We start from the raw sequence: 108,700 nt of genomic DNA, 5'->3' as shown, positions 1-108,700 counted from the left end.
CTGTCTGTGAACACTCCTGCAGCACCTCCCACAGGTCGGCTCCCAAACACTTCCAGAAGTGCTTGTAGAAGTCTGCCGGCAGCCCGTCCAGCAGGAGCTCTCCCAGCAGCCATCTGACCCACAGCAGCGGTCAGCTCCTCCAGGAGATGCTGGCATCGAGGGCAGCTCTCCTCGGGGCCCAGCTGAGGAAGGTCCTGAAGCAGCTCGTCAACGCCTCTTTGTGGCTGTCCTCCTTCTTGAAGAGGGCGCTGTAGAAACTTACTGCTGTCTCATCTCAACCGGGTCAGTCGTCATCTCACCATCAGGGAGGCGGAGAGAAACCATTTGTTTGGTCCGAGAGACGGACTTCTCCAGATTGAAGAAGTAGGAAGTAGGAGCATCCATGTCCCTCACACCGGTGAACCTCGACCTGACCGAGGCTCCCTTAGCTCGTTCACGTAAAATGAACCTAGTTGTTCTTTCTTCTGCTGAAGCCGGTGTGTGTCTGTCCTGGTGTGAGTGAGGAGACTGTGCTCCAAATCCCTGATCTCATTTCCTAGATCCTCAATGAGCCTTTTGACTTTCCCTGTAGAGTGACGAGTGTATTGTTGAACGAAGACGCGATATCGCCTTCCCTACATCCCACCACTGACTCAGGGACTCAAAGTCACCCTTCCTTCCTCTCCAGATCTCCCAGAAAACCTCAAACTTTTGACAGAAAACGCTGTCCTGAAGCACCTGAATGTTAAAATGCCAGTAAGAGCTACCCTTGGTGGTTGGTGCGGTGTGCACATCTACAGTGACCAAGTGATGGTCGGTGAAGCCTACTGGGTAAATGTGACTGTGCAGTAACCGGTTGCTAAAACTAGTCGAGATGTAAACCCTGTCCAGCCTGGCTGCCCTGATGGTTCCATCCAACACCTTCACCCACGTGTACTGCCTGGCCTTGGGGTGTTTGACCCTCCAGACGTCCACTACACCTGACTCTGCAATCACCTGTGACAAGGTGTTAGATGACTGGAGGTTCCTCTCCTGTCCACTAGAGGATCTATGGTACAGTTCCAGTCCCCCCCATCACTACACACTGGTTCTGGTCACACTGCTGCAGGACATCTCTCAGCTGGTGGAAGACGTCCGTCCTGTGCGAGCCCTGGTTTGGAGCATAGATGTTAATAAATACAAAGGAACGCTCTGTATGGTGGCTCTGACCACCAGAGCTTTTCCTTTCACCATCTCTGTGGAGGAGATGATGTTGACATCCAGCCCAGGTGTGAACAGAACGGCTCCACCTGCAGACAGGTTGGTCCCATGAGACATACTGGCCCCTGCACCACAAACCCCAGTATGTCTCATTATGTTGGTCACTATGTGTTTCCTGCAGGAAAACAATGTCAAGTCTTTTCTGCTTTATCATTTCTTCAGTGACCGCTCTTTTCTCTCGGCCCCTTCCACCATTAATGTTCAAAGAACCAACCCTCACCTTGTGCATTGAAAAATGAAAAGGAAACGTGATGTAGACAGTCAACAATAACAGAAAACTCAAGTGCAGCACATTCATGACCGCTTCACTTAGTTCTCCTCTTTTTGGAGCCTTTCTTCGGCTTCAACTGCTTCCTGATAGCAGTCATGTATTTTTTAAGACGGTAGCGCTTCTTCTCATCTAAAGTCTCCACACCAACCTCCTTCTGTATTGATAAGACACTTTTCATAAATTTGTGTGCATCTGGAAAATGCTCTAGAACATCTACCGATTGCCCAAAGTTCTCATCCAGAAAGCTATTTATGTCCTCCAGCTTGTAGAGATCTCCATCGTAAGCCTGGGACCCGGTGGTAGAGACAGAGTCAGAGTCAGAGTCAGAGTCTGTCTCATCCTCCATCTCCTCCTCCACCACACAGGCCTCTCCACTCTCCTCCATCTCCTCCTCCACCACACAGGCCTCTCCTCTCTCCTCCATCTCCTCCTCCGCATCACAGGCCTCTCCTCTCTCCTCCACCACACAGGCCTCTCCTCTCTCCTCTCTCAGATAACTGGCTTCAAGGTGGGAGGGAGACAGCCAGGGGGCTCCCTGGAGAGGGCCAACGAGCTGAACTGTTTTTTCAATAGGTTCAGTTCACAGCCCTCTCCTGTCTCCTCCACACATCACACCTCCCAAACACCTCCCCCTCTGTCCCCCTGCTGAGCTGCACATCCACCGAGCCCTCAATAACAATGGGCTCCTCCACCCCCCCTCTCTCTGTGACGACTGACCAGGTGAGAAGACAGCTGGAGAAACTACACCAGCGCAGAGCTGAAGGTCCTGATGGCATCAGCCCCAGGGTCCTAAAGACCTGCGCCACCCAGCTGTCTGGTGTCCTGCAGCACCTCTTCAACCTCAGCCTGAGGCTGGGGGAAGTCCCGGTGGAAGACGTCGTGCCTGGTCCCTGTCCCAAAGAAGTCAACACCATCTGGCCTCAACGACTACCGACCGGTCGCCCTCACCTCCCATGTGATGAAGGTGCTGGAGAGGCTGGTCTTGGCCCACCTCCGGCCGCAGGTGAAATCGTCGTTGGACCCTCTGCAATTTGCTTACCAGCCTCATGTGGGAGTGGACGACGCCATCATCTACCTGCTGCAGCGAGCTCAGTCGCACCTGGATGGAACCGGTGTCTCTGTGAGAGTCACTTTCTTTGACTTCTCCAGTGCATTTAACACCATCCAGCCACTGCTGCTGAGTGAGAAGCTGCGGGTGGCCGGTGTGGACGCGTCCACCATCTCCTGGATCACTGACTACCTCACAGGCCACAGTTTGTCAGAATGGGCCGTGTGCTGTCTGGAACGGGGGTCAGTGATGCTGGAGCCCACAGGGAACTGTTCTGTCTCCCTTCCTCTTCACCCTGTACACCAGTGACTTCCAGTACAACACGGAGTCATGCCATCTGCAGAAGTACTCTGATGACTCTGCAGTGGTCGGGTGTATTAGGGATGGACGGGAGGAGGAGTACAGGGCAGTGGTGAGTGACTTTGTAAAGTGGGCCGATGAGAACCACCTGCGGCTGAACGTGGCCAAGACCAGAGAGATGGTGGTGGACTTCAGGAGGAAGGCGACAGCTCCTCCCCCTCTGAGTGTCCTGGGAGTGGACGTGGACATGGTGGAGGAGTACAAGTACCTGGGCGTCTCCATCGACAGCCGACTGAACTGGAAGGCCAACATCAACGCTGTGTACAAGAAGGGATGAGTCGACTCTTTCCTGAGAAAGCTTCGATCCTTCAACGTGTGCAGCAAGATGCTGGAGTTATTCTACCAGTCGGTTGTGGCCAGTGTGCTGCACTTTGCCATTGTCTGCTGGGGGAGCAGCATCGGAGCCGGTGACACCAGCCGTCTTAACAAACTGGTTAGGAAGGCTGGCTCCATCATCGGCTGCCAGCTGGAGCACCTGGAACAGGTGGTGGAGAGGAGGACGTTGAAGAAACTGGTGTCCATATTGGACAACCCGGACCACCCTCTCCACCACCTCCTACAGGGACAGAGGAGGTCTTTCTCCAGACGTCTCCTCACGCTCCGCTGCCACAAGGACAGATACAGGAGAACATTCCTGCCGACGGCTATGAGGCTCTACAACAGTTCACCTCTTGCCAGATCACCCTAACCCTTCTTATATTTTGTGTTTTGTTTTTTTATTCTTGTGTGTTGCTGCTACTGACTCGACAAATTTCCCCTTGGGGATTAATAAAGTATATATCTATCTATCTATCTATCTCCTCCTCCACCACACAGGCCTCTCCTCTCTCTCCTCCATCTCCTCCTCCACCACACAGGCCTCTCCTCTCTCCTCCACCTCCTCCTCCTCCACATCACAGGCCTCTCCGCTCTCCTCCATCTCCTCCTCCACCACACAGGCCTCTCCTCTCTCCTCCGGGCCAGCAGCCTGGCTCTGGTGGGGTTCAGCTGTCGGCCCGTTGCTGCTGCCTGCTACACTTTGCTTCCTCTCTTCCTCTTCTCCTCTCAGTGCTACCTTCACCCTTTTTCCTTTCGTTTGTCCCCTTCCTTTCCTCCCTTCCTTTGTTCCTGTCAGTACTTCCTCCACCTTTTTTCCTTCCGTTTCTGCACTTTCCTTCCTCACTTCCTCTGCTCCTGTCAGTAAATCCTCCACCTGTTTTCCCTCTCCTGTTGTATTCTGAACAGCTGAAATCTCCTCGTTAATATTTCCTTCAGCTGAATCAGCACTCTGCTCCCCGGCCTGACTGTTGCTCCGCCCCTCCTCCGCGGCCCCGCCCACCGGGGACTCGCCGCCGCTCCGCGGAGCCCAGGCGGCCCGCTTCTCCGCCGGTGCGTCCCCCGGCTTGGGGTTCCCTCCGGCCGGCTCTCGAGGACAGCTGTCGCGCTTGTGCCCCAGTCCCCCACACCTAAAGCACTTCATGCTACCCGTGCTAGCATACAGCATGTAGTGCTGAGCCTTGTGCTTCACTCTGAAGGAGATCTCCAGCGTCTGAGACGGACAGTTCAGAAACATTCACACCTGCCTCCGGAAGGACTTTACGTGTTTCAGTTTGGGGTGTCTGCACCCCAGACCGATCGTTGTGAAGCCGCTCGCGAGCTTCGAAGCTCTGCAGCTCGCGCTCCAACACGGAGTGGAGTATGAACGGCGGGACCCGGACACGGTGACCCGGGTGGTGGGCACCGTCAGCGGGACACCTGCAGGTACACGCCGCTCAGCGTGACGCCGCTGCATATCAGCGCGACACACCGCTCCTCCGTAAAAAACACCAGCAGCCCTCGGTTCAACCTGGAGGCGTCGGGGGTGTTCTCGTGTCCGACAACATCTCCCACCGCCCGGAGAACCTCCTCTACCGGGGGACTTGCGTCGGGCTCGATCCGGACGCCAAGACCCGGAGACGGCGTCTCAGAGGACGCCATCTCACACCAGAAACACGGTTATCTCCACAAAACACCAATAAACCCCAAAATAAACCAACAATCAGACACTAGAAACACAACAACTCAATCACACAGTGAAAAATGAAGAACAAAATGTGAAAAGTTTGAGAAAGATTACCAAACATTTGCCCTCACCACGCTCTCGATCGTGAGCAGCTCCCTCCAGAGAGAGAGAGAAGACAGAGAGAGAGAGAAGAGAGAGAGAGAAGAGAGAGAGAGAGACAGAAGACAGAGAGAGAGAAGACAGAGAGAAAGAAAGAGAGAGAAGACAGAGAGAGAGAGAAGACAGAGAGAAGACAGAGAGAGAAGACAGAGAGAAAGAAAGAGAGAGAGAAGACAGAGAGAGAGAAGACAGAGAGAGAGAGAAGACACAGTACGTGTGAACCATGAAGATATGGAACGAGACACACACACACACACACACACACACACACAGACTTGATGGCAGAGAGTAACTTTTATTCTTCAATACTGATGAATGAAAAAAGTGGCTCCAGCAAAAATGGCACTTTACTCATCCAGGGCAAAAGGGGAGGAGCTTGAGCACCACTAGGGCTCTACCTGTGCACTACCTGTGGGAGGTGAGGACCACGGCTCTTCCTTCCTTGATGACGCTCAGGATGCAGTTCCACAGGAAGCGTTTGGCTTTGGGGTCCATGCCGGTGGTCGGCTCGTCCTGAAGAGACGAACACGAGGAGCCAGAGATGAAGATGAAACAGTTTCTGAAGCATGAGAGGCCGGCGTTACGGAGGAGAGACGCGTTAACATGCGATTCATTCATATTTAATGTAGATTCGTTCCTTCAGGCTTCATTCACACGAAGGACCTCCAGGACTTTAAAATGGAACACAATGAGACAATAGAGCGTATTCACGTGACGTCAGAATCTCAATCGCGCCATCTTGGGGTCCCACTTATTAAATGTCAGAAGAAGTTGACCTCCTATCGTGTCCGCTGTTTGATTCTGCGAGAGCCCAGCAACCTCAGGTCCTTCTGCATTACCAAAGAAAGATTTCAGCGGTTGGAATTGAATATTTGCAACGCTTTTTTACCTGATTTTACTCGCTCAACACTTTGTGGTTAATTCGCTAGTTACCCCTAGTTACCAGCAGAGCCCGGTCACATTCCTGTCAAACAGTTTTCATTTCCGCTATGGACCATGGGACATTAACCACTATTTCTGCGTTATACTTGTTGTGGAAATACCACCAATGTGGGAACATCGAGCCCCGTGTCTGGGTTCATATATGATCCGAAGTCGCACAGCTCTGCCTCCAGGACGAGTGTCTGATGAAGCTTCCAGCTCCTTCCAAGTCAAGTCAAGTCAAGTCTTTTATTGTCAGATACACAGAATGACACAGGGTCAGACTGGGCACTGAAATTCTTAGGACAAGGCACCACACAACAACTACCATAGCCTAACATAATATAACATAACATAAAATGACATACACACTGTACAAGAACTCTGAACATAATACTAACATATATACATATAATACACATAATAACTAGACTACAGACAAATGGGAGTAGCAGGAAGTGAAAGCAGGTTGTGCAATAGAAAGTGTAGTGTAAGTACAAGGCTGAAAGTGACAGTGTATGTAAAGTGTCGAGTGCAAAAGTGTCGATCGTGTGTCAGTGTCCATTGAGCAGCCTGATGGCTCTCGGGAAGAAACTGTTCTCCAGTCTCTGTGTGCGAGACCGGATCCTACGGGACGCCTTCCAGAAGGCAGCGGGGTGAACAGGCTGAAGGCTGATGATGGCAGTCCTTTAGGATCCTGTTCTCCTGAGGCATCGTGTGGTCTGTGTCCTGCAGGGAGCTCCCTACCGATGATGAACTCCAGTCCTGACCACACGGCGTCGGGCCTTGCGGTCCTTGGCTGTGCAGCTCCCACACTGTGATGCACCCAGTCAGGATGCTTTCTATTGGGCATCTGGAGACATTGGTGAGGATGACTGAATCCATGCCAAACTGCTTCAGTCTCCTCAGGAAGAAGAGGCGCTTCCGGGCCGCTTTGACCACCTTGTCTGTGTGAGCAGACCAGGTGAGGTCGTTGCTGATGTTGACCCCGAGGAACCTGAAGCAGCTGACCATTTCCACTGCAGAACCGTTGATATGCAGGGGTGCTCCTCCACCTGCCGTCTCCTGAAGTCCACAATCATCTCCTTTGTCTTGCTGATGTTGAGAGAGGCTATTATCCTGACACCATGTAGTCAGGGTAGCAACCTCCTCTCTGGAGGCTGACTCATCATTGCCAGTGATGAGGCCCACAATGGTTGTGTCATCAGCAAACTTGACAATGAGGTTGGAGCTCCACAGTCATGTGTGAACAAGGAGAACAGGAGGGGGCTGAGCACACAGCCCTGGGGGGTGCCTGTGTTGGTGATGACTGTAGATGAGGTCACCGATTCTCACCACCTGTGGCCTCCCCGTCAGGAAGTCAAAGACCCATTTGCATAGGGAGGTGCTTAGTCCCAGGTCCACGAGCTTGGAGACGAGTCTGGAGGGGATGATGGTATTGAATGCTGAACTGTAGTCAATGAACAGCATCCTCACATATGTATTCCCTTTGTCCAGGTGGGTGAGGGCGGTGTGCGTGGTCAGGGCTATGGCATCGTCTGTAGACCGGTTGGACCGGTATGCAGACTGCATCGGGTCCAGGGTGGGAGGCAGCAAGGAGCAGATGAATGATTTGACCAGCCGCTCAAAGCACTTCATGATCACAGAGGTCAGTGCTACCGGGCGGTAGTCATTCAAGCAGGTGACCTTGGTGACCTTGGGCACAGGGACGATGGTGGTCCGTTTGAAGCATGTGGGGACCTTCAGGACCAGCAGTGACTGTTTGGTGGCCGTGCTGATGCTGTTCCCATGGAGACAGTGTTTTATTTGACATGAATCACAGAGTAAAGGCAGACATCGCCCGACGGAGTTGCCATGTTCATGGCTTCCTCCCAAGTTTCCATCCACAGTTCCTTTTGCGCAAGTGAAACATTGATTTTCGCTCGGCGAAAAAAGCAAAAAGAGATTATTGACGAGTGTCAATGGAAACGTGCCCACAACCCGATGCATCAACAGAATCACATGAGAACAGTCCTCACGCTCAGACGCCGAGTGAAGCCGAAGTAGATGACAAGTTGAAGTAATAGCCTCTTGTTGAGCTGATAAACCCATATTCTGAATCATTAGTCCCACATCCAACAATGAGGCACAGCACCATAATCACAAGGCACACCGCTTTGAACTGAAATCGTGTCTCCTTCAGGATATAATGGTCATTTCTAAGGGAAGAGCGGCATACAAACAAGCAAAACAATGCCGTGGTGGGACCCCAACATGGCCGCCAGAGTTTGATGTGGTCACGGGAGTGAATACGCTCTATAGTTTGATTCAAAGAATAAATATGTATTTAAATGTTTATTCTTTTAATCCTCCTCCTCCTCTCACCAGGAATATGACGGGCGGCGCCCCGATGAGCGAGATGGCCGTGGACAGTTTCCTCTTGTTGCCGCCGCTGTAGCCGCCCGCCTCGCGCTCAGCGTACTGGCTGAGGCCCAGCTTCTGCACGCCCCACTGCGCCACCTACAGGACGGCAGAGGAGGCACACCACACATGTCCCGGCGTCTCCCTCGTCGTCTCCCTCTCTAGAGGGGACCTCTGCGTTACCTTGGTAACGGACTCCTCCAGCACCCCCCTCAGCCGGGCGTACAGCTCCAGGTGCTCCCGCCCCGTCAGCAGGTCGCTGAGCGCCTCGAACTGAGGACAGTAACCCATCAGCTGGTGGACGCGCTCCATCTCCCCCAGCACGCTGAGGACCAGGCCCAGTCACTGACAGACTAGAACCAACAGACTAGAACCAACACAGACTAGAACCAACAGACTAGAACCAACACAGACTAGAACCAACAGACTAGAACCAACACAGACTAGAACCAACACAGACTAGAACCAACAGACTAGTACCAACACAGACTAGAACCAACACAGACTAGTACCAACACAGACTAGAACCAACAGACTAGTACCAACACAGACTAGAACCAACACAGACTAGTACCAACACAGACTAGAACCAACAGACTAGTACCAACACAGACTAGAACCAACACAGACTAGAACCAACACAGACTAGTACCAACACAGACTAGAACCAACACAGACTAGAACCAACACAGACTAGAACCAACACAGACTAGTACCAACACAGACTAGAACCAACACAGACTAGTACCAACACAGACTAGTACCAACACAGACTAGAACCAACACAGACTAGAACCAACACAGACTAGAACCAACACAGACTAGTACCAACACAGACTAGAACCAACACAGACTAGAACCAACACAGACTAGAACCAACACAGAATAGTACCAACACAGACTAGTACTAACACAGACTAGTACCAACACAGACTAGTACCAACACAGACTAGTACCAACACAGACTAGAACCAACACAGACTAGAACCAACACAGACTAGTACCAACACAGACTAGTACCAACACAGACTAGAACCAACACAGACTAGAACCAACACAGACTAGAACCAACACAGACTAGTACCAACACAGACTAGAACCAACACAGACTAGTACCAACACAGACTAGAACCAACACAGACTAGAACCAACACAGACTAGTACCAACACAGACTAGTACCAACACAGACTAGTACCAACACAGACTAGTACCAACACAGACTAGAACCAACACAGACTAGTACCAACACAGACTAGAACCAACACAGACTAGAACCAACACAGACTAGTACCAACACAGACTAGAACCAACACAGACTAGTACCAACACAGACTAGAACCAACACAGACTAGTACCAACACAGACTAGAACCAACACAGACTAGAACCAACAGACTAGTACCAACACAGACTAGTACCAACACAGACTAGAACCAACACAGACTAGAACCAACAGACTAGAACCAACAGACTAGAACCAACACAGACTAGTACCAACACAGACTAGTACCAACACAGACTAGAACCAACACAGACTAGAACCAACACAGACTAGTACCAACACAGACTAGTACCAACAGACTAGAACCAACACAGACTAGAACCAACACAGACTAGTACCAACACAGACTAGTACTAACACAGACTAGTACCAACACAGACTAGTACCAACACAGACTAGAACCAACACAGACTAGAACCAACACAGACTAGTACCAACACAGACTAGAACCAACACAGACTAGAACCAACACAGACTAGAACCAACACAGACTAGTACCAACACAGACTAGAACCAACACAGACTAGAACCAACAGACTAGAACCAACAGACTAGAACCAACAGACTAGAACCAACACAGACTAGAACCAACACAGACTAGAACCAACACAGACTAGAACCAACACAGACTAGTACCAACACAGACTAGTACCAACACAGACTAGAACCAACACAGACTAGTACCAACACAGACTAGAACCAACACAGACTAGTACCAACACAGACTAGAACCAACACAGACTAGAACCAACACAGACTAGTACCAACACAGACTAGAACCAACACAGACTAGAACCAACACAGACTAGAACCAACACAGACTAGTACCAACACAGACTAGTACCAACACAGACTAGAACCAACACAGACTAGAACCAACACAGACTAGTACCAACACAGACTAGAACCAACACAGACTAGAACCAACAGACTAGTACCAACACAGACTAGAACCAACACAGACTAGTACCAACACAGACTAGAACCAACAGACTAGTACCAACACAGACTAGTACCAACACAGACTAGAACCAACACAGACTAGAACCAACACAGACTAGTACCAACATAGACTAGTACCAACACAGACTAGAACCAACACAGACTAGTACCAACACAGACTAGTACCAACACAGACTAGAACCAACACAGACTAGTACCAACACAGACTAGTACCAACACAGACTAGTACCAACACAGACTAGTACTAACAGACTAGTACTAACACAGACTAGTACCAACACAGACTAGTACTAACAGACTAGTACCAACACAGACTAGAACCAACACAGACTAGTACCAACACAGACTAGTACCAACACAGACTAGAACCAACACAGACTAGTACCAACACAGACTAGTACCAACACAGACTAGTACCAACACAGACTAGTACCAACACAGACTAGTACCAACACAGACTAGAACCAACACAGACTAGTACCAACACAGACTAGTACCAACACAGACTAGTACCAACACAGACTAGAACCAACACAGACTAGTACCAACACAGACTAGTACCAACACAGACTAGTACCAACACAGACTAGTACTAACAGACTAGTACTAACACAGACTAGTACTAACACAGACTAGTACCAACACAGACTAGTACCAACAGACTAGTACCAACACAGACTAGTACCAACACAGACTAGTACCAACACAGACTAGTACCAACACAGACTAGTACCAACACAGACTAGTACCAACACAGACTAGTACCAACACAGACTAGTACCAACACAGACTAGTACCAACACAGACTAGTACCAACACAGACTAGTACTAACAGACTAGTACCAACACAGACTAGTACCAACAGACTAGTACTAACAGACTAGTACTAACACAGACTAGTACTAACACAGACTAGTACCAACACAGACTAGTACTAACAGACTAGTACCAACACAGACTAGTACTAACAGACTAGTACCAACACAGACTAGTACTAACAGACTAGTACTAACACAGACTAGTACTAACACAGACTAGTACCAACACAGACTAGTACCAACACAGACTAGTACTAACAGACTAGTACCAACACAGACTAGTACTAACAGACTAGTACCAACACAGACTAGTACTAACAGACTAGTACCAACACAGACTAGTACTAACACAGACTAGTACTAACACAGACTAGTACCAACACAGACTAGTACCAACACAGACTAGTACTAACAGACTAGTACCAACACAGACTAGTACTAACAGACTAGTACCAACACAGACTAGTACTAACAGACTAGTACTAACACAGACTAGTACTAACACAGACTAGTACCAACACAGACTAGTACCAACACAGACTAGTACTAACAGACTAGTACCAATACAGACAGAACTGTGTCTGTTACTAAGGACTACTGCTGCTACATGTGCTCATGAATGACATTCACCGTGTTTCCATAACGTTGAATACTTTAATACGGTGAGTTCCTCTTCCTCCTGAACCGGCACACAGAGTACGCACCTGTGCTGGTGGAGGAACGCCTCCCCACAGGTGATGGAGGTGTCTCCGGTCAGCATGCGGAAGGTGGAGGTCTTTCCTGCTCCGTTGACCCCCAGCAGGCCAAAACACTGGAGACAGCATCAAGTTATAAATATCTAAAAATATATACATAGATATACATATGCAGATATATATATATATATATATATAGCTGATGAGACCAGGTGTGTTTCCTGCCCGGTGATGTCATCGAGCTGCAGGTGTCACTCACCTCTCCTCGAGGAATCCCCAGACAGAGACGATCCACCGCCGGCTTCCGGCCCGATTTATAAACCTTAAACAAAACGCTCTTTGTTTTGTTTCTCCATCAAACAGAAATGAGCCGCAATCTAGTCCCAGCATAAGATCACGAGATGAAAACATGTTGCATTGTGGGAGAATATACAAATGCAGCTCTTCTAATAATATTAATAACAACAACAGGTGAAGCTAACCTTGCTCAGGTCGATCATGGAGAGGATGTTTGCGTGGGCTTTCCCGCTCTTGACCCTCTCTCTCTCCCGGTTGACGTCTTCGTCCTCCGGGCCGAGCGGAGGCATCTCAGGCTCCGCCCACCACGACCTGACCGGGAACAACATCACAAAGTTTCATCTTGGTGCTCCTGCTGCAGATCACATTACAGACACATTGAAGGGGGATGTAAACGTACCCAAGGCGAATGAAGAACTTGTACTGCAGCAGGATGGTGAAGATGAAGAAGATGAGGCCTTCAGCTGCCATTGCAAACAGGTTCTTCCCGATGGAGTCCCACTGGAGAGGGTTCAGGGTCTGCTTCGTGCCTGGAGGAGCAGAGCCACAGAAAGCTTTACAGGCATCTTTATAGACTCTCCATCCTGTGAGTCCAACAAGCATGCAGACAACAGGATGAGACACGAGGGTCCAGCAAAACAACAAGATACAAACTACTGTATACTAATCTATATTATTAATAAACTACATTATTAATAAACTACATTGCACAATCACCACAACAACGAGCAACAAGCGTCAACAGCAGAGAAGTCTGAAGTGTCTTAGTTTCAGATAGTTGTCAGCCTATATATATATTTTTTTTCTTTAAATATATATTGATAGATATATATTTAAAGAAAAAAGAAAAAAATATAAAATATATAGGGCAGCACGGTGGCTCAGTGGTTAGCACTGTCGCCTCACAGCAAGAAGGCCCTGGGTTCGAATCCCGGTCGTCCTGTGTGGAGTTTGCATGTTCTCCTCGTGTTCTCCTCATGTTGCCTCGTGTTCTCCTCGTGTTCTCCTCGTCCTCCGGTTTCCCCCACCATCATAAAGACATGCTCCGCAGCCTCACCCCGGTTCGTATGGATGTGAATGAATGTTGGTGGTGGTCGGAGGGGCCGTAGGCGCTGATTGGCTGCCACGCTTCTGTCAGTCTGCCCCAGGGCAGCTGTGGCTACTGATGTAGCTCCACCACCACCGGTATGACTGTGTGTGTGACTACTGGACTCTGGACTGTAAAGCGACTTCGAGTGTCTAGAGAAGCGCTATATAAAATTGAAGGTTACTATTATTATTATTATATATATTTAGAAATATATACATTTATATATGTATTTATATATATTTATATAAATATATATATATATAAACATTTATACATAAATATATATATAAATAAATATATATTTAAATAAATAAATATAGACACATATATATAAATACATATTTAAATATGTATATATATAGAAATGGGTATGTATATTAGTACCCAGTCTCTGGAAGGCGTCGGCCATGGCCTGGTTCTTGGCCATGTCGATGAGTCCTCGTCCCAGGCAGAAATGAGGGAAGATGAGAAACACCTTCTTCAGGATCCTGTTCACCTCGTTCAGATGCTGAACAGAAATCACAGAGAACATGAAAAGAGCATAACATCTTTGTTGTTGTTGTCCCGTGCAGACCAGTGGTCTGTGTACCTCGTCAACAAACAGCTCCAACACGAAGGTGGCGATGCTGCCGTTGATCCCGATGAAGAGGTTGATGGAGGTCAACACCACGTAGGCCGTGCTCGGGACGGAGAACATGAAGGATGCTGGGTACATCAGAGGGGTGATGGACCATCTGAGAGGAAGACGAGGTCATTCAATACAGTCATCACAAGGACAATAGATCATCCTTCAGGTGGTACACCAGAGGGGCGATGGACCACCTGAGGAAGGTGAGGTCATTCCACAAGGACAATGGTGTCGTCATTAGAGTGTGAGGCTGAACGGACCCGTAGAGCAGCAGCAGCAGCACCAGGGCCGGCAGGTTGGTCTCTGAGACGTACGACTGCTGCTGGAAGCAGATGAAGATCAGGACCACCATGGAGGCCGGGACCGTGTAGTTCAACTGAGAGGAGGAAGGCTTTGTGAAGATATGTTTGTGATCTGTTGAACAACTGCCCCCTGAATATATGTGCAGGTCTCCCCTGGTGCAGTATTACATCTCTAAAGAAATAGAACTGACCCTGACCCAGGTGAGGAGGCACTGACCCTGACCCAGGTGAGGAGCCACTGACCCAGGTGAGGAGGCACTGACCCTGACCCAGGTGAGGAGGCACTGACCCAGGTGAGGAGCCACTGACCCAGGTGAGAAGCCACTAACCCAGGTGAGAAGCCACTGACCCAGGTGAGGAGGCACTGACCCTGACCCAGGTGAGGAGGCACTGACCCAGGTGAGGAGCCACTGACCCAGGTGAGGAGCCACTGACCCAGGTGAGAAGCCACTAACCCAGGTGAGAAGCCACTGACCCAGGTGAGGAGGCACTGACCCTGACCCAGGTGAGGAGGCACTGACCCAGGTGAGGAGCCACTGACCCAGGTGAGGAGCCACTGACCCAGGTGAGAAGCCACTAACCCAGGTGAGAAGCCACTGACCCTGACCCAGGTGAGGAGCCACTGACCCAGGTGAGAAGCCACTAACCCAGGTGAGAAGCCACTGACCCTGACCCAGGTGAGGAGCCACTGACCCAGGTGAGGAGCCACTGACCCAGGTGAGAAGCCACTGACCCTGACCCAGGTGAGGAGCCACTGACCCAGGTGAGAAGCCACTGACCCTGACCCAGGTGAGGAGCCACTGACCCAGGTGAGGAGCCACTGACCCAGGTGAGAAGCCACTGACGCTGACCCAGGTGAGGAGCCACTGACCCAGGTGAGGAGCCACTGACCATGTCCCAGGTGAAGTTGGCCAGCCAGTAGAGGACGGGCTTCACCCCGCTCACGAACTGGAGGTGTTTGGCTTTGCTGACTCGCTCCTCGATGAGGAAGAGGACGAAGCTGGCCGGCACGAAGGACATGGCGAAGATCACGCAGATGGAAACCAGAACGTCGACTGAGGTGGCCATCCTGAGGGAGGAGCCAGGGACAGGTGAACATCAACACACACATTCCTGTTCAAAGCACCACATCCCGAGGGAGGAGCCAGGGACAGGTGAACATCAACACACACATTCCTGTTCAAAGCACCACATCCCAAGGGAGGAGCCAGGGACAGGTGAACATCAACACACACATTCCTGTTCAAAGCACCACATCCCGAGGGAGGAGCCAGGGACAGGTGAACATCAACACACACATTCCTGTTCAAAGCACCACATCCTGAGGGAGGAGCCAGGGACAGGTGAACATCAACACACACATTCCTGTTCAAAGCACCACATCCCAAGGGAGGAGCCAGGGACAGGTGAACATCAACACACACATTCCTGTTCAAAGCACCACATCCCAAGGGAGGAGCCAGGGACAGGTGAACATCAACACACACATTCCTGTTCAAAGCACCACATCCTGAGGGAGGAGCCAGGGACTCACATGGCCACCTCCGTCAGCTGCTCCTTGGTGAGGTTCAGCGGGTGGTTGTAGGCCGTGATGCCGTGTCTCCTCCTCTGTGGACCTGGGGGCAGGCAGGCTCTCAGCAGGCCGTTGTTCATCACGTTCACGAAGGACACCATGGCGTGCCAGCCTTTGTTATTGTACCACACCTGCAGCGACCAGAGGAACCGGGTCAGTACCACAGGGAGAAGGTCCACAGGAGAGGAGAAGAACATTCACCTTGACGTTGTTTTCACTGTTCAGTCCGCCAAGAACATCCGGCAGTCTGTTGAGAAGATGATCCAGAGAACTGTTCAGTGATGGAGCAAAGACCATCAGAACCATGAAGAACATTAGAACCATGAAGAACATCAGAGAACATGAAGAAGAATCATGAAGAACATCAGAACCATGAAGAACCTTGAAGAACATCAGAACCATTAAGAACATCAGAGAACATGAAGAACATCAGAACCATTAAGAACATCAGAGAACATGAAGAACATGAAGAACATCAGAACCATGAAGAACATGAAGAACATCAGAGAACATGAAGAACATCAGAACCATGAAGAACATCAGAACCATTAAGAACATCAGAACCATGAAGAACATGAAGAACATCAGAACCATGAAGAACATCAGAGAACATGAAGAACATCAGAACCATTAAGAACATCAGAACCATGAAGAACATGAAGAACATCAGAACCATGAAGAACATCAGAGAACATGAAGAACATCAGAACCATGAAGAACATCAGAGAACATGAAGAACATCAGAGAACATGAAGAACATCAGAACTATGAAGACCATCAGAACCATTTAGAACATCAGAGAACATGAAGAACATCAGAACCATTAAGAACATCAGAACCATGAAGAACATGAAGAACATCAGAACCATGAAGAACATCAGAGAACATGAAGAACATCAGAACCATGAAGAACATCAGAGAACATGAAGAACATCAGAACTATGAAGACCATCAGAACCATTTAGAACATCAGAGAACATGAAGAACCTTGAAGGAGCCGTCTCATGACGCATGACCTTTGACCTACCTCCTGAACCTGGTACCGGGTCCTGATCTCCTGGATGTTGTGGTGGACTGGAGGTGACGTCTGCGTGGCGCTGCCCCCGAGAGAGAAGCCTCCGTACCTGAGGGAGCCGTCATGTCAGAGCAGGTCTACGAGACCCAGAAGAACTGCACACCTGGAGCTCACCCAGGTGAACTCACCTGAACTCATTCACCCACTTCTTGGTCTTCAGGCTGTGGAGAGAGAGAGTGAGAGAAGAAAGAAGAGAGAGAGAGAGAAGAGAGAGAGAGAGGACACAGTGATGTCAGTGCTCTCACCTTCACTCTGATGATGGACGAGGGAACGGGAAGTGGCCAGGGAACGGGAAGTGACCAGGGAACGGGAAGTGACGAGGGAATGGGAAGTGGCCAGGGAACGGGAAGTGACCAGGGAACGGGAAGTGACCAGGGAACGGGAAGTGACCAGGGAACGGGAAGTGACCAGGGAACGGGAAGTGACCAGGGAATGGGAAGTGACCAGGGAACGGGAAGTGACGAGGGAATGGGAAGTGGCCAGGGAACGGGAAGTGACCAGGGAACGGGAAGTGACATGGGAACGGGAAGTGACTCAGTAATCTGTCACTGAGGATGAAGAAGAACCTTTTCTTGAGAATCTGGGAGTAGGTCTTCAACAGGTAGTCTGAGACGTTGTAGGTGGTCAGGTTCTGGAGGATGTCTCCAGTCAGCCTCTTCATCTGAGAGACAAAAACACATCAGACATAACGTTTATTTCACCACACGAGACAACGCTCCCACATCGAGTGAAGGAAGAGGGACATTTACACAGCCAGATGGACAAAATGGACAACATCGATGTCAAAATAAGGAAGTTGGCGAGTGCCACGCCCCCCTCACCTCACAGAGACTCACTCTTAAAAAGAAAAGCACTATGTTTACCCATAAGTGTACAACTAAGTTAAAGAGACGCTGTGAATAGAACTCTTTAAATATATTGTTTACTTGAGATGTTTGTTGGTGAAGTGTTGCATGTGTTTGGATTTTTTGTTTCCTTATTTATAATTATATAATTATGTTCCTGCTTTAACATTTTTATTTGTGTGTTTCCTTCTTGGCCAGACGCATGGCTCATTATTACTTTATTTTTTATTATCATTATTATGCACTCTTACTTTTGAAGGTTGTATTTCTGTAAAAATACCTAAATAAAATATCAAGTAAAAAAAATGGTTAACAGAAATAGTTCCTGTGAAAATCAAAGTGGATTGGGAAAAAGAACTTGCCATGAACATACCAGACTCACTTTGGAACCAGGCCCTAATTAGAGTCAACAACAGCTCTTCATGTGCACGATTAAATGTACTGCAATTCAAGGTACTGCATCGCCTACACTACTCTAACTTTCAAAAATGTACAATAATGTTAAAGATAGCTGCAATAGATGTCACAACTCACCAGCAGATCTTACTCACATGTTCTGGTCCTGCCCCCAACTGGCAAATTACTGGGAGACAATATTTAAAGTCCTGTCAAAGTCACTTAATCTAAATATTTTACCCAGCACCTGGATGTGCATCTTTGGTGTTCAGGGGAGTGGAGAGCAGACTCTGATGAAGAAACACACAAATATAATTGCTTTCTCAACCCTCTTGGCACGACGGAGAATCCTACTGGACTGGAAGTCACCTCGCCCTCCCAGTTCCTCCTTGTGGTTAAAGGATCTGGTATTCTTCTTAAAATTGGAGAAAATCAAGTTCTCGTTGCGGCGACAGCCGGAGAAATTTCAATCTACTTGGGGTCCGATTATCCAATACTTTAATAAATTGAAGACTCTCTCATTAGACTCATAAACAATTTCTGTTATCTTTGATGTTTCTTTTTTCTTTCTTTTTAAAAATGTATTTACCAAAAGGGGGGAGGGGAAGCTATTTAAGTTGTCTTGAAGCTGTTGTAGGAACTTATAATTAGCAATAATTTACAATGTCTCAAACTCATTTCTGGTTTCTGTATTGCCTCCTACACTATTTTCACTTTTGTGTAATACTTGAACAATTCAAGCAGTGCGATTTGTTCGATTTGTTCTGTGTTGGGATGGGGGGGGAAATGAAAAATGACAAGTTCAATGTATAACTGTGTACTCTGCTTTTGAGAATAAACACAATTTACAAAAAAAAAGAAATAGTTCCTGTGTTTTGGCGTTAGATGTCCAGTGAACTTAAATCCCAATGTGTCCTTGTAGATCTGTCTTTAATTGTTACATGAAGAGAGATCCCAGAGTAATGGTATTGAGCTTCCCGCTTGCATTGTCAAGGACTCTAATGACATCTCTGACAAAGCCATCATGCTGGACTGTTTTAATGAGCACTTCATTGCCTCTGGTTCCCTGTTTGACACTCTAAACCATCCACATGAGAAATCCTCTGCTTGTTTGGGTCGCCAGGAAACTGTTGGTGAGTCTTTCAGTTTTAAGCCGGTTACTGAAGTGCACAAAGCCCTTAAACTTTTAGACACAAGAAAACCGGCAGGTCCGGATAACCTAGAACCATATTTTTTTAAGTTAGCTGCTGATTTTATTGCACCCCCTTTAACATATATTTTTAATCTTTCCTTACTTTCAAACGAAATTCCCCTTATATGGAAGTCTGCCTTTGTTCTCCCCCTGTTAAAAGGAGGAGACCCCACACTTTTAAATAATTACAGGCCTATCTCCAAACTGTCTGTTTTTACATTACATTACATGTCATTTAGCAGACGCTTTTATCCAAAGCGACTTACAATAAGTGCATTTCAACCTAGAGTACAAACTAAGAACAACAAGAATACAGGAAGTAACATTTCCTCAACATAGTCGAACTACAAAAGTACCATAAGTAAGTGCTATCTAAGTGCCACTGAAGTGCTAATCTGTGTTTTAATCCAGATATAGTCGGAAAAGGTGTGTTTTCAGTCTCCGACGGAAGATGTAGAGACTTTCTGCTGTCCTGATGTCAGTGGGGAGCTCGTTCCACCACTGAGGAGCCAGGACAGCAAACAGTCTGGTTCAGTGATTAGCTCGGTGCAGGAGGCACAAGACGATTGGCTGTTGCGGCGAGGGAGAGCGTGTGGGGTGTGCGGTGTGACCATATCCCGGATGTAGCGGGGCCCGATCCGAACGCGATACGCCAGGACCAGTGTTTTGAAGCGGATGCGAGCAGCCACGGTAACCAGTGGAAGGCGGAGGCGGAGTGGTGTGGGTGAGGCTGAAGACCAGTCGAGCTGCTGCATTCTGGATGAGCTGCAGGGGTCGGATGGCCTTAGCAGGTAGACCAGCCAGGAGGAGTTGCAGTAGTCGGGCGTGAAATGACCAGTGCCTGGATCAGAGCCTGCGCCGCCTTCTGAGTAAGAAGAGGACGTATTCTCCTGATGTTGTGCAGCATGTACCTACAGGAGCGATGTTGGCCGTCAGGAGAGTAGACTGTCGAGTGTCACACCGAGGTTCCTGGCAGTCCGGGTAGGGGCCAACACAGAGCTGTTGAAGGTGATAGTCAGGTCGTGGGTGGGGGAGCCTTTCCCTGGAAGGAATAGTAGCTCAGTCTTGTCAGGGTTGATCTTCAGGTGGTGAGCAGACATCCACTGAGAGATGTCAGTCAGACAGGCAGAGATTCGTGCCGCCACCCGTGTTTCGGATGGTGGAAACGAGAAGATCAGTTGGGTGTCATCAGCATAGCTATGGTAGGAGAAGCCATGCGAACGAATGACAGAGCCGAGAGAATTTTGTTTGTTTGAGCTAAGACACTAGAATCCCTTGTGAGTGAGCAACTTAAGGAGTTTTTAATCATAAACAATATTTTATCTGTCTATCAATCAGGTTTTAGAAAAAAACATAGTACAACCACAGCAGCGTTAAAGGTAGTAAATGATTTTATTGAATCTTTGGACAATAAACAACACTGTGCAGCCCTTTTTATTGATTTGTCCAAGGCTTTCGACACTGTCGATCATGCAGTAATGAAGCAGAGACTTCTTACTATTGGACTGTCAAAACATACTGTCTGTTGGTTTGAAAATTATTTATCAGACCGATCACAGTGTGTACAGGCTGAAGGCATCACCTCGAGTTCTCTTGATATAATAAAAGGTGTGCCACAGGGTTCAGTCCTTGGACCACTTTTATTCACAATTTATATTAACAGTATCGGTCAAAATGTGCCAAATGCCAATTTTCACTTTTATGCAGACGATACTGTCATTTACTGCTCTGCTCCTACACAGCATCAGGCTCTCTTACACTTACAAACAGCCTTCGATACTGTGCAACACTCTTTTAATGAGTTGAAATTATTGTTGAATCCTGATAAAACGAAGTTGATGATGTTTACAAACTCAAAAACAAAGCCATTGAACCTTCCAGCTATGATTTCATTTCAGGGCAAAGTGATTGAGTCTGTATCATCATATAAATACCTGGGATTCTTGATTGATGACTCTCTCTTTTAAACCTCATATTCAGCAACTTGTTAAGAAGTTGAAAGTGAGGCTGGGTTTCTATTTCCGAAATAAGTCTTGCTTTTCTTTTAATGCTAAAAAGAGACTTGTTGCTGCTACTTTTATGCCTGTGATTGATGATGGTGATGTCTTATATATGCATGCATCTTCTCAATGTCTCCACTCCTTAGATACTGTCTACCATGGAGCATTGAGGTTCATCACTAATCGTAAGGCTCTGACTCACCATTGCTCCCTGTATGCGAGGGTTGGTTGGACTCCTCTGTCCATCCGGAGACAAAATCATTGGCATGTCCTTATTTATAAGGCTATTCTCCACGTACTTCCATCGTATCTTTGGACGCTAATTCAGCTGAAAAACCCTGGAAGCTACCATCTTCGCTCTGTGACCTCTGCTCAAGGCCTCCTCTTGCTCTCCGTCCCTCACGTCCGTTTGGAAATGGGGAAAAGAGGTTTTAAGTTTGCTGCTCCTGCGGCTTGGAATTTGCTGCAGACAGACCTGGGTCTCCGGGAGCCGGTCTCCTTAGGTGTTTTTAAAAATAGATTGAAAAGATTGGAGGGAAATTCATCTAGCTGTAGATGTTTCATATGACGGAGGTATGTGCTCCTGTGTGAGCTGGGTTGTGTTGGCTTGAGACTTAGTTTTGGTTTTATTCATGCTGTGATTTAGTTTTTCGTTTTATATATTGTCTGTCACTGTTTTATGTTGTATTGTATGGAACTTTGTGTGACGTGCTGCTGCTGCTGTCTTGGCCAGGACACTCTTGGAAAGGAGATTTTAAATCTCAATGAGGCATTTCCTGGTTAAATAAATGTAAAATAAAAAAATAAAAATGGATCCTCATGACTCTGGGGGGTCTGACCCCCGCTGACCTGTGGTGGGGGCAGCCCTCCGGCGCCCGGCGGGCAGTCGGGCAGCATCCGGCGGACGTCCTCCGAGCTGCAGCGACACCCAGGAGACGGAGCGTCTCGGCTCCAGTTGCCTCTGCTGAACATCTGCCAGGTGGAGTAAGAGACCTGAGGCCTCATGAAGGGGCCCCCCCGCTGGGCCCCACACCGAGGACTCCTGAGAGAACAGGGGACATGGAGGGGAGGTTAGAGATGTTGCCTGCAGGTCTGGTATTAAAGATAAATTAAATAAAGTGCATCACATGACCACAAACAACTCAAAAGGTAAACGGATCGTTTCCAGAGATGACGCTGACACCTGAAGAGCGTTTAGAGGTCACAGATTACGTCATCCTCCAATCACAGGAGCAAACCTCCAGGTGCGTCACTTCGACTGCAACAAGAAGTCTGAACGTGAGCAATTAAAGTGTTTTCATGTGTAGAAAACGGATTTATTCTCTCAGATGTTTCCTCCTCTGTGTTTAGGATCTCAGGACCTTCAGGATGCTCCATTGAGCTTCTTCGGAGTCACATGACTGATTCCACAGGTGGTCTTACGTGCTGTTGTCTTCCTCCTCCTCCTCCTCTTCCTCCTCCATGCACTTGGTACCAAAGCCCGGCTGGTCCAGCAGAGCTTCCAGCAGGTTCTCCATGGCCGGGTTCCCAGGAGCGTCGTTGCTATAAATAATAAACCAGCAGAAGGGGCTCTCGTCAAAACAACAACAACAACAACAAGCATGACCAGTTCCTCCACCGGAGTAGACAGGTGGAGGCCCACCTGAAGAAGGTGTACTGCTCCCCGTACATCCAGGGCTGCAGCTGCATGGCCGGGTACTTCCCAAACGGAGGCACGACGAGGCTGAAGAGCAGAGCGACCAGCACGAACACAGCGGGCAGCACCACCTGGAGCGAAGCAGCTTCGGCTGAAACACTCTCCATGAAGACCTAAAGACCTGGAGCACGAAGCAGCTTCGGCTGAAACACTCTCCATGAAGACCTAAAGACCTGGAGCGCGAAGCAGCTTCGGCTGAAACACTCTCCATGAAGACCTAAAGACCTGGAGCACGAAGCAGCTTCGGCTGAAACACTCTCCATGAAGACCTAAAGACCTGGAGCACGAAGCAGCTTCGGCTGAAACACTCTCCATGAAGACCTAAAGCCTAAACACCAACACAAAGTCTAGACTAATCGGTCCACTAACTACTGGAGGTTGGATGTCCGTCCTCACCTGAGCGAAGAAGCCGCGGCGGCTCCGCCGGGCGTACAGCCAGCGTTTGATGAAGAGCGCCCGCAGCTGCTGCCACGTCAGCCACCAGCCGCTCAGGGGAACTCCACCGCGGCCATCTCCACTCAGAAGGTCCGTCTCCTGAGCCTCTGCAAGGAAGGAACGTGTGTTCATACAGACAGGAGTCACTATGTGCTGCATTAACACAATATGACCACTAGGGGGCCAATAACAAGGAGCTGTGAACTGGAGACATGTCTGTCAGTGAGTCCTGCAGCACGATGGAGCCTCAGAGCAGAAACATGACAACACGTTAAGGGACATGTAAAGTGATTCATCTCAGCGCTCATGAACCCAACACCTGTTCCCTCTCTTACAGCTACAGAGCGGAGCGTTCAACCTGCTGCGCGGTTCTCTACATCTCGACACGGCAGGGCGTCCGTACCTTGCTTCTGGAGCCGTTTCCTTCCTGGCAGCATGACGGTGAACAATCACAGTTGGAGGTGAAACAGCAGCCATGGAACACTGTGTGTGTGTGTGTGCCTACCCGTCTCTGGCTCCTCCCCATGCGGCCCAGCTGGCTGCCTGAGGGGCGACCCGGCCTCCGGTTCAGCGTCTACGCCCGTTTCCTCCGCCACTCTCAGGAAGATCTGAGCACAACGATGAGGTCGTGAACCCGGGCGCTCTTCAGTGGGAGGAACGCGTGATGAATATAAAAGGTCTCACATGTCCTCTCAGAGACTCCCGATGCAGCCGGATCACGTTTAACCTCCTTAAACTGCTACGAGCAGGTGGAGGTAAAGGTCAGACAAAGGTCAGACACTATCAAAGCTAATCTGATGCTAAACCCATTAAGACCACGGCTGCTCCACAAGTAACCTTCAGATAGAGCAGGTCGCTTACACACACACAACCAGCATGTCAATACACTAGGACTACAGTTGATAACTAACACAACATGTTAAGTACCTGTTAGTTTACTGTTGCACTAATTGCTGTATATATATATATATATGTTTTTATATATATATACGTATATATATCATAATTACTCAGTTTACTTTCACTGAGGTATAATTAAATTAAAGCCCCATTAAGTAGTTTTTCCCTTTTAGCGCCCCCTTCAGTTTTTGAGGTATTTAACGTTTACTTCAGTGTCGTAAATACCCAGTTACGACCGATGCAGCCCGGTAGAAGCAATCCGGCGACTGTTTCTATTTTGGATTTATACCAACGGGCGGGATCACTAATAGAAGACTGCGCAGGAACACTGAAGTGGGCCAGCACCTACCGGACTAGGGTGAAGCAGCGCTGGGATTGAACGCGGCGCCTCGCCACGTTTCCACCTGGTCGGTCAGCTGTTTGCCGGCTTTTGGGGGGAGGGGGGGTGTGTGTGCAGTCGTTTACTTTTGTTTTGGGGGACTGCAAAGACTTTGGGACTGTCGGGATCCGGGGATTATACTTCGTTTTGAGTGGGTTTGATTGTTTGTAGTGTGTGTTCATTTTGGGGGCTTCAGATGCATTGAATTTGATTTAATATAATAACATTTGGGTTTCCGCATATCGACTGTGTTTTTCTTTTACGACCATTTGAGCAGAGAGAGTTAACACCAGAACTCGCAGATCCGCCCATTCCCTTTTTTTTTTTAGCGTATTGTACCTTTTCCCCTTGATTGAGTTGCTAAGGGCGAATGAGACAACATAACCAAAAGAATGACAATTAGTTTCGATGAAATACCGATCGCGTTTTCAGCCTATATACATTGTTTTCTAAATGTTTGAATGTGGAGTACGTGTGATTAAATACAATATTGTTGACGACACCAAAAAGCTACATAAAAAAGCTCCCCTTATACTGGAGCTGCGAGCGTGGAGTGGCACTTTATGACATTGCGTCTCATGTATAGTTATCCCCCTGCCTCCCTTAATGATAACGATACATGCAACAAGTGTAGTTTATTTGCTAGGTTGGAGGCAGGTCTAAGTGGGTTAGATGCACGGCTCCGCGCTATCGAAGCTCAGACAGCTATGCTAGTTAGCCCGCCCTCTCCCGTAGTCGGCGCGGAGCTACAGTCAGCTGATAGCTGTTCCCCGGCGGTAACCGTGCAGCCGGGTGGTTGGGTAACTGTTCCAGGAGTAGTAAGTCTACACAGAAGCCCGCTGTGCACCAACCACTTCACGTTTCGAACCAGTTTTCCCTGCTCAGCGACACGCTGAGGAGCACACCCTGGTTATCGGGAGCTCTATAGTCAGGAACGTGACGTTAGCGAAGCCGCGGACCAGAGTCGTGTGCCTCCCGGGGGCCAGAGCGGGCGACGTGGAGTCTTGTTTGAAGCTGCTGGCTAAGGACAAGCGGAGATACAGTCAGATTGTAATACACGCCGGTGGTAATGACGCCCGAGCCCGTCGGTCGGAAGTCACTCAAATTAATGTGGAATCGGTGTGTGCTTATGCCAAGACGTTGTCGGACACCGTCGTTTTCTCTGGCCCTCTCCCAAATTTGCAGACAGACGAATTGTATAGCGAATGTCGTCTTTCAACCGCTGGCTGTCGGTGGTGCCCAGCGAATAATGTGGGCTACGAGACAACTGGAAGACTTTCTGGGAAAACCTGATCTGATGAGGAGAGACGGCATCCATCCCACGTTGGACGGAGCGTCTCATTTCTGCGAATATGACCAAGTTGATCACCGGACTTAATCCATGACAACCCAGGGTTCAGATCAGGAACCGGGAGCAGAGTTGTAGTTTAACAGCCTTCTCTGCTCTTCCATTCGAGCAGTTACCCACCCTTGACTTTAGAGTAGAGACTGTGTCTGTCCCACGGCCACTTCAATTAAATAAATCAAAAGTAAGCAGAAGAGGACTCGTACACAATAACCTTATACAAGTTAACACCATTATTTCAGCAGTGCAACAAAATAGGTCTATTAAATGTGGTCTCCTAAATATTCGATCTGTCATCTAAAGCTGTGTTACTAAATGATTTAATATCAGATAATCACATTGATTTATGTTGCCTAACTGAAACCTGGCTGAGCCATGAAGAATATGTCTGCCTGAATGAATCGACTCCTCCAAGTCATATTAATACTCACATTCCTCGAGGCACCGGTCGAGGAGGTGGAGTAGCAGCCATCTTTGAATCGAGCCTATTAATTAATCCTCAGCCAAAATTACACTGCACCTCATTTGAAAGCCTTGTTCTTAGTCTTTCACATCCAACCTGGAAAACACTACAGCCAATTCAATTTGTGATTCTGTACCGGCCACCAGGTCCATATTCAGAGTTTATATCTGAATTCTCAGAATTTATATCAAGTTTGGTTCTTAAAACCGATAAAGTTATTATTGTTGGAGATTTTAATATCCATGTGGATGTTGATAATGATTGCCTTAGTGCTGCATTCATCTCCTTGTTGGACTCGATTGGCTTCTGTCAGAGAGTACAGAAACCCACTCACAGCTTTGGCCACACGCTTGATCTTGTTCTTACTTATGGCGTTGACATTGAGCATTTGAACGTCTTACCACAGAATCCTCTACTGTCAGACCACAACCTCATAACTTTTGAATTTATACTACCGGCGTGTACTCCGTTAGTCAAAAGTTTCTACACCTGATGTCTAACTGACAGTGCTGTAGCTAAATTTAAAGCGATTCCTTCTGTATTTGATTCGATACCACGTCTCAATATAACAGAGGACTCCTGGTCTAACTTTAGTCCGTCCCAGATTGATCATCTTGTTGACAGTGCCACAGGCTCTCTGAGAATGACACTGGACTCAATAGCCCCTCTGAAGAAGAAGACAGTGAGGAAGAGGAGGTTTGCTCCCTGGTATAACCCTCAGACCCGCAAACTGAAGCAAACGTCACGAAAGCTTGAACGCATATGGCGTTCAACTAATCTCGAAGAATCCCGCTTAGTTTGGCGAGATAGTCTTAAAACTTATACGAAGGCCCTCCGTAATGCCAGAGCAGCCTATTACTCATCAGTAACAGAAAAAAATAAAAACAACCCCAGGTTTCTCTTCAGCACTGTAGCCAGGCTGACAGAGTCACAGCTCTGTGGAGCCGAGCATTCCTATAAACCTCAGTGGTAATGACTTTATGAACTTCTTTAATGAAAAGATTTTAACTATTAGGGACAAGATTAATATTCTCTTGCCCATAACCAGTGCCAATCTGTCCTCAAGTGGAATGGCCTTGGAAACCGCTGTATGCCCTGGTGTATATTTGGATACGTGACCAATTATCTTCAACGGTTTCTACTTCGAACACGTCTACCTGTCTCTTGGACCCCATCCCGACGAGGCTGCTTAAAGTCGTTTTGCCTTTAATTGGCGGCTCTCTATTAGATATTATCAATGTGTCTCTGCTAACAGGCCACGTACCACACTCCTTCAAGGTGGCTGTTATTAAACCTCTCCTGAAGAAGCCCGCTCTGGATCCAGAGGTGTTGGCTAACTACAGACCGATCTCTAACCTCCCCTTCCTCTCCAAGATCCTTGAGAAAGTGGTCGCAAATCAGTTGTGCGACTTTCTACATCATAATAGTTTATTTGAGAAATTTCAATCAGGATTTAGAAAACACCACAGCACCGAGACGGCACTGGTGAAAATTACAAATGACCTCTTAATGGCAGCAGATAAAGGACTCCTCTCTGTCCTGGTCTTGTTAGACCTTAGTGCTGCATTCGACACCATTGACCATGACATCCTGTTACAGAGACTGGAGCAGTCGATTGGCATTTCAGGCACGGCACTAATTTGGTTTAAATCCTATTTATCAGATCGATCTCAGTTTGTATTTGTAAACGATGGCCTCGATAACCACCAACGTTAATCACGGAGTTCCACAAGGTTCTGTGCTTGGACCAATTTTATTTACCTTATACATGCTTCCTTTGGGCAATATTATCAGGAAACACTCCATAAACTTTCATTGTTATGCAGATGACACTCAACTATATTTATCGATAAAACCAGAGGAGAGCAACCAACTCTGTAAAATTCAAGCATGTCTTAAAGACATAAAAACATGGATGACCTGCAACTTCTTGATGTTAAACTCAAACAAAACCGAAGTAATTTTAATCGGCCCTGAGCACCTCAGAGATCAATTATCTGGTGATGTGGATTCTGTAGACGGCATTGCCCTGGCATCCAACACCACTGTAAAGAATCTTGGCGAGGTGGTGGTCGAGGTGGTGGTCTCCAGCAGGCTTACTTGGAGCTGGTGTACTTGGTCACGGCCTTGGTTCCCTCAGACACCGCGTGCCAGCCAGCTCGCGGAGCAGCAGGATCTGGATCTCCCTGGTGATGGTGGTGCGCTTGGTGAGCCAGTTGTAGTGAGCCAGACGTCAAGCGGTTCAATGCGCAAATCAAATGGCGATGGCCTTGGAGGAGATGCCCATGGGGGTGGACCTGCTCATTCATCACGTAGATGATGGCTCACCTCCTTCCTGAGATGCCTCTCTTCTTGCTTGCGCCTCTTCTTGCCGGTCTTGGTCGCGGTCTTATTGACGGCTTTCTTGGAGCCCTTCTTGGGCGCTTTGACGGTGGCTTCAGGCATGATTGACTGATTCTTCGGAGTGAGAATCTGTGGGGCGGCTTTAGCTCAGTGGGGTAAGAGGGCCGTCCTGCAACCGCAGGGTTGTGGGTTCGATCCTCGCTCTCCCCATTAGTTGCAAGTCGAAGTGTCCTTGAGCAAGGCACTGAACCCCCAGTTGCTTCCCGGGCGCTTCACCGCAGCCCACTGCTCCTTAATAACTAAGGATGGGTTAAATGCAGAGAACTAATTTCCCCTTGGGGATTAATAAAAGTGTATATTCTTCTTCTGTTATCTTTGATCGGGACTTGTCCTTTAACTCCCACGTAAAGCAAATCTCAAGGACTGCATTCTTTCATCAACGTAATATTTCAAAAATCAGGCACATCTTGTCTCAAAAAGATGCAGAAAAATTGGTTCACGCGTTCGTTACTTCGAGACTGGATTACTGCAACTCCTTATTATCAGGCTGCTCTAATAAATCTCTTAGGTCCCTCCAGTTGATCCAGAATGCTGCAGCTCGTGTTCTCACTAAAACTAAGAAAAGATATCACATCACTCCTGCACTAGCTGCTCTGCACTGGCTCCCAGTAAAATCAAGAATCACTTTTAAAATTCTTCTTAACGTACAAAGCCTTGATTGGTGATGCACCATCATATCTTAAGGAGCTTGTAGTACCATATTGCCCACTAGAGAGCTACGCTCACTAAATGCGGACTACTTGTAGTTCCTAGAGTCTTAAAAAGTAGAATGGGAGCCAGAGCCTTTAGTTATCAAGCTCCTCTTTTATGGAACCAGCTTCCAATTTCAGTCCTGGAGGCAGACACAGTCACCTCGTTTAAGAGTAGACTTAAGACCTTCCTCTGTGACAGAGCTTATAGTTAGGGCTGAATCAGGTTCACCTGGTCCAGCCCCTTGATACGCTGCTATAGGCTTATAGCTGCCGGGGGACGTTTAGGATGCACTGAGCTCCTCTCTCCTCTTTTCTCTCCTTAAGGATGAATGTTCATCTCTCAATCACACGTTACTAACTCTGCTTTCTCCCCGGAGTCCTTGTGACTTCACGTCTCATGGGGTCATCGGACCCTATGAGACGACATAGATCCTATCTGCCTGATGGATCATCGAGGTCTGGGTCGTGGAATTCCTGCTCCTGACTACGCCACTGTCCTGTTGAGACTCCGCCCACTCCTCCTCCCCACCGCCATCTGCCTGATGGATCGTGGAGGTCTCCATCGTGGAATATGCCTACTATGAACTATTCATACACTCTGTCATATTCATTGAATGTATTTTAACTCTAAATCTGTCCTTCTGTACACATGACATCTATTGCATCTGTCCATCCTGGAGAGGGATCCTCCTCTGTTCTCTCCTGCAGGTTTCTTCCCTTTTTTTCCCCCTGAAGGGTTATTTGGGAGTTTTTCCTGGTCCGATGTGAGGTTTTGGGGCAGGGATGTCTCTGTGTACAGATTGTAAAGCACTCCGAGACAAATTTGTAATTTGTGAAATTGGGCTATACAAATAAACTGAATTGAAATTTAATTGCGTAATCACTGCCAGAAAGCAGGTCGAGTCCATCCGCCCCGGAGCGGGCGGCTCCAGAATCCTACATGGCGGAGTTATTTCCCCACAGACCCCCGATGGCGGAGCCGCAAATCGCCATATTAAAAGTCATTGGAGCGGCACAATTTTTTTCAAGCTGTTATTTTAAGGTACAATTGTTACAAAATGTTACTTTAACATTTAGTCTATATTTGTGAATCCAGTATTAGTTTCTCTACCCTACAGATGTCTATAGTTTCTTATGTTTCTCTGATTTATAAATCACTATTATTGAATTAGTTGTTATCCAGCGAGTCGTGTCACGTGAGGCGTTCAGGGTCTTGTCTAGCTGTGGGTTGTGAGTGTGTGGAGCTGCGTGTCTGGACCCAGTGCAGAAGAAGCCGTGAGCCTTTTCCTTCAGTCTCTGGACCCACACAGCGGCCCGTGGCTCGGCTTAGCCCCGCCCTCCAGTCGTCTGGTTCAAAGGACGCAGGCCACAGGAACTAATAACAGAAACTCTGACACCAAGGGGTCACTCACTGAAGAAGAGACGGAGGCTTGATGAAGGTTTCCTGAAGGCTCCCGGCCAGTGGATCAAGAAGCTTATTTCTAATGATGTACACGTTAGCGATCACTCTGGAGGCTCACCTCCTCCGGCGTGCTGTCCGACAGCCCGTAGCTGCCGATGCCCAGGTCGCCCAGCCTCTGGTCCAGGTCGGACAGGAAGCGGCTCAGGCTGCCGTCCTTGGCTGCGGCCTGCGGCAGGTTGAGCACGGCCTCGCGGCCCGACTCCTCCACCAGCCGCGCCCCCGGGACGTGGAGCTACGCCAGGGAGAGCAGCGCCGCCAGGTCTGCAGAGCGAGAAGAGTGAGAGGCCGTAGCTCCGAGCTAACCACGAGCTAGCCCCGAGCTAACCACGAGCTAACCCCGAGCTAACCTCGAGCTAACCCCGAGCTAACCCCGAGCTAACCCTGAGCTAACCTCGAGCTAACCACGAGCTAACCACGAGCTAACCCCGAGCTAGCAGCTGAGCTCCGTGTGGAGGCCGACAGCAGAGACACTCACAGGAGCTGCTGCCCTCGCTGCCCAGGCCGGTGTCTTCACTCATGGACGACTCGCTGTCCTGGAACACAGACACCAGATCCTCTGTTACCACACCTCACTGGAGAGAAAGGTTCACACAGGCAGCTACAGGACCAGCATGCACCTGGGTTATATGTAGGAGGAGAGGAACAGGACCAGCATGCACCTGGGTTATATGTAGGAGGAGAGGAACAGGACCAGCATGCACCTGGGTTATATGTAGGAGGAGAGGAACAGGACCAGCATGCACCTGGGTTATATGTAGGAGGAGTCAGCTACAGGACCAGCATGCACCTGGGTTATATGTAGGAGGAGAGGAACAGGACCAGCATGCACCTGGGTTATATGTAGGAGGAGAGGAACAGGACCAGCATGCACCTGGGTTATATGTAGGAGGAGAGGAACAGGACCAGCATGCACCTGGGTTATATGTAGGAGAGGTACAGGACCAGCATGCACCTGGGTTATATGTAGGAGGAGTCAGCTACAGGACCAGCATGCACCTGGGTTATATGTAGGAGGAGTCAGCTACAGGACCAGCATGCACCTGGGTCATATGTAGGAGGAGTCAGCTACAGGACCAGCATGCTAACATCAGACCTTGAGGGGCAGCGTGCTGCTGCTGGTGCTGCTGGTGCTGCTGGTGCTGCTGCTGGTGCTGGTGCTGCTGGTGCTGCTGGTGCTGCTGCTGGTGCTGCTGGTGCTGCTGGTGCTGCTGCTGGTGCTGCTGCTGGTGCTGCTGGTGCTGCTGCTGGTGTCCAGCCCCTCCCTCTTCACCACCGTCAGGTAGTAGCCAGATCCAAGGCGGGACTTCAGGAAGAGCGGCGAGCCGCAGCAGCACAGCTTCCCCTGGGAGATGATGGCGATGCGGTCGCCCAGCAGCTCGGCCTCGTCCATGTAGTGCGTGGACAGGACGATGGTGCGGTCTGACGGAGGAACACGCGCTTCACTTCACTCATGTGGCTCGTGGTTTTGCTTGTAATTGTTGTGGTTTTATTTCCTGACAGTTTCTAGATCTCAAAGAAAAGTACAGCCAGGTGTTTCAGAAAGGTTACAAAAGAATACTCCATGTACTCAGCACTTTATTGAGCCCACTCTTGGGTGATTGTATAAAGTAAAGATGTATAAACCTGTCAGGTTGTTGGTTGCTTTCTGGTCCTTTAAAATGTGGTTTTGCTCATAAAAACGAAGAGTTTCACCGATGCCATCGACCCTTCACCTTTGCGATATTTGAGCAGCAGATCCCAGATCCCTCTGCGTGAGTAAGGATCCACCCCGGCTGTGGGTTCATCCAGGACCACCACCTTAGAGCCCCCCACAAACGCGATGGCCACGGACAGCTTCCTCTGCATGCCACCTGGGACCCACAGGGAGGGTGTTACTTGTTGACTTCCCCCTCTGCAGAACACACACGCTCCTATTGTGGAGTCACACGTTTACCAGAGAGCTTTTTGGTCTGTTCGTGTCATTTGTGCAGAAGACCGACGTCGTCCAGCAGCGTGTCCATCTCAGCCGTCACCTGGTGTAGGGCCAATGAGACCCACAGGCTCCTCACGGTGAGTCTGAGGGCCACAGCATGAACCTGGTGTAGGGCCAATGAGACCCACAGGCTCCTCACGGTGAGTCTGAGGGCCACAGCATGAACCTGGTGTAGGGCCAATGAGACCCACAGGCTCCTCACGGTGAGTCTGAGGGCCACAGCATGAACCTGGTGTAGGGCCAATGAGACCCACAGGCTCCTCACGGTGAGTCTGAGGGCCACAGCATGAACCTGGTGTAGGGCCAATGAGACCCACAGGCTCCTCACGGTGAGTCTGAGGGCCACAGCATGAACCTGGTGTAGGGCCAATGAGACCCACAGGCTCCTCACGGTGAGTCTGAGGGCCACAGCATGAACCTGGTGTAGGGCCAATGAGACCCACAGGCTCCTCACGGTGAGTCTGAGGGCCACAGCATGAACCTGGTGTAGGGCCAATGAGACCCACAGGCTCCTCACGGTGAGTCTGAGGGCCACAGCATGAACCTGGTGTAGGGCCAATGAGACCCACAGGCTCCTCACGGTGAGTCTGAGGGCCACAGCATGAACCTGGTGTAGGGCCAATGAGACCCACAGGCTCCTCACGGTGAGTCTGAGGGCCACAGCATGAACCTGGTGTGGGGCCAATGAGACCCACAGGCTCCTCACGGTGAGTCTGAGGCCACAGCATGAACCTGGTGTAGGGCCAATGAGACCCACAGGCTCCTCACGGTGAGTCTGAGGGCCACAGCATGAACCTGGTGTAGGGCCAATGAGACCCACAGGCTCCTCACGGTGAGTCTGAGGCCACAGCATGAACCTGGTGTAGGGGCCAATGAGACCCACAGGCTCCTCACGGTGAGTCTGAGGGCCACAGCATGAACCTGGTGTGGGCCAATGAGACCCACAGGCTCCTCACGGTGAGTCTGAGGGCCACAGCATGAACCTGGTGTCGGGCCAATGAGACCCACAGGCTCCTCACGGTGAGTCTGAGGGCCACAGCATGAACCTGGTGTAGGGCCAATGAGACCCACAGGCTCCTCACGGTGAGTCTGAGGGCCACAGCATGAACCTGGTGTAGGGCCAATGAGACCCACAGGCTCCTCACGGTGAGTCTGAGGGCCACAGCATGAACCTGGTGTGGGGCCAATGAGACCCACAGGCTCCTCACGGTGAGTCTGAGGGCCACAGCATGAACCTGGTGTAGGGCCAATGAGACCCACAGGCTCCTCACGGTGAGTCTGAGGGCCACAGCATGAACCTGGTGTAGGGCCAATGAGACCCACAGGCTCCTCACGGTGAGTCTGAGGGCCACAGCATGAACCTGGTGTAGGGCCAATGAGACCCACAGGCTCCTCACGGTGAGTCTGAGGGCCACAGCATGAACCTGGTGTTGGGCCAATGAGACCCACAGGCTCCTCACGGTGAGTCTGAGGGCCACAGCATGAACCTGGTGTAGGGCCAATGAGACCCACAGGCTCCTCACGGTGAGTCTGAGGGCCACAGCATGAACCTGGTGTAGGGCCAATGAGACCCACAGGCTCCTCACGGTGAGTCTGAGGCCACAGCATGATCCTGGTGTAGGACCAATGAGACCCACAGGCTCCTCACGGTGAGTCTGAGGGCCACAGCATGAACCTGGTGTAGGGCCAATGAGACCCACAGGCTCCTCACGGTGAGTCTGAGGGCCACAGCATGAACCTGGTGTAGGGCCAATGAGACCCACAGGCTCCTCACGGTGAGTCTGAGGGCCACAGCATGAACCTGGTGTAGGGCCAATGAGACCCACAGGCTCCTCACGGTGAGTCTGAGGGCCACAGCATGAACCTGGTGTAGGGCCAATGAGACCCACAGGCTCCTCACGGTGAGTCTGAGGGCCACAGCATGAACCTGGTGTAGGGCCAATGAGACCCACAGGCTCCTCACGGTGAGTCTGAGGGCCACAGCATGAACCTGGTGTAGGGCCAATGAGACCCACAGGCTCCTCACGGTGAGTCTGAGAGCATGAACCTGGTGTAGGGCCAATGAGACCCACAGGCTCCTCACGGTGAGTCTGAGGCCACAGCATGAACCTGGTGTAGGGCCAATGAGACCCACAGGCTCCTCACGGTGAGTCTGAGGCCACAGCATGAACCTGGTGTGGGCCAATGAGACCCACAGGCTCCTCACGGTGAGTCTGAGGCCACAGCATGAACCTGGTGTGGGGCCAATGAGACCCACAGGCTCCTCACGGTGAGTCTGAGGCCACAGCATGAACCTGGTGTAGGGCCAATGAGACCCACAGGCTCCTCACGGTGAGTCTGAGGCCACAGCATGAACCTGGTGTAGGGCCAATGAGACCCACAGGCTCCTCACGGTGAGTCTGAGGGCCACAGCATGAACCTGGTGTGGGGCCAATGAGACCCACAGGCTCCTCACGGTGAGTCTGAGGCCACAGCATGAACCTGGTGTAGGGCCAATGAGACCCACAGGCTCCTCACGGTGAGTCTGAGGGCCACAGCATGAACCTGGTGTAGGGCCAATGAGACCCACAGGCTCCTCACGGTGAGTCTGAGGGCCACAGCATGAACCTGGTGTGGGGCCAATGAGACCCACAGGCTCCTCACGGTGAGTCTGAGGCCACAGCATGAACCTGGTGTAGGGCCAATGAGACCCACAGGCTCCTCACGGTGAGTCTGAGGGCCACAGCATGAACCTGGTGTAGGGCCAATGAGACCCACAGGCTCCTCACGGTGAGTCTGAGGGCCACAGCATGAACCTGGTGTAGGGCCAATGAGACCCACAGGCTCCTCACGGTGAGTCTGAGGGCCACAGCATGAACCTGGTGTAGGGCCAATGAGACCCACAGGCTCCTCACGGTGAGTCTGAGGGCCACAGCATGAACCTGGTGTAGGGCCAATGAGACCCACAGGCTCCTCACGGTGAGTCTGAGGGCCACAGCATGAACCTGGTGTGGGCCAATGAGACCCACAGGCTCCTCACGGTGAGTCTGAGGCCACAACATGAACCTGGTGTAGGGCCAATGAGACCCACAGGCTCCTCACGGTGAGTCTGAGGCCACAGCATGAACCTGGTGTGGGCCAATGAGACCCACAGGCTCCTCACGGTGAGTCTGAGGGCCACAGCATGAACCTGGTGTGGGCCAATGAGACCCACAGGCTCCTCACGGTGAGTCTGAGGGCCACAGCATGAACCTGGTGTGGGCCAATGAGACCCACAGGCTCCTCACGGTGAGTCTGAGGCCACAGCATGAACCTGGTGTGGGGCCAATGAGACCCACAGGCTCCTCACGGTGAGTCTGAGGCCCACAGCATGAACCTGGTGTAGGGCCAATGAGACCCACAGGCTCCTCCACGGTGAGTCTGAGGCCACAACATGAACCTGGTGTAGGGCCAATGAGACCCACAGGCTCCTCACGATGAGTCTGAGGCCACAGCATGAACCTGGTGTAGGGCCAATGAGACCCACAGGCTCCTCACGGTGAGTCTGAGGGCCACAGCATGAACCTGGTGTGGGCCAATGAGACCCACAGGCTCCTCACGGTGAGTCTGAGGGCCACAGCATGAACCTGGTGTGGGCCAATGAGACCCACAGGCTCCTCACGGTGAGTCTGAGGGCCACAGCATGAACCTGGTGTTGGGCCAATGAGACCCACAGGCTCCTCACGGTGAGTCTGAGGGCCACAGCATGAACCTGGTGTAGGGCCAATGAGACCCACAGGCTCCTCACGGTGAGTCTGAGGCCACAGCATGAACCTGGTGTAGGGCCAATGAGACCCACAGGCTCCTCACGGTGAGTCTGAGGGCCACAGCATGAACCTGGTGTAGGGCCAATGAGACCCACAGGCTCCTCACGGTGAGTCTGACGCTCACAGCATGAACCTGGTGTAGGGCCAATGAGACCCACAGGCTCCTCACGGTGAGTCTGAGGGCCACAACATGAACCTGGTGTAGGGCCAATGAGACCCACAGGCTCCTCACGGTGAGTCTGAGGGCCACAGCATGAACCTGGTGTAGGGCCAATGAGACCCACAGGCTCCTCACGGTGAGTCTGTGGCTCACAGCATGAACCTGGTGTAGGGCCAATGAGACCCACAGGCTCCTCACGGTGAGTCTGAGGGCCACAGCATGAACCTGGTGTAGGGGCCAATGAGACCCACAGGCTCCTCACGGTGAGTCTGAGGGCCACAGCATGAACCTGGTGTAGGGCCAATGAGACCCACAGGCTCCTCACGGTGAGTCTGAGGGCCACAGCATGAACCTGGTGTAGGGCCAATGAGACCCACAGGCTCCTCACGGTGAGACTGTAGGCCACAACATGAACCTGGTGTAGGGCCAATGAGACCCACAGGCTCCTCACGGTGAGTCTGAGGGCCACAGCATGAACCTGGTGTTGGGCCAATGAGACCCACAGGCTCCTCACGGTGAGTCTGAGGCCACAGCATGAACCTGGTGTAGGGCCAATGAGACCCACAGGCTCCTCACGGTGAGTCTGAGGGCCACAGCATGAACCTGGTGTAGGGCCAATGAGACCCACAGGCTCCTCACGGTGAGTCTGAGGGCCACAGCATGAACCTGGTGTAGGGCCAATGAGACCCACAGGCTCCTCACGGTGAGTCTGAGGGCCACAGCATGAACCTGGTGTAGGGCCAATGAGACCCACAGGCTCCTCACGGTGAGTCTGAGGGCCACAGCATGAACCTGGTGTAGGGCCAATGAGACCCACAGGCTCCTCACGGTGAGTCTGAGGCCACAGCATGAACCTGGTGTGGGGCCAATGAGACCCACAGGCTCCTCACGGTGAGTCTGAGGGCCACAGCATGAACCTGGTGTAGGGCCAATGAGACCCACAGGCTCCTCACGGTGAGTCTGAGGGCCACAGCATGAACCTGGTGTAGGGCCAATGAGACCCACAGGCTCCTCACGGTGAGTCTGAGGGCCACAGCATGAACCTGGTGTAGGGCCAATGAGACCCACAGGCTCCTCACGGTGAGTCTGAGGCCACAGCATGAACCTGGTGTAGGGCCAATGAGACCCACAGGCTCCTCACGGTGAGTCTGAGGGCCACAGCATGAACCTGGTGTAGGGCCAATGAGACCCACAGGCTCCTCACGGTGAGTCTGAGGGCCACAGCATGAACCTGGTGTAGGGCCAATGAGACCCACAGGCTCCTCACGGTGAGTCTGAGGGCCACAGCATGAACCTGGTGTGGGCCAATGAGACCCACAGGCTCCTCACGGAGAGTCTGAGGGCCACAGCATGAACCTGGTGTGGGGCCAATGAGACCCACAGGCTCCTCACGGTGAGTCTGAGGGCCACAGCATGAACCTGGTGTAGGGCCAATGAGACCCACAGGCTCCTCACGGTGAGTCTGAGGGCCACAACATGAACCTGGTGTAGGGCCAATGAGACCCACAGGCTCCTCACGGTGAGTCTGAGGGCCACAGCATGAACCTGGTGTAGGGCCAATGAGACCCACAGGCTCCTCACGGTGAGTCTGAGGGCCACAGCATGAACCTGGTGTAGGACCAATGAGACCCACAGGCTCCTCACGGTGAGTCTGAGGGCCACAGCATGAACCTGGTGTGGGCCAATGAGACCCACAGGCTCCTCACGGTGAGTCTGAGGGCCACAGCATGAACCTGGTGTAGGGCCAATGAGACCCACAGGCTCCTCACGGTGAGTCTGAGGCCACAGCATGAACCTGGTGTAGGGCCAATGAGACCCACAGGCTCCTCACGGTGAGTCTGAGGGCCACAGCATGAACCTGGTGTAGGGCCAATGAGACCCACAGGCTCCTCACGGTGAGTCTGAGGGCCACAGCATGAACCTGGTGTAGGGCCAATGAGACCCACAGGCTCCTCACGGTGAGTCTGAGGGCCACAGCATGAACCTGGTGTAGGGCCAATGAGACCCACAGGCTCCTCACGGTGAGTCTGAGGGCCACAGCATGAACCTGGTGTGGGGCCAATGAGACCCACAGGCTCCTCACGGTGAGTCTGAGGGCCACAGCATGAACCTGGTGTCGGGCCAATGAGACCCACAGGCTCCTCACGGTGAGTCTGAGGGCCACAGCATGAACCTGGTGTAGGGCCAATGAGACCCACAGGCTCCTCACGGTGAGTCTGAGGGCCACAGCATGAACCTGGTGTGGGCCAATGAGACCCACAGGCTCCTCACGGTGAGTCTGAGGCCACAGCATGAACCTGGTGTAGGGCCAATGAGACCCACAGGCTCCTCACGGTGAGTCTGAGGCCACAGCATGAACCTGGTGTAGGGCCAATGAGACCCACAGGCTCCTCACGGTGAGTCTGAGGCCACAGCATGAACCTGGTGTGGGCCAATGAGACCCACAGGCTCCTCACGGTGAGTCTGAGGGCCACAGCATGAACCTGGTGTGGGGCCAATGAGACCCACAGGCTCCTCACGGTGAGTCTGAGGCCACAGCATGAACCTGGTGTGGGGCCAATGAGACCCACAGGCTCCTCACGGTGAGTCTGAGGGCCACAGCATGAACCTGGTGTGGGGCCAATGAGACCCACAGGCTCCTCACGGTGAGTCTGAGGGCCACAGCATGAACCTGGTGTGGGCCAATGAGACCCACAGGCTCCTCACGGTGAGTCTGAGGCCACAGCATGAACCTGGTGTAGGGCCAATGAGACCCACAGGCTCCTCACGGTGAGTCTGAGGCCACAGCATGAACCTGGTGTAGGGCCAATGAGACCCACAGGCTCCTCACGGTGAGTCTGAGGGCCACAGCATGAACCTGGTGTGGGGCCAATGAGACCCACAGGCTCCTCACGGTGAGTCTGAGGCCACAGCATGAACCTGGTGTGGGGCCAATGAGACCCACAGGCTCCTCACGGTGAGTCTGAGGGCCACAGCATGAACCTGGTGTAGGGCCAATGAGACCCACAGGCTCCTCACGGTGAGTCTGAGGGCCACAGCATGAACCTGGTGTAGGGCCAATGAGACCCACAGGCTCCTCACGGTGAGTCTGAGGCCACAGCATGAACCTGGTGTGGGCCAATGAGACCCACAGGCTCCTCACGGTGAGTCTGAGGCCACAGCATGAACCTGGTGTAGGGCCAATGAGACCCACAGGCTCCTCACGGTGAGTCTGAGGGCCACAGCATGAACCTGGTGTAGGGCCAATGAGACCCACAGGCTCCTCACGGTGAGTCTGAGGGCCACAGCATGAACCTGGTGTGGGCCAATGAGACCCACAGGCTCCTCACGGTGAGTCTGAGGCCACAGCATGAACCTGGTGTAGGGCCAATGAGACCCACAGGCTCCTCACGGTGAGTCTGAGGGCCACAGCATGAACCTGGTGTAGGGCCAATGAGACCCACAGGCTCCTCACGGTGAGTCTGAGGGCCACAGCATGAACCTGGTGTAGGGCCAATGAGACCCACAGGCTCCTCACGGTGAGTCTGAGGGCCACAGCATGAACCTGGTGTGGGGCCAATGAGACCCACAGGCTCCTCACGGTGAGTCTGAGGGCCACAGCATGAACCTGGTGTAGGGCCAATGAGACCCACAGGCTCCTCACGGTGAGTCTGAGGGCCACAGCATGAACCTGGTGAGGGCCAATGAGACCCACAGGCTCCTCACGGTGAGTCTGAGGGCCACAGCATGAACCTGGTGTAGGGCCAATGAGACCCACAGGCTCCTCACGGTGAGTCTGAGGGCCACAGCATGAACCTGGTGTAGGGCCAATGAGACCCACAGGCTCCTCACGGTGAGTCTGAGGCCACAGCATGAACCTGGTGTAGGGCCAATGAGACCCACAGGCTCCTCACGGTGAGTCTGAGGGCCACAGCATGAACCTGGTGTAGGGCCAATGAGACCCACAGGCTCCTCACGGTGAGTCTGAGGGCCACAGCATGAACCTGGTGTAGGGCCAATGAGACCCACAGGCTCCTCACGGTGAGTCTGAGGGCCACAGCATGAACCTGGTGTAGGGCCAATGAGACCCACAGGCTCCTCACGGTGAGTCTGAGCGCCACAGCATGAACCTGGTGTAGGGCCAATGAGACCCACAGGCTCCTCACGGTGAGTCTGAGGGCCACAGCATGAACCTGGTGTAGGGCCAATGAGACCCACAGGCTCCTCACGGTGAGTCTGAGGGCCACAGCATGAACCTGGTGTAGGGCCAATGAGACCCACAGGCTCCTCACGGTGAGTCTGAGGCCACAGCATGAACCTGGTGTAGGGCCAATGAGACCCACAGGCTCCTCACGGTGAGTCTGAGGCCACAGCATGAACCTGGTGTAGGGCCAATGAGACCCACAGGCTCCTCACGGTGAGTCTGAGGGCCACACCATGAACCTGGTGGGGCCAATGAGACCCACAGGCTCCTCACGGTGAGTCTGAGGCCACAGCATGAACCTGGTGTAGGGCCAATGAGACCCACAGGCTCCTCACGGTGAGTCTGAGGGCCACAGCATGAACCTGGTGTAGGGCCAATGAGACCCACAGGCTCCTCACGGTGAGTCTGAGGGCCACAGCATGAACCTGGTGTGGGCCAATGAGACCCACAGGCTCCTCACGGTGAGTCTGAGGCCACAGCATGTACCTGGTGTAGGGCCAATGAGACCCACAGGCTCCTCACGGTGAGTCTGAGGGCCACAGCATGAACCTGGTGTAGGGGCCAATGAGACCCACAGGCTCCTCACGGTGAGTCTGAGGGCCACAGCATGAACCTGGTGTAGGGCCAATGAGACCCACAGGCTCCTCACGGTGAGTCTGAGGGCCACAGCATGAACCTGGTGTAGGGCCAATGAGACCCACAGGCTCCTCACGGTGAGTCTGAGGGCCACAGCATGAACCTGGTGTAGGGCCAATGAGACCCACAGGCTCCTCACGGTGAGTCTGAGGCCACAGCATGAACCTGGTGTAGGGCCAATGAGACCCACAGGCTCCTCACGGTGAGTCTGAGGGCCACAGCATGAACCTGGTGTAGGGCCAATGAGACCCACAGGCTCCTCACGGTGAGTCTGAGGGCCACAGCATGAACCTGGTGTAGGGCCAATGAGACCCACAGGCTCCTCACGGTGAGTCTGAGGGCCACAGCATGAACCTGGTGTAGGGCCAATGAGACCCACAGGCTCCTCACGGTGAGTCTGAGGGCCACAGCATGAACCTGGTGTAGGGCCAATGAGACCCACAGGCTCCTCACGGTGAGTCTGAGGCGCAGAGGATGAACCTGGTGGAGGGCCAATGAGACCCACAGGCTCCTCACGGTGAGTCTGAGGGCCACAGCATGAACCTGGTGTAGGGCCAATGAGACCCACAGGCTCCTCCACGGTGAGTCTGAGGCCACAGCATGAACCTGGTGTGGGGCCAATGAGACCCACAGGCTCCTCACGGTGAGTCTGAGGGCCACAGCATGAACCTGGTGTAGGGCCAATGAGACCCACAGGCTCCTCACGGTGAGTCTGAGGGCCACAGCATGAACCTGGTGTAGGGCCAATGAGACCCACAGGCTCCTCACGGTGAGTCTGAGGGCCACAGCATGAACCTGGTGTAGGGCCAATGAGACCCACAGGCTCCTCACGGTGAGTCTGAGGGCCACAGCATGAACCTGGTGTAGGGCCAATGAGACCCACAGGCTCCTCACGGTGAGTCTGATAATCATCTTTTTCATAGTAATGTGACTGATTTACTAAAATTGGTTCTCAGTAATTCTAACGGATCCCTGTATAGCTCCTCCTAACTAACTAATAGCTCGTTTATTTTCTTCCTTTGGGTCACAATACATTAATTAAACTGGTAAACTATCACCACCGTGAAGAGCTTTAGCCTCGTACGTTCCATTTGACTATAAACGTTACGCGATTCCTTTTACCTTTTCAAAATAAAGGTCTGATGTAGCTATTAGAGAGGAAGTGGATTAAAACCTCTATAAATCCTTGAGACAATACAACATCAAAAGGCATCCATCAAAACCAATAAGGCAATCCACCCCAACAATCACCCTTCCGTGGGGTTGTTTACACTAATACATTGAACAGAAGCTGCTCGTGTGAGATCCATCAACCCGAACCCGGGGGGTCAGAACATAGACGACGGCGGAGCCTCACATGTCAAACAGGACGTTGTGTTGAGGACAGACGCCCAGCGTCCGGCGGATCATGTCCATGTCGTGCCGGATGTCCAGACCGTTGATGTACACGGTGCCCGAGGTCGGAGGGAACAGGCCGGTCAGGACGGAGCTGACACACACACACACACATCACAACAGTACTGTGTTACAAACACACCTCTGTGGCCGTGTAGGAGGGTTGAACAGGACAATAACAGAGTGAAGATGTAGGAGGAGTGAACAGGACAATAACAGAGAGAAGATGAAGATGTAGGAGGAGTGAACAGGACAATAACAGAGAGAAGATGAAGATGTAGGAGGAGTGAACAGGACAATAACAGAGAGAAGATGAAGATGTAGGAGGGTTGAACAGGACAATAACAGAGAGAAGATGAAGATGTAGGAGGAGTGAACAGGACAATAACAGAGAGAAGATGAAGATGTAGGAGGAGTGAACAGGACAATAACAGAAGATGAAGATGTAGGAGGAGTGAACAGGACAATAACAGAGAGAAGATGAAGATGTAGGAGGAGTGAACAGGACAATAACAGAGAGAAGATGAAGATGTAGGAGGAGTGAACAGGACAATAACAGAAGATGTAGATGTAGGAGGAGTGAACAGGACAATAACAGAGAGAAGATGAAGATGTAGGAGGAGTGAACAGGACAATAACAGAGAGAAGATGAAGATGTAGGAGGAGTGAACAGGACAATAACAGAGAGAAGATGAAGATGTAGGAGGAGTGAACAGGACAATAACAGAAGATGTAGATGTAGGAGGAGTGAACAGGACAATAACAGAGAGAAGATGAAGATGTAGGAGGAGTGAACAGGACAATAACAGAGAGAAGATGTAGGAGGAGTGAACAGGACAATAACAGAGAGAAGATGAAGATGTAGGAGGAGTGAACAGGACAATAACAGAGAGAAGATGAAGATGTAGGAGGAGTGAACAGGACAATAACAGAGAGAAGATGTAGGAGGAGTGAACAGGACAATAACAGAGAGAAGATGAAGATGTAGGAGGAGTGAACAGGACAATAACAGAGAGAAGATGTAGGAGGAGTGAACAGGACAATAACAGAGAGAAGATGAAGATGTAGGAGGAGTGAACAGGACAATAACAGAAGATGAAGATGTAGGAGGAGTGAACAGGACAATAACAGAGAGAAGATGAAGATGTAGGAGGAGTGAACAGGACAATAACAGAAGATGAAGATGTAGGAGGAGTGAACAGGACAATAACAGAGAGAAGATGAAGATGTAGGAGGAGTGAACAGGACAATAACAGAGAGAAGATGTAGGAGGAGTGAACAGGACAATAACGTTATCCTTTAAGGCCCAGAACATGACAAGAACTGAGGCGACATCCCCTGTGAGACGTTTCTCAGGATGCTCTCCTCGTGAGACTCGTCTCCCTCTCGGCGCTCACATGGTGGTGGTTTTGCCGGCTCCGTTGTGGCCGAGGAACGAGGTGATCTGGCCCTCGTAGAACTTCAGGTTCAGGTGGTTCACGGCCAGCTTGGCTCCCTTCTTGTAAATCTTCACCAGGTTTGTGACACTCACACCCGGGGTCAGGTCCGTGGGTTCTGCTTCTATGTGCTCTGAGGACAGAACACGATGGAGGTGATGTGTGTATATATATATATATTAGGGCTGTGAAACGATTAACATTTTTAATCAGGTTAATCACAGGTTTCTGTGGATTAATCATGATTAATCACATATATACATTCAGGGTTTTTCCTGGGTCAAAATGGGTCTTCGGTGCTCCCAAAAAAATGTTTTGCTCGCTACGCGCGCACCGTCTGTCCGTTGAGTGAGTGATCAGCAGCTGGCCGCTCGGTCCATTCGCGCACCTCACAGTTACGTATTGATCAGACAAGAAGACACGCTTATCAACTCCAGTGTTTCCCCTCCTACTATAACAGGGGGAAATCTCCACCCGTCACCCTGTAATTTTCGTCTACCCCCCCCCCCCCCGTCAACAATTCTCAGCTCGCGCGACAGAGCGATGCGCTCGCCGGCATCAAAGGCATCGAAGCTCTGCGGCGACCGCGATCGACATATTGAACACCCCTGCATTAAAACATTAAAGAGCCGAGAGTTTTTTTCAGCGTGAGAAATACGATGTGTGGCGGGAGTGCGTGAGTTAAGACCGAAATGCGTGAGTCTCACGCTCAATGCGTGACACTTGAGAGCCCTGCATTGCTCACCAGTGCACATGCCGGCATCCGAGCTCTGCAGCGCGCGAGACGGAGATCGGAGTCGTGTTAACGCGACACTAGAGACAGAATGACACGCTGCTGGAGAGACGACCAACAACAGACGGACTGGAAACTCATTCTGCGCATGCGTTAAATGCGTTAAAAGAAAATAACTAGTTAAACCTGTAATTTAATTAACGCGTTATTTTTCACAGCACTAATATATATATACACATATGTCATGTATGATGTGAGCAGAACTCATCAGCCAAAGGGTCACAATATGTTTTACATGTATAACTACAGAATATAACTCATAACTCCCCCACAGGACATGAAGGATAACTCAGGCGGTGCCGGGACGCAGACACCAGGTGAAGTCAGGTTCACTCTGATCTGAACTCTTAATGTGCTTATCGTCTCAGCAGGACCTTTTACTCTCTTGGCTTAAGCACAAAACAACCAGCACAGACTTTAAACTGCTGTGAAGACGACAATAAACAGCTACTGGTTAGTAATACGAGCGGTAGCTTGAGAACTGTCCCACTGTGGGACAAAGAAACTGCAGTAGATGAAAGGTCACGATTTGACCTCTACGTGAACCCGACAGCAGCTTCCAGAGCGCCGTACCTTCGTCCTGTTCTGCAGGTGCGGGGGGGATCGGCATGCCGGCCTCCAGGGGAACTCCCCCCCAGTAGTTGACCTGGAAGATGAAGTACCAGGGCCGGGAGATCCCGTATTCACCTGGAGGGAAACACAGAGTCACAATGTTAGAGCTGCACTTTGATGAACCAGTTGAACCAGTTGAACCAGTGTCACTTGCTGAGTGAGTACATGGTAACCTGTATTACACGGTATTATAACCTATATAACCCCCAATAATACATCCAGACTCATTATTTTAAGAATGAATCAAATAAGCCATTGCAGCACACGAGAAGATAAAGACATGTATATTTTTAAGAAAAGAAAACACTAATTTGATTTTAGACTATTGACCACAGTCCATCAGCTTGAAGTTGCAGCTTTCACATATTACATCATAATGTTTTCATATTGGGATCTCCAGTCCCGTCTAAACTAAACACTTTAAGACCATTTTAAAGTTTGCAGTGTCTCTTGTCAGGATGTGCTCGGCCTACATTTCCCACATCAATGAGCCTCACTGACCCCTTTGAGCAACACAAAGGACACACGATCCTCCCAAACAGGGTGAGTGCAGCTATGACCCTCATACCAGGAAACACGGCCTCGATGTAGCAGGCGGCCGCGCCGTAGAGGAAGGCGTCCACGTACAGCATGACGATGGCGGTGGTGAAGCTGTACGAGTCGCCCTCCACGGGGCTGGAGTGCAGGTTGGACCACTGGATGCCGACGCCTTGCTCCTCGTACTGAGAGAAGTACTCGCAGCCGAAGCCGAAGGCCACAGGAGACAGGAAGCTCTGAGGACAGAGGAGACGACCTTCAACCAGGAGGACACTTGGAACGCTGCCAGGAAGCTCAGGTCAATGGAATTAGAAACTTTATCCAATGAATGAATTAGATAACTTTTAAGGAATTAGATACATTATATAATGAATGAATAAGTTACATTTGAATGAATGAATTAGATAACTTTGAAGGAATTAGACACATTTAAATGAATTAGATACATTTGATTGAATTAGATACATTTGATTGAATTAGACACATTGAATGTCATGGTTAATTTCCCTATTCCATCTGCTCATTGAGTTAATGTTATCACGAGAACTACCTGCTCTAGAACTACCTGCTCTCGAACTACTTGTTCTCGAACTACCTGCTCTAGAACTACCTGTTCTAGAACTACCTGCTCTAGAACTACCTGCTCTAGAACTACCTGCTCTCGAACTACTTGTTCTAGAACTACCTGCTCTAGAACTACCTGCTCTCGAACTACTTGTTCTAGAACTACCTGCACTAGAACTACCTGCTCTAGAACTACTTGTTCTCGAACTACTTGTTCTAGAACTACCTGCTCTAGAACTACTTGCGCTAGAACTACCTGTTCTAGAACTACTTGTTCTCGAACTACTTGTTCTCGAACTACCTGCTCTAGAACTACTTGCTCTAGAACTACCTGCTCTAGAACTACCTGCTCTAGAACTACCTGCTCTAGAACTACCTGCCCTAGAACTACTTGCTCTAGAACGACCTGCTCTAGAACTACCTGCTCTAGAACTACCTGCTCTAGAACTACCTGTTCTATAACTACCTGCTCTAGAACTACTTGTTCTAGAACTACCTGTTCTAGAACTACCTGCTCTAGAACGACTTGCTCTAGAACTACCTGTTCTAGAACTACCTGCTCTAGAACTACCTGTTCTAGAACTACCTGTTCTAGATCTACCTGTTCTAGAACGACTTGCTCTAGAAGTACCTGCTCTAGAACTACTTGTTCTATAACTACCTGCTCTAGAACTACTTGTTCTAGAACTACCTGCTCTAGAACTACCTGCTCTAGAACTACCTGCTCTAGAACTACCTGCTCTAGAACTACCTGCTCTAGAACTACCTGCTCTAGAACTACCTGTTCTATAACTACCTGCTCTAGAACTACTTGTTCTAGAACTACCTGCTCTAGAACTACCTGTTATAGAACTACCTGTTCTAGAACTACCTGCTCTAGAACTACCTGTTCTAGAACGACTTGCTCTAGAACTACCTGTTCTAGAACTACCTGCTCTAGAACTACTTGTTCTAGAACTACCTGTTCTAGAACTACCTGCTCTAGAACTACCTGTTCTAGAACTACTTGTTCTAGAACTACCTGCTCTAGAACTACCTGCTCTAGAACTACTTGCGCTAGAACTACCTGTTCTAGAACTACTTGTTCTCGAACTACTTGTTCTCGAACTACCTGCTCTAGAACTACCTGCTCTAGAACTACTTGCTCTAGAACTACCTGCTCTAGAACTACCTGCTCTAGAACTACCTGCCCTAGAACTACTTGCTCTAGAACGACCTGCTCTAGAACTACCTGCTCTAGAACTACCTGCTCTAGAACTACCTGTTCTATAACTACCTGCTCTAGAACTACTTGTTCTAGAACTACCTGTTCTAGAACTACCTGCTCTAGAACTACCTGTTATAGAACTACCTGTTCTAGAACTACCTACTCTAGAACTACCTGTTCTAGAACGACTTGCTCTAGAACTACCTGTTCTAGAACTACCTGCTCTAGAACTACTTGTTCTAGAACTACCTGTTCTAGAACTACCTGCTCTAGAACTACCTGTTCTAGATCTACCTGTTCTAGAACGACTTGCTCTAGAAGTACCTGCTCTAGAACTACTTGTTCTATAACTACCTGCTCTAGAACTACTTGTTCTAGAACTACCTGCTCGATAACTACCTGCTCTAGAACTACCTGTTCTAGAACTACCTGCTCTAGAACTACTTGCTCTAGAAGTACCTGCTCTAGAAGTACCTGCTCTAGAACTACTTGTTCTAGAACTACCTGCTCTAGAAGTACCTGCTCTAGAACTACCTGCTCTAGAACTACCTGTTCTAGAACTACTTGTTCTAGAACTACCTGCTCTAGAACGACCTGCTCTAGAACTACCTGTTCTAGAACTACCTGCCCTAGAACTACTTGTTCTAGAACTACCTGCTCTAGAACGACCTGCTCTAGAACTACTTGTTCTAGAACTACTTGTTCTAGAACTACCTGCTCTAGAATGACCTGCTCTAGAACTACTTGTTCTAGAACTACTTGTTCTAGAACTACCTGCTCTAGAACGACCTGCTCTAGAACTACTTGTTCTAGAACTACCTGCTCTAGAACTACCTGCTCTAGAACTACCTGCTCTAGAACTGTGGACCTGAGCCTGTTACTCACAGCGAGGACCCGGTAGGTGGTGTTGAGGCGGTCTCTCCACGCCACACACAGGACGTACGGCAGGTAGAGCCCAAAGTAGATGAGCCCTCCACAGGCAGCAGCCAGGTTGGCTTTGGAGAAGAACGTGCTGATGAGGAAGCACTGCATGATGGTGGCGGTGGCGAACGCCGTCAGGAAGAAGAACACCAAGGACGGGTCGCTGTAGGGCAGGATGTCCCCCCACTGGAGATGAGACAAAGTAGAATCACCACCACCACCATCATATTCATATAATATATATAAAATACAATATATATAATATTTATACATAAATATATATATTTAGAAATATAATCTATATATCAATGTGTATATCAAATATATATTATACACTGAAATATAATATATATATAAATTAATTTAATATATAAATATAATATATATACATATTATATTTATATATGTATAATATATCTATAAATTATATATAAATATTTTTAGAACATGAATATATATAAGTATAATATATATGTATATTATATTCAGAAATATATATATATATACAATGTATAAAATATATCTATATATTTAACATGTATATATATATATTAGGGCTGTCAGCGTTAACGCGTTAATCTATGCGATTAATTTGGCCGCGTTAACGCACTAAAATATTTTTTTTTTAAACCGCGGCAGTACGGTTTGACACTGTTTCCGTTTTTAAAACAATTATTCCTCCGCGAAAATAAGGATCATAAATGAGTTTAACTCGTGGATGAATCAGTCGGGTTTCCTCCTGCTCTCCTTCCTCCCGTCTCCCCCTCTGATACACAGAGGAACGGAGGGCGACGTGTCGGGGGACGCGGCGCGGAAAGAACTCGTCACACGAAACCTTCACCGTGATTGGTCAATCCGTTTGTCTGTCAACATTTCGGGAAAAAACAACCAATGAACACTCAGTAAATCACAAAGGACCTCCCACCTCACAGGTAAGGCTCATTAGCAGCCTGTCAGTCAGAGAGCAGAGAACACGGCGCGAGGACAATGAGCCTCATTGAATAGAGCTGAGATTGTTCTGGAATGTTTGATGTATAACCATGGACGGATTAAGAAACCACGGGCCCCTGGGCCTGGACGTGTCAATGGCCCCCCCCCCCCCACCCGCTTTTTTTATATATATATATTTTTTTTACATCACTAACAAAACAGTCCGTATGGAACAACGATACCGGAGCTGAGCAGACATCACGCGAATTATATGACCATGACATGAATGACTTAAGCCTAGCATATACCGGCTATGGCGCATCGTGTCATATCATCATATCAATACAAAGTTAATAACAGCTACTTCATGCAGAGGCTCTGGATTAGGGGCCCCCTAAACTCATGGGCCCCTGGTGCCGGTAGGCTCGTTCGGTAATCCATCCCTCAGTAGGACTATTGGGGCCCTGTTACTGACATGAATGACTTAAGCCCAGCATATACCGGCTACGGCGCATCGTGTCATATCATCATATTCATATCAATACAATGTTAATAACAGCAACGTCACGCGAGGAGGCTCAGGCCCAGGGGCCCCCTGAGCTCATGGGCCCCTGGGCCCGGTAGGCCCGTTGGTTAATCCATCCCTGTGTATAACACGTGGGGGTGTGTCATATGCAAAAGACTTTAAACGGTGAATTTAATTTATTTTGTAAAATGTATAAAATGCCCCCAGCCTCCAGAGGGTGAACAGGACATATGTGAATGTCAGTCAGTTACCAAGGCCACTGGTTCTGCTGTTCAGTGGTAAAGATGACAGGACCAATGGGGTCTCAATATACTTCTTTTTTTTACTAATCTGATGTTTCACTGAAGAAACAATTTATCATCCACAATATTAAATACCTCGCTGGCACTGTATATGTAGGAGCCTCTTTGAAAACACAGCTCTGTGTGAAGTTTTGTCTTTAAAAAGAAGGAACAAACTTTCAATCGCGATTAATCGCGATTAATTAATCGCAATTTCAAAATGTGCGATTAATTAGTTTTTTTTTTTTAATCGATTGACAGCCCTATATATAATATATACATATATATATAAATACACATGAATATATACATACACAAATATATGTATATATAAATATCCATATAAATATCCAGATATATATCCACATATATACACATAAATATCCACATATATATATTAGTGCTGTGAAAAATAACACGTTATGATTAAATTACAGGATTAATTAGTTAATTTTTTTTAACACATTTAACACATGCGCAGAATGAGCTTCCAATCCGTCTGTGGTCGTCTCTACAGCAGCATGTCATTTTGTCTCTAAAAAAAGTCACTTGCACCCCCCCCCCCCCCCCCTCTGTTTAAGGACTTAATCTCCAGAGCTCCTGATCCTCACAGTTTACCTGTTCGCTCACTTTCACATTTACTTTTTCTCTGTGAACGGCGTCAGACGACTGCCTCTTCCTCCTGTGCTGTAGTATCTAAATAATCTGAAGCTCAGGGTCATTTAGTTTCATATATATTATATAAATACATATAATATATATATACACACAATATTTACATATACTATATCATATATAGTATTATTATTTAATACAATATAAATATATAATATATATAGGATTATTATTTAATATAAATATATAATATTATTATTTAATATAAATATATAAATAAATATCACACAACAAATATAGCTGATGTCAATATTACTTTACATCTTAAAACTCTCATGACACGTGTTAAATGAACTTAACTAACCATCAACAGTCCTTCTCCAAACCAACATGAGGCATTGCAATAGAGAAGCTCGTCACAGGGAAACACGCAGCGCTCCTGTAACGATGACTAGCAGGTAACCTCATCCGAGGGAAACACCGAGCTAACCTTACGGATACAGCCTCGAGCAGGTCATAAAGATGCCGGAGACCGTCCACAAAACAACACACACGTCACGTCCTCTGAAGACTCGTCTAAGTGTCGCTTTTTATTACCTTTCTGTGAAATAGGTGCTTAATTCTCCTCTCGGCGTCGCGGAAGCGCCAGCGGCCGGCGGCTCGTCTGACTCTTCGTGTCCCGGGTGAGCAGCGAGAAGTCAGGAGTCCCGCCCACACGCGACGCCGATTGGCCACAGTATGTTTCAAGGGCGGGGTCGCGGAAGCCGGTCAAGATTCTGATTGGCCCGTGTCTATGTTTTGGTATTTGAAGACAGCTGATTGGCCAGGCGTTGACAGCGCTGTGTAATGTATATATACGCTCACAGATAATGTTTCTTATATTACTCTCATGAATAAAATACATTACTTTATTAGCACAAGCAGCATACGATTACATTGTATACTTGTAAAAGAGCAGGAGATATATTAAGTTGCAATTGTTTCGAAGAACTGTGCTATTATCAATTTTGATATATTTTTCAATTACATATATTGCAAAGACAACATATTAAATTGTACAGTAGCTCCAACTCGGATGTATAAAGGTATTAACATAGAAAAAGCAACTTTGTAACTGAATCTCAATAAATAACATCAAGATATCTTACATATCATTTTAATAAACATCCAAACCAGCAAATTTCTAAAAGTATGCAAAGTTAAGGCAGTTTACCTGTTATTGTGCATATCGGCCTCATATCAGGCACATTCAGGGAAGCATTGTAAAAACGAACCAGAGCGCTCTAATGTATTGATACACATGTGTAGAAGTATATCATGATGAAAAACACTTGTTCTTATTCTAGAACAATTCCCAAAGCACACTGAGCTCAGGCACACTGGCAGCACAGCAGTCTGCAGACAACTGGAGAGCACAGCACTCAACAGGTACAAAGTTAGTGACGTCAAAATATATTCTGCTTATGAATTATTGCATTTCATCTGCATCGTTAAATATGAGCAGAAAGCTACCGTCCATCTCTTGAAAATATGCTTTACAATATAACAATGCACTTTACATCTTACAAATACCAGACCAGTCTGTTGTGTCGAGTGGCGTGACAACAGCAGCTCATGTGCCGTTTGAGGATTTGCATAATATCTTCTGAGTTTGGCAAAAGTTTGTGTTGCTTGACCAGGAAGAGCTCAGAGGAACACGGGCTGCTCCTGCCCCGTGAGGAGTCGATACGTTGAGGCTGGCATGGTCTTCAAGTGGATCTGGGAGGGGGGGGGCACAGTATGACTATATGTCCTCATAAAAAGTGCACTTTGGAAATCACTTTTCTGAAGACAGAATCTAAACTCTATTTCCCTCTCACCTCCCCGACGGCGTTGGTGAGGATCTGGATGATCTTGTCGTGCGGCGTGGCGACGACGCTCTGCGTGTTGATTTCGATGATGCGGTGGCCGACGCGGATGCCTCCTCGCTCGGCGATGCCGCCGCGCATCAGGCTGCAGATCTGCAACCGGGAAGAGAACAAACACAAAAAACAAACGCAAAGAAAAGAACGCTTTTTATTTTGTCAAAGAACAAATTCAAACGAGAGAAGAAGCAGCTGCGAGGACGAGCACCGCGGGACACGTGAAGCTGGACTCACGATGCCGTCCTCCACGCTGAAGCCCAGCTGGAACTTGGGATCCGGCCTCCTGATGATCGCCATGGTAACCGGCGGGCAGTGCACGATGCTGAGCTTCACGTACTTTTGGCTTCTCAGGTCCTGAGATGGAAACGAAATGCGAATTGGAAAACTAACATGTCGTCACATTTCAGTGGCTTTGACCCTTTATCATCTTTAATGTTCTCAGATAAATAAATAAAAACTTCTTTATTCAGGTTATTGACCAATTGTATTAGTTAGATAGGTCTTTTTTTTAGCCAATAGACCTTTCCTTCACTTTGTTAAACAATGAGTTTGATGGGTTCTTTTATGAATACATGGTGTAAACAGTTGTTTGGTTACATTTCAGACTTCATGGTCACGAGTCTCTGCATGTGAAATCTTAAATATACCCTAAAACAATACGACATGAATAACTATGGACTCAAAGTCTCAAAACATTATTAGCTTTATAATAATGAATTCTGTGCAGGGTTGCTGTGCTGATGGCATTCTGCAGGAGGTATTATGGTCTGCACAGGTTAATGTTTCAAAAGGTGGTGATCTACGCTAACACACCTTTAAAATGTTTAAATATTAAACATTAATGCCAAACATAGTGACGCAACTGCATGCATACTGATATTGGCCCTTTAATCCCAAATTAACATCTGAATCCACTTTAAAACACTGGTGCACTCACTGCATGAAAACACTGCCATCTAGTGGACAAAGAAAGCAACATCACGCAAATGTACAGCGTTTCTATATTTAATTCTGCTCTTCCAGCATAACAACGTTAACTATGACCGTTGATGCATCGCTCTGCTTACCCGGATGATGTTCTGGCACGTGGTGATGGGCAGACCCACCAGGCTGGTGCCGTTCACAGACATGATGCGGTCCCCGATGCTGAGCTCTGCGCAGCGCTCCGCTGGGCCTCCGTGGAGCAGGTTGGCCACCACCACGGTGGGCAGGATGGAGCCCCACCCCGACTCCACCACGGCCAGGCCCAAGATCTCCCCCGACGCCTTGGTGATGGCGACCTGAGACACGCAGCAATGAACAGGTTATTTACCTACATCTGAAAGAGCTCATTACCTTCGCATTGAAAATGCCGGAAGGTTATGTTTTGATCGCCGTGTATTTATTTATTTATTTGTATGCGTGTTATTCGCAAATCTCAGAAAGTATTGAACCAAATCGCATGAAATTTGGTGGGATGATTGTTTATTATCCGGGGACCAGTTGATTAGATTTTGGGATCGATCGGGTCAAAGTCAAAGGTCATGAACAGGTCAAAATGTTCTTGAATCGCATGAAATTTGGTGGGATGATTGGTTATTATCCGGGGACCATTTGATTAGATTTTGGGATCAATCGGGTCAAGGTCAAGGTCATGGAAAGGTCAAACTCTTTTTTTACCATAGCACGATACATTTTTGTCCAATTGGCATGCAACTAATGCCAAAATGTTCATAATTCAATGCCCAATCTTGTGATATGCGAAGGTATGCGCTCTACCGAGTGCCCATTCTAGTTGAAATACATACATTCATGAAGGAGCGACTAAAGGTTCTGGATGCCTTCATTTTAAATTTAAAGTAGAGAAGCGACAGGATTTAAGGGTGGAGAGAGAAGGTGAATAAGATGGACCTTCGTACATCGTGTGCATCTCAACGATGAAGACACTGGGACACTAACTTTAGAGGGTATGGGGCGGAAATGTTGGATAATCTAAAGTTGAATTATTCTGTAAGAGCCAAATGCATGATTTCATTTGTTATAATAATTTAGTTTTAAAAGATTTAAAAAGGTAACTGAATATAAATCCTTTTCATTATGATTTGAAAGAATGTTTAGTTTAACATATATAATTTAGTCTTGTATTTGAAAGCTTCATAATTTGTCTGAATGTGAGCTTCCAATCAGATGACGTCACGTCAGGATAACAGCTGTGTTGGACTGTCAGTCGTGTGAGTTCAGAGTTGTTGGAAGCGACATAGTTTTTTGACCGTGTGACCGTGTACTATACAATTTTTAAGTAAACATAATTTTGTATGAAACTACTTGTGTCACTCGCGTGTCAATTAATAGCTTTTTAAAGACTGATCTCAACAGTGTGGTACAGAAGAACCGGAACTAGACGGAGTGCCACTACATATCCCTTTAAAGATGGCCTCAGCATAAGAGTAGAAGACGGATGAGAAACAAGCTTTTAAAGTATATGTTGTCTAAATGTTCTTTGTTGTTGTTGTTAGCTGTTTAGCACAGATGGAAGAAGTGACAAGAAAGCTGACTGATTAAGTTAGATGAAATGAACGTAGTCTGCGTGGAGTTTACGTGGAGTCTGCGCGTAGTCTGCGCGTAGTTTACGTGGAGTCTGCGCGGAGTCTGCGTGGAGTAATCTTGGCGTTATCTTTGATCGGGACTTGTCCTTTAACTCCCACGTAAAGCAAATCTCAAGGACTGCATTCTTTCATCTACGTAATATTTCAAAAATCAGGCACATCTTGTCTCAAAAAGATGCAGAAAAATTGGTTCACGTCGTTACTTGAGACTGGATTACTGCAACTCCTTATTATCAGGCTGCTCTAATAAATCTCTTAGGTCCCTCCAGTTGATCCAGAATGCTGCAGCTCGTGTTCTCACTAAAACTAAGAAAAGAGATCACATCACTCCTGCACTAGCTGCTCTGCACTGGCTCCCAGTCAAAATCAAGAATCACTTTTAAAATTCTTCTTAACCTACAAAGCCTTGATTGGTGATGCTCCATCATATCTTAAGGAGCTTGTAGTACCATATTGCCCACTAGAGAGCTACGCTCACTAAATGCGGGACTACTTGTAGTTCCTAGAGTCTTAAAAAGTAGAATGGGAGCCAGAGCCTTTAGTTATCAAGCTCCTCTTTTATGGAACCAGCTTCCACCTTCAGTCCGGGAGGCAGACACAGTCACCTCGTTTAAGAGTAGACTTAAGACCTTCCTCTTTGACAGAGCTTATAGTTAGGGCTGAATCAGGTTCACCTGGTCCAGCCCCTTGATATGCTGCTATAGGCTTATAGCTGCCGGGGGACGTTTAGGATGCACTGAGCTCCTCTCTCCTCTTTCCTCTCCTTAAGGATGAATTTTCATCTCTCAATCACACGTTACTCACTCTGCTTTCTCCCCGGAGTCCTTGTGACTTCACGTCTCATGGGGTCATCGGACCCTATGAGACGACATAGATCCTATCTGCCTGATGGATCATCGAGGTCTGGGTCGTGGAATTCCTGCTCCTGACTGCGCCACTGTCCTGTTGAGACTCCGCCCACTGTTGAGACTCCGCCCACTCCTCCTCCCCACCGCCATCTGCCTGATGGATCGTGGAGGTCTCCATCGTGGAATATGCCTACTATGAACTATTCATACACTTTGTCACATTCATTGAATGTATTTTAACTCTAAATCTGTCCTTCTGGTCACATTACATCTATTGCATCTGTCCATCCTGGAGAGGGATCCTCCTCTGTTGCTCTCCTGAAGGTTTCTTCCCTTTTTCCCCTGAAGGGTTATTTGGGAGTTTTTCCTGGTCCGATGTGAGGTTTTGGGGCAGGGATGTCTATGTGTACAGATTGTAAAGCACTCCGAGACAAATTTGTAATTTGTGAAATTGGGCTATACAAATAAACTGAATTGAAATTGAAAATTGAATAGTCTGCGTGTAGTCTGCGCGGAGTTTACGCGGAGTCTGCGTGTAGTCTGAGTGTAGTCTGCGTGTAGTCTGCGTGTAGTCTGCGTGTAGTCTGAGTGTAGTCTGACTGTAGTTTGTGCATCCTCTCTGCTCACGTCTCTGATGTTCTGCGAGTCGGAGAAGTGGGCCAGGTCTCCGTTGTAGAGCTCCTGACTCTCCAGGTAGTCGCTGTACTCTCTGGGCCGCAGGTCGCTGGCCTTGATGCCGCTGGCCTGAAGGAACTGCTGGTAGGCCACGCCGAAGGCCTGGCCGATGGCCTGGGCTACGACCTGGGCCTGGACGGGGGGCACACGTCTCGGTTCGTTAAGCACATTATTCCTTCATTCTTAAACCTCCATTTAAATGCCAATTAGTTGATTTGCAAAACATTAACCGGTGCACATAAAACACGAGTCGAGCATCAAGTCTCGCTCTTCTTTCCAAGAGGAGCTTTCCTTCACGGTTTCATAAGTTACATGTACTGATCACTTGCTCATCTGTTGTCCAATCAAACTTCTCAGAAGAGTAAACCAGCCGTAGCCGCGGTGGCCTCAAGGCTTCAGGAGGGAGGGTCCCACAGCCCATTACTCTCTAAAGAAACACTCCGTCTGCTCAGTGGGAAACTGGGACGGCAGCCAGAGCGTCTCACATCCAGGAGAACTCGCTGTCGGGGGGGAGGAAACTAGGTCAGGCTGGAGCTGGAGCTGAAGACAGCTCACTGAGGAGGCTAAAGAAACCTTCATGAGCTCTGGACTTGTTGGCCCGGTTGTTCTGCAGCTTAAGTCTCAAAACAATTAACTTTATAAACCATAAAGAACATAAATCACAAAGCCTTCAAACATCCACCAACATCTTTTTGATTTCCTGTTTTATTAAATGAAAGTAACTCACGTCGGAGGAGGAGAAGACGTGGCAGACCATTAGGCACTTCTTCTGACCGGCGGCGGAGGAGGAGTTGGGGGCGGAGTCAGCGTCCTGGCCTTTACGCTTCCTCCGTGCCATCAGCACCACGATGTTCCCGATGTCTGCGATGTAGGAGATCATCTGCAGCGCGTGGTCCATCATGGCTTCCTGACACACGAGGGGTTCAACACATGAGACGTGGAGCTCGAGGTCCAGGGTGTGGGCGGTTGTAGGTTTATGTAGGCGGTTGTAGGTTTATGTGGTGGGCGGTTGTAGGTTTATGTGGCCGGTTGTAGGTTTATGTAGGCGGTTGTAGGTGGTTGTAGGTTTATGTGGGCGGTTGTAGGTTTATGTGGGCGGTTGTAGGTTTATGTGGGCGGTTGTGGGCGGTTGTAGGTTTATGTGGGCGGTTGTAGGTTTATGTAGGCGGTTGTAGGTTTATGTAGGCGGTTGTAGGTTTATGTGGGCGGTTGTAGGTTTATGTGGGCGGTTGTAGGTTTATGTAGGCAGTTGTAGGTTTATGTAGGCAGTTGTAGGTTTATGTGGGCGGTTGTAGGTTTATGTAGGCAGTTGTAGGTTTATGTGGGCGGTTGTAGGTTTATGTGGTGGGCGGTTGTAGGTTTATGTGGGCGGTTGTAGGTTTATGTGGGCGGTTGTAGGTTTATGTGGGCGGTTGTAGGTTTATGTGGCCGGTTGTAGGTTTATGTGGCCGGTTGTAGGTTTATTGTTTGGGAGAAGCAGAGACGACTTCCACAGAGCTGAGAACATTAGAACTGGTGGAAAAACATCATTCAGAAGTCAAATATCAACTTTGTGTTGATTGTGACTTCAGGGATTTATTCCATGTCGAAGGAGTCGGTTAAGCAGACGTTAGAGATCTAACTCGACTACAGCTGAGGAGTGGACTTGTTTATCAAAGCAACAGGAGAATTAAAGAAAGATTTCCCCACAAAATAAAAGAACCAAAAGAGAAACAACTTTCCAAGTGTCTCAACTCGACATCATTTATACCTGAAACGACAATATACAAATAACACCCTAAGATTTCTGTATTCTTAATTCATAAGTATTGCGCAATGAGGAGCAACCAGCTCACAGAAAATGACCCAATTTCACTCTCCAGACAATTTAACGACAGAGTGAAAGAAAATCGATTTGACAAGAGCTGCAGAGCTCTCATGAAATCTAAATGCAGGACTCCTGCTACCAGCTCAGTGAGCTTCAAAGAGCAATGAACCAGGTAGCATGTTGTCAACACTCATGAAGAGCAGGGAGGGGCTTCATCTGCTAAAATAAACTATGCAACATTTAGACATTGATGCAGCTCAAGCTTTAACATATTTTACTTCAATAACCTTTTGATAACTTCTCCAATCAAACTATTTCTAACACACGTTGTTGATTCACTAAATGAAACCAGAGGAAGAGGAGCTGGACTCTAACGGCTGCTTGATGAGCTGTAAACTACAATCATGACACATTCATGGAGTTATACTGACATTTATTTCCAAATGTATATTAAAATCTGTATTTCGAGGGTTCAAAACATTTTAAATCAGCCGTTCACACGATTATCATGATTTCTGAATTTAAATCCATCCCATGATCCGACATCATTGGGAATGGAGAGCAAAACGACAACAGAACGATAAAGCAGAAATAAACGGGGTCAGAAAACATCCACAAATAAAAACCGTGAGGTGCATGTTCACCTCAGCGCTCATCAACACACCTGCGTGTCGGCCGTCAGGACTTTGATGCGTTGGGTGGAGATGAACAGATCCACCTCCGTCATGGGCTGGGACTCGCCCTCCGGAGCCTGGAGCACACAGAGAGAGAGTTAGAATAACACGGCAACAACATGGCCATGTCTCCCCGGAGCGCCTCCTCGTCCACCTTGATGCGGTCCACGGCCTCCTGCGCCTGCGTCATCCGGGCGTTGGTGGACGGCTTCTTCTCCGACTTTATCTGAGTGGAGCCCAGGTACTTGGCCCCAAAGATCACTCCGTCCAGCAGATCCTCAGGATCACAGGGGCCGGGCACTGAGAGGGACACACAACAACACAACACAACCACACACAAACACTCGTTATGAACTTTGAAACTGAAGAAATCTTCTCCCTGAAAGACGACTGATGAAGTGACTCACCGTCTTTATACGAGGGCTGATCGGCACTCTGCAACGAGAGATTCATTCATGAACCGGATATAAAATATAAACCGTTACAGAAAAATTAACGTTGAGCCTGACATGAACCAGACGCAGTTAAAGATAAATTAGTCACGTGCAACATTGATAATCTTAGTTACTGACAAAGATGATTCTTGAAAACACTTTGTGGAAACTGTGACAATTTCTATTAAAAATTATGTAATTTTATGACAATTTTTAAATTATGTAATTTTATGATTATTTGGATTAAATATGTAATTTTATGACAATTTTTTGCCATGACATGACTGTTAAATTAAATAAAATATTTTGGACATTTTGTAGACCGATTAATGGATTTAAACAAAAAGGCAACTCATTTGTTTCGGTTATAACTTAACAAAAGTTACAAATGCAATGAATCTACTTTGTTGAAGCTGATAAATAAGTAGTAATAAGATGGATGAGCCGTCGGGTCTTCTGTAGAAACTGAATCAATAAATAAATCCTGCCATGACTACATCTTTGATCTGATAACAGAGAAGCTCCATCACCTGCTTGCCCTCCGCTGCCTCCTCCTCCTCTTCCTCTGGAGGCTCCTCCCCCAGCTTCATCCACACGGGCTCAGGGTACTCCTCGTCGGGTAAGGAGGAGAGCGAGTCCTCCCGCTGCCGCTGGCCGTTCCCACGGCGCCCCCAGAACCGTCGAGCGTCCTCCTGGCTGTAGGACACCGACACCACGGCGTCCATGTCCCCTCTGAGGGGCGGCCGGGCGGCGCTCTGAGCGGCGCCGCCCGGCTCGCCGAACTGCAGCAGGCCCAGCAGGTCTCGGTGGTGGCCTTCAGAGAACAGCAGCCCGGTGGTCTCGGAGGGGTCCGGTGAGAGGCGGGCGGCGGCGCACGCTTCACGCTCTGACAGCCGGTGCTGGCCCGGGTGACGAGGCTCCTCCCCCATCAGGTGGAGCTGGCTAAGCAAGGTGTGGATGCGGCTGTGGTCCTCATCCCCTGACCTTCTGGGAGCGACCTCCACCTCCTGCTCCCCGACGGTGTTCTCCACATCACTGAGATCATCCCCAACAACCGCCAAGTCCTCCACCCTCAGCTGCTCCTCACCTGCCTCCTCCAGGTCCTCCTCAACATCCTGGACCGAGACGTTTCTCACGAGCTCCCGCTGGTCCACGTCCGGAGGAGACGCCAGAGGAGGAGAGGCCAGAGGAGGAGACGCCAGAGGCGGAGAGGCCAGAGGAGGAGAGGCCAGAGGAGGTGAGGCCAGAGGAGGAGAGGCCAGAGGAGGAGAGGCCAGAGGAGGTGAGGCCAGAGGAGGAGAGGCCAGAGGAGGAGAGGCCAGAGGAGGAGAGGCCAGAGGAGGAGAGGCCAGAGGAGGAGAGGCCAGAGGAGGAGAGGCCAGAGGAGGGCAGCCGGTGTGGTCCAGGTCGCCCGCCTCGCTGGAGGAGTCGGACCTCCAGTCTAACGGAGGAGGCTCCATCAGGTTGAAGGAGTCCTCCACCTCTGGCCCTCGTGGAGCTGCCACGGCGTGGCGTCGGATCATCTCGAGCTTCAAGGCCTCGTCAACAGGAGCAGAACACGAGGCCGGCGGGTCGGCGGGGCAGACGTCCGAGTCCATGATGAGAGGACGCCTGGCGGGGAGAGGAGATGATCCAGAGGGGTCAGTGGTTCTACAACTCAATAAATACCATGAACAAAAAGCCATTATGCAAATAAAACCTGCAGCACAAACCTAACTGATGGTCTCACACATCTTCAGTGACACCAATGAACCAAACCCCAGGAGCATCAAGGCAAAGAATCGAGAGCTCAAAGTGCAACGTGGGAATGAACCGGTCCAACACGAACACCCCCGTAGAGCGATACTTTGGTCTCAGCCGATTCAGTACTGACCCGTGATTACATCATATTCTGTATTGTTTTACGTGCGAGGCAACATCTTGACATCAACATGACTTTACCAACTTTATGAAATATAACAAACAAATACAAAGATATACATTACTTATTGTCATTTATTAAATGAATGATATCTGAGAGTCGGACTGATATCATATCTGCATGGTGTATAATGTGTAACCATCGAAGAGACCCAGAGAACACTGCGCGCCCCTTAACTGTGAAAGTTGTTTAAATTAAGTAATTCAGTTACTGCTGCACCCGTAGATAACATGCACGTATAAAAAGGCGCTAACGCCCATAATCTTAATTTAATTTACATATCTGCACTTCTACAGATAAAAAACATGTAATGCTTATTTTAGAAGCCAGGCAAGTTTTCTGATAAATTCGGCCGATAAATGATCCGCAACACAGAATGTATGCGTGTAACACGTCGTGTACATTGCACAGGAAAATAAAAAGTAAAGTTATGTTTCAGCAGATTAGCTGTTTGGATCAATTGTGGATGTTTAAAGACGTTATTCAGGTGGGTCACGTTGATCGTAACGTGCTCTGGAAATCAGTTATGTTAATGGAACAGAATAAAGTAGGGCAACGTAATACGAGCCAATAATAACAATTCAACCCACAGCCAGATTCACGTCACCAGGTACTGCTTTACGTTAGCTCGAGGTAGCCGATAGAGCGGCTCCTCGCGAGCTAACGTTAAAGTAAGCTAACTCCACCCCGGAGCACACATAGGAGCACATTGATGAACTGGAACCATAGCAGAATAAAGTAGGGCAAAGTAATACGAGATAATAGGAACAATTAAACCCACAAACAGCCAGACTCCAGATTCACGTCACCAGGTACTGCTTTACGTCAGTTCGCGGTAGCCGCTAGAGCAGCTCCTCACGAGCTAACGTTAAAGTAAGCTAACTCCACCCGCAGCACACGGAGCACGCTGATGAGCTCCGGCACGTCCGAGGTCATAAAGCGGCGGGAGCAGCGCGCTCACCCGGCTTCTGCTGCCCTCTCCGGGCTCTTTGTGCGGAGACTCCTCGAGGAGGCGAGGGGGGTGTCAGGCTCTTCCAAAACTTTGACTTTGTTTTATTTGTCATCCTAAAATAAAAATAAAACCAGCCGCAAACTCACATAATCCCTTTGACCTCGCGTGAGCGTGAACTCACCGCACACAAACAGCGCTACTGTCATCGATGTGGCAGATGTCGAGTTTATATGTGTTCACGCCGTGATGCGTTCACGTGCTGTTGGAGTTTCCCGATTATCATCAGATGATCGTTTCTTCTTCGTCTTTCTCTACAGTCTCTGTACACATGACAACACAATCTAAATCCTGAGTTACAAACAAACCTCACATTGGATGGAAAATAGAAACATTTTGCATTTTTTTATTAGAATTGAACCATTTAGTGCGTAATGTAATTTAGCTGCCCGACTACAGATGTGGCGGCATCTCAGTATTCATCCGTCCGTCAGCACCTGAAGGCAACAGCTGTACACGTCATGTTGACGCTTTCAGACCCGCTCAATCGAACATCGATTAAACGTCTCAGCCATTTCAAGGTATTTAAACAGTTACATTAGTTTCTCATCTAAAGTTACTGAACATATTGTAGCGACCCTGTGAAGTGGCTGTCGATCACAGGTGGCACCGTGCGTGCTGGTCGAGGGGGCGTGCCTGTGATTGGCGGAGTAGAGGGGAGGCGGGGTTAACCTGTGGAGGGAGGGGAGTTACGTGTGGTTGACGGGAACCGTTGTGTCGAGGTTCGAGCTGCTGAGCTGAGAGGAGCAGCTGTCTGTGTTGGAGGATTCCCAATAAAGAAGGAGTAATAACGTCGTCCCGTCTCCGTGTCATCAGTCCATAACGTCCGAGACGTTACAATATAATTTAATGTACATCTTAAGCAGCTTCAGTCGAATTTGCCCAGTTTGTATGACAATGTTGACAGTTTCTATACAACCAGTGTTTTCTACTGAGTATTAGGGTATTTGATTGCTAATCTCATCAAGAATGTCCTCCAACTGTTGATTAAAATGACCCTACATATATATATATTTCATTTAAATGGAATTGAAGATTGTTTGCCAATTTCCTGAAAGGTTTTCAGTCACATCCGATAAAGCACTTACATGATTGGATATAAGTCTATTTTGATTATTCACTTATCATCCAGTTTTCGGTCCAGATGAATATTATGTAAATGTATCTTCCAGACAATCTGACAGGAGTCTGATCACATTAATTTAGCTCCTCCTCCTTTCACTCAGTGATTTGGTCAAAGCACCTGAGCGGTACAGACTACGGGCTGGCGGTCTCGTCACTGTCTCCAGCGCTCATCAAGCCAATCAGTGACGAGATGGAGCCCATCAGCCCCACCAGCCAGTTGGGGAACCGTCCCGCCCAGAGGAAGCCGGGCGGCATCCAGTGAACGGCATTAGCGAGGTCAGCCATGCTGCTGAGGATGGAGAGCAGCTCCCTTCGCATCTGACTGTGGAGCTGAGCGCGGCTGCAGGAGACAACACAGGTACATCAGGACACTCAGACCCCCCCTCATCCTGAAACAACAGAACAGCAGGTGCACCACCTGCTGCCCGCTCCACCCCTCTCACACCGCCTCAGCTCCTTCTTCAGGAGCAGCAGAACTCGGAGAGATCTAACAGAAAAAGATTCACAAGACTTAGTGGCTGTTTGTTCCACATGTGATGTAGTGAAGTGATGTAGTGAAGTGATGTAGTGAAGTGATGTAGTAAAGTGATGTAGTGAAGTGATGTAGTGAAGTGATGTAGTGAAGTGATGTAGTGAAGTGATGTAGTGAAGTGATGTAGTAAAGTGATGTAGTGAAGTGATGTAGTGAAGTGATGTAGTAGAGTGATGTGAAGTGATGTAGTGAAGTGATGTAGTGAAGTGATGTAGTGAAGTGATGTAGTGAAGTGATGTAGTGAAGTGATGTAGTGAAGTGATGTAGTGAAGTGATGTAGTAGAGTGATGTAGTGAAGTGATGTAGTGAAGTGATGTAGTGAAGTGATGTAGTGAAGTGATGTAGTAGAGTGATGTAGGTGAGTGATGTAGTGAAGTGATGTAGTGAAGTGATGTAGTAGAGTGATGTAGTGAAGTGATGTAGTGAAGTGATGTAGTGAGTGATGTAGAAGTGATGTAGTGAAGTGATGTAGTGAAGTGATGTAGTGAAGTGATGTAGTGAAGTGATGTAGTGAAGTGATGTAGTAGAGTGATGTAGTGAAGTGATGTAGTGAAGTGATGTAGTGAAGTGATGTAGTAGAGTGATGTAGTGAAGTGATGTAGTGAAGTGATGTAGTGAAGTGATGTAGTGAAGTGATGTAGTGAAGTGATGTAGTAGAGTGATGTAGTGAAGTGATGTAGTGAAGTGATGTAGTGAAGTGATGTAGTAGAGTGATGTAGTGAAGTGATGTAGGACCGCTCAATCTAACACACGGTCTGGTTTCCATGGTGATCATTGTGTTAGTGAGGATTTTATGATAAAAATAGACGTAAAAAGGAAAATGCTGGTGGGATTGTGTTCAGGACGCCTGTCCTCGTGGCCCTGAAGGTCACACGTTCCCCTTGATGTCGGCGTGTGTACAGGTGAGCTCACCTGAGGATCCCCAGCAGCAGCGAGGTGGCCCACAGCGCCGTGCTGAGCAGCCACCACCTGTCCGACTTCCCCTCGATCAGCCGAGCGTCCGCCGCCCACGCCATGTGCTCACAGGGGTAGAACAGCTGGTCGGCCATGTTGGCGAGCAGCGACACGCAGCGCACGGCGCCATCCTCCTCCTGCCGGGGCACACGGGTCAGAGGCCGGAGGGGGAGTGTGTGGCTGGAGTGAGTAGTGTGTGGCTGCAGTGTGTAGTTGTAGTGTGTAGTGTGTGGCTTCAGTGTGTAGTTGTAGTGTGTAGTGTGTGGCTGGAGTGTGTAGTTGTAGTGTGTAGTGTGTGGCTTCAGTGTGTAGTTGTAGTGTGTAGTGTGTGGCTGGAGTGTGTAGTTGTAGTGTGTGGCTGGAGTGTGTAGTTGCAGTGTGTAGTGTGTGGCTGGAGTGTGTAGTTGTAGTGTGTGGCTGGAGTGTGTAGTTGTAGTGAGTAGTGTGTGGCTGGAGTGTGTGGCTGCAGTGTGTGGCTGGAGTGAGTAGTGTGTGGCTGCAGTGTGTAGTTGTAGTGTGTAGTGTGTGGCTTCAGTGTGTAGTTGTAGTGTGTAGTGTGTGGCTGGAGTGTGTAGTTGTAGTGTGTAGTGTGTGGCTGGAGTGTGTAGTTGTAGTGTGTAGTGTGTGGCTTCAGTGTGTAGTTGTAGTGTGTAGTGTGTGGCTGGAGTGTGTAGTTGTAGTGAGTAGTGTGTGGCTGGAGTGTGTAGTTGCAATGTGTAGTGTGTGGCTGGAGTGTGTAGTTGTAGTGTGTAGTGTGTGGCTGGAGTGTGTAGTTGCAATGTGTAGTGTGTGGCTGGAGTGTGTAGTTGCAATGTGTAGTGTGTGGCTGGAGTGTGTAGTTGTAGTGAGGAGTGTGTGGCTGGAGTGTGTAGTTGCAATGTGTAGTGTGTGGCTGGAGTGTGTAGTTGTAGTGAGGAGTGTGTGGCTGGAGTGTGTAGTTGCAATGTGTGTGGCTGGGTGTGTAGTTGCAGTGTGTGTGTGGTAGTGTGTAGTTGTAGTGAGGAGTGTGTGGCTGGAGTGTGTAGTTGCAATGTGTAGTGTGTGGCTGGAGTGTGTAGTTGCAATGTGTAGTGTGTGGCTGGAGTGTGTAGTTGTAGTGTGTGGCTGGAGTGTGTAGTTGCAATGTGTAGTGTGTGGCTGCAGAGTGTGTTTGTAGTGTGTAGTGTGTGTTTGCAGTGTGTAGTGTGTAGTTGTAGTGTGTGTCTGACCCCGCCTCCCAGCCCGTATCCGTGGGAGTAGTGTGTAGTTGTAGTGTGTGGCTGCAGTGTGTGTTTGTAGTATGTAGTTGTAGTGTGTGTTTGTAGTGTGTGGCTGCAGTGTGTGTTTGTAGTGTGTAGTTGTAGTGTGTGTCTGACCCCGCCTCCCAGCCCGTATCCGTGGCTGTAGTGTGTAGTTGTAGTGTGTGGCTGCAGTGTGTTTGTAGTGTGTAGTTGTAGTGTGTGGCTGCAGTGTGTGTTTGTAGTGTGCGTCCCAGTGTGTGTAGTTGTGGCAGTGTGTGTAGTTGTAGTGTGTGTTTGTGTGTACTTGTAGTTTGTGGCTGCAGTGTGTGTTTGTAGTGTGTAGTTGTAGTGTGTGGCTGCAGTGTGTTTGTAGTGTGTAGTTGTAGTGTGCGTCTGACCCCGCCTCCCAGCCCGTATCCGTGGCAGTAGTTTGTAGTTGTAGTGTGTGTTTGTAGTGTGTACTTGTAGTTTGTGGCTGCAGTGTGTGTTTGTAGTGTGTAGTTGTAGTGTGTGGCTGCAGTGTGTTTGTAGTGTGTAGTTGTAGTGTGCGTCTGACCCCGCCTCCCAGCCCGTATCCGTGGCAGTAGTTTGTAGTTGTAGTGTGTGTTTGTAGTGTGTACTTGTAGTTTGTGGCTGCAGTGTGTGTTTGTAGTGTGTAGTTGTAGTGTGTGGCTGCAGTGTGTTTGTAGTGTGTAGTTGTAGTGTGCGTCTGACCCCGCCTCCCAGCCCGTATCCGTGGCAGTAGGCCAGCATCGACAGGTCGTCAAACAGCCTCATCACCGTCCTGCAGTGACTCAGCTGAGCAGAAAACAGCAGCAGACGTTTCCCGAGTCGGAGAGAAGAAGCTTCTCCGTCCCGCCGGGTCAGAAGTCCTCCGAGCAGCTGGGAGCCGAAACACACCGACCGCACCTGAAGGCACCGCCGGGAATCAACCACTCAACACGACTTCCAGGGAAGAAGTAAAAGAGGATATACAAATATACATTTTGAAGAAAACATTAACCTATTTTTAGATTGAGGTTTTTATGTCTTTGTATGTTATATGTTATACTATATTACTACATTTCCCCTTATATCTCATACTATCATATATAATAGTTCAAGTGTAGCTGTTTATTAATACTAAGTACCATCACGTTCTCATGGAATACAATAGTCTGTTGTTTACTACACCATGTTGTATACCTCTTGTTATTATATTTTGTATTCCTCTACGTATCTGTACATATCTTTATCTTTACACTTCAGTGCTCTCGGTGTAACTAATACCCAGGGCTGGGTTGTAATTCATTTACTCAAGTACTTTATTTAAGTACAGTTTTAGGGTAATTGTACTTTGTTTTTCTCCTTCTCAACATTTTGAAAGATATTATTGTACTTTTTACTTCACTGCATGAAATTAATAATACATAATATAAATAAACTAATCGGCTAAAGTATTACACATAAGATACCAGCTGCAACATGAAGTGATTAATCATTTTAATCAAGAATACTATATATACTATTCTGAAATACTGGTACTCTCATCATATATTGATGCGAATGCTTTTGTACTTTTATTTAACCAACATTATTAATGCAGAGTACATGTAACAGAGTATTTATACACTGTGGTGATAGTACTTTTACCACTGAGCGTCTCTTGTTTATTGTTTCCGTCATAACGGTGAAGGCTTCACTATCAGCTGAATAGATGGACGATAGCATCAAACTAGTATACATTAATAAACTATCCCATAATAAGTTGATCGCAAGTCAAACTACAACTCACTACTTTGTCTCTCCCTCGGTATGACTCCAGCAGGCGGACCAGAGACGCCACCGACGGCTCCATGTCGCTCAGACTCTAAACAATCACAAACATCTCCATTGTCGTCTTTATCTGCCCCGCCACCAGCTGGACTTTGAAACCGGAAGTACCGCAACCAGACGGAAGTAGACGATCGACGAGTCAATCGAACTTCTTCTTCTTCGTCTTCTTTCTTCGTCGCGCGGTGGCACCGCGGGCCTCCTCAGTTTGTGAACTAGCAATTACAAGTTTTAGAAGATGATGCTTATCATATTCTAGATTATGAAGCAAAAATATATTAAACTAGCAATTACAAGTTTTAGAAGATGATGCTTATCATATTCTAGATTATGAAGCAAAAATATATTAATGTGACCTTTAAGCGTTACTTTACAAATAAGTTTGTAAAAATCGTTTTAGAAGTAATATAACATTCATATTCGGCAAGTGACCCAACAGGTGTAAATCAAAGCTTCTGTCCATCCTGGAGAGGGATCCTCCTCTGCTGCTCCCCTGAAGGTTCTGACCTTGTTTACACTCAAAGGTTTTTTTATATTGTCTATGTGTAGAGACTGTAACGCCCTCTGAGGGGAGTTTGTGATTTGTGATTATTGGGCTGTATAAAATAAACTGAATTTAATTTAATAGAAATTATATATACTAAACACAATTCATGTGCATATGTGAGTGTGTATATACACACTCACATATGCACATGAATTGTGTTTAGTTTGCTGCGTGGCTGTTCCAAATTTATATTACTATATAAACGAATCGTCTTGATGAAATGTGAATGTGTACCTGAGATATTCAGAATATATTGGTCCACATGTTCTTTGCTGTTCCGTCTCTTTTCCCTTCGACATCCGGTTGTCTGAATTGTAACTGTTTTAATGTGTTGTACGGCGACCTCGAGTGCCTTGAAAGGCGCCTTATAAAATAAATGTATTATTATCTACACATTTATTAGATCACAGCTACGTGTTTTTCTTCTTCTTCCAAAAAGACAGAATAAATTCAAATAAAAGAGGAACACAATTACCTGTCACATCTATTTTAAATTATCTCAGCGGTCGAGCGAAACACAAAGCTACAGTTATAGTGTATTTATGTTCTATACAAGCAGCCTGACACAATGCAATGGGTTAGGGTTAGGGTTGTCCTCAGTGAGAGCTTCATATGTGAGTCTCTCTGCGGTTTCAAATAGTTTTATCTTCAGCTCGTGTTCCGCCTCAGATGGGGTCAAGTGAACCTGCGTATCCAGATCATGATTCAGTCTGTTATAGCTTTTAGTTCCAGCTGCGTCTCTGTGTCTGATGCGGTGTGATTGGCATCAATGAGCAGCGTGCAGAGAGTCATTGTCGTAGACGTCTGGAAGAACAAAGGGAAATGTTGGGTTTTTAAAAGAGAATATTTCCGATGACAGGAACACTCTTTACGGGGCATTTCATCCGGAACATGAAGTCCAGGCAACTCACCGTCTGGATAGTCCACATCATCGTAAATGTCTCTTTCCCTGAAACGAAGACGGTCATTAAAGTATTTATATTTACGTTTTATAGAAATAAAACGTGTTAACTGACTCCAGTCAAAATTGAGTTTACAACTTAGTTTACTGCAATCGTGACTGATAACAAAATGCAAACATATAAACTACGACTGCTGTTACTACTACTGCATATGAAACTGATGAAGGTTCACTTACATTGTCAGAAGAAGAGATCTGGACACATAACCATCTGTGAGAGAACAATAGACATCACATTTAGCTGAGGCTTCATGTTACACACCGTAGAACCGCTAACTCAGGGTTCAGTGCCTTGCTCAAGGACACGTCGACTAGGGCGGGGATTGAACCACCAACCCCCTGACTGAGAGACAGACCCGCTAACCACTGACCCAGAGTCGACCCAGACTGTGTGAAACGGTCACATTGAAGTAAAACACAGTTGTGACTGAATCTGAGATGTAATGCTAAGTGTTCCCTTTTTCAGTTAAATATCTCAATGTCCTCTAAACCAACTGTCCCCAGGCAAAGTGCTCTGTTGACATCGATATGATGAATGTTGTTAACGGTGTGTTCGTTGTGTCATACAGTGTTGAGCATTTAAAGCCTCACAGTCCTATGAACCACAGAGTTCCGTCAATGAAGACCCGAACCCTGAACCGCTTGTGTAAGACGTGGTGCTCAATAAACACATTTTAATTCTCCCATAAAGCCAACGGGCTCGTGTTTCAGCTGCTTCTCTAGTCACAGGGAGGGAGGTGACGTAGTTACATTTCCCGAAGCGGTTGCAGCACAGAGCTTTCTTGCAGTTGGTGATCTGGACGACGTCCACGACTTCTCCGTGAGTCACGGGCAGATCTTTCCCTCCCGGCTTCTTCAAGACACCGTTGGGATCCACCATCATGGTGTGCAGCACCCTGAGGGGCCCCTCGTACTGAGGGCCGTCAGATACAGTGAGACACCTGTTATATTGACGTCATGCAGCACTTCTCATCATTATCGTTGGATGTGGAGTTCCTCAAGGAACCCCCCTGGGCCCTGTACTTTTATATATATATACCATATATAAACAGGATCGAAATGTTAAAAAAAAAAATATTTCCTTTCCCCGGTATGCTGATGACACGATTATCAACCAATAAAGTAAAAACACGTTTTACCTTAAATCTTTTTTTGAGTTCCTTCTCCACTTTGTGATCTCTGCTGTGAGAAGATGACCAACAGGTCATCAGAACATAGAAATCAAGAACACATTCGATCATGAGTTATATTTAACGAGAGACATATTCTTAGTTTCTTATTGAACAATACTTCATGCCGTCGTATCACTTTCAGATCCACATAAAGCTTCACACCTGTCAATATCTACGTCTCTACTTCCTGTTCCTGCTCACTGTGAACATGTGACGTGATCATGTGAACATGTGATCATGTGACCATGTGAACAGGTGAACATGTGATCATGTGAACAGGTGATCATGTGGTCATGTGAACATGTGATCATGTGACCACATGAACATGTGATCATGTGATCATGTGATCATGTGAACAGGTGATCATGTGGTCATGTGAACATGTGATCATGTGATCATGTGACCACATGAACATGTGATCATGTGATCATGTGAACATGTGATCATGTGAACAGGTGATCATGTGAACATGTGATCATGTGACCACATGAACATGTGATCATGTGATCATGTGACCACATGATCATGTGAACATGTGATCATGTGAACAGGTGATCATGTGGTCACGTGAACATGTGATCATGTGACCACGTGAACATGTGATCATGTGAACATGTGATCATGTGAACAGGTGATCATGTGAACAGGTGATCATGTGGTCATGTGAACAGGTGATCATGTGGTCATGTGAACATGTGATCATGTGACCATGTGAACAGGTGATCATGTGAACAGGTGATCATGTGGTCATGTGAACATGTGATCATGTGATCATGTGACCACATGAACATGTGATCATGTGAACAGGTGATCATGTGAACATGTGACCACGTGAACAGGTGATCGTGTGAACAGGTGATCATGTGATCATGTGACCACATGAACATGTGATCATGTGATCATGTGAACAAGTGATCATGTGACCACGTGAACAGGTGATCATGTGGTCATGTGAACATGTGATCATGTGACCACGTGAACAGGTGATCATGTGAACATGTGATCATGTGAACAGGTGATCATGTGGTCATGTGATCAGGTGAACATGTGATCATGTGAACAGGTGATCATGTGATCATGTGAACAGGTGATCATGTGATCATGTGAACAGGTGATCATGTGACCACGTGAACAGGTGATCATGTGATCATGTGAACATGTGAACAGGTGAACATGTGATCATGTGGTCATGTGAACATGTGATCATGTGACCACGTGAACAGGTGATCATGTGATCATGTGACCACGTGATCATGTGATCATGTGAACAGGAGAACATGTGATCATGTGAACACGTGATCATGTGATCATGTGACCACGTGAACAGGTGATCATGTGATCATGTGAACATGTGAACAGGTGATCATGTGGTCATGTGAACATGTGATCATGTGACCACGTGAACAGGTGATCATGTGGTCATGTGAACATGCGATCATGTGAACAGGTGATCATGTGAACATGTGATCATGTGACCATGTGAACAGGTGATCATGTGGTCATGTGAACATGTGATCATGTGAACAGGTGATCATGTGAACATGTGACCACGTGAACAGGTGATCATGTGATCATGTGACCATGTGAACAGGTGATCATGTGAACATGTGATCATGTGATCATGTGAACAGGTGATCATGTGAACATGTGATCATGTGAACAGGTGATCATATCATCATGTGATCATGTGATCATGTCATCATGTGATCATGTGATCATGTGATCATGTGAACACGTGATCATGTGATCATGTGACCACGTGAACAGGTGATCATGTGATCATGTGAACATGTGATCAGGTGATCATGTGATCATGTGACCACGTGAACAGGTGATCATGTGATCATGTGGTCATGTGAACATGTGATCATGTGATCATGTGACCACGTGAACAGGTGATCATGTGATCATGTGGTCATGTGAACATGTGATCATGTGATCATGTGACCACGTGATCATGTGAACATGTGAACATGTGATCAGGTGATCATGTGAACAAGTGATCATGTGACCACGTGAACAGGTGATCATGTGGTCATGTGAACATGCGATCATGTGAACAGGTGATCATGTGAACATGTGACCATGTGAACAGGTGATCATGTGGTCATGTGAACATGTGATCATGTGAACATGTGACCACGTGAACAGGTGATCATGTGATCATGTGACCATGTGAACAGGTGATCATGTGAACATGTGATCATGTGATCATGTGAACAGGTGATCATGTGAACATGTGATCATGTGAACAGGTGATCATGTGAACATGTCATCATGTGATCATGTGATCATATCATCATGTCATCATGTGATCATGTGATCATGTGATTACCTGATGTCAGGCGGCGGTGGAGGGAACTCGTCCGTGATGGGCTCTACATCGTCGTAGTCCTCTGAGGACGAACACAAAGCACATTCAAACTAAAAACTACAACGTATAGTTCTTCTTGAAAATGAAAACACATCCTAATGAACATGATGAGTTATTCACGAGAGTAAGATGAAGTTAGCAGCACATGGCCGTGTTCACGGGATCATCATCTCTCACTCGGAAAACTATCAAATATTCTATTGGTTTCATCAAACTGTCCGTAGAGTTATGAGAACAGACTTTAAAGAGTGTTCATCAAAGGCTGGCGGTGTGTACACTCAGGAACTAATGTTACGTATGAAATGTATTAAAAGAAAACAACGAATTAAACAAAGTCTCTACATTGTTTCTGTTGAGCAATGATTGATATCCTTCAGCATCAATGTTCATGAGTTTCATGTGTTGTCGCTTACCGTCATCTTGAAGCGTGCTGCGGATGAGAGGAAACACACGTGAAACACATGTGAAACATGTGAAACACACGCGAAACACATGTGAAACAGATGCGAAACACAAGTGAAACACACGTGAAACGTGAAACACACGCGAAACACATGCGAAACACAAGTGAAACATACGTGAAACACATGTGAAACATGTGAAACACACGGGAAACACATGGAAACACATAGAAACACACGTGAAACACATGTGAAACACATGGAAACACATGTGAAACACATGGAAACACACGGGAAACACATGGAAACACATAGAAACACACGGGAAACACATGTGAAACACATGGAAACACACGGGAAACACATGGAAACACATAGAAACACACGGGAAACACATGGAAACACACGGGAAACACATGTGAAACACATGGAAACACATGGAAACACCAGGAAACATGTGAACACATGGAAACACATGGAAACACATGGAACACATGGAAACACACGGGAAACACATGTGAAACACATGGCAACATGGAAACACATGGAACACAGGAAACACATGGAAACACATGGAACACACGAAACTGGAAACACATGGAACACATGGAAACACATGGAAACACATGGAAACACATGGAAACACATGGAAACACATGGAACACATGAACACATGGAACACACGGGAGCACACACATGGAAACACACGGAAACACATGGAAACACATGGAAACACAGGAACACATGTGAAACACGTGGAAACACACGGGAAACACATGTGAAACACATGGAACACATGGAAACACATGGAAACACATGGAAACACACGGAACACATGGAACACACGGAAACACACGGAAACACATGGAAACACACGGAACACATGTGAAACACATGGAAACACATGGAACACATGGAACACATGGAAACACATGGAACACACGGGAAACACATGTGAAACACATGGAAACACACGGGAAACACATGGAAACACACGGGAAACACATGTGAAACACACGGGAAACACACGTGAAACACATGGAAACACACGTGAAACACATGTGAAACACATGGAAACACACGTGAAACACATGTGAAACACACGTGAAACACACGTGAAAACACACGTGAAACACACGTGAAACACACGTGAAACACATGTGAGTAATAAAACAGATCAAAGGGGACCCCAGTTCCATTAGACTACAACAATAGGGAAGCAACAAGGAATCCATCATGCCGGCCGACAGGGAGAGTGGCTGTAAGATCAGATGAAAGCATCGAGGCCATCGCTGGGACGATAAGCAGAGGGCCAGGTGTGACAGAACACAGGTCCTGAGAGGTCAGCGGAGGCGTTTACAACCGGCTCGACACGACAGGACCATGGCACCTCTTGTGATATTCAAATGAAGACCTGGTTGATTGTGTGTTCAGGAGCCCAAATCCTGACCAAATGGGCCAGAGAGGATGTTACTACGAAGTGAATAAACACAAGCCTGGATTCATGTGTGTTAACCTGCCTGTAGATCAATGGTCTTTGATATGATAATGTGATATATGTCTCCCAATATGTTCTGTATCCTGACCCCCGGTTAGAGTGTGTTTGATGTCACTGGCATCGGGAAGTCTCACCAAGCCTGAAAGGATCATAAAGTGGGTACCCTAAGTGCCTGAGAGATAAGAGGAGACACGGAGGTGACCGAGCTCATCTAAACCAGCTAAGACAACAGTCCCCCTCTTTGATGTGGGACAGAGAGTCTCCCCAGAACCTCTCAGGAAGAGAGGGGGGGGGGGGGATGAACCCCCCATCAGCACCCCCAAAGAGGGACGGATATCCAGTAAAAGTGGGAGGAGCCGAGGGTATAAAGGTGACGAACAGGGAAAAGAAGGAGGTCTTTGGGAGAGTTTTTGAGAAAAAAGGTTTTTTTTCATATGTTGTGGTTTGCGTCAGGCGTCCGTGAAGAACTCACGGGCGCCTGACGTACTTTGTCTATTTTTCTTCTTTCTTTTCTGAAAGGCTGAAGAAAAAGAGTTTTTTGAGTTCTTGTGACTTTTGCGTCAGGCTCCCGAGAGGGAACTGACTTATAATTGTACTTTGTTTATTTCTTTCTTCCTTTTTTGAATAAAATACTTGGCTGCCTTGCAGTCTTAAACTTTACATTCGGTTCGTGGACCTACTTTTTTGTGAGTCCTATTTCTTCACCTGTCGACCCACCCGAGAAGACCAAAGGCAGAGACCCGAGAGCGGACCCCCCCGCCGCCCCCGAGGTGAGTCTGAGCGACATCTACACGGCTACACCCACTGATCTCCGTTACTCAGGGCACATACTGATTCCTCACACACTGGTAACTGACATTTTGTACTAAAGAGAGATATCGCTGCAGCCGGTAGACCTCCGTCTCTCCGCCGAGCCGTGGTTGGTTCGGGGAAGAAGAGAGGGACTCGTAACACCGAGTCCTCGTCGCGGAGTTTGTCCTAAGAATAAGAATATTAATAAGTGTCCCGCCAGCCGCTCTACGAGCCTTGTACCCTCAGAGCGGGCTGGGAGGAGACCAGATAATTGAATACACAGCGTTTCTCTCCGCGGAGATCGATCTGACATCATCTAGGGGTGTCGCGCGCCGAGCCAAACAGCAACCACTGTCGAGGTGCACGCGTCTCATCAGGCCCGAACGATCGCAGAATCATATAGAGGGAGTTACTGATCTCCGCCTCCTCTCGCCCTTAACTCGGTCTTCGCCCTCGCTCGAGTTTCCCTCTCCCCCTCGAAGCGTGCCGGCGAGGATACCGTGACCGGGGCGATCGTCAGAAGAGAGGCCGGGCATCGTGACCCGTGGACCCGTGTCCTCTCCAGTGCGACAGGTTAGCAGCGCGCGGTGACGCGCTGCGCCTGGGCGCCGCCGACGGGCTTTTACGACAGTTATCTACACGTCTGTCATTAGAGCACGATTATTTCCCCTCAATAAAGTACCCGGTGTGAGCCGACTCGCACCTCAAACCTTTCCCCCCCTCCTCTCCATCTCTCCTCTCCCGTCTCGTTCCGTTTCCCCTCTCCCTCCCCTCCCCGGTTTCCACTACACGAGAAGACTGCGGCGTGCCTTTTCTTTCCGTCTCCCACCCGAGGCGACCGAATTCGGTTCACGTACGCGTCTCTCTTAACAAAACACACGTGAAACACACGTGAAACACACGTGAAAACACACGTGAAACACACGTGAAACACACGTGAAACACCCGTGAAACACACGTGAAACACATGGAAACACACGGGAAACACACGTGAAACACATGGAAACACACGGGAAACACACGTGAAACACACGTGAAACACACATGGAAACACACGTGAAACACATGGAAACACACGTGAAACACATGGAAACACACGGGAAACACATGTGAAACACATGGAAACACACGGGAAACACATGTGAAACACACGGGAAACACATGGAAACACACGGGAAACACATGGAAACACACGGGAAACACATGTGAAACACATGGAAACACACGGGAAACACACGTGAGCCGAAAACAAGAAACACGGTCAAAGTGACGCAGGATGAACTCGCTGTACCCGTCTCTGCTCCGGCCCTCGCCGTGTGACATCAGGGGGTCTGGAGGAGGAAGAGGAGGCAGCTGTGGTGATGACGATGAAGATGAGGCTGTTTGTCTGGACTGGAGCAGGTTACGCTTCACCGCTTCGTAGTCGACATCCACACACGAGTTACTGATGTACCCGTCTGCAAGTAACACAACACGTATGTAACATGTTACTGATGAACCATCTGAAGGTAACACGTATGTAACATGTTACTGATGAACCGTCTGAAGGTAACACAACATGTATGTAACATGTTACTGATGAACCATCTGAAGGTAACACGTATGTAACATGTTACTGATGAACCGTCTGAAGGTAACACAACACGTATGTAACATGTTACTGATGAACCATCTGAAGGTAACACATATGTAACATGTTACTGATGAACCGTCTGAAGGTAACACAACACGTATGTAACATGTTACTGATGAACCGTCTGAAGGTAACACGTATGTAACATGTTACTGATGAACCGTCTGAAGGTAACACAACACGTATGTAACATGTTACTGATGAACCGTCTGAAGGTAACACAACACGTATGTAACATGTTACTGATGAACCGTCTGAAGGTAACACAACACGTATGTAACATGTTACTGATGAACCGTCTGAAGGTAACACAACACGTATGTAACATGTTACTGATGAACCGTCTGAAGGTAACACAACACGTATGTAACATGTTACTAATGAACCATCTGAAGGTAACACAACACATATGTAACATGTTACTGATGAACCATCTGAAGGTAACACATATGTAACATGTTACTGATGAACCGTCTGAAGGTAACACGTATGTAACATGTTACTGATGAACCGTCTGAAGGTAACACGTATGTAACATGTTACTGATGAACCGTCTGTAGGTAACACAACACGTATGGAACATGTTACTGATGAACCGTCTGAAGGTAACACAACATGTATGTAACATGTTACTGATGAACCGTCTGAAGGTAACACGTATGTAACATGTTACTGATGAACCGTCTGAAGGTAACACGTATGTAACATGTTACTGATGAACCGTCTGAAGGTAACACGTATGTAACATGTTACTGATGAACCGTCTGAAGGTAACACGTATGTAACATGTTACTGATGAACCGTCTGAAGGTAACACGCATGTAACATGTTACTGATGAACCGTCTGAAGGTAACACGCATGTAACATGTTACTGATGAACCGTCTGAAGGTAACACAACACGTATGTAACATGTTACTGATGAACCGTCTGAAGGTAACACGTATGTAACATGTTTCTGATGAACCGTCTGAAGGTAACACGTATGTAACATGTTACTGATGAACCGTCTGAAGGTAACACGTATGTAACATGTTACTGATGAACTGTCTGAAGGTAACACGTATGTAACATGTTACTGATGAACCGTCTGAAGGTAACACGTATGTAACATGTTACTGATGAACCGTCTGAAGGTAACACGTATGTAACATGTTACTGATGAACCGTCTGAAGGTAACACGTATGTAACATGTTACTGATGAACCGTCTGAAGGTAACACGTATGTAACATGTTACTGATGAACCGTCTGAAGGTAACACGCATGTAACATGTTACTGATGAACCGTCTGAAGGTAACACAACATGTATGTAACATGTTACTGATGAACCGTCTGAAGGTAACACGTATGTAACATGTTACTGATGAACCGTCTGAAGGTAACACGTATGTAAGATGTTACTGATGAACCGTCTGAAGGTAACACAACACGTATGTAACATGTTACTGATGAACCGTCTGAAGGTAACACGTATGTAACATGTTACTGATGAACCGTCTGAAGGTAACACGCATGTAACATGTTACTGATGAACCGTCTGAAGGTAACACGTATGTAACATGTTTCTGATGAACCGTCTGAAGGTAACACGTATGTAACATGTTACTGATGAACCGTCTGAAGGTAACACGTATGTAACATGTTACTGATGAACCGTCTGAAGGTAACACGTATGTAACATGTTACTGATGAACCGTCTGAAGGTAACACGTATGTAACATGTTACTGATGAACCGTCTGAAGGTAACACGTATGTAACATGTTACTGATGAACCGTCTGAAGGTAACACGTATGTAACATGTTACTGATGAACCGTCTGAAGGTAACACGTATGTAACATGTTACTGATGAACCGTCTGAAGGTAACACGCATGTAGAGGTTGAGAGAGCGTTGTGTATCATCTGCATAACTTTCTGTTAGATTGCATAATAATGGCGATACAGACGACATGTCTTCAAACTGAAGTTATGAACTGTAATTGTTCCTCGTGAAACGAGGGCAGCTCCTCGCTGCCCAGAGAGGAGATCGACTCTACGAGGCGCGTCGCCAGACATCAAACACAGCCTTGATATGTCAATTGTTACACCAAAACCAAAATGTAGAACAATTGTAAAACTCTATTTTTAAAATGTTTTGATATTCGGATGTTTGTGTTCTTTAAATAGGCAGATTGAACATGTGTATGCAGGCGGGTGAAGCGTGATTGAGATCTAAACACCGTGAATATGTTTGACTGTAGGTAGCATGTTGTTCCCATGTTGTCCTCTCAGAGCCTCATGGTGACACGTGTTCTGACTCTCAGGTGAAACTCACAGCTGCCGCCCAGCGAGCGAGCCAGCCATCGGCCTCCGGGGTTGTCCTTCACTCGGAGGATCTCCACACTCTCTCCTCGCCGCACGCTGAGCTCCAGCTTCCCTCCTGCAGGCCAGTCATGGCGGACCCGGGCGGTGTGGAGGACCTCCACCTCGCCCTGCAGCTACAGGGCACACGGACACCAAGGAGGGAGGGTTTTAATAACCTCCATGGTTGATATGTATCAATGCTAGGTACAAATATATTTAAACCAATGTATTCTTTGGTTTGACCACCAGGTGGAGCACTTTTATAAAACTGTCTCCATGTCGACACATTTAACAAAATCTCCTGAAATTGAACTTGAGTGTTTCATACAAGACAATTATAATAATAATAATAATAATAATAATAATAATAATAATAATAATAATAATAATAATAATAATAATAGTAATAATAATAGTAATAATAAAAATAATAATTATAAGAAGAAGAAGAAGTACCTGAAAGTTCTTCTTCAATTCATTTTCTTTCTTCCGACGTTCCACCTGGTTTTTCTTCTCCTGCGCTTTTCGACTCTTTTCTTCTTTTTTGTTTAGCTTCTCAGTATTTAATCGATTCATCTCCAGCTGTTCTCTGATCAATACAAAACAAATGCATTCACATTTAGATATGAAGAGACATGAAGAGACATGGAGAGACATGAGAGACTGAGACATGAAGAGACTGAGACATGAGAGACTGAGACATGAGAGACTGAGACATGAGAGACTGAGACATGAGAGACTGAGACATGAAGAGACTGAGACATGAGAGACTGAGACATGAGAGACTGAGACATGAGAGACTGAGACATGAAGAGACTGAGACATGAGACTGAGACATGAAAGACTGAGACATGAGAGACTGAGACATGAGAGACTGAGACATGAGAGACTGAGACATGAGAGACTGAGACATGAGAGACTGACATGAGAGACTGAGACATGAGAGACTGACATGAGAGACTGAGACATGAGAGACTGAGACATGAGAGACTGAGACATGGAGAGACTGAGACATGAGAGACTGAGACATGAAGAGACTGAGACATGAGAGACTGAGACATGAGAGACTGAGACATGAGAGACTGAGACATGAGAGACTGACATGAGAGACTGAGACATGAGAGACTGAGACATGAGAGACTGAGACATGAGAGACTGAGACATGAGAGACTGAGACATGAGAGACTGAGACATGAGAGACTGAGACATGGAGAGACTGACATGAGAGACTGACATGAGAGACTGAGACATGAGAGACTGAGACATGAAGAGACTGAGACATGAGAGACTGAGACATGAGAGACTGAGACATGAGAGACTGAGACATGAGAGACTGAGACATGAGAGACTGAGACATGAGAGACTGAGACATGAGAGACTGAGACATGAGAGACTGAGACATGGAGACTGAGACATGTGAGCCTGAGAGATGAGAGAGACATGAGACTGAGACATGAGAGACTGAGACATGAGAGACTGAGACATGAGAGACTGAGACATGAGAGACTGAGACATGAGACTGAGACATGAAGAGACTGAGACATGAGAGACTGAGACATGAGACATGAGAGACTGAGACATGAGAGACTGAGACATGAGAGACTGAGACTGAGACATGAGAGACTGAGACATGAGAGACTGAGACATGAGAGACTGAGACATGAGAGACTGAGACATGAGAGACTGAGACATGAGAGACTGAGACATGAGAGACTGAGACATGAGAGACTGAGACATGGAGAGACTGAGACATGAGAGACTGAGACATGAGAGACTGAGACATGGAGAGACTGACATGAGAGACTGAGACATGAGAGACTGAGACATGAGAGACTGAGACATGGAGAGACTGAGACATGGAGAGACTGAGACATGAGAGACTGAGACATGGAGAGACTGAGACATGGAGAGACTGACATGAGAGACTGAGACATGAGAGACTGACATGAGAGACTGAGACATGAGAGACTGAGACATGAGAGACTGAGACATGGAGAGACTGACATGAGAGACTGAGACATGAGAGACTGAGACATGAGAGACTGAGACATGGAGAGACTGACATGAGAGACTGAGACATGAGAGACTGACATGAGAGACTGAGACATGGAGAGACTGAGACATGAGAGACTGACATGAGACAGAGACATGAGAGACTGAGACATGGAGAGACTGACATGAGAGACTGAGACATGAGAGACTGAGACATGAGAGACTGAGACATGAGAGACTGAGACATGAGAGACTGAGACATGAGAGACTGAGACATGAGAGACTGAGACATGAGAGACTGAGACATGAGAGACTGAGACATGAGAGACTGAGACATGAGAGACTGAGACATGAGAGACTGAGACATGAGAGACTGAGACATGAGAGACTGAGACATGAGAGACTGAGACATGAGACTGAGACATGAGAGACTGAGACATGAGAGACTGAGACATGAGAGACTGAGACATGAGAGACTGAGACATGAGAGACTGAGACATGAGAGACTGAGACATGAGAGACTGAGACATGAGAGACTGAGACATGAGAGACTGAGACATGAGAGACTGAGACATGAGAGACTGAGACATGAGAGACTGAGACATGAGAGACTGAGACATGAGAGACTGAGACATGAGAGACTGAGAAACTGAGACTGAGACATGAGAGACTGAGACATGAGAGACTGAGACATGAGAGACATGAGAGACTGAGACATGAGAGACTGAGACATGAGAGACTGAGACATGAGAGACTGAGACATGAGAGACTGAGACATGAGAGACTGAGACATGGAGAGACTGAGACATGAGAGACTGAGACATGAGACACTGTCTTGCTTCAGTCTCTTTCTCCTTGTTTCCGCTGAACCAACAGACGATGTTTTAAACTTACTCGTCGATGAACTCGTACACATCGTCCTCGTCCTGCAGGAAGAGGTTCATATGTAAAGAGCTTTATTCACCAGGTCACATGACGCGCTCCTCATGGGCCTGAAGGGGGCGCCATGCTGTGAGAACGGCCATGAAGGAAGCTTCAGCTCGTCTACCTCACGGCACGAAGGACCGGTACAGCTTCTCAGTGGAGCCTCACTGGACCCCTCATTTAACCAAAATGAGTTTATGGAAAGTTGTGTTTCAGTGTTTTGCGCTCACCCCGTCCAGAGAGTGTGAGCCGCTGTCGCTCCAGGCCTCTGTGGAGTCACACAATCAAACACATGACACTTCATATCAATACACAGCCTCCATCTGAATATTAATAAACGTTATTAAGAGTAAAAACCCTTAAAGGATCAAAAGCTCCCACAACAACACGACCCGAGCACCAATGGCTGAGCGGCTCTCGTTACCGTTGTCCTCGAAGCCTTCGACGTCGTCGTAGACGTCCTGCTGGTCGTCTGCGGCGCTGCAACCAACAAACGCTCATCATTATGTCTTCAACACTTCTGCAAAGCTTAGAAAGACGAACATGCCCGTCTTCATTCTAATGTCCAGGTCCTAACGCGAGTCTCTGAGGGGACGACCACGACGTCCACTTCCTGTCTGCCGCCGTCACGGAACAGCTGCTGTTGCGTCATAATGTGTGGAAACGCCATGACAGTAAAAACAAAGATGTCTTTATGTCTGTACGCCCAGTGAGCTCATCACTCACATGGAGCCCGCGTGGAGCGGCGGACCTCCGGCTCTGATGGGGCTGACGGGTCTGTCGGGTCTGATGGTTCTGTCGGATCTGATGGTTCTGATGGTTCTGTCGGGTCTGATGGGTTGAAGAGGTTTTGGAGGACCGACGACTGCAGGTCTGACTTCTGAGCCCAAGGAACCAGAGATAAAGACAAAGGAAAAACACGACAGACCAGCATCAATCAACTGTCCCGTGTTCACGTGTTCAGGTCAAAGGTCAGATTCATAGAGTCCATAATCACAAAAGAGACTCACCGTCAGCCGGTCTGGGACCTGGAGGACCCGGAGGACCCGGTCCTCGCCTGAGCCTCAGAAAAGCCTCCAGGGTGACCTTGGGAGGCCGTTTGGGCTTCAGGGGCGCGAGACCTCCCGGGGGGAGGGGCCTCCTCAGGGGGGTCCCGTCCACGGCACTGCTCCGTTGGAGAGGGAGAGGTGTGGTGGTGGGGCCTAGAGCCAGACCGGGTCTGGGGGCTGGAGGCCCCTGGTGCTTCAGCATCAGGTTCTGGAGCAGCTCCCCCTTCAGCTTGACTTTGCCGGGCTCAGCTGGCTGGACGGACGCTCTGACTCCAGGACCGGAAGCCGGTCTGGAGGGGACGGGGTCCGCCGTGGGTTCTGGTCTCGGGGACCAGACCGGGCCTGGACTGGCCGTCGGAGGAGGAACCGTAGGAGTCGGTCTGCGATGAGCCAGATCCTCCTCCGTCAGTATCGGTCCTCCGAATCCAGGTCTTGGTGATTGTGGGGAGCCGCTGTCTCGGCTGCTGGTCTCCGAGGTTCTGGTCTGGGAGGTGAACCTGGACCTCAGAGCCTTCACGTCCACGCTGTCCCCCTGAGAACCACACGGGACAGGAAGTGAAGCTGCTCTGCCTCCACAGCAAGACTCCACACACACACGCACACGCACGCGCACGCACACGCACACGCACGCGCACGCACACGCACACGCACGCGCACACGCACACACGCACACGCACACGCACACACACACGCGCACGCGCACACGCACACGTTCTCCTCTCGCGGTGAACAGTTGTTGTCGTGGCTCCAGACTCAGTGAAGCTTTTCTCAGGTCGAGTTGTGAGAGGAGCAGGAAGTGCAACCACACACCTCCTCGTTCTGCTCTGTTGCCATGGCAACGGCCCGTCTGAGGTGAGAGGTCTGACATCGCTTTGAGACGAGGAACAACGGAAACACTCACAGAGAGAGAGAGAGAGAGAGAGAGAGAGAGAGAGGGAGAGAGAGAGAGAGAGAGAGAGAGAGAGACAGAGAGAGAGAGAGAGAGAGAGAGAGAGAGAGAGAGAGAGGGAGAGACAGAGACAGAGAGAGAGAGAGAGAGAGAGAGAGAGAGAGAGAGAGAGAGAGAGAGAGAGAGAGAGAGAGAGAGAGAGAGGGAGAGAGAGAGAGAGAGACAGAGAGAGAGAGAGAGAGAGAGAGAGAGAGAGAGAGAGAGAGAGAGAGAGAGAGAGAGAGAGAGAGACAGAGAGAGAGAGAGAGAGAGAGAATGTGTGTGTTTGTGAGAGAGAGTGTGTGTTTGTAAGTGTGTGTTTGTGAGAGAGTGTGTGTTTGTAAGTGTGTGTGTTTGTGAGAGAGTGTGTGTGTTTGTGAGAGAGTGTGTGTGTGTGTTTGTAAGTGTGTGTGTTTGTGAGTGTGTGTGTTTGTGAGAGAGTGTGTGTGTTTGTAAGTGTGTGCGTTTGTGAGTGTGTGTGTTTGTGAGAGAGTGTGTGTGTTTGTGAGAGAGTGTGTGTGTTTGTGAGTGTGTGTGTTTGTTTGTGAGTGTGTGTGTTTGTGAGAGAGTGTGTGTGTTTGTAAGTGTGTGTGTTTGTGAGTGTGTGTGTGTGTGCTGCAGACTTTTTTAAGCGACAAACTAAAGAGAAAGTAAAATAAGACTAAAAGTTCAAACTCATATTGTAGTTTTGTTTATTTAATGAAACATAAATTAACTCTTTTTATGATGTTTATATTTGTGTTATCAGCTCGTCGGTCATTAAACATTTTTAATTGAATATATTAAATATATTGAGTAGTAGTTGTTCATGTTAAGTTACACAAAGTATTTATTTGTTGATTTAAATATAGATAAATGAACATTGAGCTTCAGATGATGATCTCTACCTCCATTTAAAGACGATACACTTTCTGTATTTAAAGTCTTAAAACATGATGAACGTGAATAATAAGTAATAATAATAATAATACAATAAGATAGAAGTGAAGCTTCTCATTAACAGCATGAAGAGTTATTCTTGTTTCAGGACGTCGAGCAGAGAAAGTTTAAAGGATTTAACGAGCGTGAAGTTATTTGACTGAAGTCGTTCAGGAAATAAGCTGGATAGTTAGAGTGGAATGTGAAACAATAAACAATAACAACAACAATAGCAACATAAGTTTCTGAATAACAGAATAAAATAAAGTCTCTTACCATATTCTGTCGTTAGTGAAGTTTAATGGAGGAAGAAGAGGAAGAAGAGGATGAAGGTCTCCATGTCGAGCTGGATCCTGAAGCAACATGACACGAAACTTACTCACACAGGAAGTGAGAACCGCAGCTCAGAGATGACGGAGAACTCCATCCACATGATGTACAGCTCCATCAGCTCCATCCACATGATGTACAGCTCCATCAGCTCCATCCACATGATGTACAGCTCCATCAGCTCCATCCACATGATGTACAGCTCCATCAGCTCCATCCACATGATGTACAGCTCCATCAGCTCCATCCACAGACACATGAACATGTCAGAGAGAAAGAAGGATAACACAATGACATCATTGTTGGTAGTTTATTGTACGGCCTGAATTTTATTTTTACATTATTATTTATAATTATTCATTATTTTTAGGAAATCTAAACAGACACGAAACATAATACTGGAACTGACAGTTTAATCTTACAGTTTTCTTCAATATTAACACAAAGATGTAATTTTATGTGCAAAAAAAGATAGAATAAATGTCCAGAAATGTAATTAAAATGTAATTTGTGGTTCTCATCACAAAAAGGGATTCTCAGGGTCCAAGGGAGAGCCGGACAGCTGAGGACCGGTCGGTCCAGAGGGGCGATAGAAGGAGTTTAAAGGGGTGGAGGAAGCAGCTGGGCCTCCTCCCATCATCATCTGGCCGCCAGCAGGGGGCGCTGTGAGGCCTCCTCCCATCATCATCTGGCCACCAGCAGGGGGCGCTGTGAGGCCTCCTCCCATCATCATCTGGCCGCCAGCAGGGGGCGCTGTGAGGCCTCCTCCCATCATCATCTGGCCGCCAGCAGGGGGCGCTGTGAGGCCTCCTCCCATCAACATCTGGCCGCCAGCAGGGGGCGCTGTGAGGCCTCCTCCCATCATCATCTGGCCGCCAGCAGGGGGCGCTGTGAGGCCTCCTCCCATCATCATCTGGCCGCCAGCAGGGGGCAGATGATGACATGACAACATGACATGAAGGAACGACAACGTGACATGAAGGAACGACATTATGAAGGAACTACAACGTGACATGAAGGAACTACAAAGTGACATGAAGGAACGACAACGTGACATGAAGGAACTACATTATGAAGGAACTACAACGTGACATGAAGGAACTACAAAGTGACATGAAGGAACTACAACGTGACATGAAGGAACTACAACATGACATGAAGAAACTACAACGTGACATGAAGGAACTACAACGTGACATGAAGGAACTACAAAGTGACATGAAGGAACTACAACGTGACATGAAGGAACTACAACGTGACATGAAGGAACTACAACGTGACATGAAGGAACTACAAAGTGACATGAAGGAACGACAACGTGACATGAAGGAACTACAACATGACATGAAGAAACTACAACGTGACATGAAGGAACTACAACGTGACATGAAGGAACTACAAAGTGACATGAAGGAACTACAACGTGACATGAAGGAACTACAACGTGACATGAAGGAACTACATTATGAAGGAACTACAACGTGACATGAAGGAACTACAAAGTGACATGAAGGAACGACAACGTGACATGAAGGAACTACATTATGAAGGAACTACAACGTGACATGAAGGAACTACAACGTGACATGAAGGAACTACAACATGACATGAAGAAACTACAACGTGACATGAAGGAACTACAACGTGACATGAAGGAACTACAACGTGACATGAAGGAACTACAACGTGACATGAAGGAACTACATTATGAAGGAACTACAACGTGACATGAAGGAACTACAACGTGACATGAAGGAACTACAAAGTGACATGAATGAACTACAACGTGACATGAAGGAACGACAAAGTGACATGAAGGAACGACAACGTGACATGAAGGAACTACAACATGACATGAAGAAACTACAACGTGACATGAAGGAACTACAACGTGACATGAAGGAACTACAAAGTGACATGAAGGAACTACAACGTGACATGAAGGAACTACAAAGTGACATGAAGGAACTATATTATGAAGGAACTACAACGTGACATGAAGGAACTACAACGTGACATGAAGGAACTACAAAGTGACATGAAGGAACTACAACGTGACATGAAGGAACTACAACGTGACATGAAGGAACTACATTATGAAGGAACTACAACGTGACATGAAGGAACTACAAAGTGACATGAAGAAACTTCAAAGTGACATGAAGGATCTACAACGTGACATGAAGGAACTACAAAGTGATATGAATGAACTACAACGTGACATGAAGGAACGACAAAGTGACATGAAGGAACTACATTATGAAGGAACTACAACGTGACATGAAGGAACTACAACATGACATGAAGGAACTACAAAGTGACATGAATGAACTACAATGTGACATGAAGGAACGACAAAGTGACATGAAGGAACTACAACGTGACATGAAGGAACTACAACGTGACATGAAGGAACTAAAAAAGTGACATGAAGGAACTACAACGTGACATGAAGGAACTACAACGTGACATGAAGGAACTACAACGTGACATGAAGGAACTACAAAGTGACATGAAGGAACTCCAACGTGACATGAAGGAACTACAACGTGACATGAAGAAACTACAAAGTGACATGAAGGAACTACAACGTGACATGAAGGAACTACAACGTGACATGAAGGAATTACATTATGAAGGAACTACAACGTGACATGAAGGAACTACAAAGTGACATGAAGGAACTTCAAAGTGACATGAAGGAACTACAATGTGACATGAAGGAACTACATTATGAAGGAACTACAACGTGACATGAAGGAACTACATTATGAAGGAACTACAACGTGACATGAAGAAACTACAACATGACATGAAGAAACTACATTATGAAGGAACTACAACGTGACATGAAGGAACTACAACGTGAAATGAAGGAACTTCAAAGTGACATGAAGGAACTACAACGTGACATAAAGGAACTACATTATGAAGGAACTACAACGTGACATGAAGAAACTACAAAGTGACATGAAGGAACTACATTATGAAGGAACTACAACGTGACATGAAGAAAGTACAACATGACATGAAGAAACTACATTATGAAGGAACTACAACGTGACATGAAGGAACTACAAAGTGACATGAAGGAACTACATTATGAAGGAACTACAACGTGACATGAAGAAACTACAACATGACATGAAGAAACTACAACATGAAGGAACTACAACGTGACATGAAGAAACTACAACATGACATGAAGAAACTACAACATGAATGAACTACAACATGACATGAAGAAACTACAACATGAACTACAACGTGACATGAAGAAACTACAACATGACATGAAGAAACTACAACATGAAGGAACTACAACGTGACATGAAGAAACTACAACATGAAGGAACTACAACATGACATGAAGAAACTACAACATGAACTACAACGTGACATGAAGAAACTACAACATGAAGGAACTACAACATGACATGAAGGAACTACAACATGAAGGAACTACAACATGACATGAAGAAACTACAACATGAAGGAACTACAACATGACATGAAGGAACTACAACATGAAGGAACTCCAACCTGTAACTAGAGGAGTTAGAGTGCGGCCCCGCGGTCTGAGGGTCCTGCTCCAGAGCTCTGACCTGAATCGCTCTGGTACGTCTGGAGGAGATCCGGGTCCGGGCGGACGTCGAGCCTGCAGGACGACGCTCAGCCGGGTTCTCCGTCTCCATGGAGACGGTCTGTGTGATTGCAGAGAGGACACGCCTCCTGGTGGACGGACAGAACCTCGGAGAATGGCCACCACTTCAAACTCTGAAACAAAGAACCTTCTCCAGATGTTGGCTCCACTGATCCAGCTCACCTGGTCACCTGACCACCTGATCACCTGCTCCTTCTGAGCTGCTCTGCTTCGCTGCTCCACTCACAGCCTCTGGGGGTCAAAGGTCGGCTGTTGAGCCATTAACCATGGGAACTCGTGTGAGTCCTTAACCCTTGTGTTGCCTTCGGGTCAATTTGACCCGATTCAATGTTTCACCCTCCTGTCGCCTTCGGGTCAATATGACCATTCAATGTTTAACCCTCCTGTTACCTTTATATTTACTAACATATTTTACCCTTGAGGTCAATATGACCCCAGCTATTAAAATCTCCAGAAAATTATTAGAATTAATATTGTTTTCCAAGTTTAAGTGTGAGGTACTTTATGTTTGTTTGTTGACTCCCGAAAGAACACCGACATTAAACATTGAATCGGGTCAAATTGACCCGAAGGCGACAGGAGGGTTAAATATTGAATCGGGTCAAAATGACCCGAAGGCAACACAAGGGTTAAAGGCTCTCTATTCCTATAGCTATAGTCTAGATGGAGTATCAGAGCTGCCCCCCCCCCTCTGTGGCCTCTGGTGAACTCTCCGGGCTTCTCTTCCCAGCAGGACTCCATGAAGGATCCACTTGAAGGACGTAAACACGGCCCTGAACTTTATTACATCAATATTTATGACTCAGGAGCTCGAGACACGAAGAATCTCCTCCTCTTCTCATGGAGAGAAGATCATCTGTTGAGTCTCACGTCAACACGGCTCCCCGAGTCTCAAGAGACGGGTTATTAGGAGAGACATTATTTATAAGAGACATTATTTATAAGATACGTTATTTATAAGAGACATTATTTACAAGAGATATTATTTATAAGAGATATTATTTATAAGATACGTTATTTATAAGAGACATTATTTACAAGAGACATTATTTATAAGAGACATTATTTATAAGATACATTATTTATAAGAGACATTATTTACAAGAGATATTATTTATAAGAGACATTATTTATAAGAGATAAGAGACATTATTTATAAGAGACATTATTTATAAGATACATTATTTATAAGAGACATTATTTATAAGATACGTTATTTATAAGAGACATTTATAAGAGATATTATTTATAAGAGACATTATTTATAAGATACATTATTTATAAGAGATATTATTTATAAGAGACATTATTTATAAGATACATTATTTATAAGAGATATTATTTATAAGAGACATTATTTATAAGAGATATTATTTATAAGAGACATTATTTATAAGAGATATTATTTATAAGAGATATTATTTATAAGACACATTATTTATAAGAGACATTATTTCTAAGAGATATTTATAAGAGACATTATTTATAAGAGATATTATTTATTAGAGACATTATAGATAGATAGATGGATAGAGAGATAGATGGATAGAGAGATAGATAGATAGAGAGATAGAGAGATAAATGTATGGATAAATAGATAGATAGAAGTCATAGCAGCACTTCAGGGGTTTAAAGAACATTTACAGCCACGTTGTTTCACTGCAGTGATGATGTCATGATGATGATGTCATCATGAAGCTCCTTAAAGCCGCAAAGCTCCATGACAACAGGTCCAGGAAGAAGCTTCCTCGTCCAAGCTTCTGACTCATTGTCACGAGACCTCATGACCTCATCTCACACCGCCACTGAGTATGATTATTTGAGAAATACTGGAATCTGCAAAAAAAGTACCCGCGATGTGCAAGTTATTAACTGTAGAATCAAAATGCTAAAAAGAAAAGACGTAGGGCGTGATCTCCATGACCTCCGTGACCTCCCTCACCTGGACCCTGAAGGACGCGCTATCGGCCCTCGGCTCCTCATCCTGCTGCTCTGAACACGTTTAAAGTTAATTTCCAATTTAATAAATTATCTTCCCGACTTTAAAGAAAACTATAAACTGCCCCAGAATTCACTGACAGCCGCCGTCGTTCCTGTCAGCGTTGACGTTTCCCAGCGTGGCGTCCCGGGCGGGCCTCCTCCTCCTCCTCCTCTAAACATGAGTCACACACAGGGAATGTGAAGCTGAGAGTATCCACGTCCTGCAGGAGTTCTCACGGCCGTCAGCCCTCACAGCCATGTACAGGCATCGGGTCGGAGAAGAGGAGACGAGGAGACGAGGAGACGAGGAGACGAGGACCGCACAGCCGGAAGGTCACCGCTCCAATGACTGCATTTAAACTACATTTAATCTTAATTTAAACTTCAGTTAAACTTATTTAAACTTATGAGGCTTTGAACAAACAGCAATGTGAAGAACACTGAGTCCATGAGAGGCTCAGTTCATCAAGAGGATGTCAATATATCTACATGTCTAAAGAGGAGTGAGACTAAGAGGAGTGAGACTAAAGAGGAGTGAGACTAAGAGGAGTGAGACTAAAGAGGAGTGAGACTAAGAGGAGTGAGACTAAAGAGGAGTGAGACTAAGAGGAGTGAGACTAAAGAGGAGTGAGACTAAAGAGGAGTGAGACTAAGAGGAGTGAGACTAAAGAGGAGTGAGACTAAGAGGAGTGAGACTAAAGAGGAGTGAGACTAAGAGGAGTGAGACTAAAGAGGAGTGAGACTAAGAGGAGTGAGACTAAGAGGAGTGAGACTAAAGAGGAGTGAGACTAAAGAGGAGTGAGACTAAGAGGAGGGAGACTAAAGAGGAGTGAGACTAAAGAGGAGTGAGACTAAGAGGAGTGAGACTAAAGAGGAGGGAGACTAAAGAGGGATGAGACTAAAGAGGGATGAGACTAAAGAGGAGTGAGACTAAAGAGGAGGGAGACTAAGAGGAGGGAGACTAAGAGGAGGGAGACTAAGAGGAGTGAGACTAAAGAGGAGTGAGACAAAGAGGAGTGAGACTAAAGAGGAGTGAGACTAAAGAGGGGGAGACTAAGAGGAGTGAGACTAAAGAGGAGGAGACTAAGAGGAGTGAGACCAAAGAGGAGTGAGACTAGGGGGAGGGAGACTAAAGAGGGATGAGACTATAGAGGAGTGAGACTAAAGAGGAGCGAGACCAAAGAGGAGGGAGACTAAAGAGGAGGGAGACTAAAGAGGGATGAGACTAAAGAGGAGTGAGACTAAAGAGGGATGAGACTAAAGAGGAGTGAGACTAAAGAGGAGTGAGACTAAAGAGGAGGGAGACTAAAGAGGAGTGAGACTAAGAGGAGTGAGACTAAAGAGGCGTGAGACTAAAGAGGAGAGACTAAGAGGAGTGAGACTAAGAGGAGGGAGACTAAAGAGGGATGAGACTATAGAGGAGTGAGACTAAAGAGGAGTGAGACTAAAGAGGAGGGAGACTAAAGAGGAGGGAGACTAAAGAGGAGGGAGACTAAAGAGGAGTGAGACTAAAGAGGAGGGAGACTAAAGAGGAGTGAGACTAAAGAGGAGTGAGACTAAAGAGGAGTGAGACTAAAGAGGAGTGAGACTAAAGAGGAGGGAGACTAAAGAGGAGTGAGACTAAGAGGAGTGAGACTAAAGAGGAGGGAGACTAAAGAGGGGGAGACTAAAGAGGAGTGAGACTAAAGAGGAGGGAGACTAAAGAGGAGTGAGACTAAAGAGGAGTGAGACTAAAGAGGAGGGAGACTAAGAGGAGTGAGACTAAAGAGGAGTGAGACTAAAGAGGAGTGAGACTAAAGAGGAGTGAGACTAAAGAGGAGGGAGACTAAAGAGGAGAGACTAAGAGGAGTGAGACTAAGAGGAGGGAGACTAAAGAGGGATGAGACTATAGAGGAGTGAGACTAAAGAGGAGGGAGTCTAAAGAGGAGTGAGACTAAAGAGGAGTGAGACTAAAGAGGAGGGAGACTAAAGAGGAGTGAGACTAAAGAGGAGTGAGACAAAGAGGAGTGAGACTAAAGAGGAGTGAGACTAAAGAGGAGTGAGACTAAAGAGGAGTGAGACTAAGAGGAGAGAGACTAAAGAGGAGTGAGACTAAGAGGAGTGAGACTAAGAGGAGTGAGACTAAAGAGGAGGAGACTAAGAGGAGGAGACTAAAGAGGAGGAGACTAAAGAGGAGTGAGACTAAAGCGCGATAAGACTAAAGAGTAGTGACACTAAAGAGGAGGGATACTAAAGAGGAGTGAGACTAAAGAGGGATGAGACTAAAGAGGAGTGAGACTAAAGAGGAGGGAGACTAAAGAGGGATGAGACTAAAGAGGAGTGAGACTAAAGAGGAGTGAGACTAAAGAGGAGTGAGACTAAGAGGAGTGAGACTAAAGAGGAGTGAGACTAAGAGGAGTGAGACTAAAGAGGAGTGAGACTAAAGAGGAGTGAGACTAAAGAGGAGGGAGACTAAAGAGGAGTGAGACTAAAGAGGAGTGAGACTAAGAGGAGTGAGACTAAAGAGGAGTGAGACTAAGAGGAGTGAGACTAAAGAGGAGTGAGACTAAAGAGGAGTGAGACTAAAGAGGAGTGAGACTAAAGAGGAGGAGACTAAAGAGGAGTGAGACTAAAGAGGAGGAGACTAAAGAGGAGGAGACTAAAGAGGAGTGAGACTAAAGAGGAGGAGACTAAAGAGGAGGAGACTAAAGAGGAGTGAGACTAAGAGGAGGATACTAAAGAGGAGTGAGACTAAAGAGGAGTGAGACTAAAGAGGAGTGAGACTAAAGAGGAGGAGACTAAAGAGGAGTGAGACTAAAGAGGAGAGACTAAGAGGAGTGAGACTAAGAGGAGTGAGACTAAAGAGGAGTGAGACTAAAGAGGAGTGAGACTAAAGAGGAGTGAGACTAAAGAGGAGTGAGACTAAAGAGGAGTGAGACTAAGAGGAGTGAGACTAAAGAGGAGTGAGACTAAGAGGAGTGAGACTAAAGAGGAGTGAGACTAAAGAGGGGGAGACTAAAGAGGAGTGAGACTAAAGAGGAGTGAGACTAAAGAGGAGTGAGACTAAAGAGGAGGGAGACTAAAGAGGAGTGAGACTAAAGAGGAGTGAGACTAAAGAGGAGTGAGACTAAAGAGGAGTGAGACTAAAGAGGAGTGAGACTAAAGAGGAGTGAGACTAAGAGGAGTGAGACTAAAGAGGAGTGAGACTAAGAGGAGTGAGACTAAGAGGAGTGAGACTAAAGAGGAGTGAGACTAAGAGGAGTGAGACTAAAGAGGAGTGAGACTAAAGAGGAGTGAGACTAAGAGGAGTGAGACTAAAGAGGAGGGAGACTAAGAGGAGTGAGACTAAAGAGGAGTGAGACTAAAGAGGAGGAGACTAAAGAGGAGTGAGACTAAAGAGGAGTGAGACTAAAGAGGAGGGAGACTAAAGAGGAGTGAGACTAAAGAGGAGTGAGACTAAGAGGAGTGAGACTAAGAGGAGTGAGACTAAAGAGGAGTGAGACTAAAGAGGAGGGAGACTAAAGAGGAGTGAGACTAAAGAGGAGGGAGACTAAGAGGAGTGAGACTAAAGAGGAGTGAGACTAAAGAGGAGTGAGACTAAAGAGGAGTGAGACTAAGAGGAGTGAGACTAAAGAGGAGGGAGACTAAAGAGGAGTGAGACTAAAGAGGAGGGAGACTAAAGAGGAGTGAGACTAAAGAGGAGTGAGACTAAAGAGGAGTGAGACTAAAGAGGAGTGAGACTAAAGAGGAGGAGACTAAGAGGAGTGAGACTAAAGAGGAGGGAGACTAAAGAGGAGTGAGACTAAGAGGAGTGAGACTAAAGAGGAGTGAGACTAAAGAGGGATGAGACTAAAGAGGAGTGAGACTAAAGAGGAGTGAGACTAAAGAGGAGTGAGACTAAGAGGAGTGAGACTAAAGAGGAGTGAGACTAAAGAGGAGGGAGACTAAAGAGGAGAGACTAAGAGGAGTGAGACTAAGAGGAGTGAGACTAAAGAGGAGTGAGACTAAGAGGAGTGAGACTAAAGAGGAGTGAGACTAAAGAGGAGGGAGACTAAAGAGGAGTGAGACTAAAGAGGAGGGAGACTAAAGAGGAGGGAGACTAAAGAGGAGTGAGACTAAAGAGGAGTGAGACTAAAGAGGAGTGAGACTAAAGAGGAGTGAGACTAAAGAGGAGTGAGACTAAGAGGAGTGAGACTAAAGAGGAGTGAGACTAAAGAGGAGTGAGACTAAAGAGGAGGGAGACTAAAGAGGAGTGAGACTAAAGAGGAGTGAGACTAAAGAGGAGTGAGACTAAAGAGGAGTGAGACTAAAGAGGGATGAGACTAAAGAGGAGTGAGACTAAAGAGGAGTGAGACTAAAGAGGGAGACTAAAGAGGAGTGAGACTAAAGAGGAGGGAGACTAAAGAGGAGTGAGACTAAAGAGGAGTGAGACTAAGAGGAGTGAGACTAAAGAGGAGTGAGACTAAAGAGGAGGGAGACTAAAGAGGAGTGAGACTAAGAGGAGTGAGACTAAAGAGGAGTGAGACTAAGAGGAGTGAGACTAAAGAGGAGTGAGACTAAAGAGGAGTGAGACTAAAGAGGAGTGAGACTAAAGAGGAGTGAGACTAAAGAGGAGTGAGACTAAAGAGGAGTGAGACTAAAGAGGAGGAGACTAAAGAGGAGTGAGACTAAGAGGAGTGAGACTAAAGAGGAGTGAGACTAAGAGGAGTGAGACTAAAGAGGAGGAGACTAAAGAGGAGTGAGACTAAAGAGGGGGAGACTAAAGAGGAGTGAGACTAAAGAGGAGTGAGACTAAAGAGGAGTGAGACTAAAGAGGAGTGAGACTAAAGAGGAGTGAGACTAAGAGGAGTGAGACTAAAGAGGAGTGAGACTAAAGAGGAGTGAGACTAAAGAGGCGTGAGACTAAAGAGGAGTGAGACTAAGAGGTTTGAGACTAAAGAGGGATGAGACTAAAGAGGAGTGAGACTAAAGAGGAGTGAGACTAAGAGGAGTGAGACTAAAGAGGAGGGAGACTAAAGAGGAGTGAGACTAAAGAGGAGTGAGACTAAAGAGGAGGGAGACTAAAGAGGAGTGAGACTAAAGAGGAGTGAGACTAAGAGGAGTGAGACTAAAGAGGAGTGAGACTAAAGAGGAGGAGACTAAAGAGGAGTGAGACTAAAGAGGAGTGAGACTAAAGAGGAGTGAGACTAAAGAGGAGTGAGACTAAGAGGAGTGAGACTAAAGAGGAGTGAGACTAAGAGGAGTGAGACTAAAGAGGAGGGAGACTAAAGAGGAGTGAGACTAAGAGGAGTGAGACTAAAGAGGGGGAGACTAAAGAGGAGTGAGACTAAAGAGGAGTGAGACTAAAGAGGAGTGAGACTAAAGAGGAGTGAGACTAAAGAGGAGTGAGACTAAAGAGGAGTGAGACTAAGAGGAGGGAGACTAAAGAGGAGGGAGACTAAAGAGGAGTGAGACTAAAGAGGAGTGAGACTAAAGAGGAGTGAGACTAAAGAGGAGTGAGACTAAAGAGGAGTGAGACTAAGAGGAGTGAGACTAAAGAGGAGGGAGACTAAAGAGGGGGAGACTAAAGAGGAGTGAGACTAAAGAGGAGGGAGACTAAAGAGGAGTGAGACTAAAGAGGAGTGAGACTAAAGAGGAGTGAGACTAAGAGGAGTGAGACTAAAGAGGAGTGAGACTAAAGAGGAGTGAGACTAAAGAGGAGGGAGACTAAAGAGGAGTGAGACTAAAGAGGAGTGAGACTAAAGAGGAGGAGACTAAAGAGGAGTGAGACTAAAGAGGAGTGAGACTAAAGAGGAGTGAGACTAAAGAGGAGGGAGACTAAAGAGGAGTGAGACTAAAGAGGAGTGAGACTAAAGAGGAGGGAGACTAAAGAGGAGTGAGACTAAGAGGAGGGAGACCAAAGAGGAGTGAGACTAAAGAGGAGTGAGACTAAAGAGGAGGAGACTAAGAGGAGGAGACTAAAGAGGAGTGAGACTAAGAGGAGGAGACTAAAGAGGAGTGAGACTAAAGAGGAGTGAGACTAAGAGGAGTGAGACTAAAGAGGAGGAGACTAAAGAGGAGTGAGACTAAGAGGAGTGAGACTAAAGAGGCGTGAGACTAAAGAGGAGAGACTAAGAGGAGTGAGACTAAGAGGAGGGAGACTAAAGAGGAGTGAGACTAAAGAGGAGTGAGACTAAGAGGAGTGAGACTAAAGAGGAGTGAGACTAAAGAGGAGTGAGACTAAAGAGGAGTGAGACTAAGAGGAGTGAGACTAAAGAGGAGTGAGACTAAAGAGGAGGGAGACTAAAGAGGAGTGAGACTAAAGAGGAGTGAGACTAAAGAGGAGGGAGACTAAAGAGGAGGGAGACTAAAGAGGCGTGAGACTAAAGAGGAGTGAGACTAAAGAGGAGGAGACTAAAGAGGAGTGAGACTAAGAGGAGTGAGACTAAAGAGGAGGGAGACTAAAGAGGAGTGAGACTAAGAGGAGTGAGACTAAGAGGAGTGAGACTAAAGAGGAGGGAGACTAAAGAGGAGTGAGACTAAAGAGGAGGGAGACTAAGAGGAGGGAGACTAAAGAGGAGGGAGACTAAAGAGGAGTGAGACTAAAGAGGAGGGAAACTAAAGAGGAGTGAGACTACCAGAGTAAAGCCCCCGCTGACTTGTCACACACGTTCCGCTCTCCCGGTCCCCGGTAACCACGGTAACCACGCGCGTCGGTGATACCGATGGAGAGCCAGAACTTTACGCACGGACCCGTCTCCACCAACCGGACTCACGTGAGCGCGCTGCCGGTCTTCATGTTCGCGGGAGGCGCCGTGGGGAACCTGGTGGCCATCGTCGTGCTGTCGGTGTCCCGGCAGGACCGGAAGTCCTCCGCCTTCTACGCGCTGGTCTGCGGCCTGGCGGTCACCGACCTGCTGGGCACGTGCCTGGCCAGCCCGCTGACCATCGCCAACTTCCTGGACGCGCGCGTGCTGCAGCAGCCGCGGCTGTGTGAGTTCCACTCCTTCCTGCTGCTGTTCTTCGGGCTCACGGGGCTGAGCATCATCTGCGCCATGGCGGCGGAGCGCTACCTGGCCATCTGCTGCCCGTACGCGCACGAGCGCTGGCGCGTGAACCGGCGCTTCGCGCAGAAGTTCCTGCTGAGCGTCTACCTCAGCCACACGCTGTTCTGCGGCCTGCCGGCCATGGGCATGTCCCGCAGCGCGCTGCAGCGCTCCGGCACGTGGTGCTTCATCGACCGGGGCCGGCGCGCGCCGGTGGCCGCGGCGTACTCCGCGCTGTACGGCGCCGGCAGCCTGCTCCTCATCCTGGGCACCATCGTGCTGAACCTGGCGGTGTGCGGCGCGCTGCTGCTCATGCGCAGGCGCACGGCGCGGCGGCCGCCCGGCAGGGCCAGCGTGCGGCAGCGCTGGAGGGCTCTGTCCTCGGCCGCGGAGACGCAGATGATCGCGGTGCTGGTCACGACCTCCGTGGTGGTTCTGGCCTGTTCGGCGCCGCTGGTGGTGAGTCGGGACCGGGCTCTTCACATCACGCTGGACCTCCCAGCTACACTAAAGCTGTATCTCGAGTTGTTCCACTACGATACTTTCATTATTGAGAAGTATCCGGATGCTTTGCTGAGAAAGTTCTTCACTGTAAACATCTTAAAATAAGAGTTACACTTATGCAGAACTTGTTGGATTATTGTTTGATAATATAAACTGGCAGACTATCAGTGTGTTGCTATGGGTACTTTAATCTAATACATCATATTATGACAATATCCTAATAGAGTATAAGTAACTGCATTGTCAGATAAATAGTATAAAACATATCATGTTAAAACTCAATAAGGACGACACATTGGAAGTTTCTGACATACTGGGAACAATGTAAATACATAACAATAGACCTGAACTTGTTTTCATAAATTGATGAATTTACAGTAGAGGATGGATCACCTCCTACAGGTACACGTTGCGTCTTTTATTATTTGTCCTGTTTTGCACTTTTTAAATATGTATACATAAGATGAGCATCATCTATTACAGTATACATTTATATATATATGATGAGCATCATCTTTTACCAGTGGTGGGCCGTGGGCCTGGGGCCTGGGCCTTCAGTGAGGTCCTACACAGTCCCACCTGAATTAATCCACTTCTTATTACTATCATTATGATGCCATGGCTCTTGACCAGGGCTCAATACCTCGATCGCGGCGTAGTATTGGTAGATCGCATGACATTAAAAAAAATTGGCCCGCCCCCTTCATTTTCTCTATAGCACGTCTTTGTTCATTTATTAAACTAAACAGCCGTCTGATGTTGATCGTATCTACACAACAGCATGTCATTTCTCTCGGCTCTCCGTCTCGCGCGCTGCAGAATGCGCGCATCGGGACGGAGAAAAAGAAGAAGAAAAAGTCACTTGCACTCGTTTGTTCACTAAACAGGGCATTGTCGCACCCAAAGCAGTTTCACCGTGATGATAAAGACACATAACTATTCACTGAAAATAAAAGAAAGAAAACAAATAATTTGCAACATAGGCTATTTGCCATTTTATTTTGTGCCAAACATACAGACACATTTAATAAAAAATAGAATGCATTGTATGCCGACTCACCAAAGACTGATTATTTGAACACAAAATCCATCCTTCTTTCTTTCCTCAAGAAGACTTCAATGACTCTGTTGTACAGTCTATCAAATTCAGTTTCCTAGTTCTGAGGTTCTGCATTTACCTGCCCATAGGCCCCGCCTCTCAATATTGGTAATCCAATCAAAAGACGTGCAGCACTCCGCCTGCTCGCTGCTCCTGTGTTGTTCCGGGCCTTCAAGGCCCAGAGGAGCCAACTCTAAAGCTGATTGGTTGACACAACATTGTCATTCCCATTCACTTGAAGCTACCAGCGCCCAATGTTGATTCTGAAGGCCTGGGCAGATTTAGCCCCTGGCAACACACGATGGCTGAATATGATTGACAAAAGATCTAACATAAAGACCAGCCCTCCAAATCTCAACCTGCGCTGGCAGCAACCAAGAGGAACGCTATGAAATTAAGAGAATAACTTACCTGGGAAATAATTGAATCCATATTTGTGGGGAAATATATTTAGAAAAATATATATATTCTGATGATGTTTAGGCCAGCAGAGAAGGCCTTGCTGGCCCGCCACTGTCTTTTACACTATATGTAACAGTCAATCTGGTCTGCATTAAATCCAGCTAAAATGGAATTTACGCCACCTGCTGTGGTTCAGGTGCACTTGCACTTCATAACAAGACGCAAGGGATTGTGGGGGATCCCCAGAGTGACTCGGGATTCCCCAAGAGGTAACGTCTGTCTGAATGTGTCTGTGGGCTATATCGGGGTAATAGGAATAGTGAATGTAAAGTGAGCTGGCTTTATTTGTTTAGTATGATTGTATTTGATTGTATTCAGTCATGTTTTCATTAGGTTATGTTGCTTTATATGTTTCGTCGTTAGTGTTTAATAGTAGCTTTAACCCTAGTTAACACGAACGTGTCTCTCCTCCAGAGCGGAGCACGTTGCCCACAGAAGCTGACGACGTCCTCTGTCCCTTTGTGTGAATGCAGAGAATAAACAGTTGCTACCAGCCTGCCTAGCTCCAGGGAGATTCATTGACCAGGAGACATCTCACAGGGGTTACATATAGACATGTAGAGATAAGATGAGTATAATCTTTTAGTGTTTATATATCTGCACATAGGTTTCAATTGTCTGAGACTTTTTTTAAATCTCGCATTACTTTCACTAATTTATTTTTAAATAATTCTGATTTGCGTTGTCGAGTCAAGACAAAGACCTCACACTCCAGAGGACCTTTCTGACGTGTTGTTGTCCTGCAGGTCTGTTTGTTCACCAGCCTCATGGGGGACCAAGACCCGGATGCAGACCTGGCAGCGATCCGGATCGCCTCCGTGAACCCGATCCTGGACCCCTGGATCTACATCCTGCTGCGGAGGTCCTTGTTCCGCCGGCTGCTGCGTTTAAGACGAGGGAGAAGAAGTCCACCGAGGAGCCACGTGTTCCCTCACCTGGTGAGCACCGCCAACATCAGCTGCCCGCCGCGGAGCAGGGCCTCAAGACCTCAAGACCTGAGGACCGAGACCTAAAGACCAGGAGGACCTCGAGGACCGAGACCTAAAGACCAGGAGGACCTCGAGGACCGAGACCTAAAGACCAGGAGGACCTGTAGGAACGAGACCTAAAGACCTGGAGGACCTCGAGGACCGAGACCTAAAGACCAGGAGGACCTGGAGGAACGAGACCTAAAGACCAGGAGGACCTCGAGGACCGAGACCTAAAGACCAGGAGGACCTGGAGGACCGAGACCTAAAGACCAGGAGGACCTCGAGGACCGAGACCTAAAGACCAGGAGGACCTCGAGGACCGAGACCTAAAGACCAGGAGGACCTGTAGGAACGAGACCTAAAGACCTGGAGGACCTCGAGGACCGAGACCTAAAGACCAGGAGGACCTGGAGGAACGAGACCTAAAGACCAGGAAGACCTCGACCGAGACCTAAAGACCTGGAGGACCTGGAGGAACGAGACCTAAAGACCAGGAGGACCTGGAGGAACGAGACCTAAAGACCAGGAGGACCTTGAGGACCGAGACCTAAAGACCAGGAGGACCTGGAGGAACGAGACCTAAAGACCAGGAGGACCTCGAGGACCGAGACCTAAAGACCAGGAGGACCTCGAGGACCGAGACCTAAAGACCAGGAGGACCTCGAGGACCGAGACCTAAAGACCTGGAGGACCTCGAGGACCGAGACCTAAAGACCAGGAGGACCTCGAGGACCGAGACCTAAAGACCAGGAGGACCTCGAGGACCGAGACCTAAAGACCTGGAGGACCTCGACCGAGACCTAAAGACCAGGAGGACCTGGAGGAACGAGACCTAAAGACAAGGAGGACCTGGAGGAACGAGACCTAAAGACCAGGAGGACCTCGAAGACCGAGACCTAAAGACCAGGAGGACCTGGAGGAACGAGACCTAAAGACCAGGAGGACCTGGAGGAACGAGACCTAAAGACCAGGAGGACCTGGAGGAACGAGACCTAAAGACCAGGAGGACCTGTAGGAACGAGACCTAAAGACCAGGAGGACCTCGAGGACCGAGACCTAAAGACCAGGAGGACCTCGAAGACCGAGACCTAAAGACCAGGAGGACCTCGAGGACCGAGACCTAAAGACCAGGAGGACCTGGAGGAACGAGACCTAAAGACCTGGAGGACCTCGACCGAAACCTAAAGACCAGGAGGACCTGGAGGACCGAGACCTAAAGACCAGGAGGACCTCGAAGACCGAGACCTAAAGACCAGGAGGACCTCGAAGACCGAGACCTAAAGACCAGGAGGACCTCGAGGACCGAGACCTAAAGACCAGGAGGACCTGGAGGAACGAGACCTAAAGACCAGGAGGACCGAGACCTAAAGACCAGGAGGACCTGGAGGAACGAGACCTAAAGACCAGGAGGACCTCGAAGACCGAGACCTAAAGACCAGGAGGACCTGGAGGAACGAGACCTAAAGACCAGGAGGACCTGGAGGAACGAGACCTAAAGACCAGGAGGACCTGTAGGAACGAGACCTAAAGACCAGGAGGACCTGGAGGAACGAGACCTAAAGACCTGGAGGACCTGGAGGAACGAGACCTAAAGACCAGGAGGACCTCGAGGACCGAGACCTAAAGACCAGGAGGACCTCGAGGACCGAGACCTAAAGACCTGGAGGACCTGGAGGAACGAGACCTAAAGACCTGGAGGACCTGGAGGAACGAGACCTAAAGACCAGGAGGACCGAGACCTAAAGACCAGGAGGACCGAGACCTAAAGACCAGGAGGACCTGGAGGAACGAGACCTAAAGACCTGGAGGACCTCGACCGAGACCTAAAGACCAGGAGGACCTGGAGGAACGAGACCTAAAGACCAGGAGGACCTGGAGGAACGAGACCTAAAGACCAGGAGGACCTCGAAGACCGAGACCTAAAGACCAGGAGGACCTGGAGGAACGAGACCTAAAGACCAGGAGGAACGAGACCTAAAGACCAGGAGGACCTGTAGGAACGAGACCTAAAGACCAGGAGGACCTGGAGGAACGAGACCTAAAGACCTGGAGGACCTGGAGGAACGAGACCTAAAGACCAGGAGGACCTGTAGGAACGAGACCTAAAGACCTGGAGGACCTGGAGGAACGAGACCTAAAGACCAGGAGGACCTCGAGGACCGAGACCTAAAGACCTGGAGGACCTGGAGGAACGAGACCTAAAGACCTGGAGGACCTGGAGGAACGAGACCTAAAGACCAGGAGGACCTGGAGGAACGAGACCTAAAGACCAGGAGGACCTGGAGGAACGAGACCTAAAGACCAGGAGGACCTGGAGGAACGAGACCTAAAGACCAGGAGGACCTGGAGGAACGAGACCCAAAGACCAGGAGGACCTGGAGGAACGAGACCTAAAGACCTGGAGGACCTGAGGAACGAGACCCAAAGACCAGGAGGACCTGGGAACGAGACCTAAAGACCTGGAGGACCTGGAGGAACGAGACCTAAAGACCAGGAGGACCTCGAGGACCGAGACCTAAAGACCAGGAGGACCTGGAGGAACGAGACCTAAAGACCTGGAGGACCTGGAGGAACGAGACCTAAAGACCAGGAGGACCTGGAGGAACGAGACCTAAAGACCTGGAGGACCTGGAGGAACGAGACCTAAAGACCAGGAGGACCTCGAGGACCGAGACCTAAAGACCTGGAGGACCTGGAGGAACGAGACCTAAAGACCTGGAGGACCGAGACCTAAAGACCAGGAGGACCTGTAGGAACGAGACCTAAAGACCTGGAGGACCTGTAGGAACGAGACCTAAAGACCAGGAGGACCGAGACCTAAAGACCAGGAGGACCTGGAGGAACGAGACCTAAAGACCAGGAGGACCTGGAGGAACGAGACCTAAAGACCAGGAGGACCTGTAGGAACGAGACCTAAAGACCAGGAGGACCTGGAGGAACGAGACCTAAAGACCTGGAGGACCTGGAGGAATGAGACCCAAGACCAGGAGGACCTGGAACGAGACCTAAAGACCAGGAGGACCGAGACCTAAAGACCTGGAGGACCTGGAGGAACGAGACCTAAAGACCAGGAGGACCTCGAGGACCGAGACCTAAAGACCTGGAGGACCTGGAGGAACGAGACCTGGAGGACCTGGAGGAACGAGACCTAAAGACCTGGAGGACCGAGACCTAAAGACCAGGAGGACCTGGAGGAACGAGACCTAAAGACCTGGAGGACCTGTAGGAACGAGACCTAAAGACCTGGAGGACCTGGAGGAACGAGACCTAAAGACCTGGAGGACCGAGACCTAAAGACCTGGAGGACCGAGACCTAAAGACCTGGAGGAACGAGACCTAAAGACCTGGAGGACCTGGAGGAACGAGACCTAAAGACCTGGAGGACCGAGACCTAAAGACCTGGAGGACCTGGAGGAACGAGACCTAAAGACCTGGAGGAACGAGACCTAAAGACCTGGAGGACCGAGACCTAAAGACCTGGAGGACCTGGAGGAACGAGACCTAAAGACCTGGAGGACCTGGAGGAACGAGACCTAAAGACCTGGAGGACCTGGAGGAACGAGACCTAAAGACCTGGAGGACCTGGAGGAACGAGACCTAAAGACCTGGAGGACCGAGACCTAAAGACCTGGAGGACCTATCCAAAGACCAGGAGGACCTGGAGGAACGAGACCTAAAGACCTGGAGGACCTCGACCGAGACCTAAAGACCAGGAGGAACGAGACCTAAAGACCAGGAGGACCTGGAGGAACGAGACCTAAAGACCAGGAGGACCTCGAAGACCGAGACCTAAAGACCAGGAGGACCTGGAGGAACGAGACCTAAAGACCAGGAGGACCTGGAGGAACGAGACCTAAAGACCAGGAGGACCTGTAGGAACGAGACCTAAAGACCAGGAGGACCTGGAGGAACGAGACCTAAAGACCTGGAGGACCTGGAGGAACGAGACCTAAAGACCAGGAGGACCTGTAGGAACGAGACCTAAAGACCTGGAGGACCTGGAGGAACGAGACCTAAAGACCAGGAGGACCTGTAGGAACGAGACCTAAAGACCAGGAGGAACGAGACCCAAGGACCTGGAGGACCGAGACCCAAAGACCTGGAGGACCTGGAGGAACGAGACCCAAAGACCAGGAGGACCTGTAGAACGAGACCTAAAGACCAGGAGGACCTGGAGGACCTGAAGACCTGGAGGACCTGGAGACCCAAAGACCTGGAGGAACGAGACCTAAAGACCTGGAGGACCTGGAGGAACGAGACCTGGAGGACCTGGAGGACCTGGACGAGACCTAAAGACCTGGAGGACCTGGAGGAACGAGACCTAAAGACCTGGAGGACCGAGACCTAAAGACCTGGAGGACCTGGAGGAACGAGACCTAAAGACCTGGAGGACCTGGAGGACCTAAAGACCTCGAGGACCGAGACCTAAAGACCAGGAGGACCTCGAGGACCGAGACCTAAAGACCAGGAGGACCTGGAGGAACGAGACCTAAAGACCTGGAGGACCTGGAGGAACGAGACCTAAAGACCTGGAGGACCTGGAGGAACGAGACCTAAAGACCTGGAGGAACGAGACCTAAAGACCTGTAGGAACGAGACCTAAAGACCAGGAGGACCGAGACCTAAAGACCTGGAGGACCTGGAGGAACGAGACCTAAAGACCTGGAGGACCTCTAGGAACAAGACCTAAAGACCTGGAGGACCTGTAGGAACGAGACCTAAAGACCTGGAGGACCTGTAGGAACGAGACCTAAAGACCTGGAGGACCTGTAGGAACGAGACCTAAAGACCAGGAGGACCTGGAGGAACGAGACCTAAAGACCTGGAGGACCTGTAGGAACGAGACCTAAAGACCTGGAGGACCTGTAGGAACGAGACCTAAAGACCTGGAGGACCTGGAGGAACGAGACCTAAAGACCTGGAGGACCTCTAGGAACGAGACCTGGAGGACCTGTAGGAACGAGACCTAAAGACCTGGAGGACCTGTAGGAACGAGACCTAAAGACCTGGAGGACCTCTAGGAATGAGACCTAAAGACCAGGAGGACCTCTAGGAACGAGACCTAAAGACCTGGAGGACCTGGAGGAACGAGACCTAAAGACCTGGAGGAACGAGACCTAAAGACCAGGAGGACCTCTAGGAACGAGACCTAAAGACCTGGAGGACCTGGAGGAACGAGACCTAAAGACCTGGAGGACCTGGAGGAACGAGACCTAAAGACCTGGAGGACCTCTAGGAACGAGACCTAAAGACCTGGAGGACCTGTAGGAACGAGACCTAAAGACCTGGAGGACCTCTAGGAACGAGACCTAAAGACCAGGAGGACCTCTAGGAACGAGACCTAAAGACCTGGAGGAACGAGACTTAAAGACCAGGAGGACCTGTAGGAACGAGACCTAAAGACCAGGAGGACCTCGAGGACCGAGACCTAAAGACCTGGAGGACCTCTAGGAACGAGACCTAAAGACCTGGAGGACCTCTAGGAACGAGACTTAAGGACCTCTATGAAGGAGACTTAAGGACCTCTATGAGGGAGACTTAAGGACCTGGAGGACCTAGGGAGACTTAAGGACCTGGAGGACCCCATGAGGGAGACTTAAGGACCTGGAGGACCTCATGAGGGAGACTTAAGGACCTCATGAAGGAGACGAAGGACCTGGAGGACCTCTATGAGGAGACTTAAGGACCTATATGAGGGGAGACTTAAGGACCCCATGAAGGAGACTTAAGGACCTGGAGGACCCCATGAGGAGACTTAAGGACCTGGAGGACCTCTATGAGGGAGACA

The 108,700-nt window shown here is 48.0% G+C and overlaps 5 protein-coding genes across 17 annotated transcripts; 1 reads left to right on the top strand and 4 right to left on the bottom strand.

Annotated features, from left to right (window-relative positions):
• Nucleotides 1–5,333: 5,333 nt before the first annotated feature.
• abca7 (ATP-binding cassette, sub-family A (ABC1), member 7) lies at nt 5,334–52,551 on the bottom strand. Its single transcript, XM_056415434.1, is given in 34 exon segments — nt 5,334–5,571; nt 8,344–8,478; nt 8,563–8,704; nt 12,147–12,253; nt 12,397–12,459; nt 12,620–12,746; nt 12,835–12,964; nt 13,909–14,032; nt 14,114–14,258; nt 14,413–14,528; nt 15,346–15,523; nt 15,989–16,158; nt 16,229–16,308; nt 17,060–17,151; nt 17,231–17,263; nt 17,669–17,763; nt 22,385–22,577; nt 22,958–23,077; nt 23,178–23,302; nt 23,628–23,773; nt 24,070–24,093; nt 24,172–24,274; nt 31,369–31,571; nt 31,786–31,843; nt 32,404–32,729; nt 33,023–33,160; nt 33,244–33,353; nt 42,619–42,633; nt 43,404–43,535; nt 44,839–45,010; nt 46,244–46,357; nt 46,851–47,055; nt 49,476–49,697; nt 52,228–52,551. Coding segments are annotated over 34 exon segments (4,254 nt in total). The 5' UTR covers nt 52,231–52,551; the 3' UTR covers nt 5,334–5,463.
• A 206-nt stretch (nt 52,552–52,757) lies between these two features.
• si:ch73-40i7.5 (amyloid-beta A4 precursor protein-binding family A member 3) lies at nt 52,758–63,939 on the bottom strand. Of its 3 annotated transcripts, none has more exons than XM_056415410.1 (11): nt 63,845–63,939; nt 61,321–62,401; nt 60,764–60,791; nt 60,511–60,656; nt 60,347–60,433; nt 58,603–58,782; nt 57,828–58,007; nt 54,835–55,047; nt 54,002–54,121; nt 53,723–53,863; nt 52,758–53,621 (listed from the first exon to the last, which is right to left on the bottom strand). In XM_056415410.1, exons 2-11 carry the CDS (start codon nt 62,386–62,388, stop codon nt 53,550–53,552), a joined length of 2,235 nt encoding a protein of 744 aa, XP_056271385.1. In that variant the 5' UTR covers nt 62,389–62,401; nt 63,845–63,939; the 3' UTR covers nt 52,758–53,549. The 3 variants fall into 3 exon arrangements, with proteins under 3 accessions (XP_056271385.1, XP_056271384.1, XP_056271383.1); XM_056415409.1 differs by lacking the exon at nt 63,845–63,939 and adding an exon at nt 63,673–63,838; XM_056415408.1 differs by lacking the exon at nt 63,845–63,939 and adding an exon at nt 63,810–63,838.
• LOC130194408 (peroxisomal membrane protein 11C-like) lies at nt 62,335–69,960 on the bottom strand. 4 transcript variants are annotated; one of them, XM_056415429.1, is made up of 6 exons: nt 69,326–69,960; nt 68,266–68,460; nt 66,290–66,468; nt 65,264–65,332; nt 64,964–65,185; nt 62,335–62,401 (listed from the first exon to the last, which is right to left on the bottom strand). In XM_056415429.1, the coding sequence occupies exons 1-5, from the start codon at nt 69,386–69,388 to the stop codon at nt 64,978–64,980; spliced, it is 714 nt and encodes a 237-aa protein (XP_056271404.1). In that variant the 5' UTR covers nt 69,389–69,960; the 3' UTR covers nt 62,335–62,401; nt 64,964–64,977. The 4 variants fall into 4 exon arrangements, with proteins under 4 accessions (XP_056271404.1, XP_056271405.1, XP_056271402.1 ...); XM_056415430.1 differs by lacking the exon at nt 62,335–62,401 and adding an exon at nt 63,953–63,983; XM_056415427.1 differs by lacking the exon at nt 62,335–62,401 and having other exon boundaries at nt 64,051–65,185; nt 69,326–69,958.
• Nucleotides 69,961–70,381: 421 nt separating this feature from the next.
• Nucleotides 70,382–99,677, bottom strand: si:ch73-40i7.2 (FYN-binding protein 1). Of its 8 annotated transcripts, XM_056415417.1 has the most exons (18): nt 99,607–99,670; nt 90,772–91,005; nt 87,175–88,141; nt 85,014–85,584; nt 84,730–84,883; nt 84,428–84,483; nt 84,234–84,271; nt 83,974–84,005; nt 81,544–81,676; nt 81,059–81,221; nt 78,400–78,565; nt 74,831–74,847; nt 74,379–74,439; nt 72,011–72,053; nt 71,622–71,784; nt 71,049–71,082; nt 70,822–70,859; nt 70,382–70,714 (listed from the first exon to the last, which is right to left on the bottom strand). In XM_056415417.1, the coding sequence occupies exons 3-18, from the start codon at nt 87,175–87,177 to the stop codon at nt 70,677–70,679; spliced, it is 1,710 nt and encodes a 569-aa protein (XP_056271392.1). In that variant the 5' UTR covers nt 87,178–88,141; nt 90,772–91,005; nt 99,607–99,670; the 3' UTR covers nt 70,382–70,676. The 8 variants fall into 8 exon arrangements, with proteins under 8 accessions (XP_056271392.1, XP_056271395.1, XP_056271394.1 ...); XM_056415420.1 differs by lacking the exon at nt 90,772–91,005 and having other exon boundaries at nt 87,175–87,251; nt 99,607–99,677; XM_056415419.1 differs by lacking the exon at nt 90,772–91,005.
• Nucleotides 99,613–103,447, top strand: LOC130194407 (prostaglandin E2 receptor EP4 subtype-like). Its single transcript, XM_056415426.1, has 2 exons — nt 99,613–100,335; nt 102,688–103,447. Exons 1-2 carry the CDS (start codon nt 99,628–99,630, stop codon nt 102,952–102,954), a joined length of 975 nt encoding a protein of 324 aa, XP_056271401.1. The 5' UTR covers nt 99,613–99,627; the 3' UTR covers nt 102,955–103,447.
• The last annotated feature ends 5,253 nt before the right edge of the window (nt 103,448–108,700 follow it).

The sequence above is a fragment of the Pseudoliparis swirei genome, chromosome 5 (genome assembly GCF_029220125.1).
Source record: "Pseudoliparis swirei isolate HS2019 ecotype Mariana Trench chromosome 5, NWPU_hadal_v1, whole genome shotgun sequence".
NCBI lineage: Eukaryota > Metazoa > Chordata > Actinopteri > Perciformes > Liparidae > Pseudoliparis > Pseudoliparis swirei.
The sequence above is the reverse complement of the archived record's forward strand: the minus strand, read 5'-3'. Positions and strand labels throughout refer to the sequence as shown.

What these genes read in the sequence shown, in the direction of transcription:
- si:ch73-40i7.5 (XM_056415408.1), bottom strand. An exon ending in TCAGCCCTCGTATAAAGACG is followed by an intron (nt 60,657 to 60,763) that starts GTGAGTCACTTC and finishes TGTCCCTCTCAG; the next exon opens with TGCCCGGCCCCTGTGATCCT. An exon ending in AGGCCGTGGACCGCATCAAG is followed by an intron (nt 60,434 to 60,510) that starts GTGGACGAGGAG and finishes TGTGTGCTCCAG; the next exon opens with GCTCCGGAGGGCGAGTCCCA.
- LOC130194408 (XM_056415429.1), bottom strand. Translation starts at nt 69,388, where the DNA reads ATGGAGCCGTCGGTGGCGTCTCTGGTCCGCCTGCTGGAGTCATACCGA. An exon ending in CTGCTGCTGGGGATCCTCAG is followed by an intron (nt 65,333 to 66,289) that starts GTGAGCTCACCT and finishes TTTTTCTGTTAG; the next exon opens with ATCTCTCCGAGTTCTGCTGC. An exon ending in AGGGGTGGAGCGGGCAGCAG is followed by an intron (nt 65,186 to 65,263) that starts GTGGTGCACCTG and finishes TGTCTCCTGCAG; the next exon opens with CCGCGCTCAGCTCCACAGTC.
- si:ch73-40i7.2 (XM_056415412.1), bottom strand. Translation starts at nt 85,886, where the DNA reads ATGGCAACAGAGCAGAACGAGGAG. An exon ending in GTGTACGAGTTCATCGACGA is followed by an intron (nt 81,677 to 83,973) that starts GTAAGTTTAAAA and finishes TGTATTGATCAG; the next exon opens with AGAACAGCTGGAGATGAATC. An exon ending in CTGCAACCGCTTCGGGAAAT is followed by an intron (nt 71,083 to 71,621) that starts GTAACTACGTCA and finishes GTTCTCTCACAG; the next exon opens with ATGGTTATGTGTCCAGATCT.
- LOC130194407 (XM_056415426.1), top strand. Translation starts at nt 99,628, where the DNA reads ATGTTCGCGGGAGGCGCCGTGGGGAACCTGGTGGCCATCGTCGTGCTG. An exon ending in CCTGTTCGGCGCCGCTGGTG is followed by an intron (nt 100,336 to 102,687) that starts GTGAGTCGGGAC and finishes GTTGTCCTGCAG; the next exon opens with GTCTGTTTGTTCACCAGCCT.